This window comes from Cryptomeria japonica, chromosome 8 (assembly GCF_030272615.1).
Source record: "Cryptomeria japonica chromosome 8, Sugi_1.0, whole genome shotgun sequence".
Taxonomy (NCBI): domain Eukaryota; kingdom Viridiplantae; phylum Streptophyta; class Pinopsida; order Cupressales; family Cupressaceae; genus Cryptomeria; species Cryptomeria japonica.
In genome coordinates this window covers 230359361-230503539 of record NC_081412.1, presented here as the reverse complement: position 1 = coordinate 230503539, position 144179 = coordinate 230359361, and the positions used below count along the sequence as shown (strand labels likewise).

General features: G+C 36.4%; 1 protein-coding gene across 4 annotated transcripts; it reads left to right on the top strand.

Moving 5' to 3' along the window:
* Nucleotides 1–26615: 26615 nt before the first annotated feature.
* On the top strand, nucleotides 26616–116299 carry LOC131078973 (mediator of RNA polymerase II transcription subunit 25). Of its 4 annotated transcripts, XM_058016832.2 has the most exons (16): nucleotides 26617–26999; nucleotides 30373–30403; nucleotides 33809–33872; nucleotides 34105–34235; nucleotides 34626–34838; nucleotides 34972–35037; nucleotides 36618–36852; nucleotides 52263–52330; nucleotides 52430–53284; nucleotides 59451–59504; nucleotides 60014–60042; nucleotides 65504–65560; nucleotides 79218–79286; nucleotides 79420–79504; nucleotides 115300–115386; nucleotides 115474–116299. In XM_058016832.2, exons 1-16 carry the CDS (start codon nucleotides 26884–26886, stop codon nucleotides 115909–115911), a joined length of 2598 nt encoding a protein of 865 aa, XP_057872815.2. In that variant the 5' UTR covers nucleotides 26617–26883; the 3' UTR covers nucleotides 115912–116299. The 4 variants fall into 4 exon arrangements, with proteins under 4 accessions (XP_057872816.2, XP_057872815.2, XP_057872818.2 ...); XM_058016833.2 differs by lacking the exon at nucleotides 59451–59504 and having other exon boundaries at nucleotides 26616–26999; XM_058016834.2 differs by lacking the exon at nucleotides 65504–65560 and having other exon boundaries at nucleotides 26618–26999.
* The last annotated feature ends 27880 nt before the right edge of the window (nucleotides 116300–144179 follow it).

Sequence of the window (144179 nt, the reverse complement as noted above, 5' to 3'; positions counted from 1 at the left end):
GATAGTTGTAAATGATTCTTTGTAACTATCCACCATCCTTCTATATGGCATGAGTTTATCATCCTTAGTTTGATACTCATCGGTGACTTGTTGGATGACTAGCTGAAAATCCTGGTCAAATTGAAACACGTTTTTGCTTGAAGTAAAGTCGAGTTTGTAACAAAAGGGACAAGTTGTTTGTTCTTTTTAACTTGCAAAAATGAAGTGTTGATTGTGATTTTTAGCCTTTGCAAGAAAATGAAAGTTTATCTTGTTTGTTTTAAACCCAAATGACAATTTGTCCTAACTTACAAGAAAACAAAGTTATTTTTGTGTGAGTTTTGTGGTTCTTTTTAACTTGCAAAAAATGAGGTTCTTTTTAAAGTCCAAACTGAAAAAAGTGTGACTTGTTTTATGACCCAAAATGAAAAGTGAGATTGGTTTTTAATCCAAAGAGAAAGTGATTTATTTTTAATCCAACTTTGAAATAAAGCTAGCAAACAAAAAGAAATTAAACTCCCTATTTTAACTCTTCAAATCCTACAAAAAGAAGTTAGTAAAAACCTGCATAAAAAACCAAACAGTTAGTGCAAAAAAAGTTTTTGGTGGGCTTCTACAAGCCTAATTTTTTTTAATTTTCGGTTACAATATATTTTTTTACAACTCTCTATTACAATAGCGCTACTCTGTGTAAAAAAAACATGCTATTTAACACAAAGGCGCTAACTAACAGACAAAAGTGCTAAAAGAATCTGTCAAACAAAATAAAAATTTTGTCAAACAAAGAGCGCGAAAGCACTAAACTAATTACAATAGTACTATGTAAAGGAGAATAGCACTAAAATAGAGACAAAAGCGCTAATTGAAAGACAATGGCGCTAATCTACGAACAAAAGTGCTAAAATGCCAACTTTCAAAGGCGCTAAAGCGTGTTCAAAAGCGCTAAAGCACGACCTGTGTGTCAATTTCAACAAGAAAAATGTTAGTAGTTTATTAGAAGGTTGCATGTTCAATTCACGTCGGGTTCACCAAATGATGCTCTGCAAAAAGGATGTTGTTAGGGAACACAAACACAAGACAGACAAGTCAATCGTTAGTGTTAGTATCATAAACAAAATATGATCCTAAGCAAGCATATCAAGAGAGATATCAAACATTTAATGGAAAGATGCAAAAACACAAGAAAGACACTAAACTCCTCCAAATGCTTGCCAACATGTTCATAGTTTCTCCTCCCTTGTTCCTCTCCTCTCCAAGTTCCACATGAATGTAGCTCTTAGCTTTTTGCACTACTATGGAAGGCTTATGGAGATTCAAGATTATGAAAATGATTAAAAGATGCAAATGCAAGCTAAATATGAGAAAATACATAATTAAGTTCTATTGATTTTAACCAAAATAACAATGTAAATTAGATTATGATTTGCTCCTAAAATGCTCTCTTAAATTTCACTATAAATTAGATGCATACAAGATTTTTGGATTTGGATTATGAAGGAATGGGCTCTATTTATAAGAAAAATAGAGAAATGGATGGTTCAGATTGAGTAATCTCAACAAGGGTCAAGATTGAGGGGTTTATGATCCATGTGAGGGTTTTCAACCCAATCCCAGGATGACAAATGTCAACATGAGATGGCTTTAGAGGAGAGGGAAGAAGCATTAAATGCTTGACATGACATGAAGGTTAACTTGGGAGGTAAGGTTAGTGTTGACTTGAATTAATAAAGCCATTATCCAATGAATAATGTCTTTATCCAATGGATAAACTCTTGTGCAAGAGTTAGTGAGGATAACCATGGTCAAAGCAATAAATGCTTGAAGAGACTCATGAGTCAAATGGAGGTTGAGTTAGAAGGAAATTCTCTAACCATGTGGGTGAGTTGAGTTAACCATACATGGTTATGTAAGAGCCATAAATGGTCATGTAAGAGCCATTAGTGGTTTGGAAGACTTTAGTGACTTCAAGTTGCTTAGGAATATGACAATATTTAAGAAATAGCATTAGGCTAATTAGGAATGATTAGAAGAACTTAGAAAGTGGTTAGAAGAGTCTAGAAGGGGATTTAGGATTGCAAGTGGGTTTGGTGGGTGGGGGAAAATAGGATTTTAATTAAAATAAAATTAATTTATTTCAATTGTGGTTGCAACTTGCATTTGTAAGAGAATGCAAGTGGGAGGGGGGTGGGGGGTAGTTTAGGGATTTAAATAAAAATTTTAATTATTTATTTAAAAGAGGAAAGGGGGTTTAAATAATATAAATATGATCTATTCAATTAATTGATTTTAGAGTGTAGCTTAATGAATTAATTTAAATAAATTGAATAATTTATTTAATTAATAAGAGAAGGGGTTGATAATGAATTAATGAAATATTCATTTAATTAAGTGGACAAATTTATGTGACTAGAGAACCAAATCTAACAAGTGCTCTGCTAAGAAGGACTTGCTCTTGAAAGTTGAAGAAGTCATATTTCCTAACTGACATTCTTTGCAAAGAGCATTAACCATTTTGTCTAGCTGAGGTAGACCTCTTACTATCTTGGACTTGCTCACTTTAACAATATTATCAAAGTTTATATGACAAAATCTCCTATATCAAAGCCAGTTATCATCTATCTTTGCAATCAAACAGTTGCTAAATTTAGGATTAAGATGAAACAAATTACCTCTAGTTTGTTTCCCAGTTGCAGTCAATTCACCTTTATTGTCAAAGATTTTGCACATACCATTTCTAAACTCCAGTGGGTATCCTTTGTCATTAAGTTGTGCCACACTTAGAAGATTATGCTTAAGAACTTTAACCCAATAGACATCATCAGCACTGCTCTTCCCATTAAGAGAAATAAATCCCTTACCTTTAACCATATAGGGTGAGTCATTGCCAAATCTAACAACACCGCCATCAAATTCCTTCATGGAAAGAAATTTGCTCCGATCGCCGGTCATATGATGTGAACAATCACTATCAATGATCCAATCATCAGAGCTATCCATCCTGAACACTAATGCCTTCTCATCTGATATCTCTTCCTTAATAGCTACAAACACAATATCTTCACTAGCATCATCATCAAATTCTACATCGGTGATACCATTGTCAACCGCTATAAGACAATCTCTCTTGTCTTTACCCTTATACTTCTTGAATTTGTCTCTCTTGTGTTCATTTTCACCGTTAGGACAATTAGTTGCTATATGACCAATCTTGTTGCATGCAAAACTTTTTAAAGGTAGTTTACCTCTGTATTTCCCAGTGCCTCTGGGCAGTTGTTTTGCCAACAATGCTTCAAGATCCACTAAGTTGTCTTCATTGTCAACATCTCTATTCAATCTAGATTCATAGCCATGGCAAGTATCTCTACTTTTTCTCACATAGGGTTAGAGACAAAAGCTCTTAATGCAAATTATGATTTCTGTACACTACCATCATAGCCATTTAATTCAAAAGCAGCAAGTTTGCCAATGATAGAGTCAAGAGTTACCTTAGTTTTGTCAATAGACTTCAGCTCCTGGATAGCTACAACTCGGATAGCATAGATCGGTAGAAGGGTTCTCAATATCTTACTGATTACTGTGGCATCTTTATTTCACCAACTATCTCTTTTATCCTTTGACCATACTGCTAGATATTCTCACATTCAGACATTCTCATGTCATCAAACTTTCCTCTTAGGATATCCTCTTTAGCAATCTTAACATGTTCATCACCGCTATAAATCTCTTCAAGTTTTTTCCATACTTTATATGCAGTTTCAAGACCATGAACATCTACATATTCAACATCAGACAGGGAACTGATAATAGCCTCCAATGCTTGATGGTTTTCTTATTGTTCTTTCTTCTGATCATCAGTCAGAGTTCCAGTAGGTGTAACATACTGAGTTTCTACATGATCCCAATATTGACTTCCCAAACTCTTAATGTAAATCTTCATTTTGTTGCTCCATATTCTATAGTTATCTTTGTTGAACTTCAGACCTTCCTTCTTCTTCATGATCTACAAGATCTTTTCCTCAAGTTGTTAGGCTTTTAGATTTAAGAGGACCTGAGATGCTCTTATACCAATTGATGGTATGATGGAAGAATAAGTATCTGGTAGATTACTGAGAGGGGGGGGGGTGAATCAGTAAACTGAAAAACTGATACAAACTTCCCAAACTCAAACTCAAAATCACAAAGTAAACTTATCACTATCAAGATCAATACTCATAAGAATACTCAACATCAACCGGTTAACTGTTATAACAACTTAACAGTAAACAACTTTAATCTTGTAAACATCCAAATTCTTAATCATATATCAACACACTCCATCTCTCAATGCTTCCAGTTATCATGCCTTATCAGAAGTTAATCAAATCAACAAATAAGATCATAACCACAAAAACATTCACCACATGACACAAATGTTAATACGTGGAAAACCCAAATAGGTAAAAACCATGGTGAGGTGAGACTCACAAGATAGCTATCTGAACTCTTCTGAAGTTCGCTCTGTTAGGAGCCAAGCCTGGTAAATCTTGTACAATAAGTCCTGTTAAGAACTGATCCTATTAGGAATCACCCAGTTAAGGGATTTACAATTGCCTTGATAAAAAGCAAATACTCTGTTAGGAGTAACCTCGGTAGAGGATTTGAGAATTCAAGCTAATGGACCACCTTGTTAGAGGATTTAAGAAGTAACCAAGCTTGTTAGAGCTTACCCGGTTAGGGGATTTCAATTCTGCTGTAATTGTTAGAAGACAATAGGTTTTTCTTGATATGTCTGAATAGCACTAAATTTGCTTGATCAGATCCTTTTAAGCTTCAATCTGCCTTTACACAAACTACAGATCCATTCTCCGGTTAGGCAACCACACACTCAACTAATTTCAGCCAACTCTTACCAACACCTTTTACAAAACAACTTCATCGACCTTAAATACAAATCAATTAGGTCGGTAACACAACAAAAAACTAATTCTCTCATAGAGATTAAAAACAAATCGGTTCAAGTGTGACCATTGGATTTACATAGAAATTTGTACACATTCTTCAAGAAAATTCCAACCGCTCCATGATCATCGCTTCATCGGACTTGTAACTCATCACGTGCTTTGCATTATATGCAATCCACTTTGCTCATTCCCTAGACAATCAAACAAACGTGCCAATACAATCTGAACTTATCTTCATACAATGACCACACGTGTCACCATCATTACCACTCATCATCAAATAATAAACCAACATAACCGTTTCAGCAAACTTAATCAGTTAGGGTTTAACAAAAAACAACTAGTAGGGTTTATCGGTTACATAACATAGAAAGGATTTAACCTTATACACTGTTACCGGTTCAACTCACATACTTACATACCGATTTACAATAACCTTTACAAAGATTCTGCCTACCGGTTACAAGACAATATCAATAACAATAATATCAGCAATATCATAAATGCCATTACCGGTTCAATTGACATCAATGACAACATAACATATCATTAATGCAATCTTCATGCAAATGCCAACAAAGTCTCCATAAAACCTTAATTTTGTGTGGAGACAATCAAAACATCGCAAAAAGGTATATCATTTGCATTTTCAGTCATTGTTTAGCATCTCCCTCTAAAGGAGAACATTTCCATTACTACAGTTCAATTATCTTTCATGGTTAATTCCAAAACTAGGGTTTGACTTAGGCAAACCCCTATTCCCAACCTATTTCCCCTTCTTTCTGTGTGCAGGAAATATGTATAGATTTGCGATCTTCAAGATAAGCATTATTTACAGTGATAAATTGATCCCTCATTGGAGTGTGAAAAGTTTGGAGGACAAAGGCGTCGAGCACCATGGTCCTGACATTTTAGGAGCTCTTTCTTGAAATAGGTTAGAATTTGCTTACATTGCTTAGATACAGGTTTGTGGCTCAATCTCTCTATTGTAGCTTATTGTTTATGCATTTCTACTTCAATTTCCAACACTTTTACCCTAATTTCAGCAATTCAACTTACAAAAGAGGGTTTATTAATTTACATCATCAACGCCGCCCCCCCCCTCCCCATTCCAATCAGAATTATTAGTCCTAATCCTTGTTGGTTTGTCACTAGATCTATTTGATTAGAACCCTCTTTTGAATGTAATGGTCTTTAAGACACAAAATTAGTGGTTTCTTCCTTCTATGGTGAAAACCCTAATTTTTCACCATTACATTTTGGTGAACCCGACTCCTTACACCTACAATTTTTATTTTTATTTTCAAAATTGAGTGTTTATGCAATTTCAAATTCAAACTTACATTTACATGTTTTAATTTTCATTGAATTTCAAATATTTAGATGTTAAATTCACAAAAACCCTAATTTTTTATTCTAAAATTGAGCTTGTGGGTTGTCTAATTTGGATTTATCATTTCATATCTGATTATTCACTTAATTTAAAATACAAATTGCCCTCCTTTGTGCATGATTTTTGCTACTATTAGTCCTACCTATAATATTCCCGTGAGAAGAAGTTGTAGAATTAAGGCTTCCTAAGGTTAAATTACTAAGGATATGAAGCCTAATTTGGATAACTTATTTCATGAGAATGTGGGTGGTTCTTCTACCAACAAATGATGTCACTTATCCCCATTCTTTACATAATTCTCATCATGAGGGTGAATCACTAACTAGGGTTTCTATTGACCAATTGGAGAAGATTGACAAAGAATTTGAAAATCTTCAACAATGGATGAGTCAACAATACCCAGAAAGTGAGACTATCCCATTGATTGAAGGATTAAAAAGAATGGTTCAAAGTGATAAATTTGGTGTTGATTTGTTATGTGCCCTTGCTCACATTGTTTACATTAATATCACGCCTTTAAAAAGTTGTGTTGAAGCCCTTGGTTACACTCAACCTCCTACTTAAGTTAATCATTCTATTCCCATGCCTACTTTTATGCCTAGTGTGCTTACTTTCACATCCAACATCATGGCTACTTCCACACAAAATGTTATTCCTACACACATTAGTCAAGGGGGCAACATTACTAATTAAAAATCTTTCATCCTTCCTTCTGTGAGTCTTCCATTTGTTACCCAATCATCTCCCATACCTACCTATCATAGTGTCCCACCTCCTTATTCTCAATCTCCTCCTTCATTTAACAACATTACTCTTCCATCCCAATCAAACATTTCTAATTTCAACCCATCCACCAAAGCAACCTTTAATAGCCTAGCTCAAACTGTGTCATCTTCGCAACAACAAATAGATTCCATGAACCAATCAAAGTATAATGTGCCCACATTTGATGTAGTGAGCCTATTATCTAATGATATTGTTCATGTTGTCCCCCCTAAATATGTAGAAGTCCCTCAATTGGAGATTTATAATGGAAAAGGTGATCCTATGACTCATGTGAAAATATTTTAAACTTTGTGTAGTGATTTTGCCTATTATCAAAGACTTTTGGCTAAATTGTTTACTAGAACATTTAGAGATAAATCTTTGCAATGGTGTTTTTTTACCTCCTTATTCTATTGCATCATTTTAAAAATTGGCTAATTCTTTCAATCAACAATTTCACAATAATATTGTTCCTAAGATTACTTTGACTGATTTAATGCATTATAAGCAAGGCATTAAAGAAAAAGTGACTGGTTTTATTGGTAGATATAAGCATTTGTATTCTCAAATTTCTTATCATATGCCTGATCAATATGTTCAAATAATTTTCATTTCTAATTTGCAAAAAGACATTAGGGATAAGCTTCTATTTACCCAGTTTACTTCCTTTACACAGTTGTGTGAATTACTTCATAATTATTAGCTTCAAGCGAGTCAATTTGAATCATCTCCTTCGATGGTTTCGGTTGATAAGAATGAAAGTTCTCAACAACCTTTTGTGAAGTTTAAACTGAACAAAGGATACATAAAGTTCAATGACAACATCAATACCCAGGTAGTAGTCATGACAACAAGTTTGCCTCCTTTATCCAAATATTTTAGAAAATAATTTACTCTTAAAGAATCTTTGCATAGCATTATGACACAATTGTTCAATACAAATGAGTTGAAACTTCCTCCCATTAATCCAATTTACACAACCAAATCATTGCCACCTCATTATGATGCCAAATCCTTTTGGCAATATCATCATCGACTCGATCATGACACTAAAAAGTGTTATTCCTAGAGTAAGATCCAAGACCTTATTGATAACAATACCATATCTGTAGCTGGTGTGAATGACAAAGGAAACAAATCCATAGCTCCTCCGAATCAAAATCTCTAAATCTTTACCGATCCTATGCCTTCCCATTCTATTAATGTGATTGAGTCTAAGCACCTTGCCTTTTCTCCTAATGATCTTGGCCTTGAATCTAATAATGTGGTGAAACTTATTGATAAACCTACACATCCTAAGGACCTATGTATTGCCTTTTATCCTAGTGAGACTATTGAAGCACTTGATGGCCCATAATGCATCATTGCAAGGATCAAAAACATCCTTTCACGAGGCGTGCTCATTGCTCATTTGTTTATGGTGAATGTGATAATTGAAGAATATCTTTATACTTTACAATTGCATCAAGTGACATATGATAAATCTGATGTGGTCATTAAGATCTTTGATGGTTTCTCCTATCTTTCTATTGGCTCTATTATCCTTCCTGTTGAGGTTGGTACTAGATCTTTAGAGGTTAATTTTGTTATTATTCCTACATCAAAACAATTTCCTGTGAAGTTGGGATATCCTTGGCTCTCCTCCATGAAAGAGATCCCTTCTACTATTCATAAGTGCTTGAAATTCCCTCTTGATGACAAAATCATAATAATTAATCATAGCATGTACCAACCCACGATTAGGCAAGGAGATGTTAATCTTGATTACGTTTTGTCTAAACAATTTGAACCTCTTAAACCTCGAAGTGATGTACTTTTTCAATCTTATCAAAGATGGAAGAATGAGATGATCCTATTCTTAAGAAAGCATAGAGATCCTAATCCCATTCCTCTTCTTCATAATTGACCTATTCCTCCTCCTTGTGATGGACTTGATCTTTCTTCCTACACCTTCTAATCCTCCTTTATATGTTGAGGTTCTGCCTCCTTCATCTTACAAAGTAAAGTGCCCAACATCACCCATCTTTCAACCTAAAAAACCTTCTCCTTTGCATCCTTCTTTAAGAGAAGAGAAGAATCATATACTTGTTGATCCTAAACCTTCACAACCATTAACTAAAACTAAAAGAAACTATTGTGTGAGAGTACACCGATGGAGATGTCGTGCTAGAGCTTGTGAACTTGCTTCTCAGAATGTTTCCTCCACGAAGACTCCAAATGTTTCAACTTGATCTCATTTGTCTAGCCTTCCACTAACCCTAGGGAGGAAGTTCAACCTAAATCTCCAAGACATAAAATGCTTAAGAAAAATGATGGTTCATGTTCTATTCCAATTAAAGATCCTGTTTTTATTAATCTTGATGAAGAGATAAATGAAAATGATGTTCATGCTAACTTGTTGGAATCCAAGAACACTGAGAGGGGGGTGGTGAATTAGTGTTCTACCAGAATGATCAATTTTAACCTTATTAAAACATGCATACACCAACCAGTATACTGATACATATAGAATTGAAAGAAGTAAAGCAACCAATAATCCAGTCACATAAATGAATACCATAACACACAAAATTATACGTGGAAAACCTCAAAGAGGAAAAACCACGGTGGGATTTGTGACCCACAATATCAATCCACTGGCCATATGAAGAGATATTAGAATATATAGGGGCCTGCACTTGCAGGAAGGCTTACAGCCTAGAGCACACTGCTCAATCACAAAAGGAGCCTTACTGACTACATACAAATCCAGACTACAATCCGGAGAAATGATTTAACTGCAAAGATAGCATCTTCTATGCCTAAATACAGTTTGGGTTAAGCTCTTTTTGTTCTGGTCTGAAACCCTTAACCCTATACCGGAATAACCCTTTACAAAAATATCCTCACATACATAATCTCTCTCATATATTTCGCATTACATAACATTATCATATTCTCCTATCCATCCATATTTCAAAATGATCTAAACAAATGACCTATATACCCTTTACAATTCATCATGCTTTATGTCAGCTTACAAAGATAATTACAATAGGAATATACATGTCAGCTAGATAACATAAATACATGAATATCAAAAACAATTGTCGATGTCGGATCCAAAAGATGTAGGCCTCCAATACCGATAAATTGATTCTAAACCATGTCGGCCTGCATTGTTGGTGACCAAAGAATTCCTTCCAACTTGTTGATGTCGGTGCCAGTGAAGTGTCAGTGAAGTGCCTGCCGGTACACAACTAACCCAAAATATGAAGTCGGAATAAATTACCATGTTACCATCAATGACAACATATAGAAAACCAACCAATTGAGTGTCAATTGCCAACCATCTTCCCTTTTGGCATTGATGGCAACACTCATGTGAAAATGGTCATGGTTTCCAGCTGTCGGTTTCACCCTTAACATGTTCCCCCTGAGCTGAATATCCATCAATACAAAATACTCCATACTTCCATAGTTTTCCATCTATACTCCCCCTAATGTATACAACTCCCTTTTTTTCTTTTTTCACATCAATATCACTCCCCCTTTGACATCAATGCCATTAAAAATACCAAAAAGCTAGAAACTGGGATGAAGAATGAAAGACTGTACAATGATTATGTCCCAAAATACCTTATCGGAGCTGAATATATTTGAAAATATCCGGATAGGCCTTCTCCAATAGCTCAAGATAGGTATCCCAACCTGATTTGAAAGTGTCAAAAATAGATACAAGTCCATTTAACATATGGGCAAATGACTCTTTCCCATTAAGCTTTGCTGGTGTGGGCTTACCAACCAGATCTATACACTCCTTCTTATGCACACTAAGTGAATCCAATCGGGGACTCACCAATCCTCTAAGACTTCTGGCTCTTCTTATGATTTTGCCTTTTTCTTTCTCAAAAGCAAAAACTTGGGCTTCCAAAACCAAAATTTTACCATCTATAGATGTAGTTAATGAATTCAATCCAACAAAAGAATTGGCTATACCTACAATCTCCTCCTAAATATCCTTAATCCTTTTATCTGTCTTAGCTATGAGCAAACCTGTATTACAACATACTCTATAGATATTTGTACACTGCCTCAATGCATTATCTGTCAATTTTAACTTTTCATTAATCTTCTTCCTTTCACACTCAATCACTTGATCAAATGTAGCTCTTTTTGCCAGTGTGAACCTCTCCAGTGCTTGTTGGTTTGATATTTGTTGCAAGGATTGAAAATCCTTTGAAATGTGCTCTGTGATTGTCTTTAGCTTGCCGGATGGGCTCTCTTCTCTGTTAAACTTGCACTCCGAGACTGGTCTATGCAAAACAGTGATAGACTGATCAATAACCCCTTTATCCATAGATCCCTCCTTCAACATTTTTTGTGCAACCATCATCACGAGTTCAGTAGAACTCATCTCGGTTATGCTTTTCTTTTCAACCTGTGAGGTGTCAATTGACAACAATGATGATCTCACTACCGATTCCCTGCCAGATTCCTCTTTCTTTTCCTCTGAAGGTTTAACCTTTATATCTTCCTCACTTGCACCAGTGGCTTTGCCACTTGGTGCAGTCTCAGTAACTGTCGGTTCCTCCCTAGGAACTATAATCTCATCCTGTACAATCTGATCTAGAGGACTGTTGTCCTCAACATTAGCATCATGTACATTATCAACCTTTACACTCTCTGTATTTTCCGGTATCTCGACATTTGTCTGTACATTTGTATCTACCGGGGGCTCAATTCTCCACTATCTTAATGTTTTTCAAAATTGAGGGCGAAGTACCCATAATACCTTTTCCTTTTCCTTCAACCAGGATGTCTACAGTATCTATCTTAGATTCCGGTGAAGTATAAAAACCATGAATCTCTTCAAAGAACTTAACTCATGCCTTGTGGGTCTCCTTGATTATCTCATTTACCCTACCTAACATAAGACTGATTATTCTATGCTTGTTGTTAAAGGTTTTCCTATCTGCAACTTCAAGTGTCTTATACATCTCCTCTGGAGCAATAGAAACACAAACAAATAACAACTCTTGAATCTTTGTATGCTTGTCCTCTTGCATTGCTGATAGTCTTCTTGCATCTAACATATCATACAACTGTGACGATATTTGGTCTTCAATTTCTAATAGGGCTTTCTTATAAATATCCAAATATAACAAAACTACTTCCTCTACTTCTCTTTGTTCATCATTATCTAAGTGTTCATAATAAAATTATACATTCTTTAGCATACCATCTTTAGTAATTCCATGAACTAACTCTGCACAAGTCTTTGGTGGAATGATAGTTACATTACCAAATTCAATTGTCAGATCAATGTCATCCTTCTTATTTCTCCTTCCAGTACTGGATGGGGCTGAAGGTGTTTCTTTAGGTGCTCCCCTCTGTGTCGGTACCTTGATAGTAACTTTCCTAACTGGTTGCTTTTTAGCCTCTATCTTAGTTTCTTTAGTTTTCTTCCTTATTACCCTTTTGAATGTCAAGGGTGTGTCACCACCAAATGCAGACTCAACTACGATAGGTTCAATGAATATTTTTGGTTCTTTCTTCTTCCCGCCTTTCTCTGGGACAACATCAATCAATGCTTTGATGTCCTGTGAAACTTTTTCAACAAATTTACTTGCCTTTTCTTCCTGCTTCTCTCTCTTTTTTCGGTTGAACTCAATTTCAACCTCTTGTGTCTTCTGCTTAGCAGTGCTAAAGGTTTTTACAGTTTCATCTATTGGTGCATCAATTAGCATTTGTGCATAAGCATCAAGAATCTGAGCATCAACTTCATAACCCATTTCCTCAATCCAAATCTTTTGGGGCCCAACAACTTCCATCAAAGTTTCATCTTTCTTGACCATGAAGCATATGTCGGTTGAGTATTTCTCAACAATGTGCTTAGGAACCCTCATCCTAGAATTCATAGCCTTTTGAAATGCTTTAAAGTAACTCCACACTTTGTCATCTCTCTGACTACCCAATGTAGCAATAAACTGTTTTAATTGCCTCCCTACCGGGATATCAAATGCCCATTTTCTCTTCCCAAAACTGGGAGTCTCATTGATGAAAAATAACATTAAATAAACAATTAGGTTACCATCCCAGAATGTTCCTTTCTTTTCTCCTTTAATCTTTCCTAGGTTAATCAACAGTTCATCCAACATCCAACCACATAGATCCAACTTCTCATTCTCCCTCATCATTTTATGAGTTGCGTAATTACAGGAGCTAGAAACAAAATTCAATCAGTTTGATTGAGTTACCTTGTAACTGATGACCATCTACCGAATCTGATATCTATGTCGATGATAGTACTGATTATCATTGAGCTTCTGTCTGATGTTGCATCGGCAATCTTGTTGACTTGATCATTTGAAACTTTCTTCTCTGGACGATGTCCAACCTACGGTAAACCGGTGATTACCCTAATGGCCTCCTTCGTAATCTTATATGGTTTGTCCAACTAGATAAAATCTCCATGCACTCTGCTCAAAACATACCTAACAATTTCATCTTCAAATTCAGGAATGTCCAGAACACCAGTAAACCCTAGATCAACAATATGCTGGTATTCAGGCTTAATCTTTCCAAAATCTGCCATTAGCTCATTCATGTATATTCTCTTGATATCAGTCATTCTCAAATCCTCGATATGATAGTGAATGTAGGCTCTTACATCTTCAACATACACGACTCCTTCTGGGACATGGGAAAAAGCTCCAACCGAATCGTCCAGGATAGCAACATGCAGATATCTCTTGAAAATTGGTCTGGGACGGTCCTTGACCTCAACTACAGTCAGATTTACAATAAAGATAGGTACATATGATGATCTCACTTCATGATTGAAGATAAATACCTGTGAATTGTTGTCGGTGAAAGACCCTAAAGACCTCTTCCAATCTTTGGTGAAATCGCTCAAGATGATATCAATCATTCTGATTCGCCTTAGACTTCCTCTGAATCACTCTGAATCACTCTGAATGCAAAGTGGTCATTAATGAAGTGAATTCGACCTTTAATCCTCCAAGAAACCCTAATCTTTCATTGATATAAATGACTTCCAGTGAAAGAAACTGAATCTCGATAAACCATTTCCATGCCGGATAAGCATCTCCAATGTCTGGAACATCTTCTAGAACCTCTTCCCAGGGCATATGCAACATCTTCATGAATTTTTCCTACCCTAAGGCATCTGCCTTAGATACCGGATGAGCTACCTGCTGGTGCAGGAGCAACCTCCTTTGTCGGTTGAGTAACCAGTGTATTTCCATCTGCTGATTGTTCTTCTGGCTTCTTGACCCATCTCTGGGTATGATCTTGCCAGATTTCATTAACCTTTTCTTTCCCTTTCTCATTTTATCTTCCATTACCAATCGGTGGATTTATGCTTCTACAAAAATTAGCAATATGTCCAACCTTATTACATGCATAACATGTAACATTGTTCTTTTGAATTGCTTTGCTAAAACCGGTGTAATTGCTTGACTTGCACTAATTAGCCATATGTTTTAAATTTTCCACATGCATAACATTTAACATTCATTCTACAATCTTTTATCTTATGTCCATACTTATTATATTTAGAACATTGACCGGGAGCAGAATCAGGGTTCTGATTTGCTCTGTTTCTACATTGCCTAGCCATGTGACCAAATTTATTACAAACAAAGCATCTACCATTAAATTTATAAGCATTAAAATGACTTACTGATGCCTTTTGGTTTTGATCTTCATTTGCAGTACCAGAACTTTGTCCTTGTTCAAATCCAAGTCCACTGGAATCTCCATTCTGCCTTTGTCTCTTCAATAACTCATCTAGTTGTGTTGAACTAATCTTGAATTTTTCTTTATACTCACTTGCAATAATTGGATCATCTCTCAAAATTATCATTTGTCTCTCAAACTCTTGTTCATTACTCTGGGATTGTACTAAATCAGTTCTCAACATATCATTATCATGAACCAACCTACCACATTCTTCAAATTTGTTCTTCAGAGATACAACAAGATTTTCTTCCTTTTTCTTTTGGTCCTCAATCTCTTTAAATATCCTCATAGTTATAGCTTGCATTTCATTTCTCATGACAATGTTCTCCTGACTCAACTTCTGACACTATTCCTTAAGTGCATCTTTCTCTTCATCGTCCTTATTCTGCAAAAGTTCCTTCCTCCTAGCTTGAACATATGACCTCTCCTATAGGACAAGAATGAATTCTTGAGTAGAATTCAATTCATTTTGTAGCTTCAAGTTCTCCATCCTTTCAATATCATAATCTTCAAGTGCCACCTCAAGTTGCTTTTCTAAACTCATATCCATGGATTTCGGATTCAGGATCTTCCTCAAGCTGTTAAACTTCCTCCAAGGCTCAAGGATCTGATACCAATTGTTGGAATCCAAGAACACTAAGAGGGGGGGGGGGTGAATTAGTGTTCTACCAGAATGATCAATTTTAACCTTATTAAAACATGCATACACCAATCGGTATACCAATACATATAGAGTTGAAAGAAGTAAAGCAACCAATAGGCCAATCACATAAATGAATATTGCAACACACATAATTATACATGGCAAACCTCAAAGAGGAAAAACCACAGTGGGATTTGTGACCCACAATATCAATCCACTGGCCATATGAAGAGATATTACAAAATATAGGGGCCTGCACTTGCAGGAAGGCTTACAGCCTAGAGCACATTGCTCAATCACAAAAGGAGCCTCACTAACTACATACAAATCTAGACTACAATCCAGAGAAATGATTGAACTGCAAAGATCACATCTTCTAAGCCTGAATACAGTTTTGATTAAGCTTTGTTTGTTTCGGTCTGAAACCCTTAACCCTATACCGGAATAACCCTTTACAAAAATATCCTCACATTCATAATCTCTCTCATAAATTTTGCATTACATAACATTATCATATTCTCCTATCCATCCATGTTTCAAAATGATCTAACCAACTGACCTATATACCCTTTACAATTCATCATGCCTCATGTCAGCTTACAAAGATAATTACAATATGAATATACATGTCGACTAGATAACATAAATATATGAATATCAAAAACAATTGCCGATGTCGGATCCAAAAGATGTCGGCCTCCAATACTGATAACTTGATTCTAAACCATGTCGGCCTGCATTGTCGGTGACCAAAGAATTCCTTCCAACCTATCAGTGTCGGTGAAGTGTCTGTGAAGTGCCTGCCGATACACAACTAACCCAAAATATGAAGCCGAAATAAATTACCATGTTGTCATCAATGACAACATATAGAAAACCAACCAATTGAGTGTTAATTGCCAACATAACTATGTTGATTGAAGTGATGAATATGAATATGTTGATGTTGACAATGATTTATCTAATCAATTTTCACAAGCATTAATCCTAGCTCCTAGTAACAAATAAAGTGATCCATCATTAGAGCATGGTCCTTGTTTTGAACTTGCGGTAGCTCCATCTACCATGCTTGAAGTGGCTCCTATTGCATGTTTTCCACCTTCCCAAAACAATGTTGAGAAAGATTGGGAGCCAGATGACTTGCTTGATTAGCTTTATTCGTGTCATAGATTCTCTCTCTTTCTCTCTTGCATTTTTGTAACCTTCTATTTGTTTCTCAATTCTTCTATTTGTTGTCCCTAGTGTTGTCTACTCGAGGATGATGCAAAGCATTGAGATCTCTTTTGGTCTCTCCCATGTTGACTCAAAATACATATGTGCCCTTCTTCCATAGTGGTTCTACTTTCTTTGGGGGATGAGGACAATTCGATGCAAAAATATACATGATATACATTATTTATCATAAGATCATATTGACCCTAGAGTTAATTAGAACCCTTATGTGTTTTGTGATCATTATTCTTTGATTTGTACCCTTCTTGGGGGCATGTTATTGTGATAATGTTCTTCTCTTTAGGATGAATGTATACTAACTTAAAGATATTAATCCCGATAAGTCGTACACAATCTCTTTAACGTGGAGGCATACACTCCACTTAGTGTTTCTCACTTCCCATATCTCGATACTCAAGATACTCAACAAACTTAGCCTTTTGCTTTGCAATTTTGGTATTTTTCTTTTCACAACTCATAGTAAGTGAACCTTATTAGGTTTACAAGAATGGTTCTATTTCTCTTTATCTTTCTTATGATGTCTCTTTTATCTTGATCTTGAAGTTGTAAGATACCTAAAGTCCACTATGGGACTTGGTGTGTCTTGCCTCCTTATCATCTTGATGAAAGTCTTTCAATGTGAGCCTTTGTACTTTACTGAGAGTATGTTTAGTATCATGCTTATGCTAAAGTGGGGGCTAAATGTAACATCCTAAATTGTACTCCCTTACAATTTTGACCACATTTGGGTCCTCACCTTAACGTTTGTACCCCTATGCCTGATGAGGACCCAATTCTTCTCATATCATACAAATTTGACTTCATATTGACCTTGTGCATCATTCAAACCCTTATTCGTGGCCCTTGAATTAGGTAGGACTAGGGTGTGGCACCTTGGTCCCTAATAGGACCAAGATTCCATGCCTTGGTCCTCCCAAATAGGGCCTTGCTTTCAGCCCCTTGTCCGTTTCAAAAGTTGAGCGGTAAATCTAGCCTCATGTCGACCCATGTCAGAAAATTAATATGTTTTTTAACTGGAAACTATAAAAGGAGGTTTTACCCTCTTGTTTTAACAATCTACACACATGAATTTCAGTTTGACATAAAAAAATCAAGCATTCAAGTCAAGTGAGCAAGCAATCAATTTTCCTTCAAGCATTGGAGCAGCAATAAGGTCAAGATTCAAGTAATGGAGTTGACATTCATGTTCCATGTTGTTGAAGACTTCATAAAACCCTAAATCAGTCTAGAAATAATCAAAACTTCACAAGGAGATATATCATTTGCATTTTCAGTCATTATTCAACATCTCCCTCAAAAGGAGAACATTTCCATTACTGCAATTCAATTATCTTTCATTTCTATTTCATGGTTAATTCCTATTTCCTGCAAACCCCTATTTCGAACCTATTTCCCATTCTTTCTATGTGCAGGAAACGGGTACAACATTGTGATCTTCAAGATAAGCATTATTTACAGTGACAAATTGATCCCTCATTGGAGTGCTAAAAGTTTGGAGGACTAGGGCACCGAGAACCACAATCCTGACAAATTAGGAGCTCTTTCTAGGAACAAGTTCAAATCTGCTTACATTGCTTAGATCCAGGTTCGTGGCTCAATCTCGCAACTGTAGCTTACTGTTTATGCATTTCTACTTCAATTTCCAACACTTTTACCCTAAATTCAACAATTCAACTTACAAAACAGGGTTTTGTTAATTCACATCATGAACCCCCAATCCAATCATAATTGTCAGTTATAATCCTTGCTAGTTTGTGACTAGATTTATTGGATTAGAATCCTCTTTTGAATGTAATGGTCTTTAAGACATAAAATTAGTGGTTCCTTCCTTCTATGGTGGAACCCTAATTTTTCACTTTTACAAGATCCATGAGACAATAAGATTTTGAGGTAATGTTGTACCTTAAAAAGATACACTAGAGTGCCTTGGAATCAATCTTATTCCTTTTGTTAGTTGGGACATTCATAAATGTAGTACAAGAAAATACTTTAAGATGAGATATTGATGGTTTATAACCTCTCCATACCTTTTCTAGTGTCAGATCTTTTAAAGTGTTGGTGGGAGCTCTATTGAGTAGATCCATGTCTGTCCGAACTACTTCTACTCAAAATCGATCCTCCTACTTGTTTATGGCAAGCATGCACAAAGCTATTTCCATGATGGTACAATTGAACCACTTTGCAGTACCATTCTACTAAGGTGTATAGAGGGATATCAAATGATATTAATGTCATGAAACTTCAAGAACTCCATGAAATCCTTAGAGGTGAATTCCCCCCTTAATTTGAGCAGACAAGAAGAAGAGACTTGCCTATCTTGCATGCAAATTGATGGCAAAATTCCTGAAAGCATGAAATTTCTTCACTCTTCCTCATGAGAAAATACACCCATGTCTTGCAAGAAAATTTATCCATGAAAAATTGGAGGTACTTTCATCCTTGACAAGAACTAGACAACAATCCTCATTGATTGGTATGCACAACCTCAAGATCCCTACAAGAAACCTAGAACATATAGGCAAGGAATGGGAAAGATGAGGAAGACCTCTTAACATCTCTTTGGAACTACACTGGTGGAAGGAGTGGGTAGATAGATGTCTATATCTATAATATTAGATAGCAGTGGAATTGACTATAGACGCATATAGAGCAACGATAGAGGACAAGACTAAGACAAGCCTATGGATGTTTACCCAAGAGATTGAAAGAGACAACTTGACTTGAAATATAGGATGATGGAGGATTTGATAAAAGTTATGACCTTGAGCTAGACTAACGAGCGTAAGTTATAACCTTAATGATTGGTTGATAATGCAATTTTTTATGAAGGCTTGGTATCTTGACAATAACTAAGGCTTAATCTTAATATTTGATTTCTTAATCTCCTTGGGAATAACTGAATCCTATGATGCAATTTGCCTATATAGATTAATGTTTGTAACCTTGGTTTTGATCTAAGAGGACTCTAAGGAAACTAATGATGTAAAAGTAAACTAGACAAACCTACTGAGTCTAATGACCTAGTCAGTCATAGAGTTGAACTTGATTTTGGATCCCAATTTGGTAGGTGGAGTGACCTTTTGAAGTTCTAATTTTCTTAGGCAACTACATAAGTGGATTCAACAAATGCATAAAAAATTGGGGTCAATTGTGTAAATTTTTAGATGAGTGCATAAAAGAATGGTCTCAATTATAAAATTCTACTTGACATATGCATAGATCTAAAGGAGATTGTGTGATCAATTTTGCAGATGCATAATTGGTGTTTGCAGATTATTTTGGAGAAACTTCTAGAGAAATTAGGTGATCAAACAGTCAGAATATAGAGAATACAGTGTGGTTGTTGACTCAGACCACTCTAAAATTTAGAGTTTCACATTAAGGGCCTAAATTGGCCAAAAAATGAATTGACTCTAGTGGTATAAACACAACAATTTTAATAAACACTTTTGAAGCAAACACTTGTCCTACTCAAGGCCACAAAGGATACTATTTGATAGGGCCCCCGTTGCAATAAAATACCTATCCATAGTATACAAATAGAGATCTGGGCCTACTAAAGATTTCCCAAGTTCTCTCTTACCCTGAAGGTCCAAAGATCTTATAAACCAAGGAGTTTCTACTTTACCATGAGAGGTACATGAGGAGTATCTACAAGGTACGAGTTGCACACCTTAAACTATCAAGTATGGGATTTTGGCCTCTAATAACAAGGGTTCTTTGTCAATATTCGGGGACACCCACATTACATACATTTGATGGAAAGCCACTTAAGGCTTTAGTCAACCTTATGTGGCTCTAAGTCAACCTCCAAATATGACACCTCTAGACATAATTTTAGGGTTTGGGTTACAACTTTCGCTCTCACCCTTTTTATATAATGACCTAATTAAAATATCACTCGAGGTCAAGCCATGAGTTGATGAAATCCCCAAGGAGCCCCTCTTACTCATATCTTAAGATTTTCTCTTACACCTAGGGTCCATGAAGGAAAGGGGAGAGGATACTTCTCTTAGGATTTCAGGTGAATTACAAAAAACATGCTAAAGCATTAGACGATCAAATAATGGTTAATTCCTTTAAAAAATCAAAATGTTTGCTAACTACCAAGCAATAAAAACATAAGAAATGAAACCAAATTTGAGGCTCCTACAAAATACGTGTTAGTAGTTTGAATAGTTTTTTCTTCGACCCATGATTGACACATGATAAAAATTAGATATTAGTTTCGAGAAGCCTTATCCTATATAGTGTCCTAAAATTGCACCCCTTTGCAATTTTGACCGCAGTTGGGTCTTCACCTTAGTGTCTACGTCCCTTGGCTTGATTGAAGACCTAATTATGCTCATACACCTTACAAATGCCATAAAACTCAAAATAAACCTTATCAAGCACCTTAAGCCTACCCCAAAATAGGGCAAGATCGTGGCGCCATGCCATGGTCCACCCTAATTTGGGGACCATCAAAATCCAATGCAACATTTCAAATTTGAGTAGGATTCCCCTCTTTGTGTCGGCTCATGTTGGAAAATTAATTATTTTTCCTAACGGGACACTATATAAAGAGGATTTCCCCTCTCATTTGATGATCATGAAGAATCAAGAAGCATTGAGCACACACATGAGATCAAGCATTCAAGAATTCAAGAGCAATTGAGAATTATCAATCTTCCTTCAGGCCTTAGAGCAATAATAATTTCAAGATTCAAGCACCGAAGTGGAGATTCACATCCTATTTCATGAAACCCTAATTCCATGTGGAGGTAAGCGAAAATTCACAAGGAGGTACCATCGTTCAATTTTCAGTCATAATTCAACATCTCCCTCAAAAGGAGAATCTTTACTTATAGTAATTTCAATTATCTTTATTTCAATTTTATGGTTAATGCCAAAATCAGGGTTTGACCTAAGGCAAGACCCTATTCCCAACCTTTTCCCCCTTCTTTATGTGTGTAGGAAATAGGTACAGAGTTGCACTCTTCAGAATAAGCTTCATTCAGAGAGATGAATCATCTCCCTTTGGCGTGCAAAAAGTTCTTAGGACCATTGTAACACACCATGGTCTCGACTTTTTAGGATTTTTTTCGAAGATCAGATTCAACTCGACTTATACTACTTAGATCTAGGTGCACGCGAAACGCCCGCATCTATAGCTCACTGTTTTCTCAGTTTTACCTTCATTTTTTAGCGCTTTATCTTAATTCAACATTTTAACTTACAAAAGAGAGGAAAAACATTTAAAAATTAATCGATCCATGCAGTATTCAGTCCTTAATCTGATTTGTGACTGAATCTAGTGGATTCCCTTCCCTCTTTTGAATGTAAAGGTTTCAAGTGAAATCGATTTGGTGATTTCTCCCTTATATGTTGCAAATTGCCAAATCAAATTTCCCCCTTTACATCCTAGAAAACTAGAAGAGCAGAAAATAGAACAAAAACTGCCAACATTGTAAACAACAACAACAAACGTAAGATTATACCTGCAAGATTTTACTAGTCAATTGTGTAACTCCAACTAGCAAATCCTTCTGCAACTGTGTGAGAAATCATTGTCAAATGCACAAATCTAAACTTCAAATGCAAAAATTTATTAGCAATTGCACAATTAGAAACTTGTAGCTACATATTGCGCGAAAATCAAAAGTTAGTTTGTTGTAGGTTCACTAGATGTCTACGAGGGAAAAATTAGCATGTCAATTAGATTAAAAAGGCAACAACAAAAACCTTAAATCTAAATAACAAATCCAATTGCAACGCAATGGAGGAATACTAAACAAAATCAATAAAACAATCAAACCCATGTTGATCTCTATGCACTTAGCTTCCATTGTTCTTCTTCTCCTTACGTGGGTGATGACTCTCAAATTTGCACTTTTTGAAAACCTGCATGCACAAGAATCACAAAGATAGTATTGAAAAAGGAGGATTGATGTTCAATTTATAGATTTTCAGAAGTTTGATTCAATGGTTGCGACTGATTTGAGAATAGGATTGATCAATGGCTGAGATTTCATGAGATAGGTTGGTGAGAGACAATCACTCAATATAACTGAATCTGATTGAGAAAATAACTCAATTGACTAACTAGTCAAGATATTTGATTTGTTTGAGAGTGGAACTAAGTTGATTAAGTAGTCAGAAAAAAGGCAATTTCGAAAAGAGGGGAAGTAACTGACTTGTTAGAAAAAGTGATTGTTGACTCACTACTTAGAATTGTGTGTCAGTGCAGGAAATTTGAATGAAATGTCATTTGGGAGGAATTTAGATTTGCTAAAACATGAAATTAAATTGGAATGAGAGGGAAATGAATTTGAATTGAATTTGGAGGGAAATTAAATTGATTTAAATTAAGAGGATATCATTAGATAATTAAATATTTAAAAGAAATTATTTAATTATGAAGATGTAGAAATCAAATTTAATTAAACAATAAAGCTTGTTTAATTAGAGTGAAAAATTAAAATTAATTAAATAATAAGAGAATTTAACTAATATTAAAGGGGAATGATTAGTTGATTAGATGATTAAGAAAATTAAAGAGAAATTTGAATTATTGTTTTGAAATGGAAGAAGGATATAAATTTAGAAGAATAAAGTTAGATTAATTTAATAATTAAAATTATTTTATTAGGAAAGAGGAATAATTAGTGAAATTGGCGTTTGTAGGTGTGAGACAGTTTTAGGTGTCTTTAGTAAGGATGTGTTTGTGTAGAACAATCTACTTGTAAGCTCATGCCTTCAAGAGCATAGAGGGATGCCAACAAAGAGATGAAGGCCAACTTGAATCCGATTGGATCATTGTATTTTGAATAGTATATTCCAATTTGACTGAATACTCCCCGTTCTTCGCCCCACAACAGATTATTTTGTCCTCTTGGTTACACAAAATAATTTTCCTCTGTTCCAATTCTCTTTGTAATGCTAGTTGAAGGCCAGTATGAATGAGAAGCACAAGAGGATTAATCCATCCTTTGATTGAACCATCCGACTCTACCAACCAATTAAGGTAATCCACCACCTTGACCCAAAAGACTAATTTAATTCCTTTAACATATACTCTTTGATGCCATCAATCTCCATCAACAGTTTGTGCTTGTTCCAAGAATCAGCCCAAAAATTGGCCTTACTCCCATTATTAATTTTCTATGTCAAATGATCTGTGATTAGATGTCGATTGTCCCATATGAATTTATAGATAGTAGATCCACTATTTCAATCACCAATAGTAAGAATGCGGCTTGGATCACTGTTGTAGACACTTAAAAATAATTATTTTTAATTATTTTTAATTCCTCACATAATTTATTAATTAATTATGTTAATTCAAATTCTCCTCAATATTAATTAAATATAATTGATATTGTCACTATAGTATGTGATTGATTTATTTAATAAATCAATCCCTTTCTTTATTCTTCTAAAAGATTAAATCCTCACAAATCTTCCTCTTGGCTAATTAATTTCAATTATTAGTTAACCCACATGATTCCTACAAACCATCTTCTTAATTCATCATGAACCTAATAAAGTCTTCTAGAAACTCCCTAAACTCACTTAACCTTATTCTTCTAATTTTTAATTCCCTCCACTCATTCTCTCTCCTAGTCAAATCCTCCTACAAATCCTAATCCCACCTAACATTTCCTCTAATTCCCCTCCTAATGAATTGCTAATGGCTAATCATCATGATTAGCCACGAAGTCAACTCCTTGTCATGATTAGCCACGAAGTCAACTCCTTGTCCCTTCCATCCAACCACTAGCTTTTAATGCTCTTTTCCTAAGTGAATGTGAGATCTTCAAAATCACACAATCCTCTAGACATCTCCTCTTCCAAGGAATTTTTAATTCCTTCTTATTCCTCCAATCCCCATGATTATCTCTTTTTGGAGAATTTTAAATTCCTCCTCCCCATTCTTCAAGGAATGTCACATCCCTTGCTCCTCTCAAGGCACATTGGGAAGTCTTCCCAATGCACTTTGCTCTTCTCAAGGTACCTTGGGAAGTCTTCCCAATGTACCTTGAGGAGTGTGGAGACAGGAAATGCCTTTAAGGCATATCTCTTGGTCTCCATACCCTCTCTTGGGCCTTGTGTGAGCTCACAAGCAATCCTAGCCCTTCATCTTGAATCCATCCTAGCCATCCATTCTTCCTCCCCTCTTCCTATAAATTGAGGACTCCATCCCTCCACTCTTCATCTCCAAGTTTAGTAATCTTATGCTGTCCTTTTGAGCCCAGGAAATCATCTTGGCAACCTTATCATGTTCAAATCATATCTCATCCACACTTGATCATCTCATCCTTATCATCTTCCAAATCCATTCCATTTGTGCACAACATTGGAGAGCCATCCACATCAAGCAAGCAAGCAAGAGGAGCACATCAAGTGGAGCATCACCAAGGGGCGCCTTCACTTCATCAAGCTCAATCTGAGGGAGAGGTATAAGGTTTTGTGAGGTATATGCATCTTATTCATGTTTTCATGTGTTTTGGAGTTATGTCTTTGGTTTCATATGACTATATGTTTGACTTGCATGCTTATTAACTAATCCACCTCACAGGTCTTTTTCCCCTCTTCAACTGTTATCCAGATATTTGTGTTGAAAAATTTTGCACATTAATTTGTTTGGGTTTCCGTACATCTTTTTTGAGAGCTTTGCGCCCAATGTTGTGTTTAGTGGACTTCAAAGTTGTTAGTATTGATTATTAATACTCATAATTAATGAAATGTATTCTATATAAAGGCTGAGATGTGAACATCTATGTTTGTTGACATGTTTCCATAAAAAAATGTATTCTATAGATTTAAAAAATAATAAATCGTGTGATGTGAATCAACGTACCAATAAAATACGACTTCATCATAATTATTTGTTTATGAGGATGGGATAGTGCTTTGGATGATTTTTGCAACAAAGTATACCGTGAATGTTGTTTTCCATTTTGAACCTTATTTTTCTTATTCATCATCCATCCATTTGAAAAAATCACACATCCATTTGATATGATAACATTGCAAAAAGAAAAACTTGCTCTTCAATCCTTATCTTTTCAAAAAAAAAAAAATGATTATTTATTTATGATAATAGTTAGAGTTACCATTAGGGTTGGAGTTAGGATTATATTAAGTTTAGGTTTAAGCTTTAATTAGAGTTATGGTTAGAGTTTAACTATGGTTTGACTTAGTGTTGGGTTTAGTTATGGTTAGGCTTATGATTAAAGTTTAATTAGGGTTAGGGTTCATTTAAGATTAGGATTAGGTTATGGTTTAAATATGATTACAATTAATGTTACCATTCAATTAGGGTAGATAATATATTGTTAGGACTATGGTTACATTTTAACAAGATATTACATGTCAATTATATTTTATTTATAAATATGTAGTAATATTTTTTTCTTTAATGTCACTATAAAAGTAATAACAAATACATGTACAAATGAAATGGAATTATAAAACAATGAATAACACAATCATTACTTTTAAAATTTATAGATAAAGAAAAAATATTAAATTCACTATTAAAATTAAAAGCAAGTTTCTAAATTGATGTTAAAAAATAGAATTATAAAACAATCAATAACAATCATTACTTTTAAGATTTATATAAAACAAAAATCTTCAATTAAAAGTAAGTTTCTAAATTGATATTAAAAAAATATCAAAATAATATTATTAGGGAAAGTTAAAATATTCTTAAAATAAGAAACATTCAATTTTTTAATTATTTTAAATTAATATATTTTTTAAAATAAATATTATGAAATATGAAATACAATCTATAGTAAATCCTAAAATTGAAAAACATTCTAAAATTGAAAAACGGTGTCTCATAACACCACCACAATAGTTCCGTGCGAGTAGAATAATATACCACTAAGTACCTAGTATTTTCGGAAAGTGAAACGGCCGAGGAGGCGAAGGGCTAATATGTTGTAGTTGTTGTACATTTCGCGGCCAAAGACAATCGCGACAACTTATAGGGAGGAAATTGCCTTTCCTATAAATTTTCCTTAAATTTGCGTTACGCAGTCGCGGAATTTCCTCTATAAATATTTGCGCTAAAACGTAACTGTATATCCCTGCCGTCGTAGAGGGTGTTTGCAAAGCACGCGGATCACCATTCCATTCATTTGCAGACCATATTTCTGTGTCATGCGATACAATTCTCACATTAATTAAAGATGAATACGCAGGGAAACTCAAGTCCTCACCAATTAATTCTTGTAGTCGAAGGAACTGCAGCCCTCGGCCCATACTGGTCTCTGTTGCGTTCCGAGTACATTGATAAGATTATCAGGTGATTTTTTGCTGTACGGTAATTTAATAATTTTTTTTCCCGCTTTCCCATATTACGCATTTCTTTACCTGTAAAATTTGAGAATTTTGATTTGCTATAACAAAAAATTAGTGCAAGGAGTTGCTTTGATTGAAATGCCTCCAATTTGAACCTTGATGACCTAAAGTTAAAAGCACTGATGATGCATCTTTGGTTTTTGGAGAGCACAATTTCAACACTTTAATATGTTTCATTAGAATTTGAATCTTGGGTTTTGCTATGAAGCGTTGATGCTTTTACTGCCTTAGCTTAGCCCTTTGACAATCCCTTTACATTCTTTTGTTTTTAAGGGTTTATTTTAGTTTTTGTAAAAGTTACGTTGTAAAATTGTGAGAATTAAGATAGATATGGGACCTGATTAGACTTGTTTTAACAGAAACTCACTGTAATCAGCTGTTTCGATAGAAGTTTATGCAATTCTAACCTATTATAAAGCCACTTTTAGGTCTCTGTTATTTTTTCCTAATGGTAGTGAGGGAATTGACTGGCCTCTCAAAACCACTTTGTCAGCATTATTTATCCATTTGTATATCTAATACCTTGCCGTGTATAATAGAAGTTCATGCAAATTAAAACATAAAATGCTGTTGTTTGGAGTGAAATTTCACTTTCTTAGGATTTTCAATCATCTCACTTGAAATATTAGTGCCATTTTTGCAGCATTTTTTATCAATTGGTAAATCCCAATTATTGCTGTGTTTAGTAGATGTTCATGCATATTATAAATGATTAATGTAAAACTGCTGTATTATGAAATGCAATTTCACTTTCTTAGGATTTTCAGATCATCTCAGTTGAAATATTAGTGAACATGGTTTGACACAAACTTACAGCAATCAGTTGCTTTGCTAGATATATATGCAGCTTTAACTCTGTTAGCTGTAAGTTTTTCACTACTGTTTTTTTGAATGTTACTAGAGAAAATTGTCTGCAACCTTATGCAAATAAAAATTGCAGGAATTTTCATGCATCGATATCTCCCTTTGTTTAAAATAATTTATATTTAGGTGTTGTCTATTTTTGGATATTGTTTTCTTTTTTAAGATTAATTGCTGGGGTTTTCTAGTGGGGCCTCTGTTCAAGAAGAAGATTTCCTGATGACTTTGTGATCTTACCAGCGTCCTTGCTCCGAAGGGCAGGACCATAAACACATTTGAAACAGTGAGGTGCCTTTATTGTGTGTCTGGTGTCACCATAAGACTGTTGAAGACTTTCCTCAGGTCCTTACAATATGCCTAAACGTTGAGGTGCCTTTATTGTGTCTGGTGTCACCATAAGACTGTTGAAGACTTTCCCCGGTTTCTTGCAATATGCCTTGGGCACCAGCAGGTCCTTCTGAACCAGCAACAATTCTTTAGAGTCATTGGGTCTCTCTACGTAAGGATTCCTCACGCTATCAAAACTCCTTCCCATTGGTGCACCCACATTATCATTTCTCACAGGAACGTATAGACCCATACTGAGCACCTTTGCACCACTAAAATGAACTTGAAGCATGACTTTTACAAAGACTAATGTAGCCATCTTGTGATAGTTGGAAGTAGCCCATAGGCATTTCCTTGTTGCAGGGCTCAAGAGATTTTGGACAATGTGTCATCTTGAAGCCAAGCAAACACATTGTCAACACCCACAGCAAGCACGTAGGAAACCAGAGCCACCTTGCTGGGAACCACCAATCCAACATATTGTAAAGAACACACCAACAAAGCGTAATGAGAACCCACAACTCCTTTGTCAGCTTTAGAAATTATTCCCACATAAATGCCCACATGCCAGTTTTTGGAAAGAGGATCATGTCTACTAACAAAAGATGTGATAAGAAGTACTTTTCAAGCCCCAACAAATATGAAAGACATTTGCTGTAAAGAGCTGTTAGGGGATCTTGATCCACACCACAGTGTGCTAGAAAATCAGCTGCTATGTTGGAGGCCTTATGACAATGTGACTAGACAACTTCCTTGAAATGAAGGCTTAAAGTTAAAGACTAAGCCTTCTCCAAAAGTCTTCTCAGCTGCCAATTTGGACATGAGCCTTTCTACAACATGTTAATCATGACAAGGAAGTCCCTGTCTACTATTGACTGCTGTGCACCTAATGAGGAAGCCAACACAATCCCTGCAACAACACTTTCCCATTTTATTTCATTATTAGTTCGGTGGCTGAAGAAGAGAGAGCCACTCTTGATCAAGCTATTGTCTCCTGCATGAAGAATGACACTTGCACTTGTGCTACCTGGGTTGCTTCTTGAAGCCCCAGCGAAGTTGAGTTTAGTCAACCTATATGGGGGGCTTGACAGCATGAAGCCGTGCTATGTTTTTATTTTCATCTAGACTAACTCAAAGGATAAGAAGATAAATTCCTTCTTTCTGAATTCATGTCCCCATTTATACTTTAATGGGCTCTTCTGTTTGCACTTTTCACTCTCATAGGGTCTTTAATGAACCTAGGTTGGGGGTGTCTGTAAGGGGTGAAGCCATGCCACATTTTCATTTTCACCTAGCCTTGTGTCACCTAAAGTACTAGAAGAGTTCTTGTTACTTTCTGATTGAGTACCCATTAATACTTTGATGGGGCCTATTGGATGTGCTTTTCACTTACATTGGGTTTTTTAAATTTGAATGAAAAAGTTTAGGAAGCATGATAGTCATGGAATATGACTGGTTGCTTAAACAAAAACTTATTGCAAATCGCTGTTTTGCTACAAACTCATTTTATTTTGTTTAACATTATTAATCCAGACATAGGCACTGCCAAATTTCACCATGGTTAGAGGAAAATTGACTGTTTTATCTGTAAATTAAATTTGTAGCATCATGTTTTCATTGGTTTATACAATTATTTTGCTGTCTTTGCTAGAATTCTAGCAATTTCAAAACAGCTAAAGTAGAATTAGACACTGATATAATTTTGCATGCATTTCTCCTTTTCTGAGATTATTTCAATCTATATATTCAGAAATGGGATGTCAAATTCCTAATGTGTTCAAAACTTAAACAAAGAATCAGGTGTTTTGGTTATGCTTGAACATGATCCGTGTTTAATAGGATACATGCAAAGTTCAAAAACACCTGGGTTTAAAGGGTTACCTTCTGACACGACCCAGGCTTAATGGGGGTATCTATAATATGACTCAATTTTAATCATGAGAATGTTGCTGAAGGTTACCTAATCTAATTACCTGGGTCATCACCTTGGAGACCTGTCTACAAGCAATTGATAATACACAATGTCTATTCCTCTACCATTCTTATTAGTTTTTTAAGGCTGTTCTCTTTTTTTACAAACCTTTCTAATAGCAGCATTCTTTTCTCACTTTGGTATAATGTGCATGCAGGTCCTTTTGTGGAAATGAGCCGGGTAGTCAGGTACATCTGAATATTTGTAATGAAAAATACTGCCTTTTTAATGAAGTAATGCTCCCTCAGAGTGGATATCTGGAATGTACTAATAATCATTTTTGTTGCATGCTATTGTCAGATAGTGATTTTATCTGCTCGAAATCAGTGTGTTTTTTAATTTGTGTATCGCATCTTACAGATTTTGTTTCCAAAGTAAGGCATATAGGATGGAAAGTTTCCTATGCATGAAGATTTACTCTTTACAAGAAAAGTGAATGGCATTTGACACAATGGCCCCATGGCATTGTAATGTATGTCTTAACAAGCATATAATATTACTGTTGGGATGTTGTAAAGAGCCAAGTTCGCATTAAACTTCAAAATCAAGATATAAGTTGATGTGTGAGACATTGTTCTCTCTAGTGGGAGTCCTTCATTCAGATGTTTCCTTGACTCATGGTTCAACCTTGTAGACATAAGCTTGCATCATCAAATCCATGGCATTATACTATTATAGCTATATTTGCACGTTTCATCACAAATCATCAATGATCCTTAGAAGTGTCATCCCCATAGGACCATAGGTCCTACTATACAAAACTAGAGCAAATTACTTTTCCTGAACCCTTGAGATCATAGATCCTCATCTTTATTCTCATAGCATTGTTGGGAGACTCATATTAATCCATACAAAGCCTTTCCAATTTGCAGGCACGTTTTTTCCGGCAATAAGAAAACTTCGTGACAGGTTTAAATTCTTCACACAAATTTTTCTTGGCAAGCGGATTGTATAATTCATAAACATTTTATTCTATAGTACAGCCAATAAAAACACATTTTGTCCTTATGTTAGCTATTGTTCATGTACAATTCCAGCCATGTGGAGCAAAGTACACCTACGTTTCTAATCACTACCTTAGTATTTCCAAAAAGGCAGCATTCAACTGGATGCAATTAATTACTGATATCAATTTTCTTTTTCAAAATAAAACTGGGGCCAACTCCCAAGCAGACCTTCACATACCACTGACGGCATACCAAAGGCAGCTCAGTTTATCATTGCTCAGCCCAGCAACCCAGTGACACACTGTTAGGAAAACATGAACACCACTAACCCACACCCAGACAACCAAAGATAAAACCCAACTAAATAGATGTAGGTACAATGCATCCATTTGAGATGCTGGCATCCTGGGAGAGAGCCTATTGCTTTGCTCCTCTTGTTGCTACCTAGCATCCAGCACTGTACCCTGTAAGCTTTCTTTTATGTTAGCCACATTTATTCTGCAGTAGGAATTCTCTCTCTGCTCCCTTGAAACCATCCACACCTAGAACCGGCAGCATCATCAAACTCATTACCCACGCCACATCATCCTGGTTGTCATGATTGTAATTCTGTAAATCCAAATATAAATGCTTTGTTTTTAGGTGCTGTTCTTGAACCATTTGAATTTTCTTATAGGAATTCTACCCTCAATATCCTCATCAGTGTCTCATCTTAGATCACCCTTGGCTTCCAATTGCCCTGGAGCCTTTTCATTTAAATTTTTTTTTGTTCATTAATCCAACTTCACATAATAAATTCATTGTTATTCAGGTGGCAGAAAATGTTACTGACTAAAGGCTCCTTTACCAGCCGAGTAAGCTTCTTTTGTAAATCATGATCAATGGATGCCTTTGTCCTTTTCTCACCAGTGTTTGCAGATTCTTTTTTGTCCTTCTTTTGTAAATATTTAAGATGTTGTGCAAATGCTCGTCAGAAACAACTACACTATAAGGCAAATCCCAAAAAGATGATTCTCCCACACACCAGCTGAAATTGGCATGCAAGAGACACAGCATAAATAGAAATCAAGGTAAAACCCAGAAAGATGGAATGGAATGATGGCTGTAGTTACAGCTAATGCTCAGTTGAGGTGCTATCACACCCTGCATTGATAATAAGGTGTAACTGGCATGTCAACTTAGTACTGTGGGAGGATACTTGCAGATTGTGTGATAGCCTCATCCAAATGTAAAACTCCCAATCATTACACCCCTCTTTCAGAAATATCCTTCTCCAATAGAAATTTATATTTAATGCACATAATTTGATATTTAAAACAGCACCCCTGTTTGAACTGGAATCATTCATTAAGCCATCATAGGCTTTGGGCTGATTGTTAAAAGAAATGGTGAGTGATTGTTGCTCAATAACAGCAATAGCCAGTAGATACACCAGAGGATACATTCCGAGAAGCAGTGCTGATAAGAGATTGAATAAAATCATTTCTTAACATTCCAGACCTCTCCCAGAATGGTCTCTAGTTTCCAACTAAGGGTCATCCCTTCTGACATCACCCAACTTTTCCCTGATTACCACCGAATCCCCTCCTACAATCAGATTGTTTACCCCTTCTCAACAGTGAACTTAAGATGGCAATCACTTTTGCCTCATTTTTAGTTTCTCTGGTTAAATACAAACCACCACCCTGCTTTGAGGAATCACTTGTGATTCTGAAGAGTCATCTCATTCATGCCATTTTGGTAATTCCTCTCAAGGCTCCTGTTAAAGTTCAATTTGTGATACTGAAGCAGAGGCAGATTCATATTGCCATAGCCCTCTTGGTTCTATTGTCAATTGACCCATCTATGGGGGATATAAGATTTACTATTTTATTGGTGATTGTTGGATTATTTAATTCCTCTTTTCCAAATTTGAGGAAAGTTGCGGAGTGTGTGGGCTGCATGGTCCTCTCTCTCACTTTCTCTTTGGTTTTCATTCCCTTTCTTATTGGTTATGTTGTTGTCTATGACGCTTTGTTACTTTGTGTAGTGGTTCAAGTAGCTTTGGGCATTGTTTTGCTTGGTCTGTAGCTTTTTCCATTGTGCCCAGTAAATCTAGGAAGTAGGAAGAATCCTACTAAGAAAGGCTTTGTCCTTGCCAAGAAACTCATGAAGTTGCATTCCACTGAGTCCTTTAATGTTCACTTAGTGGCCCTTATGTGCCATTTGTCAAGCCATTGGCAGAATTTCTAGAAACAAGCCCATGGCTCAGCTTCAGAACTGGTTAGACTATAGGCGCTTGTCTCCTACTATCACTGATCAAATAATTCTCTGTAAGATGGAAACTTTGGACTTAACTTGCCTCAGTGCTATATTATTATGAATTTAATGCAGTCTATTGCAATTGACGATTTTTTTATCCTCTGGACTAAATTGAGGGTCATTCCTATTTGATGTTAGATCTGTCCCTTGGTTGAATGCAATGCTTTTATGCTTGGCTGTAAGAAACCAAGCAAATACAACACTTGTCATTTGAATTGCAGTACACATATTTTTGGGAGTTGGTGGTTCTAGTTATTTCATACCATCTTTCCAAGTTATTATTAGTAATTTTCATGTATAATTTGGTTAACAATTTTTAATGGACAAATTTGTTGTGCACCGCAGAAGAGTTCTAGGCCAAACATTCGAATGGCACTTGTACAGTTCTACTGTCATGGACCTCACAGTGGTATGTTGTTGGTAACTGAACTCTACTCATATTGTTATACCTTTTATAATGATCTCATACTTTTCTGTCATGATTCCCTACTTATTCACATATCACTACTTCATTGAATTATAGTTAATAGACTAACAAAGGAATCTTAGATTCATCTTCTGGTTGAAACTGAAACCCTATCGCTTTGAGTGTGGGTTTTGCATCATTTGCTAGAATAAATGATCTTTTGATTTTTTCGTAGTTGGTTCGGTGCAGCGGAGTGCATGGACAACAAGTTTGGACACTTTCCAACAGTGGCTTTCAGATATCAATTTCTGTGCTGGTGGCCTTGGGGAAGTTGCCATAGCAGAAGGCCTTGCCGAAGCATTAACGGTATTTAAAACTTGAAGTTGAAATTAATAATAGCATTTTTTATGGATTGTTTTTGTGGAGATGGTTATTGGTCAACAAAGAACTAATAAGAGCAATGCAGTTCAACATACTTAGCCCATATAGGCAATAAAATACTGATGTGTTGAGTTCATTTTATTTTAGAATAATCCAAGCTAGTGAATTATAGTTCAAGTATGCCATTCCTATGAAAATCTGGTTTAGTGCCAATCAGAAACTAAATCTTTTATGGATTCTACAAAATATTTTTCTTTTTTAAAATGATTGTTACTTAAAATAGTGACAGCTAGAGAAAAACTTGATTTGCTTAATGAAAATTGTTTATAAACTTGACATCCACTTTCTGAAGATTCCTTGATACTTTATTATCAGTTGCTTGCACCAAGCCAGACTGTGGCTCAGATGACACAGGGGATGGACAGCCAAAATCACTGTGTGTTAGTTGCAGCATCTAATCCATACCCTCTTGCAACTCCTGTTCCACGACCATATGGGCATAATCCAAGTCAGCAGAACACAAATTCAGAATTCCAACCACTGCAATGGGTTGCAGATGCAGATACTGTTGCCAAGGCATTTGTGCAGGCATGTAAAATGGATTAGTCAATTTTACTGTCTGAATATACTTGAGACACAGTAGCAGTTTGTTGATTTTGTGAAACTCGTTGCTTAATGCCAGTTACTATCTCAGTGCTAATTTTTTCCATTTCCATTTCAGTACTCTGTTTCTCTCTCAGTAATTGCACCCAAACAACTTCCCAAGCTAAAATCAGTATACAATGCGGTAAGAGACCACTTTCTACTTATGGTGTTATGATTAACATTAAATTCTATTGGTTTTTTAATTGGCAAATTGCAAATTATCTTAAGTAGGGAGAAATACAGTACAGAAGTGCAGACTTATACAGGTCTTCTATTTCTTTAATATGATACAAAAACCCAAGAACTAAATATCTTTGAATCTGGAAAGTTCTAACTACAAACTGAGATTGTCATCAAATCAAAACTTATTTATCTGAGATATTGTGGACTATTTTCAATTAATCCTTCATGTACACACCAGAATTTACTGAGTATCAAAGAAAATAGCAGAACCACAAAACAATAATATCTGTCAGTCTGCTATCCTAAGGGACATAAAATGTAAGGATATGAATGGTATACAATGCAGTAAAACTCCTTTTTTCACCTATGGTCTTATGATTAAATGTAAAATGCGTTGTCCTTTTTAAATATAAAATAGACAAAATACAAATTTATCAAGTACGGGAAATTAAAGTACAAACATGGAAATTTTAACTTGCTGCAACTTCTGGAATTTCATACACTTACCTGTCATAGTAATTCATACACTTGCCAGATTTTATTAAGTAACAAAGAAAATAGCAGAACTTCAAAACAATAATATCCATCCATCTGCTATGCTAGGACATAATATACAAGATTAAGAACCAAAGAGTTCAGTAGAAGGCTGTTTGGCAAAGAATTCTTCCCGACTCTTAGACTATGAAGGATGTATAATCTGCCGCCACCTGGTTCCGATTTTACCAGTTGATCAACAACAACAATTCTTTCCTTGGAAAGTGTTGAGCCCTTCTTTTGCAATCTGATACAGGATTAGAGGAGCTGGGTGAAATGCAGAGTAAGAGGATTGAGATTCTTAGATGGCCTCCAGAATGCCTTCCACTAACACCTAAAATGGCTATCTGTAAACAATCTCAATTTTGTCTCGATGCACACCCTTCCCATTGCAGCTTGACCTTATGATAGACAAGCAGCCATTGGTTTAATGTACAGGTGGATAACTAGCCAATGGCAACAAAGTCAAGAGTTCCTTAGAAAAGGATAATAAACGCAGGGTGAGTAGAGTATGCTTCCTCTAGTTGGTTATACTTACAGTGGACTCTTTTGATCTGTATATTGGGAGGTCCTTATTATCTAAATCCATGTCCCATTTCATTTTTTATGCATAAGGATATTCATTACTGGCATCTCTGAATGCACATAGGATAATTAAGTTGCTGGCATTGGCATGTACTAAGAAAGCTTTTCTCAAAATAGAGTTTTCAATGAGGAAAGAGATCAAATGTTACTGATATCCTCGAGCATATTCATTTTTTCTTGCTAACTGTATCTACCTGCGTGCCTGATAATCAAAGTGAGATTTTGTCCTTGATAGAATTAATCAAACAGTTTAATAATGGATTGTGAATTTCAATCCTTAATCACTTTTGAGACATTATATAACTTGTAATTGTTTGAGATAGCTGACAAATGATGCACATGTTTGAATAATGTAATTCACTATCCTCTGTTAATATAATGCCATTTGTTCTACATATTTATATTTTATATCTTGTGCAGGGCAAACACAATCCATCAGCAACAGATTCAGTAATGGAAAATATGAAATATTCACAACACTTGGTTGTCCTTTCTGAGAGTTTTATGGATGCATATTCTGCTCTAAGTTGCTCTGGAGCAACGTCAATGAATGCAAGCACAAATTTGATAAAGACCGATTTACCATCTGCACCTACACATTCTGGTCCTCTACAACCGCAGACAACTGCTGTCAGACCTTCATCAGGCCAAGCAGGTTTAATTCTCTTTCCTATCTTCTCTTCTGGTGCCTTTGGTGGATATTGTTGATGTACTATAATCACATCATTTAGTCTAAATAAAGTTATTGTGCCGTGAGATGGCATGTTGGGTTGTAGGCTAAGTCACAGGATATGGCGATTTTCATGAATGAGGTTCGAATTTCAAACTTCTATAAAAAAAAATCGAATTTAATCGAATTTCCTCTATAAAGCACTGCTATCCGCCTCTACACACAACTCAGCTGGTCGTGGGTATCCTTTCTATATGCTTTGTATCTATTGGGTCATGGGTGTCTGCAACTGCTGGGTCGCCCTCGGATTTTCCCCAACAAGGGTCGCTATTCTGATAATTTATTAGAAGTATACATATATTTAAAAATAAACAAAATTATAGAAGGCGAATTTTATCCGAATTTTTTTTCGAATTTTTCCCTTGTCGAATTTCATCTGAATTTCATGGCTGTTGAATTCGAATTCGAATTCAAACCTTGTGACTTAGGTTGTAGGTACTATGAAGTTTCTACCTATTTCAAACTATGCATTTGAAAAAATCATCCTTTACTAATTTTTGTGAAGTGAAGGTGAAAGTATCAAATTGTTAAAAATGCTAGATATTTCCTATCAGGATGCCTGATTTCTAACATTAGCAAATTTCCACACTAGGCTTGGACTACAGCCATGTGTGTGTACATGATGATGTGCTTAAGTATTTGTTATTGCTTTTTTGGAAACCAAGAGCTTTAGACCATGGTATTTCACTACAGGTTATTGCACGATTCTAAGTTTCTTACAAAAATTGAAAAAAACACATAACATGCTAAACATTAGGACATGGACAGCTGCTTCAGTGAATTTAAGAGAACTTTTGAGATATTCTGGTCATTAGGACATGGGCAGCTACTTGGCATATTGCATTACTAAACAGTACTCATAAAAAACAGTTTTGGATGCCAAAATTAGGATGCGAACAACAGCTTCTGTGTGATGACTTTTTTTCTGAAATTCATGATGCATGGATATTCTAATCATTGTATAAGAACATAACATGTATATCACTTTATAAGTCTGGATCGTTCATTGGTGGTTTAGTAGAAAAGTACGGCACAGCTAGTATTATTTCATCAATACTAATGCAGATCAATACTCTCTGCATGTTGTGCTTCTCTTCTTTGTTTTTAGGATAGGTAGTTGCATTTCAATAAAGAATTGGAAGTAATGGATTCCTACATCATTGAATAAGGAAGAAATTTTTATTGGAGAATTAAAATGTTTGGCACTCTAAGTTCTTGGAGGGCTATATTAAACTAGGTACACGAGTAAGGTGGATCTTGGATGAAGATAAAAGAAGGGTTTAATGCTAATTTGTTCTCCATTGTTTGGTTTTGATGATCATATGTTAGAAATTTAGATAGCAAGGAAGGAATGTTTCCCCATGGTTTGGCAATGTATTATTGTCAAGCTTGTGCCAACGCTTAAATATTGCTAAATCTTTGGTCACTATTTAGTTGTTTTTCCTTTGGCTATGGAAAAGTGTCTCCAATATGGAGGAGAGATGATTTAGGTTGACATTGAGAATAGCTTGCAATAGATTTCTCAAACAGATTTAGAACCAAGGTTGATTATAGAGAATTTTCTGAAGTGACTTATTTTGTGGATTGAGTTTATACAATTTCGTTTGGCTTTTATGTACTGTACTACAAATCTAATATATACATGAAATCAAAGCTAATTTTAAAAATACAAGGGTTTCATTATAATTGATTTCACATAGAACTAGTAAGAGCACCTAGAGGTGCTATTGGATGGCCGATGGGCACAAATCAGGCAAGCACCACATATTAATGGTTGTCTTGGTAGAACCATTCGGTGAGTTCCTCGGCTGACAGGATTATATATGTTTGTGCACATGGGCCACTTAATAGTACCTTTAGGAGCTGTTCCTAGTTTAAAAAAATTCATGGGTGATAATTAAAGAGATGTATGAGGATTTTATTTAAAAAACACTATGATTTATCAATAACAATGATCATTTCCAAAGATACTTAACAATGATACAACAAAAATTTACCAGAAATGAATGTGTCTTTCTAGTTGATACATTATGTAATAAGTCACCTAAAAATGCATTTCTTTTAGAAATTAAAAGAAATCGTATACTTGTCTATTTTTTGCATTACACACATTGCTAGATGCATCATCACTTCTGGAAAGTTTGTTTTGCTTTCATTATATTATTTATTGGCTTTATAATAAAAAAAACATGATATGCATGATCTTGAAAGTTAGTCCTCCATTATTTTGAGCAAGGAAATTCCTATGAATTCCATTATGCTGAGGTTCCTACATGTTGCCTTCATCAGGATTCTCAATCATGTAACTTCCTTCTGGCCAATGAAAATTCATCATGATTATATATTGAAAAGCCATTTTAAAGAAATTTTTGTTCTGAATATAAGAATAGATGAGGTCACATGGTAAGGTCTGCAAAATCATTCAAGGCAGAAGGGATTTGATTGGATGACCATGTTGGGAATGGCATGCAGGAGTATTTATTTTTGTGTGGGACACCTGAGACATGGATCCTATTTGTATTATCTTAAGATTACATTGTGTGTTTTGTTGCTAATTTGTATAGTCAGTTGTTACAAATGTCTTGTCAAATGTAGTACAAGAGCTGTAAGGCAGCTTAGTCCTCCCCTAAAACTGCATGGTTGACTTGCTCAAACTAAATGTTTGTTGTTAATGTTGTACATTGACTAACAAAGCATTACTATTTTGTTATTATCTTCAAAATTTTGCCCAGGGAAAGGAGTGTTGGAGGATGAATATGCTGACTCGGGCAAAGCTTAGTCCAAACTTAGAATAAGAATGTTGACACTGAATTCTCAGAATTTTTGTGTTTTCTAATTTTGCCTTGAGAATTTGAAGAAAAACTATTTCTGAATGTAGCTTGTCTTGAGTATATAAGTATGATTTCTCTATCTGTAATTTGTAGTTTGTGCTTTTCTTTCATGCATCGACAATTTATCAGTATTTGTGGTTGCCCAAATTAGCTGTAGCTTTGGTGGTTAAGCTCTGATAAAAAAAAAAAAATTGATATAATTCATTCATAGGATAAGTAAATACCTTGATTATTATTGCTAAAATCCTAAAGTTATAGTTCACTTAAATGATACACCTTTAGATTACATGATGAACCATATTAGGAGCTATAAACAAGATTTGGAGATGTAATATCTGTGCATACCTTCAAGTAAATAAAAAATCAGTTAGAAATCAAATGCAGCCATATGCATGTTGTTTCCATTCAATGAAAAGATTGCAATATAGAATTGAATACATACTTTGCAAGTCAACATGGCAAGTCAATATGAAGACTTTGGATCTTATTGTTAGTCTCACATTCATTGCATTATGCCTTTTCAACTTAATAATCCATTCCTCACTTCGGAGATTTGCTTTAAAAATTGTTTGTAGGAAGTACTACTTGATGAGCTCTGGCTTTCCAGGGTAGCCTTTTTTTTTGAACATGTTGCTCTGATGTTCATCTTTTGTATGCACTTTTTTAATATATTCTTAAGCATTACATATAATGATTTTACGCTTGCCATAGAAATGAGCAGGATATTCATCAGAGAGGATAGTAAATTGGGTCAAGATCCATTAGAAGGATGCTCAATATTTCCATTCATTGCACATCCAATCAAGAACTACATATCCACTTGCAATTTTTTTTCCAGAGTTAGTTTCAGCCTTGCATTTTTACATTATATATACTAAGAAAGAAACTCAATGCTTCTATTTAGAGGGAACTTTTACACTTGTGACAATAGAAGTATCCAATTGTATGATAAAACAACTAATTTGTTTAAGCCATAACTGTATTCTGTTTTGCTAAAGAAAGGATAACGCTTACAAAAGTATCCAAGGATTACTGCTATAACCCAGCCATAACTGTATTCTGTTTTGCTAAAGAAAGGACAACACTTACAAAAGTATCCCAAGGATTACTGCTATAACCCAGCCATAACTTGTATGTACAAAATTCTGAAAATTGTTTTTGGGTTGTCATCAGCAATACAAATATACATACTCCGGACAAAGCAAATATTCATGGCCACATTTAATTAGCTGCAAAAGTATTGATTGTGCTAAGTATTGATTGTTTAGGCTCTGGCTAAATGCTGGAGTGGGGTATGCATCTTTTATTCAAATTAGGGAATGGCTGCTCTTGAGAAGGAAAATCCACCTAAACCTCCTCGAAATTGACAGTTTCTTCCTTTGCATGGCTTGGAAGTAGATTCTCTTTTGGCATTGTGAATTGTGCTAAATATTAATCGTTTAGGCTCTGGCTAGATGCTGGAGTGGGGTATGCATCTTTTTTTTAAACTAGGGAATGGCTGCTTTTGAGAAGGAAAATCCACCCAAACCTACTCCAACTTACTCCTTTGCATGCATATTTATTTTCTATTCGTCACCTTCCATTAAGGAAAAGAAGAATTACAAAGAATTGTTTAAAATGAAAATAAATTTTTGTTTTCAGACTGAAGTTTAATTCATCCAGAAAGTTGGTATAATAATGGCCTATTGGCCGTCTGCTATACTGAGGCGCGATGTCGCTTCGAGTTGTCCTGCGGGCTAGGGTTTCTTCTTCCCTTGGTTGAGAGGCGTGAAGCTGGACGTCTGTAGCGAAGGGGGGTAGGTTTCGTTCTTGACTGGCAGTGGAGTCAGCAGGGAGATCGACAACGACTCTAAACCAAGATCGATTCGCTGCTCGGGATGAAGGTTTTCGTCAGGATTCTGGTTTTCATTCCTGCTCTCGGCTCATTCCAGAGAACGCTCGATGGGTGGGGGGAAGTGTTAGGCGAGCGTTGGTTCAGAGGGATTACTGTCAACCACCGGGAGGTGTGTCTCGTAGCACAGGTAACCCAACCATTGCTGCTACGTCTTTGGTCCCCACGGCCAAATCTGCTTTCGTTATTCTATCGGAGGAGGTTGAGAAGGAAGTTGAGCATAATGAAGTGGTTTTTTCAGAGTTAGGGCTTATTGGGCGCTTTATCGGCATATGGCCGAGTCTTGGTGAGTTGCACAAATGGATCTCAGTTAATTGGGAACCCTTGGTGGAGGATTATGTGCAGATTTACCCACACGCTCGTGGCTTTTTTGTTGTGGTTTTCCAAAGTGTGGCAGATAGAAACAAAGTCCTCGGCGGTGGTCAATGGAGTTGGGAGGACAAACACATGTTGATGCTGAAACCGTGGCATCCGACCTTCAACCCCGAATCGGAGTCCTTCGATCAGACTCCTCTTTGGATCAGACTTCCAAACCTTCCAATGCAGTATTGGTTTGACTCCTGTTTTGAAGCTATTGGGAACTCCTTAGGTACATTTTTAATGGCTGATGATGACTCTTTAAATTTGTTGCATACTACTTTCGCTCGTTTGTTGGTTGTGGTGGATGTTTCCATGGGCCTCCCTTCTGAAATTTCTATTACATCCTCCAAAGGGAGTTGGCTTCAGTTTGTGGATTATGAAGGGATTCCTTTCAGATGTAGGAGATGTTTTAAGACTGGGCATAATGTTGATTCTTGCACTAGGCTTAGAGTGAAGCGTACAACGTCTTGGTGGAAAGAGGTTACTCCACATTTTTATACGATGGATAAGGAGGTAGGAGATCCATCTCCCCCCCAAATTGTGGGGGATCTTTCCAGGGATAAGGGTTTGGACCCAACTAATATTATGCAAAGGGCAGGCGGAGGTTTGAGTTGTGCAAAAAATGGAGGCTCTCATTTGGGTGGCAGCTCTTCACAGGCTGGTTGTGCGTCCGGTCAGAAGTTGGTGGGTGTAGTCGTGTCTGAACAGAGGATGGAGGGTGGGTCTGGTTCTCAAGGAGATCGTGTTGTAGGTTCTGGGGATGAGGACCATGCGATTCAAAAAGTGGATTATGTTGGGGTACATAATTTGAAGTTACTGGAGAATGCCCAAGTGGATGGATGGATTGAGGTGAAACGGAAGAAAGGTAAGAAGGGTTTGGCTGGGAGTGTCTGTATTGCCCCTTCGCTGGAGGGTGGAGGTGTTTCTGGGGAGGTGGCTCCCTAATTGTAGCCACCACTGGTTTGGGCCAGTTTCAATCCTAGATCTATTAATAAAATAATCTTATTACCGACCAAAAAAATAAAATAATGGCCTATTGGCCAAATAAATCACTGCATAGAATTATCTTTAGCTAAAGGATGGATAACAGTGTTCTAGAGGATGTGTCCTAGAAACTAATGCAACAAAACACTAAAAAGCTTTAAGAGATAGGATTGTCATTGCATTCAGCTCTACAGTTTGTATAAATTGCACTTGTTATGTTTTGTTGCTTTGGTTACAATTGACGTTGTATTAATTACTTGTTAGTTTGTATGTAACTGTTAGGAATTGGTCATGATGGTTGTGTACTAATTAGCGATCATTGGGCACTTTGTATGTGCTTCTCATAGACAGGGGATGAGTTCAATTTTGTACACGATCACCATTGTTTTACATTTCAATTACGTTGAAGGCATGTTATACTCATATATGGATGCAAAAACGTCCATCAATTGAAAACTAGAGCCATTTAATTTGATGTGTTTGTGACACTTAAATGTATGAAAAGTAGAAAAAAAAACATTTTATCTATTTTCTTCTTTCATGCAGTCAATTAAATAATTTTTATTATTAAATGCTAATTATATATTCACTCCCACCTTTCAACTCTCACTCACTCTAAGTTTAACTGATCAATCAATTTTGTCTCTCTCCATTAAGACGAAGTTAACTGATTGCATGATCAGTTAAACTCAGAGTAAGTGGTAGTTGAGAGGTGGAAGTGAAGATATAATCATAAAGAATTAGTGCTAGTCAATATTACGTATTGCTGACTATATTGGAGACCAATGAACTTAATGCCTTTAAGATGAAACTATTGTGAAATATTATTGTAGTTAGCTAAACAACAAAATTAGACAATTCTTTCAATTGTGTAACAACAAGAATGAAGGATTTTGTAGGAAGTAGTTGATTGTAAAAAAATAAGTTTACAGCCAAAGTAGAAGTGCTAGTTGGAGTTGTAGTCATGAATGAAGTCATATGTCCAACCAATTTGGAAGAAACTACTTGTGGAGAGTCATTGGGTTGAAGTTGCTAGGCAAATTCGTAATCATGAGGAAGGAATCATGGATCTTTTTGACAAAGTTAAGTTGTAGGTTGTAAATGGGGAAAATTTTCATTTTGAGATGGAGCTTGACAACTATTTTATAGAAATAGAAAGAGAAGCATATGAACGTAACAACAAAATTAGACGGTTTTTTCAATCGTGTAACAATAAGAATGTAGGATATTGTAGGAAGTAGTTGATTGTAAAAAAAACAAGTTTACAGCCAAAGTAGAAGTGCTAGTTGGAGTTATAGTCGTGAATGAAGTCATATGTCCAACCAACTTGGAAGAAATTGCTTGTGGAGCTTGACAACTGTTTTATTGAAATAGAAAGAGAAGCATATGAATGTAACAACAAAATTAGACATTTCTTTCAATTGCCTAACAACAAGAATGAAGGATATTGTAAGAAGTAATTGATTGTACAAAATAGAGTTTACAACCAAAGTAGAAGTGCTAGTTGGAGTTTTATTCGTGAATGAAGTCATATGAATGTAATATTTGTGGTATTGAAGATTTACTAATCAAATTGTAGAAAGGGAAATCGAAACTAATAATGCAAGTGCTAGCTAAATGGTTTACTCCTACCTCAGGTTGGAGCGTAAGTGAAGGTAAACAAAAACAATGCAAACATAGAAAAGCATTATATATTCTATGGCTTTTTTTGATGCCTCCAAAATGATGTGTTGATGTTGTAGTTGTATGTTGAGTTGCTCTTTAGGTCCCCAATGTGACAACATATCCTTGGAAATTTTCACTCACTTGTGGAAATGTTTGGGGATGGCATGAATTTAAACAGTTGAAGGGAGAGAAATTGTTTGAAATGGAAGGGTAGGATTTGTTTGCAATGGAGGGCAAGGATTTTATAAGAGGATTTTTTGTAGTTAAAATTGAGAGGGAAGAGAGATTTAAATGTAGGTGGTTGGTTGATGTAAGGCTACTTTTGACTTGATTCTATGGATGGTGAGGATTAAAAGTTAGTTTGAATTGGGATTGAAGGTAGTTGGAGATAGATCGATAGGATTAAGTTAAATGGATTGAATTTGGAGAGGATTAGTCTAATTGATTTGATTCCTAGGATTGAGTATTAATTTCATTTTGGATGGATGATGTGGAATTTCAAATTGTTATTTAAAAATTGGTAGTTGGAGATAGATGGGTAGGATTAAGTTACTTAAATGAATGACCAAGATGTAAAGTTGATTTGTATTTGGATGGGAGGAATTTTAAATTAAAGGAAATAATGATGTGGATTTTGGATTTCAAGATTAATAATTAGTTTGAATTTGGATTGAAGGTTTAGTCTAATTGATTCGATGGTGAGGATTGGGTATTAATTTGATTTTGGATTTGATGAAGTGGACTTTAAAATTGTTTTTAAAAATTGGTAGTTGGAAATAGGTAGGATTAAGTTGGTTAAATGAATGGCCAAGATGCAATGTTAATTTGCATTTGGTTTAGGCAAATTATAAATTGAAGAAATGATGATGTGGGTTTTTCAAATGAAAAATAGAATGAACGACATTAGCTTAGTTATTAAAGAAACTGATTTATTTAATTAGTTGATGGGGAAGGGAGAATCAAATTAATTTAATAATTTATTTAATTAATTAGAATTGGGGAATTGTGGATTTGTTAAAATGCAAGGGTGAATTTTAGGTGTCTACACTGGGGGAATTGTGTAGGAGTTGATTGGTGACTCCTCAGTACCCCAAAATCTGTGCAAGATCAAAACAACTTCCACAAGAGAGAATGGCAAGAATGGATTGCAATCCCAATCTGCACCCGATAAATTCTTCAAGCTTGATGATGTGCCTTAGATCTGGGAAGGAATTTGCAACACTGGAGCTTTGATAGCATGTAGGAAGTGATTGGCGACTCCTGAGTATCCCTATAATCATTCCAAGACCAAAACAACTTCCACAAGAGAGAATGAAAGAATAGCTTGCATAATAAGGATTCATGAAATGATCAATTGAATTTGAAATATACAATAGGATGTCTTGCTTATAAAGGCTATGTGTGATGTAGTATGAACAACTAACATGGCTCAAGCACATTAAATGCCTAGGTAACTAAAAGTAAATAAAGGTCATAAAGATAAAATGTGTCTTATCTAGGCAACTAAGACTTATAGAGACAAAATTACAAATTGTGGATTAGTTCAAATAATAGGCGTTTGATGAGACAAAGAGTGGAGATAAGCTGGCCTAGTTGTTTGAAGGGGAATTGAGATAGTACATGGATAAGGGGGAGGCAAGATGTTTGAGTTAGTTAAAGGAAAATGGCTTTGGTAAATGGATAAGGGACACCCCCTTGAGAGAGAGTAGGTAGACATAGGTAGCATGGGTGGTTTGTCCGAAGGAGAGAATGGAAAAAAGGTGAGGAAGGAGGGAAAGTTGATGAAAAGTGAAGGGGGGCAAAGTTGGAAGATGAATTATGCTTTAGGCACTAGGATATGGATTTGAGGCTGGATTGATAGTTTGGTTAGATTAATGATTGAATTTTGATGCTACAACGCATGAAGAGGTGTTTGATTGGATATGATTTGTGAGGGGAATGAATTTTGATTGCAAGTACATGCATGGAATCCTTGGGCACATTCGAAATGTATTGAGCAATTTATTTGCTATAGCATATAACATAATTCACCAAGATATAAAGATCAAGGTGAGTTGATGTTCTCTATGCATAAAGGATTGTCTCAAAAACAAGAAAAACAATTAAAAATAAACAAATCATGACGCAAATAGGTCAGGAAAAAGAAACTCAAAGAAAGAGATATCCCTCCCTAAACATTCGTGAGACACAACATAGTATAATGGATTATGGTGGCCTCAATAGAGTATGTAGGTGCCACGACACACTAAAAGACTCAAAGATCCAAAAGAAATGACATAATGTGATAAAATGACAACACAAATAACAAAAATGACACAAAAGTTACAAGATGAATGCCACACATACAAATAAGGTAAAAATAGGATAGAGCTTAAAAAGGACACTGGTAATGTTTTGACTCATAGTCATTAAGTTTCCACAATCCATGAGATATTAATCAGTTGTTTCCGGATTCGATTGTGTGATGTGTAAATTTTTGCATCAACGTTGCGGATCACACTCTGTGATCCATCATCAGGTCGAAATAAGTTAGAGAGCATGCAAAAGTGAAAACAACTGATTAAAATGTTTCGACTCTTGAGTTGTATCACTTGCCTAGGATAAAGATGCTGACAATTGGTTGGTTCAAGCTAGGATGTTCTTATATAGATAGGCTAGAGGATTGCATCAAGGGTGTTGGTCTAGGTTGTGACGTGCTTGGTTGAAGCTGAATTTGATAAGGATTCGCATCATAGGATAGTGGTAGTTCATGTTGCCAAATGTGCTAGAGGTAATGCTCCAAGAGTTCTTCTTGAAGAAAAGATCAATTTGTTTCGCCTAGTCAATAGTTGTAGTTGAAAAGTGAGGGTGACGATGGAATGAGATGGATGAGGAGGGGATACAAGATGTTGTTTCCAAGGACTATGTTGAGTAAGGATGATATCTTTTGTTTAGTGGCATGCTGCTTATGTATGTTTATGCTTGGACACATCAAGAGATTGTCAAAAAAATGTTACACAATCTTTTCCATGTCCTTGTTAAGGTCAAAGGTGGGAAGAAGGATATAGATGATGGTATGATGTTGCAAATGCAATGGATAAGAATGATATGATGGCATGATATGGATGATAGGTTGATGGTTGCAAAGGATGGATGGGATGATCGGTGGAAGAAGCTTGGATTCAAGCATGGGGTACACATCAAAGAATTTACCAATGACACTCATAAATGGGTTTTCATCGTGGTACTTGCCCAAGGCACTATAAAAACGGTTTACATTTTTTGACACTTTTTTTCTCTTTTTTGATTATTGACTTTTTTGTTTCAAAATTTCAATGATTGATTGAAGTGTTTTCTTTGCATGGTTATTTTAGTTAGATATGCTACTAGTGTGGTAGTCGGTTAGTGTCATTGTGAGCTTCAATGACTATTATGTGGATTTCTCTCAAGGTGTTGCCATGATGGAAAATGGAGTAAGAGATAGGTTGGATGGACGATGCATGGTGATTGTGCAAAGGTTTGCATGAAAGGGACGTAATGATGTAGGAATGTGTGATGAGAGATTTGGGTAGATAAGGGGGGTGGATGGAAGGATTGAGGTAGGCATAAATGTCATTATGGAAATATTTTAGATGGTGTGTGATTTCATTGATCCAGGGTAATGGATTTAGGTTGGTGATGGGATCGATGAAAAGATTAATGATAGGTTGATGAGGTTGATGAAAGGATTGGTAGTGAGGGTGATATGGTCAATGAAAGGATTGGCGGAATGATGAGATAGACTTGTTTTGATGTTGGGAGAAGTTACCCTGGTGCTTTTGGGGGTAACATCCTTTTTGCTTATTAGGAGATTTGTATTCGATGCCTTGGAATCCTTGGTTTGCCTAAAGATGAATGGTCTTAAGGATTCCTTGTTTGGAGATTTGTATTTGATACCTTGTAATTCTTGTTTTGCTTATTTGGATATTTGTATTTGATGCCCTAGAATCCTTGGCTTTGCAAATCCGATTCGTCTTTGGAAGCAAGATGTGAATCTATCAACAAGTAATTGGGTATTATGGGGTTTTTAGATTGTTCGTTTGTTGTGAAACCAAATCAGACAATGGCGGTTTTTCCTAATGTATAGGATGTCAGTTCTTGGATGGGGGTTGGTGGGGGATTGTTAAGTTTTTTGTGCTTTTTGACCTTGAATTGCGGACAAGTTTGATCATTTGTTGGACAAGGATCATGATGTTCATTAAGCTTAACATAGCCTTGATCAGTTAGCTCTTGAGCATAGCTGTTCAACTTCAAGTGTTGATGAGCAAGATGATTTTTGATTTTATATAGTTTATGGATTATGGATTTTATGGGTAGCATGCAAGGGCTGGATTGCCTTATCTTTGCTTTTTGTGTGGGTTGATTTGTTGGTATGACAATGTTAAAGGGATTTTGGATGACATTGGCATGCTTATGCTTACAAGGGGCTTGGAGCAACTCCTTAATTTAGTGCTTTTTCTTTTGCCCTTGACCAACATTCTTCATTGCTATGTTGGTTTTATTGATTGGATTTTTGTTTAGGTTGTGAAGGGTTGGGTTAAGGTTGCCACTTGTTCATTTTGAGGTGTAGAGTTGGTTAGGCATGTCTTGATTCTGGCATGAAGAACCCTCATGGCCTAGAACAATATCTTCTTGGTGTCAGTCAACACGTAGGGTGTTTGGATTAAGGTATTTCATTGGTGAGGGCAGATGGATTAGGATTAGGATAAATATGAATAGATGGAGGATCTAGTGCTTTAGTAGTTGTAGAGTTTGATGAATGGTTAATTGGTGACGGATGATAGGAATCGATGGATGGGTATATTTATTTGGGTATTAGCTTGCTCAATGTTGCCAACGATGGGATCATCGTTGAGTGGTATTATGATATTGGATATTATGTCTGTGGGTGTCATGATTTTGGCTTGATTTGGACAAGGAGTGTGATTGATTGTGATTTGGGAAAGGTTCTTGATGGATTCCCAATTGCGTGTTTGATGAGGATGATGGCTGCCCTTCTACTGCAATGTCTCCTATGCTGATTAGATAGTGGATATAATTCTTAAGCTTCATGCGTTTGTTGGTGGCATAGCCTTTGACTTTGTGATACTTGTAGTACTCACTGTCCTTGTACCAAGCTGTTTTGGGTTTGTTTTTATCCAATTGCTTTTTTGATAGGGAAGAAAATCATGGTTACTTTTTTGTATAAGCATTTCTTAATTCTTTCTTGGGTCGCCCCCAAAGTATAGTAATACTTGGATGGTTTTGCATGGCTTGGACATTCTTTGCATTTGTGACTTTATTACCGAAAATGCTCTTGTTTTTGTTGAAAAACATATGCTTTTCATTGGTGTTTTGATCTTTGGAGAAGTTTTTGACAAGTTCCTTGTTGTTCAAGGCTCTTTTGATTTGCACGCCCATCTCAATGATTTTGTCAAAAGAGGTGACACAATGAATTTTTAAATGAAAAGCCATATCAGGGTTGAGATTGGTGACAAAGATGTGGACTAAAGTTAATAGCAGTGATCTGTCCCTGCAAATTTGGTGCACTTTACACTTGGACATCTTCCAAAATTGTCTAAAAATTGATACAACTTGTTTGGGAATAAAATTGCTTTGCAACATGCCCAAAATTGCCATGATTTGTTTTGCAGGGTTGTCCCAGTCCAATCCTAGATGTGGCGCTCCAATTTGAATAATAAATCTTTGATTGCAATATGAAATAGATCAATTATGCCTGGTGGTGATCTCTATGTGAAATTATTCCAAGGAATTATGGACTTTTCTCCTCCAATTCCAGACCTAAAGGGTTTTCATCCTCAGACTAATTTGAACTAAAGTCCAATGCTCCATCAAGGTGTAGAAATTTAAAATAGAATGGTTGATCAATATGCCTCCTCCTTGCTTGGCCTCTCTTAAATAGAGTTTTCCTCAAAAAGACGTAACTCTTAAAATTTCCTTCACGACCCTTGATTGATATTCAAGAGGAATGAACTCTGATTATAAGAGACCTTATGTTTCACTTCACTTGAGGCCCTTTTTATTATAATTTCATTTTATAGTAACGCTGAAGTGGCCACCTTTATGACTTTGTGATCCTCTTGAGTTATTACTATACTTCCATTTTCCTAGTGCAAAATTCCCAAAGCCTACAGGAAATGAATTATGGGCGTTTGGGTTTCAATTTGGTTTATTGTGTATGCATATGTGGTAAATGACAATGTATTGGCATAAGTACCATAAAATGCTCAAAATAATGTAAGGGATGACCTTATAGTAAAGTTAGAACTTATCAGAAGTTATCAAGATATGATTATGCGAATGCATGATTTCGGTATTTTTTATGCATATCTTGATTGTCTTTTTGTAATAATATGTTGTTTTCTCTATAGAAGCATTTCATATCTCATTTGTCTTCTCATGATCTTAAATCTTCTACCAGATCTTAAGGGTTTAAAGTTTTTCTATTGCATGTGCACATATAAATGTTTATTTGAATGAAAGAAATTGAATCACTCTGGATATTCATTATTAACCTTTGGGTGTTATTTTGAGGAGCATAATAGGTTTCATACTGTAGTTAAACATTGATTGAGTTATTCAGTGTTAGTAGTGTCAATGTGAATGTTAGGGTGTTCAACCTGGGCGACTCTACAAATGCATTTACATGGAAAGTAATTTGTTCTGGTTGCTTGAAACTAGATTCTTGTATTTGCTTAAGAATTTAACTGTATAATAAATGAATCTGTCATATGTTGTTTTGATGATTTTGGATACCCAAATTACAACTTCTTGTTTTACATTGCTTAGTAATCTTTTAAATTGGTGAACCTGGTCAGTTGCTGCAACTGCAGAAGTGCTCAGTAAATCTAACTTATGCATTGCTGAAATCCTAAATTTGCCAATCCTACTGCTGCATTTGAAGAACTATGATAGAAATGGTAAAGAGAAGAAAATGGTAAGAAGCTCAACATTGCAGATCATATGAGTTGCAAAATTTCTTAATTGTTTGTTTGCAGATATTCAAGTTTATCATTATGCAGTAGAGTTCATTAATTGAGCAGTATATGCATAAATAAAAGCTGGGTGGAATGGATTTGTGGTAATACGTTTTCAATTTATATGGCTTAACTACCTATTGCCTAACAATACAAAAGTAAAAATGACAAGTTGTAGTAAGAACAATCTTTTTTCCTTGTTAAATAACAATATTCAAGAATCAAAAGTCAAATGACAGCTCCATCATTACCATGAATGTTATGAAGACCTGGATATCTAATTTTGCAAATAAATTTTATATATATTTAGTAAATTTACCTGTTGAAAGAAAGATGGGTGTGGTGCAGTAATTCAGCTTTTCATGCATTGTAATAGATGATCTATCTGATTTTCACAGATACAAAAGTGATCTTGAGTTTTAGTATCAGCAAACTGTTACCAATTATTAAATCAATTATTTCATTTTCTTTGTGGATATTTTCATTGTACTATGGATAAGGAAACGGCACATGGCTAAGATGAGAATTCATCCTTGGCTGTTATCTTCTCTGTTGAAGTTGGTAATCTTATTGGTACTTGGATGACTAATAATTGCTCATATTTTCCAGTGAACGGAGTCATGACTGGATATCCACAGGCAACAAACAGAACAACTCTTCAAGGAACCGTGAAAATGGTACTATTTGGGTTTCCTGCAAATGCATAACACAATGTATATCTGAATAACATAGTTCTCAGTATTATTGATTATACTTCTCTGTTTCTGATTGGCTAGGAAGTTCCCTCCAGTGTGTCTCTGGCACCAGTACCTGGTTTGCCTCATATGACTCCCAGCTCGCTTTTACATGGTACTTCACAAGGAGCTCCTGGTCAATATTCTTCATCTACAGTTCTTTCCACTCAAGATACAAAAGCAAACATAGATGTAACAGATGGGCAAGATTTCAAATCAATTGCTACCAATGCATCACAGCAACTTCGCACTACAACACCTTCCACCACAAATGTAAACTTGTTGAATAATCTCTCACACTCACGTTTGCCTCCAGCTGCTTTGCCAGGAGCAAGTACTCTAGGGCTGCAAACAGGCATTGTTCAAGTGGGCATGCAAGCATCTAGTTTGCTTGCTAATGGAATGAGCTCGACACCAATATCAACTTCTCAGAATGTTCAAGTGACAGGACAGCCTGGATTGACATCTGCTGGCATGGTTGGAGTTGGGCAGATAGCTCCAAATGTTTCACAAAATTCATTTGGTGCTGCTACAGTAAGCCTAGGTGCTGGACAACCAGTATCTTCTGTTAATTCTGGTATTAATGGCACACAGGGAACTGTTGGTATGGGGCAATCTGTTCCAGGGATGGTCAATGGAGGAATGACCACAGGATCTTTAATAGGACAGAGTGGTGTGGGTATGAGCCAAAATGTACTGTCTGCTATGGGACCTGCTAGCATGAGTTCTGGTGCAGGAACAGTGGTCCCCAAACCTACTTTAAATCAACCAGTTCAACTAGGAAATTTACAAGCACTTGGAGGGGGTAACACTTCTACGGGTAATCTTCAGTTACCATCAACCGCCACTACTACTCAGCAGCCAGTGCCAGCAGCGAAATACACAAAAGTTTGGGAAGTATGTCCTTCCATTTCATATCGTGATATTTAACATCATGGACAAGATAAGAATAATTGGTAGTATAGGAACTTTAAGAATCTATAGAGTAGATTGTATTTAGTGGTTTTAGAGTAGATCGTATTTAGTGGTTTTAGAGTAAAAACTTTTCTTTTTTTGTTGTTGCAATTTTTTGTATATTTTCAACAAAATTTCATTGAGAGTTTTGAGTCCAGAATATTGTACACTAAAAATATCTTATAGTCGTGGCAATGAGAATAATGGATAAACCATCTTCCTCGCAACAAAATTTACCAAAAAAAATATAAATATTAATGAATATAACCATAAAAAAATAGAGCAAGACGAGCTGAGCTGGAAGAACAGAAATTGCAAGATATAATAGTGTCTGAAATAAAATCTCTATGTTATCTTAATTTTTAGGAGTGGAATTGTAAATATGTCATCATGCAGTGATCAATATGATGTTTGAGAGTGCCATTTGGAATGCTTCTGTTTGAGGAAGAAATAGGATGCATTTTCACATACCAATATAATCTGTCATATGATCTTTTCAGGATCTATTGTTATTCTAGAGAGGTGACCCACCTTTCTTTCTACTTCGGAAAGTTGTAATGAAAAGATGGCTGAATTAAAGTGTGCCTTCAGGATCACTGTAAGGTTTTTGGTTTCATATTTTACTCAGCATTGTAGGGTTTGTATTTGAATTGTAAACATGTCTAAAATCTCCTTGAGCTGCGACTAAGGCAAATTACAAGCTCAACCTTGATGCCATCAATTAAATGTGATATGATGTAATGTCCCTTTTATGGCCTTTCTAGTTTCTTCAATGGACTCCAACTTTCTAGGAGAGTGCTAGTCCTTTTGGGTTAGAATTCCAACAATGGCAGTGAGTTTTGGAGATCAAAACGATTTTCATGGCCGGACACAATTTTGATTCTCAGGGAGCACTCTGTAGAACACAAACTACTACTGATTCGTTTGAGGGATTCTTTGCATTTGATATTTTCTAGAAACCCTAGTTGTGGAGCTGAGCAGAAATCTACAATCCCAGCATAAAAATCCTATGATGAAGATTGGTTTTAGAAGTGAAAGACATTCCCTAGCCAATTTGGGTGGATTCATACAAGATTCGCATGAGAGATTATTGCAGGAGATAAAGAGTTTTGATTCATTGTGATATATCCATTCCAGGTGTCCAGTTAACAGTTTACAAATTTATTGAGATTGCAAGCAGTAATAAATTTTTGAAGATTGTGAAGGATTGAGGGTTATTCCAATGATTAGCCACAAATTATTAGGAACTCTGTAGGTCGCATGTCGGGTAAGAGCAACATAAAAGAGCATCAAGGAGGAAGCAATGCCTCTACAGGTTGTGAAAGCTCAGAAGGTCATTTTTTTTGATATTTGACTCACATTATCTGTCACCCGAATATATTTTGTGGGTCCTCTTTCTGCTTCCTGGTTGCAGATAAGGGTCAAGTTACTTTAAAACTAGCAAGTTAAGATCTTTATTGAAGTCTGGAACTATTATTTGTTGGTAAAGTGGTGATTCTGCTAATCATTTCCATGGTGGGATATAATGCACAAAAGCTAGTACCACTACCAACAATCTAAGAGCTATATTGGTAAAGAAAGGGTTCAATTTGCTAGTCACATATATGAGGGAGCTTGTGATTGCCTACAATGACTAAAAATAGGTAAGAGAATTACTAAATATGCATATAAGTTTTTTTAAAAAGATAAAAGAATTTTAATCCATGAACTTAGTCATTATTTGGTAGCTTGTTTAACTTTCTAATATTCTAAATCTTTAAACAATTGCATTCTTAAAGGAAGTGTGCAAGTATCATTGTAACTTTTTTTTGAGTGGAATACTTAAGTGGCATTTCATCAAAATTTGTCAAATCACCTACAAACAAATAAACCTTCCAAACTAGTTTGTTACGGTGCCATCAGAGTAGGGTATTTGCCAGGAAATGGGGTTTTGAATAATTTTTGGGAGCAAAAATTTCTTATTCAGCTAGAAGGTACATAGAGGTACTATTTTAGAAGAAGGGCAAAGAAGTTCCTATTGCAGATTTATTTGGAGAAGGAGATCCAAGAAATATGGGTGATAGAAGGGATCCAAATGAAGGTAACACAATGTAGATTTTGAATGATATTGCTAGGCAGCAATAGCAATTAGTTCAGTTGAAGACATAGATGATGCAGAATATGAATGAAAATCAGAACATTGGGGCCAATAATGGTAATCATAGAAATAATGGAAAATCCAACAACATCAACATACCTGCTAACAACAATTGAAATATAATTTTTAGAAAGTTTCACAAGGGGCTTTAAAGGAGGTTGTGGAGACTCATTTGAGGGATTCCTTGCATTTGATATTTTCTAGAAACCCTAGTTGTGGATTTAAGGAGTTATACAGACACTAGATGAAAACCCTACAATGAAGATCGGTTTCTGAAGTGAAGGACTTTCCCTAGCCAACATAGGTAGATTCATATAGGATTCACATGAGAGCGTAATGCAAGAGATGGAGGGTTTTGATTCATAGTGATAAGTCCGTTCCAGGTTCCAATTATCAGTTTACAAATTTATTGAGATTGCAAGCAATAATAAATTTGCTTAGATTGAATGGTTGAGGGTTATTCCAATTATTATCTACAAATTATCAGGATATCCAAAATTGCAGATGTTGAGGGTGTGTTCATGCTTACCACATAGTTTGGTTTATTACATTTTTCTTGTCACCATGAAGATTGAATATTGGCTACCAACATTGTTGTTGTGAATGTTGGAGGGTTTGTTGGACTGCATTTTCCTAAGCAGGTCATGAGCATTTATAGGTCGTATCAGGTCAAACTTGTGGGTAGTTGAGGACGCCAGAAAGAAGGGTTGCACTACTATTAACAATGAGGGTGCCATTCGTCCCAATCATGCCACTAGCAAAGAGGGTTTCCAGAGGTTGTGCCACACATATTTGTAGGTTGCATGTGTGGTAAGGGTAATGCAAAAGAGTAATAATGAGGAAGCGATGCCTTTGTAGGTCACGGAAGCTCAATATTTCATTTTTTTGAGATCCAATTCACATCATCTAACACCCAAATAGATTTCATGTTTTTTTTGAGATCCAACTCACATCATCGATCACCCAAATAGATTTCGTGGGCCCTCTTTGTGTCTCCTGGTAACAGATAAACAAAGGATGAGTTACGGGGAAAGTGGCACGTAAAGCTCAGGAAATATCGTCAAAAAGGGGGTCACGATTCTTAGTGAAGTCTGAAATTGTAATTTTTTGGTAAGTGACAATTCTACTATTCATTTCTATTCTAGGATATAATACACAACGTAATACCACTACTAGCAATCTAAGAGCCATATTGGTAAATATTGGGTTCAATTTGCTGGTCACATATGTGAGGGAGCTTGTTAATGCCCTCGATGACAAATCCTAGATCAGAGAATTACTATTTATACAATATTTTACTATGTTACCCCGAGTTTTCGGGACGGGGACAATAGGGGACGGCGGGACGCATTTTCGGGACAACATTTTTTTTTGCCAAATTTGGGACGGCGGGGGATGGCAAAGGGGACGGTTATATAAAATATAGGGAAAATTTATAATATATAGGAAAATTCTAAATGTTCATATGAAAACATGTATAAAGCATGCATATATACATTATATTCATATGAAAACATGGATATAGCATGTGTATGATACTATGAAAATATTTTAGATTGTAAATTCTGAACATACAACATTGTCAATACTCGATATGCAATTATGCATTCATAATTCATAATTTTAATTCATTCACATTGTCAATATGCATATCATAATAGATATTAAAGAAATAACATACAAAATGTCAAAATGCTCGAAGGCTACAGTGCTGCCATATAGTTTCATTGTCAATTATGATATGAAAATCAAAATAGTACTAATGAATTAATATTTTATTATTTTGATTTCCTATTTATAATTTAATATTTATTAAATTTAAATTTTTAAATGTTTACCAATTAATTTAACAATTTGATATTTTCTATTTATAATATGAATTAATTTTAAACATTTGATATGAATTAAATTTTAATAAATTTAAAATTTAATTAATGTTGCCTTTTAATTTTTTTAATAACAATTTGAATTAATAGGGGCCCATATTAGAAAATTAATTTTTTTTTTTGAAAATACGACCTTTTTTTATTTTTTAATATGTTTAATAGTCTTAGATGTGGGGGATGTCTCGCTGTCCCCGGGATGGATTGGGGATGTCCCAGCTGTCACCGGGACGTATGGACGTCCCCCCCAGCTAGGGCAGACGTCCCCCCGTTTCGGGGACGTCCCCTCTAAATTCTTGGCAATTTGGGGATGGGGGGAAACATCCCCTGGCCGTCCCCAAGTCCCCGAAACGTCCCTGTGACTGGGACGGGGGTTTTCAGGCCGGGGACACGTCCCCGGGTTACATAGATATTTTATGAAGATAAAGAAAATTAATCTATGACTATGAAGATAAAGAAAATTAATCTGTGACTAGTGTTATTTGCGAGCTTGTTTAAATTTCTAATAGTCTAAAGCTTTAAAAATTGCGTTCTTTAAGGATGTGTGCAAGTATTGATGTAACTTTTTTTTTGAAGCGGAGTATGTAAGTGTCATTTTTTCAAAATTCTTCAAAACACCTACAAACAAAAAAACCTTTCAGACGAGCTCATTACATATGACTATATTGCCAAGTGTGTTTCTTAGTTAAGTTGCTGGTTTATATATGTCTTTGTTGGTATGGAAAGTGTTTTTTCCCTTAGATTTGATATGGATGGGTTCAGAATATTTTACCCATAATTTGCAAAAAAAAATACAGAATTGAAATTACAAATTACAGTAATCAAAATAATTGGTGATTCAATCTCTAATGTTAAATCAATACAAAGTTAGTAAATTACAATAATAAATATTCATTTTGCATTTCATTGAGAGTATCAATTTTATCACTTGGTTTGTTTTAACCAAAAGCAGCTGTAGCACCACTCCCTCTAGCTGCACTATGTAAGTCCTAAATAGGAGCCTCCTTATCCTCTAAAAAGATTGTGGCAAATTGTTCAATTTAAGCATCCAAGTAAGTAGACTCAAGGGTTACATACCAATTTCTCATCATCTCCCTGAATTCCTTTTCCAGTGGGATAGGAGCTGTGTAATTAGGGTACAATGACTATTATTATGTTCTGATAATATGGGTTATCTGACTGTGCATTAATTGTTTGTCGGCTTTAGGTAGTTATAAGTGGTTGTTGGTAAGATGGTTGTGTTCTTCTTGGCAATTGTTGGGTTCTTTAAATAAATTTTGTATCATCAAAGAAAGCAGTATGATCTATAACTAGATCGACTTTGATCCTTGGCTGAGCATCGCTGGTGTGAATAAAGATATACTCTACTCTTGTCTGGTATGCATTGTCATCTCTATTATCAATTCATGTATTCATTTGATCAAATAGAGCCTTAAACAGGCTGCAAGTTGGAATTCACAAGGGCCAACTCCTCAATCTTTTTTGCAGCTGACTAGTTTTACTCAACTAAGTAGATAAAAGAATATACACTATAAACACAGGTTGCACTCAATCCAATAAGAACTCATAAATTGTTGGGATTGGAGACAAAATCAATCCAAAGAGAAGAAATTTTAAAATAAATGTATATCTAGAGGTTACAAGGAAATGGAGCCCAAGACATTGAGGTACCACCATGGACAAACATCCTTGTACTTATTTCGAAGAGCTTAAAGACTGCGATTCTTTGAAGTTATAAAAGTGAGAAACTTGTCTCAAAATTGTCTTCTACATTTGGATCTAGGAAGACTAGTGAACATTGTCTCGTATCCATCACTAACTTCAATCTCTCTTTATGATACCAAACTTCTAATTTGTTTAATTTGTTTAAAGTTTGCATTCTTAGCAGTTGTTTAAAGTTTGCATTCTAGTAAACTATCTTTTAAATTAAGAATTCTATTTTAGCTAACATACGCCTTTTCTTTAACATTAGTTATGAGATTTTTTTTGTTAATTTTTGGCTTTCTGCTGTAATTATATCTTTCAAATTGTGTCACCATTTATAAGAATTCCATCTATTATATTAGTTATATTATTTGTGTTTATGCAGGGTATGCTAGGAGGTCAAAGGCAAGGAAAGCCTGTTCCTATTTGCAGGCTTGAGGTGAACTGACTTCAAAAACAAGGAATTCTTTGAACTAATAATAACAAATGAATTGAGTGTTCATATAAGATTTAAAGGTTTTCAAAATAATAAATTTTACTTCTTTGCCTTGAACTTTTCTCCACATTGGTTTTAAAGTACCCCTTTTCTCCTACATCTTCCTAGGTAGGTACACCTTCTTTTTGCTCAAGTGATATTCATGTACATCTGTAAAGAAAATGTCAACATGTTGAATGCTTACCCTTATGGTCTTATGTGTGCTTGTGACTTTGCTTTTCCTAGCCCTTAAAAGAGCTAGATTGCATATGCATCTTCTGAGCTTGTCTGCTTACACAAATAGGATGTTGATACACATCTTAAACAAAATGTTTTACCTCTTCATCAGTAGAAGAATATGATTTTTATTTCAAATTGCGTACATTTCAATTTTAAGTAATCAGTTGATTTCTTGCGGGTAGTTTATTAAGCTACTGGTAGAGGAATCTAATCATGTGTACCTTTTGTAACAGGCTTACAGGAATATTACTTCACCAGAAACGTGAGTTCTATAATCTATGCATTGCAATCTATAAGTGCAAATGCCTTCCTCATGTTTTTGATTATATTAAATTTGGTAGGAACCATTTTGATTATGTTAAACTTGGTAGATCATGTTGCTCCATTTTTTTTTTGGAATATGATCAGGCAAATGTATGAAATTGATGTCAGGAATTTAGGTTGCTCTTACATTAGTGAACAGGAGCAATGGAAAAATCATATCATATCAAATAACATAACAAATAATTATACACTGTTGTACTTAACAGTTCCTCTCTGATATTATTGTCATGTTACATATTTAATAACACCATATATGGTTATGATAGTTTAATCACTTGACTTCTAGCTGGCATGTAATGCTACATTGTTGCATGGATCGTATTGATTATGATCTAGTAGCTACTTTGTTATATTCCCAACCCATATGCTTACTCTCGTCCTTAATGCTAACGTAACATAAAATTGCTGATAAGAATAATGATCTTTTCAGGTTATTATAACATCATCCACGAAAATGCCTGCACAGCTAGTTGTAGTTGTCTAGAAAGATGGCCTGCATGCTAGTTTTTTTTTCTTGTGATCCAAAGTTGTAGCTTGTATTGCCGTTGCCATCTCCATGAAGTGGAGATAGAGTTTTACTTCATTTTCTGGGTCCTATTTACATTGAGATCCAAGTAAGATATTACTACTTGCATAGTGTTTCAGGAGTGCTACTTAATACCATTTTCTTCCATTTGATTCAAGGTGTTTAACTTCTTCAAGAAGCAATAATCTTAAAACACAAGCTTTGCAAGGAACTATGAACATTAACAGATGTATTACCAATTCCTTCCAATTTAATCCATCTCCTGAAGGTGTTAAACATTCACTGGATTCAAATTTGAGTAGCTATGTAAGATCCCACCCTCCACATGCAACTACAAATGTACCTCCATCCTCCTTTCCTTGTACAAAAATGGCAGGTCGATTTTCTTTTACTGTAGACAGTCGGTTACCTTGTGTACCCATTCCAGAAGATATGGGATACATATTGCTTCTCTAATTTAGATATGTTCTATGTTCCCTGGGAACACCTTGTCAAGGCTACACTATCCAAACCATTTTCCCATGGATGTTTTACTTTGTGTCCTTTAGGATTGCTTAGTCAAGAACACTGTTGGTGTGTTTTTTATTCACGTGCAACTCAGAATAAAATACCCAGAGATATCCTATTCTCTCTTGATCAAAATCTTCTATGTGCTAAACAGATAGACTGTGTGATCACAAAGACGACTCCAAGGTTCCATTTCAATGCGGATAGTCTCGGTTGGTTCGTTGTGATATGTTGGTAATCTCAAGGGGGACTTACATAATTTTTTGAGAAGTGAATCACTCAAAGGATTCTGCTGATTCCAAACACGTACAAATTATTTTGCAACAAAGTTTTTTTCGATCCTACTTCTACTATGACTTGGCAAAAAAAGGCAAAAGGATGAGGGTTTAGAAAATGGTTTTAATCCTAATATAATCCTATGAACTCTGGAGACGGAAATTGCAAAAGTGGAATCGAAACCATTCCTTGCTTCACCAAATTCAAGAAGTACACAAGAACGGTGCAATTTTCTAAGGAATTCACAAGATTTTCATATCACTCATATTCAACAACATCTTGAACAATGAATAGAGCAATAGAAGCTAAATTTCATTTATTGGTTTAGGCTAACTTTGCATGATATCTGAAAATCATCCAATAATCAAAAGTATGAACACGCAATTCCACATTAAGCAATTCTATCAAATCCTTCATTCAATCTATCAACTTCGAAATGAAATCTATTCTAAGGAGAGCCAAGAAACCATGCTAACTTGCAAAAGTAGACAAAAATTCACCAACAATTGAACAATGAATTATGTCCTAGCATTTGAGAAGTATTAATACAACAATTTATCAAAAATCTTTCCATTTACAAATGACCGGAGGAGGGTTTATATAGACACCCCATCACAAAGCAATGGCCCATATTGATCCAAGATCAACGGCCAAGATTAACAAATAAAACCCGAATTAGGGTTATTTGCAAAACACTCTTTTTTTCCAATGAGAAAATTACAACACTTTGGATAACCAATTAGAAAATAGGAGCCACTTGTTGAGTTTGGTTCATTGCACCTGGATATGTCTGACTTGGATCCCTTGGATTGGCTAATTGATGACTGGGATGCCACCTCAGTTTGTCTTGCAGATTTGATTCCTCATCATGAAGTGTTGATACCTTGGGCAATATCTCTTGATACTCAATATTGTTCCGAAATGGTTAACTCTTTTAAAATTCTTTGCCTTGGACTTGGAAGGTCGATGCAGAGCCTTTCATCCTTGGATGAATTAATCTTCTTTGTCCCAGAAGGTTGATGCAGAGCCTTTCATGTCTTGATGAAGTGTGAGTCCTCCTTCTTTGTCCCATTCATCCTTGGATTCCGGCTTGAAGCGTGAATGTTGTTCTTCTATCATCTTTTGAACTGGCTCCTTTTTACATTGTCACTTTCGTGGAAGTCTCTTTGTTGAGTATGGTTCCTTTTTATGAAATTCGTGCCTGTTAATGAACCTAGAATTGAAAATCAGATCTAAGTATTCTGGAAACTTAAAATCAGACTCAGAAAAATTCTTAAAATCATGAAATTTAGTCTGATTTTAAACTTTTAGAGGTGAAAAACATTCTGGAAATCAGACCCTATGAACATTCTGGAAATCAAAATCAGACTCAGAATGCACTTGAAAATCATTAAATTTAGTCTGATTTGAATTTTCAGAGATGAATATCAGATTAAGGAATCAAAATCATACTCAGAAAAATTCTTAAATTTGTAAAAAGTAAGTCTGATTTAGGACATCTCTATATCAAAATTGAAAAAAACCCACAAAAAAGCACCCCTATCTTTTTGATGAAATTCGAAAATTTGGTGAAGGAAAGCCATGCATTGGTCTGATAATCAGAACTTAAAATGAAAGAAGGGATTTTGGAATCCAAAATCTCAGAATTTTGCCTTGGAAATGCTTTAGACCTGCAAGGAATGAAGAAATTTTCAGAGGAGAGCTTCTCATTTGCCTTTGAATGCTTGAATCCTTCCTTAGAATTTCTTGAAACCTGCAATTACACTTCTAAATTACCTAAAAAACTTGGAAATATGACATAAAAAGTTCGAATTCTCAAAGATGAAGAGAGAAGTGTGAATTGTGAATGGATGGCCAAGACTGACATCTTATAGAAAATGTAAACTACTCCTTGCATTGTTTTTTTGTTTTAATGAATTTTTGAAGGCAATGAATGTGGTCCAGTTTTGGCTTCCAAATCGAACTTCCCTTGTGCTTTATTGTTTTTGTCTTTTAAAACTTCTTGTAATTTTGCCTCTTTGCTTCCTTCTAGAAACCTTTTTGCTTTATTTCCCTTTTTTTATGTGATCCAACATAGACAAATTGTGTTTTATTTTTTACTTTCATCTTTCCTTGTTGAGCGAATTGCTTTGTTCAAACTTCATCCTTGTCCACCAAGGGCAGACTTTCTGATGGCTTAGGGATTTTTTTCTTTTTTCTTTTTTTTAACATTTATGCCTAGGCAGACTTTGATGCTAGCCAAGGAACTTTTGACCATGGCATGGGTGGACTTTGCAAGTATGCAAGGAAGATTCACCATGAGGTAGGGTTGAGGTTGGATTAGGAATTTTGTATACTTAACCAAAATTTTCAACCTTTCCTCTTCCAAACGCCTATACTTAATTACCTTTATTACCCTTTCTTGGGCGGACTTCAACATGGATGAGGAAGTTTTCCACTTGCTTGGGCAGACTTTGCTTGTGCTCAAGGAAGTTTTCCATGGAAACTTGGAATTCTTCTATGGAAACAAGGAATTTTTCCAAGGAATTCAAATTTTTTTTCCAAGGAAACAAGAAATTTTCCAAGGAATTCAGGAATTTTTTAAAAAGAAGTAATTTATTTCTAAGGAAACAAGGAATTTTCCCAAGGAGTTCAAGAATTTTTTCCAAGGAATTTTTCTCGAACCAAGTTGCAGACTTATTCAATTTCTTGTAATCTTCAATCAGCTATTTGAAAGTTATTTCATACTTGGTTTGTTCTGGATGAATTCTCTTGACTTGACGCATCTTCTGAACTTGAAACCATCTAAAGCGTTGAAAAAAGCAAAAATCAACTTTTAAAAAACTACTTTTTATTAAAAAAAAGCATGCTGAAAAAAGAAGGTTCCCGGATTGACCCCAAAATGCCAAAAACAAAATACTCTTAATCTAGAAAAAAGCAAAAAGCAAATTTCCAAAAAAATGCAATTTGTCAGAATTGACCCCAAGAAGTTGCGATTTTACTCCTTTGACCTATCTGAGACCATCCGTAGCATAAAAAATTCCTTTGACGGTTCCTTCACTTTTTGACTCTGGTGACACCTCCAAATTTCACAAAACTTGGTTGACTTCTTAGACTTAGAGACCAGAGACCAAAACCCTAAACTAAAAGCAAATAAAAAAAGAAGGGGTTCCCATTTGCAATGGGGCAATGTGTGATTACGTCCCAACAAACACCTAATCCAAATGACATTTGGTAGATATGGTATTGGCTTGAGGGCATTGGTCCATCCTCTTCCTTGTGTTTTTCTAGAGGTTACGTAAAGCTTTTGCCTCTAACCATGGTCTCCATCAAGTTCAGCCACTTTGGCGATTGATATTGCTCTCACATGGTTAGTTATCATGTTAGTAAATAAGTTGTCTTTTTTGACATGTGTAGGGTTTATCTACTTTGGGTTCAGCCCCGCTTGTTAGGATTATAAAATGTACCTTTTTGCCCTTTTTAGGCATTACCTCCTGCTATTGTTACTAGTTGTGTACTTGAGAGTCTTGTTAATCTACTTTGTGCATTTGAGGACATCAATACAATATCTCTATTTCTTTCTTCAACAATTGGAGCATAAGTGCTACAAACTAATCTAGATGGCCTTCCACATTGAGCCAATTCTCCAGTGTTTTCTTGTTTTGAACCTAACTTATAGAATCATATGTAAGTAATTGACCAACATTTCCTAATGTGGTTTATTTGTATTTGAGAACACTATTGTTTGAGTCATTCTTTTTGACAATTTCATTTGCATCTGCAAAGCTACAAGCTAAATTGGTACTTGTAGCTTGAATTGAGAGGATTTTTGCTATAATTGATATTTTATAAATGTTCAAGCTTATGCATTTATAAATTATAGGTGGCCCACATGCTGCTAGGAGGTATAGGTGATGTCATTTAACAAAATATCTTTGTATTTCTAAGAAGTATTGTATATGCAAACAAAGTCATGGTTTGAAATCTTCTAACAAAACAACCAATTATAAATGTTACCTTGAAATAGAATAATATAAAAATAAAACAAGATTGCTCTTAGAGCCTGAACCTCTTGGATTGGGATATTGATCATCTGATTTATGTGATACAGGTTGTTCTTGAGGTATAGACAAAAATGGAGGGCCCTTTGTAGGTTCAAGATTGGAAGGTGATTGAGAGACCTTTGATCCTTTCTTAGTCTTTGCTAAAAGATGAGTACCTCTAGATTGTTTCCCTGCTGCTTCGTCTGCTTTTGCTTGCTCTTCAATATATGCCAATACTTGTTTCTCTACAAGAAGGCCTTTACCTTTTGGCTTTCTTGGACACAATTTGATTCCTTGTGAGAGATAAAGGACAAATGTGCTTTCGCTTGATTCTATGAGCTCTTATATGGTTCTTTGCAATGAGAACATATCCAAAGAGAATCTCCTCCACTTGGAAATTGTTCTACCATTTCCACATATTTCCAAAGGGGAGAGTTTGTTGGATATTCCATCATTCTTGTGTAGGCTTGTTTGTTTCATTTGTTAGAGTCCGTTAATAAACGAGTTAGTTTGTTAGATCTTTTTTAGGATATTTGTTATTGTTTGTTAAAATCGTGAGTGACATTCAATGCACTCTGTTCACCGCAATTAGTTGTATATAAACCCCTATTATAATGAAATTTATTCATTTGATTGCTCTGCAAAATGATAATATGGTATCAGAGCTTAAAACGATTCTATGCCTAATATTTAATGATGCAGATTTATTATCACTAAGCCTATGACTTAGCCTAAGCAAAGGGCTAAGCCTGCTGCAAATGCAATAAGATAGAGAGGCGGCCACCTTGGCAATCATGGGTGTGTCAAGGATGGCAATGTGAAAACAGAAAAAATTGTTCGTGTTTGCATTTGATCAAAGATCGATGCACATTCATTGTGTGTGAGCTTGGTGTTTCACTAAAGTCCAATGTAGTAACCGAATGGTCACACTGTAACTAGTGATCACCATGTCAGCTTGAGGGAGGCTTGATCTGTTATGGTTGTGTAGATCCAAGAACTTGATGAGCAACATGTTTCACTATAGCATAAGCTTTGTGCTTGTGTGAAGTATTTCACTTGCTCATACTGTTTGCACATTGGGACAGGGTGATGTGAATTCTTTTTCAGTGGGAATAGTTGTAGCTTTGCTTTGATTTAGGTGTTCTATTGATCAGGCTCTATATTTGCATTAGCGGCTGTATTACCAGTTCTACATGCACAATCCCAGAGCAGAGCAAGTAGATGATAGGACGTGAATAAAATTAGGTGGTATTGCGTGAGAGAGCCTCCGTGAGATGATAGGACATAATGCGGAGAAGTTAAGCGCATGGTATTTCAGTTGACCACACAAGGCACACCTACAATCAACAAGAGGCTAGTGGTATGGACTAAATAGATTCCACACAAATGCATTCAACAATTTCTTCCATTCAATCTAATTAACATGAAAGTAAGTAGAGAAGTAGAACCATGAGGCTTGTTGAAATAACAAATTTCACCACAACTTCAATGAAAAGAGTATCTCATTTACAAGTCATACCAACAATTCTTCCTTACTGTTGTGACGTTTTCACACATCGCCCCATTGCAAATGGGGACCCATGTTTTTTGCTTTTTAGGGTTTGTTTTCTAGGTCTTTTAGGGTTTTGTCAGTTGGTCTTTGCATTTTTGAGTGCTGTCGGGGAGATCATGGATAGCAGGTCCTGCTTGAGTGAAGTCCTGATCCTGAAAATTGGCTAAGTCTGGAATGTCCTGATCCTGAAATTTGACTAAGTCTGAAAGTCCTGATCTTGAAATTTGGCTAAGTCTGGAAACTGAAAAACCTCAAAAAACTAGATTTTGCAATATAACTCCTGGAGGTCTGAAACCACTCTCAAACATCCTGAAAGTATATATGGAATATAACTTAAAGTATAAGAAATTATACTTCAATGTTATATTCCATAAAAATTATCTTGTCGGAGAGTTCGAAAAGTCAAATTTCGCTCTTGTCCTTCACTGAGGATCCAGAGTGCATAGCGCTCCTGTCCCTCTCTGGAGGACCAAGGCAAAAGCGCTCTTGTCCCTCTCCAAGGGACCAGGGCGAAAAGACTTATTTGAGCCATTCCTGGCCTTGTTTGGTCAAATTGAAACATCAAAGGCATAGTGAAGGACGAAATGAACATGATAAAGCATCTAGACTTGATCAAAACGATGAAATGATGAAGTTTTTGCCTAGAAGGTCAAAAGTGCTCCTGTCCCTCACTGAAGGACCAGAGCGCTTTTCTTTATATGCACAATTTTAGACCTCTTTTGGACATTAACTTTTATTCATAGCGTGAAGTAAGATGAAATCTTCCCTAGCAAAGGAATTTCGAGGTGAAAAGTGAGACATTTTGGCTTAGAAGGCAAAAAGTGCTCCCGTCCCTCACTGAAGGACCGGAGCTTGAATTTCAAATTTGCACCATTTTTGCAAGATTAAAGTGATTTTACGATTTGAAGAGGTCAAGGGAAGCATGTTTTGTCCATTGAATATAATTTAAGTGGTCTACAAAGGAGTAAATCAACCCAATTGACAAAAAGTGCTCCTGTCCCTCACTGAAGGACCATGGCACTTTTTCAAGTTTCTCTTCTTTGTTTGATACTTTATGGCAAAACTTGACTTGGATGGGAAGGACGAATGATGTTTTATGCCTTGGACGCGATTGAAGGTTTAAAAGAACAAAGAAATACACCAAGATGCAAAAAGTGCTCCCGTCCCTCTCCAAGGGACCAGAGCGATTTTCCAAAAAGTGCTCCCGTCCCTCTCCAAGGGACCAGAGCGATTTTCCAAAAAGTGCTCCCGTCCCTCTCCAAGGGTCCAGAGCGATTTTCCAAGAAAGTGTAAGTTTCTTGCAAAGACAAGGCAAGTTTGTGATTGAAATGAATGGAAGAGGACATGATTAGCCCATTGAAGATAATTTGGGAAGCTAGCAAAGGACGGATAAGCTTGAAGTTGAAAAAGTGCTCCTGTCCCTCATTGAAGGACCAGAGCGCTTAACATGTTATCTAGCCTTTCTCACCATTCTCACCAATTTTGGACAAATTGAGGCCAAGGCGCAAGTTTGAAAAAGTGTTTAAAATGCCTTGAAGTGGAATTGAGATGCGAGAGTTGCAAATTTTGACGACAACTGGCAAAAGTGCTCCCGTCCCTCACTAAGGGTCCAGGGCGCAATTTCTAAATATGACCATTTACCTTGCATTTTGAAATGATATTTTTGTTTCCAGGACTCAAGAAGGAGTGGGGAATGATATTCTACTCCTGGAGGGTAATTTGAAGGTTGATGTGATCAAGAATTTGTGCAATGGACTCAAAAGTGCTCTTGTCCCTCACTGAAGGACCAGGGCGATTTTTATGAAATCAACAATTTCCCTCCGAAATTATGCTAAGGCAAGGTTGTGCGAGATAGGAAGGATCTTCTAAAGCATGGTGAACAAAGATTTGACTTCAAAATTTGAAAATCCTAGCCTAAAATACAAAAAGTGCTCCGGTCCCTCTCCAAGGGACCAGGGCGAAAATCTTTGAAAATCAATTTTGCCTTGCAAAAAACAAGTTAAGCATGCATGGAACAAGTGAAAGGGATCATCGCTTACCCCACAACGAGAATCGACAAATAAAAGATGAAGGATTGAGGACAAAAGTGAAAAAGTGCTCTTGTCCCTCACTGAGGGACCAGGGCAAAATTGTCCTAAGTCACGTTCCTTCTAAAGGTCAAGTGAATTAAACTCAAGACTCCAATCAAAAATGCCATTTTAAAATGCCTAGATGAAGTTTGAGCGTGAAAATGAGGAATGCAAGGCCTAGATTGAAAAAAGTGCTCCCGTCTCTCACCAAGGGACCAGAGCGAAGTCATTGGCATTCATTATTTTTTGCCATATATCCTCCAAATCGGATTAGATGCCAAAGTTGGAATATTTGAAAAAATTAATTAAATTGGCATTTAATAAATTAATTTTGGGCCTCAAAAAATTGAATTTCTATTATAAAGGCGTTTAAAATTAATTTTTGTGAAATAAAAAATTAAAAGTTGAGCGCACAAGGCATTATTTTGTCTTTATTTATCAAGTCAGCCTTCTTCTTAGTGTTTTTTATATTTTATTTTAAGGCTTATTTGCTAGGTCGGCCTCTTGGAGGAAAGAAGGTGAGCGCTCTATATAATAGGGGGGGCATTGTTTCAAACTCAAATCATTCATTCATCCCTTCTAAAGTGCGAAAGTGTGGAGACTAAGGAGGGCGAAATTCATCTTGAAGGCTATTGGAGAGGTGAATTTCTTGGTAGATTGGAGGATAATTTCCAGATTTTTTGAAGACATTTGAAGGCGAATTTCCAGATTTTTGAAGAGGCTAGTGGAGTTTATTCTTTTTCAAACTAGAGGAGGCGTACTTCATCCAAGGGAGGACTATAAATCTTGCCCAACAAAATCCGGTCTTCTTCCTTCATTTTTCAAGGTTTTGTAGTTAAGCACTCAAAGGAGGAGGTACGAAGAATCATTTTTGAAGTTCTTATTCAAGACTTATTGTGATCCCATTGCAATTTTGTAAAGTTTAAGTCTTCAAGATCCAAATTACATTCATGATTAATTTGAAAATATATGGTTCTTGATTTATCCTGACTTTTTTCAAATTAATATCTTAAGGTCTTAAATTTCATGCTTTGAGGTTTGATGCTCAAAAGATTAACTTTAATATTTTGTGTAGGCATCAAATGGAGATCCTGGAGTTGTAAAATCAAGCCAGATCAAGGACGGTCTCCCCCAAGAAGATCAAGAAAGGACAAGGGCGACCTCCTCCAGTCTAGCATCGACAAGGATGGCTTTCTTCGATCAAACATCAACAAGGGCGACCTCTTCCAATCCAGCATTCCAAGGCGAGGTACATCAATCATCCTGCACATCAAGGACACAAAAGTCAGAGCAAGGGTTCATTGAAGAAGCAGATAGTTCCAGATGAGTTAATTAAAGCTAGCTTCTCAACAACATCAAATTGAATATCTACCAAGCTACAAGTGTCAGACGAGTTGGCATCCTAGTCATCACTCCTCCAGTCGGATTGGTCCACCTCAACAATGTCTAGATTTAATGTACCTAACTCATAGAAGGTAGCACAAACTTCAATGTACCTACCCCAGCTATCCATTGGTCGAATTTTTCAGAGAGGACATGTGTCCAAGCAATACAATTATTTCATTGGTCAAGCATTAAATGTTATGTAATGGTTGTAACAAACCCTAATTAGGGTTTTCATTATTGAATCTTGGCCATTGATCTCAAATTGATCTTAGCCATCGAATTGTATTGTGGGCACTATATAAGCCCCGACTCTTCATTTGTAAAGGATAATAGATAGAAAGCAATAGTTGGAAGTAGTTAGAAGACAGATAGAGAGTAGTTAGAAGGTGATTAGAATAGCAATTAGAATAGAGTAGAGAGAGAAGGCAAAGATTGTTGCCAAGATGTTGTTGTAAAAGACTTGTAACTTCATTGAAGAAATGGTGAAATTTATGGGTCGATTCGACAATTTGCATGGTCTTTATACTTCTCATATTTGATTTCGTGTTATTAGATGAGTGGAAGAAATGTGCTTGATTGATGGTGGAATTCGTATATCCATACTACTAGCAGTTTGTTGATTGCAGACTTGCCTTGTGTAGTCAACTGGAATCATTCAGCTTAAGCTTAACTTCAATTGTCGCTTCTTCATTGATATGCATCAACTTGATGGTGTCTATGCCTGCAGTGATGATTTGAACATCATAAAGCTTTCCTTCGAAGATCGCACTAACCTTGTGGAGATGGTCTTGTGATGTCAAAACACAGAATAAAATACCCAAAACTAAGTATAAAGAAGATGATAGTATAGATAAATATAAGGCTAGACTTGTAGCTAAGGGCTATGCCCAGAAAGAAGGGATAAACTATGAGGAAACATTTGCTCCCATTGCAAAGATAAAAGCCACTAGAATGATTTTTGCTTTAGATGCACATTTTGGATGGAAACTATACCAAATGGATGTAAAATGTGCATTTTTTAATGGAGACCTTAAGGAAGAGGTGTATATGACTGAACCATGGGGATATGTTGCACCAGGAAAAGAAGAAAAGGTATGCAAACTTGTTAAATCCATATATGGTCTCAAACAGGCTCCTAGAGCTTGGTATATCAAAATTGATGAGCATTTGCTAAAACATGATTTCAATAGGCATCCATATGATCCAAATCTCTACCTCAAGGATCAAGGGAGGATATCGTGATCATTAATGTATATGTTGATGACTTAGTTATCACAGGCGGCTCAAAAGAAATGTTGAGGCAACCGAGAATGATCTCAAGAAGGCTTTTGATATGACAGATCTCGAGCTACTACACTATTATCTTGGCTAGAGGTATGGAAAACACATCACCATATTTTTGTGTCCTAGAGAAAATATGCCAAGACACTGCTTGAGAGATTCAGGATGATGGATTCCAAACCCATGTCAACAACAATGGAATCAGGTTTGTAGTTATCTACATCTAATATATCTTCTCAAGTGAATGCAATTCTCTATCGTCAAATGATTGGAGGTTTGATTTACTAGACTTATACTAGACCAGACATTACGTTTGCTGTTAATTATCTATCAAGATTCATGCAAGAACCAAAATGTCCCATTGGAATGCAACAAAAAGTGACTTAAGGTATATTCATGGTACAATGGATCATGGTTTGGAATATAAGAAGAGTGATCAATTCTTCTTGACAGGGTACACAGATGCAGACTATGTAGGTTCAGTTGATGATAGGAAATCCACATTTGGATTTGTTTTCTTCCTCGGTTCAAGACCTATTTCATTGGGAAGAAAGAAGCAACCCACAATTGTTTGTTCTTCAACAGAAGCAGAGTATCGTGCAACAAGTGCAGCGGTTTGTGAAGCAGTGTGGTTGCGTTGCATATTAGAAGGATTGGGGGTACCACAAAACCAACCTGCAGTGCTCTACTGTGATAATCAGATTGTTCTCAAGCTTGTTTGTAATCCAACGTTTGATGAATGGACCAAGCATATTGAAGTTGATTGTCACGTCATACGAGAACATGGTCAACAAAACAACATTCATCTTCAATTTTGGTCCTCATAGGAACAACGAGCTGATATCTTCACTAAGCCTCTTGCATGTGTCAAGTTTGAAAGTTTTCAGGATTCTCTAATTAGTGCTGTAAAGCAATATGTAATAAGGGGGGAATGTTGGATATTCCATCATTCCTGCATAGACTTGTTTGTTTCATTTGTTAGAGTTTGTTGATAAACGAGTTAGTTTGTTAGATCTTTTTAGGATATTTGTTATTGTTTGTTAAAACCGTGAGTGACATTCAATGCACTCTGTTCACCGCAATTAGCTGTATATAAACCCCTATTGTAATGAAATTTATTCATTCGATTGCTCTGCAAAATTATTGGCTTGTATCCAAAGAAAAATTCAACCAACAACATTAATTCATGCAGTAGTAATTGTCTCTAGATGATGGGGCATCACCTCTCTACCATTTCTTGCACAGTTACATTACCTGTACATGCCAGTGGATTGATTGAATTGAGGTGAGCACCTCTCTGGAATTCCTTATTTCTTTAGAACTTTATGCGTCTTATCCCCACAAAACTGTGGAATAGAAGGGTTGTTTGATGCTACCATCCTTATATGGCAATGAGAGACATTGAGACTAAGTAATGCCCTTTTAAATTCATTACCACTTTCCTTCCTGCCATTCTCAGATTTAGCTGGATATTCCATCATTCCTGCATAGACGTGTTTGTTTCATTTGTTAGAGTCTGTTGATAAACGAGTTAGTTTGTTAGATCTTTTTAGGATATTTGTTATTGTTTGTTAAAACCGTGAGTGACATTCAATGCACTCTGTTCACCGCAATTAGCTGTATATAAACCCCTATTGTAATGAAATTTATTCATTTGATTGCTCTGCAAAATTATTGGCTTGTATCCAAAGAAAAACTCAACCAACAGCATTAATTCATGCACTAGTAATTGTCTCTAGATGATGGGGCATCGCCTCTACCATTTCTTGCACTGTTACATTACCTGTACATGCCAGTGGATTGATTGAATTGAGGTGAGCACCTCTCTGGAATTCCTTATTTCTTTAGAACTTTATGCATCTTATCCCCACAAAACTGTGGAATAGAAGGGTTGTTTGATGCTACCATCCTTATATGGCAATGAGAGACATTGAGACTAAGTAATGCCCTTTTAAAATCATTACCACCTTCCTTCCTGCCATTCTCAGATTTAGCTTTGACTTGTGCTTCCATTGCTATTCTTGCAGGCACTATTAACATCACTTCAAATTGTGCAGGAACATTTGTAACATTCTTAACCTCGTGACCCTGTTTGGGACACCTACTATCAGCTTCTCCATCAAAATTTAAAATCATGGATCACTATCTCTTTTGAGTGTGGTGGATCCCCAACTCCTAGACCATCTATGCCAAGAACTGCCTTAACAAATTCTAGGGTTGCTTCAGACTCGAATACGAAAATGGATAGAAGATGCTGATCAGAAACAATCCCTCTTCTATGAGGGTCTCTCCCTGTGTTCTTTCTTCTTTGTTGAGCCACCTTCTAGAAATAAATTTCTATTGAGACAGCTCCTCTACAGCAAAAAAAAATGTGCACAGTACAAACTAATCAAACATTGCAAAATGCTTGCACCCTACACAAGCTACTATTATTAAGTTTCAGCCCACCCTTTTTCATCTGAAGTGTTTCCCATTCTGCTTCATTATTTATCATGATTCTTAAAAACAAAGAGCGGTACCATACACTAGATTTTCTTCAGAATTTCTAAGAGTAAAACCTCTTGCTGCAATTTCCAGGTTCTCCTTAGAGGCACTATCAAAATTCGTCTTAACATTATCTGTAAGAGGAGGAAGTCAAGGCTTGGTACTATCAGATTTTTGCTGATCATTGTTTTTCCCTTTTCGTTGAACATTTGAATTCACTCCTAACCTTTTAACGGGGAAAAATGGTCCTTTCTTATTAGTATTATTTATTGTATTTGCAAACACCCCAATTTCAATGTAGAGGCTTTATATTTTATTTATGGATGGTGGATATCTTGGATGGTCTAGGTTTATATACTAGCACAAGTCTTGGTTATGAGTTTTTGTGAAAAGTTTAAGTATCGGTTTTGGATTCCTGGGATTTCAATGTTTTCCAACATGTAGTATTATATATATATTTGAGAGAAAAACATTTACAACTGTTCCATTGATTGGAAAATGTTTGCATAAAAAAATTTTAGAGTCTAGTGTTGGTATATCAGTATAATGTTTAAGGAGGCTGTGATCCTTTAAAAGAAATGAGCCATTGTTTTAATTTGTGATTTTATTTCATTTTATTATTTCTAAATTTAAATGTTAGAAAACATTCTTTATTTGTGTTCTGGAAAAGCATTGATACATGTTCCAGACCATTTTTGCACTCAACATCTGTTCTTGGCAGGAATTTCCATAAAATTTTGATGGAAAATTGTCATATTCCCATGTAGACAGCAGACAATGATTAGAAACATTAAACAATACATGTACATAAATATATATATTTTCAATACATAAATTATTTTTACTGCTTAAAATACGTTTTATCTTAACTAGTGGGAGTGATGAAAGGACGCGTCCATTCCCAAGCCACCTCTGGAATAGACGCCATGTTTCAAGGGGAATCACGTGGTTTCAAAGAGGTATAAAGCCGCACCCCAAGGAAACATGGGAGATGAGGTGACAAGGAGAGAAGGGCAAGGAGAAGCGTCCAACAGGTAACTTCGTTACTCAGTAATAATATTTATTTCAGTTTTCATAATTTATGATGCCTAGACAACCATGAGGACTGCCCAGGGAACACATCAGTCAACAGACGATGTGAAAGGGCTAGTCGATGGTTCTTCCCAGTGATGAAGAACCAACGCCTAGTAAGCATCCCTCCCCATCGCCAGCAGGCTGGTACGTCCCCAAACCAATCTGCTTAAATGTCGAAATGATGAAGTATGTCTCTGTGCAAGTTGTATTAAATCTGCTTTCATTCCTCATATAGCAGTAATGAATATAATTTAACTAGTGGCCCAGATTAATTACTAAATGGGTTCCATGCCTAAAAATGTCTTGCCAAATGAACTAAGCACATCTGTAATGTACAAAAGGGTAAAATCAACTTAATCTTCGCGCCAGATAGGTAACCTGCAATATCAGGTTTAGTATGCTGCATTAAAATACACTTTAGTGACAGACAAAAGAATAAAAATAATTCATTCATTCTCAGACACAACTAATAAGTAAAGAAAAATAATACTAATTAATGATAGTCACGTTCTTGCAACTAGGCACAAATATAATGAATTAATCCCTACAAATTTATATACAATGGATAAATGTTAACCAAGCAATACAGTCACGAATCTTTGTTTTCTATAGGCATTTATTATCTTCCTGATATCCTCTGTTTGTTAGTACATTCAAGATAATGAGTGCAAGTTAGGGGTATGTTGGGCCCATCCTCAGGTGGCCCTATTAGCCCTAAGAGACGGGATGGATCTGGATGGGTAGCCCAACCAACCTGGAAAGTCCTCAAAATCTAGAATGGGTCGTGTATGATAAAAGCATTACCCCGTCTATGATAAAGAGATGTTAGCCATCATGCATGCCCTAGCCAAATTCTGCCAATACCTGGTTTGCACCAAATTCCATGTAAAGACAGATCATAACAGCCTAAGATTCTTTTTAAACCAAAGGGATCTAAATGATAGGCAACAAAAATGGGTCAACAGGATACAAGCTTATGACTTTGATATTGAATATGTTAAAGGGACAACCAATGTGGTAGCAGATGCCTTATGAAGGAAGCCACAAATAAATACCATAACTTCTATAAATGCTGATTGGAAATATGATCTTTTGGCAGAATATGCCAAAGACCCTTTTGCTAGCGAGATCTTGAGGGACCCGTCAAGTTATGCAGAATACAAAGTTGTGGAGGAGCTTATCCTATATAAGGACAGGTTGTACTTGGTGCCCAACTCTAAACTCAAGGAAGTAATAGTTAAAGAGTACCATGATAATCCATTGCCAGGACACCCAGGGTTCTATAAGACATATAAACAAATCAGAGAATGGTATTCTTGGAAAGGACTTAAGAAGGAAGTCCAAAAATACGTACAAGAATGTACACAATGCCGGAAGAACAAAGCAAAAATCAAACCATTGCGCATTCCCGAACAGAAGTGGGAAAGCATTTCGATGGATTTTATCACCAGCCTACCCAAGCCGAAGGAAAAGATTGTATATATGTGGTCGTGGACCGTCTCACCAAATATGCACACTTCTTTGCTATAACAAACAAATTCCAAGCATCTCAAGTAGTAGAAGTGTTTTTTAAGGGAGTCTTCAGACTTCATGGGCTTCCCCAAAATATCATAAGTGACTGAGACAACCGGTTTATGGGGCAATTTTGGCGAGAAATCTTTAGGATGGCAGTGACTAGTCTCACTCCGAGTACTAGCTATCATCCCCAAACCGATGGACAAACTGAAATCATCAACAAATGGATTGAAGGATATCTAAGAAATTATGTCACTGGGCAGCAAAAAGCTTGGATCAAATGGTTACATTTAGGAGAATACTGTTATAACACTACACATCATATGTTGATCCAAATGAGCCCATTCAAAGCACTTTATGGTTATGAACCCACCTCTTTTGGATCACTAATTACTCTAGAAAGTCAAGTACCACGAGCCAGGGATTTTATTCAGGAAAGCATGGACATCCTAAGGGCTCTAAAAGATCACATACATCAAGCCCAAAATCAACAAAAGATATACGCTGATCGTAATCGTATTGAAAGATCATTTGAGATAGGAGACTTAGTCTTCCTACGGTTGCAACCTTACAAGCAGTCTTTGCTGAAATTTAGTGGGGCAGAGAAGCTGAAGCCACGGTTCTACGGACCCTACCCAATATCAAGGAAGGTAGGAGAGTTAGCATATGAACTTGAGCTTCCTCCAGGCAGCCGCATCCACAATCTATTCCATGTGTCTAGATTAAAAAGTAAAGAAAAGGAAATACTTATTAATGATAGTCATGTTTCTGCAACTAGGCACAAATATAATGAATTAATCCCTACAAATTTATATATAATGGATAAATTTTAACCAAGTAATATAGTCATGAATCTATGTTTTCTGTAGGCATTTATTATCTTCCTGATATCCTCTGTTTGTTAGTACATTCAAGATAATGAGTGCAAGCCAGGGTATGTTGGGCCCATCCTCAGGTGGCCCTATTAGCCCTAAGAGACGGGATGGGTCTAGATGGGTAGCCCAACTGACCTGGAAAGTCCTCAAAATCTAGAATGGGTCGTGTATGTATTTTGTGCTGCAATAATTATGCCACTGATCTAATATTACTGCTGACATAAAATGAAATATCTAAATGTTGCAGGAAACCGTAAATCCTTTTGTGGCCCTAAATCCAACCTTCGGTGGATAGATCAGGCCCTAATTATCAGGAAGGTGAGGCAGGCACAGCAAAGGTTCATTACAAAAATGTAGAAAGAGCATCCTTGAATTTCCTGGCCTATGCTGCAAAATTCAAATTATTGAAGGAAGAATATGAAGATTCACCATTGAATTTTGAAAGACAATTTTAGCACAATTGAGTGTTACAGCATAAAAGTTTATAGGTGTGAATAATCCAAATTGGATATGAATATACTTTGGCATCTACCTTTCAAACAAAAGTGACTAAAGTTTTTATCAGCAAGAAAATTGGACAATGATCAGTTAGGCAGCTTTACTAATACGAACTAATAGGTTGTCTGATTAGTATCATTTGGCACCAAAAGGCCTTGTTTCTATTTGCACTAACCTTAGCAAAAACCTGAAGAGTATTGTGACGTCCATCAACCATGCCATAATGTTATAACTCCGTGACTGGACTTTGAAGTGAGACCTGCCAGCAAAATAAAGACCGCAAAGCATAATTTACATCCATGATTTAGATTGATGCAACCCTTGCAGAATTAGGAGTACACTATAGTCACTCAATGGTTTTATCATGGAATGTCCAAAGAGAATGAGGATGAGCTGGTCACTGCAAACTTCCATAAGAGTTATCTGATAAGTAGATTTTCCCTGGTCACCAAGTACTCTGAAGCATTTGCTGAATGACGACAGTCCTTAGGAAGTTACTTATTTGGATTAATTGTACTCAGTATCCATATCCAGTTAGCATATATTATAAACAATCTTTTACATTCATGTATTTATATAATAGTGTTGATTAACAAATGAAATATCTTTTGGACCATGGGTATCAGTTCTGTTTGAGAAAACAGTGTTTTGACCCAGCCGACTTTCTTGTGAAATGACAAAATTTGATTAATTTTGTTTGACATTGGCAGTAGATAGATCCTTGGAATCTTGTTTAGTCTTTTAGTAGAAGGCCATTTCTGCAATATACTTGTTCAATTGTTCAAATCCTATGGAAATTGCCAATTAATGTCATCTTTTGTGTTAATTATCTTTTCAAAGTGCAGTATCTTGTCAATAGAAACACTTACTTTTTCAATGGTTGAAATCCTATGGAAATTGTCAATTAATGTTGGAAATTGTCAATTAATGTCATCTTTTGTATTCATTATCTTTGAAAAGTGCAGTACCTTGTGAAGCGCTGAAAGTTTTCAGCCACCTTGATTAAATTAAAGTTAGGTATTGATCAGAAAAATGCTTTATTGTACAGACTTGCTGTAGATTGGCCAACATCGATGCAAATAATCAGGCTTATTTCCCAGGAGCATATTACCAACAAGTATGCTTATTTTTGTTACGTGATCCCTTTTATTTGTTTTCACATACAAGATTGAGTTCTAACTTGCTTGTAATGCTTACAATTTTACTTATTAAGATGTGCTTTTTTATATTAATGTATTTGATAATTCCAGACATTACCAAGGAAAAGCAGAATACCTGATCTTCAGACCAATGACTCAACATGGCTTCTTGGTGCAGCTTTCCGAAAAGAAGCTTGTAAGTTTTCAGAACTGAATGATACATTTTGTGTGTTTTTTGATTGTAAGGTTTTTCTTATTTAAATTTTGTTTACTGTGCAATGTTGTCTCTATTTTAACAGTGCACAATTTATACAATTGTTTATAATCAACAAGGTTGCATTGAGACGGGGGTACTTGGAGACTGGTACCAGTACTAGTGCGGTTATTTTTTCAAAATAGGAGGCTAATTATGAATATAGGAGACTAATCTGAAAATAGGTGTATATTTGTAAAACTAATTATGAATATAGACAGTGTATAAGGAAATTGAAGGCAATGGCCCAAACCAACAAGTTGAATATTTCAACACTGCAAATCCTTTTGCTATTATATGTGATTATATATATGATAATGTGTGATATAGAATATATATAAGAATATGAATATAGATATACTCACAAGAATGAAGAAAGAAAATGTATATCATAGGAAACTTCTTGACTCTCAAGGATCTAATAGAATTCATCCCCATTGTGCATACCGCAAAGTCTACATAAAGGAATTAAAAGAACAACAACAAGAATATAAAAATATGAATATCTTTTGAGTTTTGCATCGAATTGCAAATAGTTGAATGGCAAATACTTGTTGTCTTGTTAGCTAACGTTTATTCCTGCCTTGCGTTGGCTTATGTTTTCTCTTTTGTGGTGTGTTTATTTTCCAGCTTTCCGGTGCATTTAACTTTTAATTTTTGGGGGTTTTTGTTTTATTTGTGTGGGAGTCGACGCTTTTTGCATGGGAGACAGTGAGAGTCTTCCGGAGACCGCAGTTGAAAATCTCTTGCAAATGGAGACATTTGAGGCAATGTCTCCTGTATTGGGACGTGCCTCAGAGATGTCTCGATCTCTGAGACGCGTCCCAGGGGGTTGGAGATGGGTCTCTGTGCAACTATGACAATAAATGATTAACAGGTTGTTAAAAACCACTAGCATTTGGGTCTTTGTGATGAAAAAAACAAAACAATCAGGATTTCATACTAATAAATGTATTCTTGCTATAATTTTGTAATGTCCCCTTCTAGCCAGTGATCATTCCTGGTGGGGAATAGCCTATTCAGGGGCCCCGTAGGCTATTTTGGCAGAATTAGGGTTTCCAGCTTCTAGGTGGATTTTGAGTGGGAAGCAGTTGGAGTTTGGAACTTTTGTTAGGGAAGTTTTTCTGGGTTTTCAGAGAGCTACTTAGTGATATGACATGCATTCAGTTCTGAGAGGAATTATAAACTTCTTATTTTTAGTATGTTGGTGGCAGCTGACCAGATTTAGAGGGTTTTCTGGGTTTTTTGAGCTCTCACTGGGTTTGACTAGCATGTTTTTCGGAGATGATTTCATGAATTATTATTTTTAGTAAGTATCAGTTTAAGTAGTTCTATTTTTAGCAGGGCAGTTCAAAGCTCCAGTTCAGTCCAGCTGTTGGTCCAACACTTCAGTCCTCAATTCATTTGGTGTTGAGCAGTAGTTGGCTTGCAGAATGATTTATTAAATATTGACATTGCATTCTAAGGTTAATATTTAAGTATTATTGTTTGGACGACTTTGGGAAATAGAAGCTTATTTTATTTAAATGATTTTATTAATTTTCCCTAAGTCAATGGCATAAGAGAAATAAAGCTTATTTCATGAGCTTATTATATTTATATTTGCAAGTTATTTCCAAGGCAAAGTTCGAACTTGCCTAGATGGAAGGGGATGCCATTTTGAAGGGACAAATGAAATTCAAATGGGTTTGGGCGCCTTTGGGATGAAATGAAATTACATGTGATTTAGGTGTATTTGGTGTGCATTTGCATTTGAATTTGGTTGGACGAAAGTTATAAATAAGAGCCTTGGGCTCTCATTTTGGATATCTTGAAGAAATCATATTGTTATGTTGCCGGAATGGTGAGTGAACTTGAGCTTCGGTGTTGTGGCTCCCTAGTTTAGCCAGTTTCGTACTTGAAACATAGTACCTAGCTGAGGGTTGGATTGTGGTGAAGTTTTCAATGTGTCTGCGAGTGAGTTTTGGTGTGTGGATTTCCAGTTTTCTGAGTTTGGTGTGTTTCCTGTGTTGCTGGTTTGGAGTGGCTGAAGTGGATTTCTGTTCATAGCTCTCTGCCTGAGCGTCTGATTCTTCTAGGTAGAGGCTCGTCATAAGCATCTTGGAGAGGCGACCATTCAGTAGGAAGGGTGTGGGATTTGATGCTGGGTTGAATTTTTAATTGCAAATCGTACTTCATAGCTGGCCGTACATTTCTGGAGATGCCTCGGTTTGCGTGTCGTCCTTGTGTGGTGATCTTGGTGTTGGTTCGAGTTCCTTGTTTGATCTCCTTGGTCTTATCTGTGGTTTGCCTGTGTTTGCGTGCATTTTGGAGCTGTTTCGGAGGAGTTGTGTGCATTTCAGTGTTGCTGGTCTAGTTCTGGAGTTGCTGGTATTTTATATCAGACTTGTTTTTTTATGTTTTTGGCTTGAAATCAGCTATAGTTTGTTGTTGTAAGTTAGTAGTACTTCATTGTAATCATCTTTGTATCATTGGTTAGTAGTACTAACCTCTATTATTGAACTGGAAGTGCTCATTCTAATCCCCATTGCATAAGTGGAAGAGGCTGGCTTGGCTGCCTTAGTGTTTGTAATTTCAGTTGGTAGCTTTTGTCCTCCCGCTGAAATATGCGGTAGAGTGATTGAGTTGAAATTCCTTGTTGTTTCCTTGGCTGGTTCACCACCAAGTAGTTTAGTTTCTACCCTGTTGGATAAGCAGAAGGGGCTGGCTTGCCGCCCGTGCATTGTAATTTTAGTTCAGTTTATGGTGCTAACTATCCCCAAAACACCATATGCTCTCACCCTCCCAAGTTGGGCTCTCGGTGAACTAAAAGTGGAAGGGTTCCCTTTCGGTTGTTTTGGAATATTTCTCTAACCTTAACGGGTTATTGTGTTTGCATTGTAATCTTATTGTGAAAATAATTTTTTTTAAGGTGTATATTACAAATTTCTTTACAAGAAATTGTAAGAAAGTTGTTTTTAAAATTAATCATAACCCCTAGATTCAATATGGTTTAATATTATTGTGTAATAAATTAATTCTCTACAAAACATAATATGTACAAGACAAAAATGCCTTGTAATTTACTAGATTTTGTGGAAAACCTAATAAAAATTACGTAAAACATATGCAAATGATGTCAATGACTGTGGGCCCTAGTTAAACATGTTAGAATTCATATAAGCTTTCAATCATGGGTCACCATTGTTAGCAAAACGGTTGTTAATATAAGTATTATCTGCTATTGTTATTGGCACTATTGTTACCAGCCACAATTAACTGCTGTATCAATGTTACAGTCTGCATGACCATAGTTTATGGCTATCAACTGCTGTTAACCTTATCTCAACAACTTATATATATATTCACAATGCTTAAAGAGAAGTCGAAACAAAATTGATTTTATCAGTCCTTTGGATGCACAATGCTTGACAAAGGTAGAAGAAATTTAGACGTAGGTTGTGTCCTTTTGCCAAGATATGCTAGCGAGGGTGGGAGCTTTGGATCCTTGGGTTATGGACCAGTTAATGGAGAATATCTCTTACATTGTCAAGGAAGAGAACAATAAAATACTGATGGCACTCCAACATAATCTAGGTTATGGTTGGTGAGCCCATCTCCATGATCATATGTAGAGTCTTGAAAGAGAGAAAAAGCAAAATTTGCAAATAAAATAGCTTAAATCTGGAAGATGTAAAAAAGATAGAATTTGGCATTTGTTAGTTTCCAAATGTGAAGAGACAAAATTCAGAATAAAGGAGATTTACCTATTCTGATAGTTGAATCATGAAGTTATGGCATTAAGTAGAGAGAAGGAATTCGGGCTACAATAGTTCTACAAAGTGAGGAAGTGGGTGGCAAATTGTGTCACTCTTGTTTGCACAAGTTGTTTATCATTCATGTGATCTCTCATCAATGGGAGGACCCACATATGGTTGTAAGTAAATTTTGTAATTTGTTTAGCATTTTCAACCACACTTTTGCGATCTTTTCAATCTTTTTTTGTATCAAATTCAAGCAATTTGTGGCCAAAAGAGTACAATAAATAGTTGGATGCCTCTCCACAATAAGTTGCTATTGGGTTCTTCGTGACAATTTGGGTAATATTATCAAGCCCAACATCTTGGACCACCACGTCTAATGGATTGTGAAAAGTTTCAGTATTTTTTACTTCATACAAGACATTTATAGACTTCAAGAACACAAACATGCCATTCAAAGCTATGAAAAAGCTAAGGATAGTCCTATTTTGGTGTTTTGTCCATTTATTTAATATGATGCTACAAATCCTTTTTCACCATACTTTCATTAGATCATCAATCACAAGCTATGCAATTTTTTATGGTTTCCTTGAATAGGGGGCCACTCAAATCCTTAGCTTTTGGAGTTCTTAAAGTCCTTACTAGCAACTATTAATGCATTTACTAATAATTCCCAACATGGTTTGTTTGCTACATTGAAGGGTAAATTATCGTAGTACCAAAAGAGATTATATTAATGCCCATGGGTTCAATGTGACTTGCAAGAATAAAAATATACAATAGAGAGTTATAGGAAGAGGAACCTAGAAAGGTCCTACCAAGGGGAAGAACAAAAGTAAAGGGGACCTGTTGATGTGTTTTTTATGCACATGCGAAGATAGAATAAAATACCTAAGGGTATCTTATCCTCTCTTGAATAAAGTTTCTGAATGCTGAAGATATCGCAAAAAGGATCAATCGAGAAACTTCAAGGTTCCGTTATGTAGGTTATCTACTTGTGGATAAGCTCTTCGCGGTATGATGTGATTTTGCTGGAATCACAAGGGGACTTACACTCGATGACTTGAACGTCTGATTTGCTGGAATCACAAGTCCTATTTACTAACTGGAAGACAAACAAATGGTAAAAGATGCAGGGTTCAGGAAGTCTACTCTACTACCTAGAATAGGAGAAGATGGATGAATGACTAGGTGGAGTCCTACTGGGCTGGGTCTCATCATCAGGCTTGAACAATTCAACACCAACTCAGTGCGATCTTCTAAGGGATGCTTTCAATACGTTCAAATCGTACACCATCAGACACTGATCACCATTCAAGATAATGCATGAACAATAGACGTGTAACGACTTAAGATTAAACTCATTTTATGCCAGTTGACAACGCAGGGTGCACTTACAATCAGTAAGAGGCTAGTGGTATGGATTAGACGGATTCCACACAGGTGCATTCAACAACTTCTTTCATTCAATTTAATTATCGATCATCTAAAATGAAGATTCAACAAGAGACCATGCATATTGCAACGAACAACACACTTCATAACTTCAATGAAAATGGAGTTTGTTTACAATCACTGGCAACAATTTCTTGCCTTGTCCTCCTAATTTACTCTAATTGCTATTCTATCAGCTGACTATTCACTATTAGCTAACTATTCACCCACTATCAACTATTGACTAACTATTAGCCTTTACAAATGAGGAGCCAGGGCTTATATAGTGCTCTCAATACAATTCAATGGCTCAGATCAATTTGAGATCAATGGTCGAGATTTTACAATAAAAACCCTAATTAGGGTTTGTTACAACAAACTCAATTCTGACCAATGAAATAATTGCATTATTTGGACACATGTCTTCTCTGGAATATTCGACCAATGGATAATCGGGGTAGGTACATCGAAGTTTGTGTCATCTTTGATGAGTCAGGTACATTGAATCTGGACACGCTAAGGTGGACCAATCCAATTGGAGGAATGATGACTGGGACACCACCCTGTCTGACACTTGTAACTTGGTTGATGTTCAATCTGATGATGCTGAGAAGATAACTTTAATTAACTCTTCTGAAACTATTGGCTTCTTCAACGGACCCTTGCTTTAACCTCCTTTGTCTTTGATGTGCTGGATGGATGGTGTACCTTTCCTTGAAATGCTGGACTAGAAGAGGTCGTCCTTGATCCTGTTGGACTGGAGGAGGTCGTCCTTGATCCTGCTGGACTGGAGGAGGTCGTCCTTGATCTGGCCTAGCCTTCTTTCATCTGCAAGACAAACCATAAGATGATTAAGGACACATAATATATTTACTCTAATATAGCATTTTATACCTTAAATCATTAACAAGAAGACATCAAAATGAAGTTTGCTCAAGATTCTTTCCAGGGACAGGCTCCATAAGAATTTCGCCTTGGACCCTTTGGAAGGGTCAGGAGCGAATTTTGCATTCCTGGCTCAAATTCTTCTCACTTTGTGATCGTACTTGCTTAGATACATGCCCAAGGATGCCCTCATTCTCAACCAACACCAAGCTTGATGTAAATTTGGGGCAAAATAGAGGTTTTAAGAATTTCGCTCTGGACGCTTTGGAAGGGTCAGGAGCGAAATTCAAGTTTTAGGTCTTAATTCCTCATCTCCTTCACTTCAATTCATCTTGTAGGGAAAAGAAACATCATTTCAACCTCAACCACGCCTTAGGACTCAAAGTCTTGACTTGACACAAGGAGGAAATAGGTAGATTGAAGAATTTTGCTCTGGACCCTTTGGAAGGGTCAGGAGCGAAATTCTTGTTTTGAGCTCATTTCTTCATATTTGATGACTCTTGGCAATTCAAGGACATGCCTAAGGACACCTTTAATCTTGATCCACACTAGACTTGGCATAAATATGAGGGAAAAGATAGGTTTTGCACAATTTCGCTCTGGACCCTTTGGAAGGGTCAGGAGCGAATTTCTTCCTCTAGCCCAAAATTATTATTTTTGGAGACAACAATCAATTCAGGGGCAATCTCAAGGGCATCCCTCACCTTGGTCTAGGCATGGCTTGGCACAAATTTTGGAGAAAATGATGGGTTTTAGGATTTTCGCTCTGGACCCTCTGGAAGTGGAAGGGTAAGGAGCGAAAATCTTGTTTTAGGCTTATTCCTCCATCATTTCAACTTGAAACCACCTCAAAAGGCAAGAAAACCAATCCTAACACTCATCCAAGCTATAAAAACCCAATTTTGACTTGACTTTGCAAGGAAAGTAAGTGATTTTAGGAATTTCGCTTTGGACCCTCTAGAAGGGTCAGGAGCAAAATTCACTTTTTGGCTCAATTCCTTCAATTTCAATGATTTCTAGCAACTTGAAGCGACTCCTAATGATCTCTTCCATCTCAATTCACTCTAGTCTGCAATTGTCTTGGCATAAAATTGGGAAAAAATGTGGTTTTGAGAAAATTCGCTCTGGACCCTTTGGAAGGGTCAGGAGTGAATTTCTCATTCTTGACTTGATCCTTCATCTTTTCAACTCCAATCCTCTCTAGAAGGTAACTAAACATCATTCTTCACCCAAGGGACGAGGTTTGTGGTCTAAACAAGGTCAAAAAATAGGTGTGGAAGGGTCTAGAGTGAAATTCGCCTTCTTGGCTAAAATCCTTCATTTTTTCAATGCTTTCAAACATTTCCAAAGGCCAAACATGTCCATTCTTCCTTTCAAGATGCCTTGCAAATCAAAATTTGGTCAAACAAGGAAGGGAATGAGGTCTAGGGAGATTTTCACTCTAGACCCTTTGGAAGGGTCAGGAGCGAAAATCATGATTTGGGCTAGATTGTCCTTTTTTCAAACTTCAATCTTGTTTGGGAGGCAAACATAGATCATTTTCCACTTGAGGAACCAGGTTTTAAGCCCATTCAAGGTAGCAAATGAGGTTTATAGCGAATTTTGCTCTGGACCCTTTGGAAGGGTCAGGAGCGAAATTCATCTCCTAGGCAAAAACTTGATCTTCCAAAGCATCCAACTCCCTCTCAAGGCATAAACATACCCATTCATCCTCCATCAAGCCAACGCCTAGCCAAAATAAGGAAGAAAACATGAGTTATAAGGATTTTCGCTTTGGACCCTTTGGAAGGGTTAGGAGCGAAAATCATGTTTTGACCTTGATTCTTGATTTTTTCAAACTCTAATCTTCCTTGGGAGGCAAACATAGACTACTCTCCTTTCATCCCCACCTTGGTCCTGACTTTGGCTAAAGGAAAAATGAGTGTTTTCAAGAATTTCGCTCTGGACCCTTTGGAAGGGTCAAGAGCAAAATTCACATTCTTGGCTAAAATCTTCACCTCATCCACCTTTACTCACCTCCTAATGTTAGAACATGTCAAGACACCCCCAAACATGCCTTAGAAACTAGGAAATTGGTCTTGACAAGTGAGAAATTTAGGTGTATAAGGATTTTCGCTCTGGACCCTTTGGAAGAGTTAGGAGCGAAATTCCCAATCTTGGCCAAAATCCTTCACATTTTCACATCCCATCACCTCAAAACTAGAACGTTGGTCTAAACAAGGGAAAAAATGAGGTTTTCAAGAATTTCGCTCTGGACCCTTTGGAAGGGTCAGGAGCGAAATTCCTACTTTAGGCTAATTTCCATCATTTTGTCACCTCAAATCTCCTCTCAATGACAAATGTGCATCAAAACCTTCCCCTCACGCCCCAGAAGTCAACAAACTTGGTCATATCAAAGAGCAAAGTGGAGAAAAATGAATTTCGCTCTGGACCCTTTGGAAGGGCCAGGAGCGAAAATCATCCTTGGGCTCAAATCCTGACTTCATTTTCACATTTCCTCATTCAAACAAGCGTTTTTACCTTCATTCAAGCTTGGGAATGCGTTAGTTCTAGGTTTTGGTAAAAGTAGAATGTCTTATGGAGAATTTCGCTCTGGACCCTTTGGAAGGGTCAGGAGCGAAATTCGCTTTGGACCCTTTGGAAGGGTCAGGAGCGAAATTCGCTTTGGATCCTTGGGAAGGGTTAGGAGCGAAATTTGACATTTTGGTCTCTCCGTCAGGATCATTTTATGGAATATAACATTTAAGTATAAGACTTATACTATAAGTTATATTCCATATATACTGTCAGGATGTTTGAGAGTGGTTTCGGACCTCCAAGAGTTATATTGCAAAATCTAGTTTTTGGAGGATTCTTTAGTTTTCCAGACTTAGTCAAATTTCAGGATCAGGACATTCCAGACTTAGCAGCCAAATTTCAGGGCATTTGAAGATCAGGATGGCATTCCAGACTTCATCTCTCACCAACTTGACCTAGCTCGAACCTTCAAGAATGATACTCACTCACCAAGCAAGACACAATTAGCAACAAGAGCAAAACCAGGCCCTAAGGAAGACTTTCAAAGAAACCCTAATTCTGGGGCCCCAAAGACTCACCTCGGCTCAAGCAAAGCCTGCCATCCTAGTGATCCCCCTGGCGACACTCGAAAAGCAAAGGCTAACAGACAAAACTCTAAAACCTAGAAAGCAAAACCCCACAAAGCGAAAAAAGTAGGGGTCCCCATTTGCAATGGGGCGATGTGTGAATACGTCACAACAAGACCATGAAAACAAGTGGTTAGGAAATAGGTATAAACAACCAAGAAAGGGGAACAAAAACCTCAAAGAGCAAAATCAACTATCATTTAGTGCCATCATCGATCACTTTGAAGGGACCAATGCAAAATCTGATTATGCTCATTGTGGAGTGAATAGAATTTTGGGTTTGGGTTTGTTTTGGGTTCATCAATACAAAAACATATAAAAATGAAAATATATACGTAATTGCAGTGGTAATTAAGGTCAAGATACACCACCATACTAATAGTCAAATAACATAGCAAAATAGACCACCATGTTTATAGTCAAATATTAGTCAATCTTGACAGTCATGATATATATTTATGTTAAAAATAGTACTGTCAATTGTCAACAATCAGCCATTGATCAAATATCATATGGGTCATCAAAAATATCGTCATGCTCCTCCATACTAGATGATCTATATCATGGTAAATCAAAAGAACCACAAGTAGTGGCTCTAGCCCTGGCAATAGCAATGGCACTAGTACTCGCATGCTCTCTAGGTGGTTCATAGTCATCATCAACTTCAAGTGCAGCAAGGTGGGAAGTGGAAGCATCCAATTCAATATGCTCTGGCAAGATATCCGACTTCTTTGTCTCACCTTCTCTGTAGGCACTTTATTTGTGTGTAAGGATCCGCAAGTTTGAATGCACAAACACCAAGTCCTTTGCCTTTCTTGAGTGTAGTCTATTGTGCTTTATTGAGTGGATGAAGGAGTATGTGCTCCAATTCCTCTCAAACGAAGATGAACTAGCCACCTATCAAGACAAAATTAGAGAGTTAAGAGTTACAAAAGATTAAAATTTAAATGATAAAATTAAAATATACATAAAACTTAAAAGATTTTTTTTTTAATAAAGCTTGCAAAAAAAATTGTTCGCAAGACATTGTAGGTGTGGGTATGATTCTCCATGGAAGTACCATCAACTATGAGCTTTGGCCATATACTTGTTGTGAAGAGCATCAAGACTATAATCATTTGTGCTTGCAAAACCCAAGAACTCAACCCTCACTGCATGCCACACGTCACAATCACCCTAAAGTCTGCAAAGTGCTGACTTGCACCCTTGAGCAACTTCAGGATCTCTATATTGGGGAATCCTTCTATCAACAAAAAGGAGCTGAAAACTATAATATTTGGAACTCAATGCAAAGGCAAGAAGATACAACAAAGTGGTCATTTTGTTCCATCCATAGTTTTAAAACTCGTGGACTCGCCACGAACTCGCCACGGACTCGCGAGTCCATGGGAGCCACGAGTCGACTCGCCAAGGACTCGCGAGGCGAGTCCTGGCGAGTCCATCTGAAAGACTCGCGAGTCTTTTGCAAGGACTCGCGCGAGTCTTTTGCATGGACTCGCGAGTCTTTCAGATGGACTCGTGCGATGCAGAGAAAATGTCATGCAATCTTTAAAATTGAGTTTAACATGTGAAAAAATTAGGTCTCTCCGTCAAGATTCATATATGGAATATAACATTATACTTTAAGTTATATTCCATATATACTGTCAGGATGTTTGAGAGTGGTTTCGGACCTCCAGGAGTTATAATGCAAAATCTAGTTTTTGGAGGATTCTTCAATTTTCCAGACTTAGTCAGATTTCAGGATCAGGAAGACATTCCAGACTTAGCCAAATTTCAGGGCATTTGAAGATCAAGATGACATTCTAGACTTTAAGTTATATTCCATATATACTGTCAGGATGTTTGAGAGTGGTTTCGAACCTCCAGGAGTTATAATGCAAAATCTAGTTTTTGGAGGATTCTTCAATTTTCCAGACTTAGTCAAATTTTAGGATCTTTCGGCGATGCCCCTTGACCCCAACTTGGGGGCGTTGCCCCGAAACCCCCGTCGAAAAATATGGGGGGAAATTGCGCCGATGGAAGTAGGGAAAATTTAACCTCCGAGTCTAATTAGGCTCCATATAAAAGCATAATTAGCATTGAAGAAATCTTGGTATTATACATTTTAGAGTTGAAAGTTTGAAACTATGAGTATGTGACATGTGTAATGTTTCAATTATGGCTCTTATGTTCTCTAAATGCATTAATTTCTTTATGTTTTTTTGTAAAACTACGGTTTTTTTTTTTGCCGAGTCCTTGCCGAGTCTTTCACGAGTCTTTCACGAGTCCGAGTCCGAGTCCAAATTTTTGGTTTGCCGAGTCCGTGGCGAGTCCGAGTTTTCCATCTATCTACCATGATTTCGTGTAGTTCTTTGAACAATTTTTTTTTTGGGATCTTGCTATTTTGCATTTATTATTTTTTCATCTTCTCAATCATTAAGTCGATGCCATCATATACATTACCCATCCATGTTAGTATAACGGATCATGCTCAATATTGGCTTAGTGAAATTGAGGAGACATCAACATGATCCCATCAAATTTCATCTAGGATTATTTGCTTAAATTTTGCTGCCCTTGTAGTGCTATATTACCTTCATATGGACCAATTTGGGCTGATTACCATGTTACAAACCATTAGAAGTCATTTTAACACACTTGTGTTGGAGGCAAAACGAATATTAACAACCTATTTCAAAATAAAAAAAATAAAAAATTAAGTTTACAAAAATAAAAATAAAAATAAAATTTAATATTTACTTAAGTAAAGCATATTTATTATTGAACTTACCTTCAACAGCTCCAATCTCGAGAATTTTCTAAATATGCCTTGTGACATATGGTGGTTGGTGATGAATATTTTGATCTCTTCGGCCCTAGTATACACCTATTTGATCCATTGATCTTGGTGCTAATTTTTTCTAGCATTAGGTTGAGGGAGTGGACAGCTCAAAGTTTCCAAAAAATGTGTTCGTAATGTTCCTCAACCATTAACCCAACACTTCTACAGTTTTTGGCATTGTTTGTTTTAACTTGCTCAACATTTCGAGGGCCCACTTCCTCAATGGCTTGGCTCACTTTTTGCATTAAAAAATGAGTTAAAATAAGTAAAAAAATTTCAACCTATTGGCTTCCTAATGCAACATTCTAAGGACGAAATACGGCTAGAGTTCGGTACGGTTGGACTCATAAGCTATGGCCGATACCGTGCCCAACTCATAGTAAACCAGCCCGGGGCCTCGAATTGGGTTTGAACCAACACGGGACTTGGGTCCAATTCTGGGTGAACCAATAACATAGAAGAGTAGTGAAAAAGCTCAAAATATGCATATATCTTTGTGACTAGAGAGTGGGCCAAAGAGTAAATCTAAGTTGAGGAGAAGAAGCTGTGCTGTACTATCGGCAAGAGATGCTATTTCATTGGCCTATTTCCATCTTTGAGAGAATTAATAGTATCCTAAAAATTAATAGTATGTAAAGGCCATTTAGGGTTGTCAGTCTTGAGGATGTGCTGAAAGGAGGCGATCAAAATTTAGGGGCTCTAGAATCCTAAAAAGCCACATGTAAGGCTTTCTATTGAAGGGTGATGTCCTCCAAAAGATAAAGAGCCAAGCACAATTGGTTTGAATAGCTGAGGAAATTAGAGAGACTATTGCCCCGAGTCTTTATAAAAGTGGTAATATCTTCGACAATCTAATAATAAATGGGTCATTTGAAGATGAGATTCTCTTCAATTTCAACCTCCTAGAGGGAGCAAAGATGGAAGATCTAGTTAGGGTGATAAATATGATGATCTTTCTTAACTGAAACACTTGCTATGGAAAGGAAGACACATAAGCATTTTTTCCAAACAGATGGCAAATAGTTCAATAGTTGGTTTCAAATTCAGAAATTATAACAATATGTATGCCAGTTTTACGTGTACATTTAGTCAAACACTTAAACATGCAAATGGAAATTACAATGGAGTAAATACACGAAATGATTGCTGACATCACAATAGCTGAAATATAATTAATTTTGTAGCTGCTCATACAAATAATAAATGCAACTGGGACATCTGCTATAACTGCCCATCTAAATAATAAATGCAATTGGAACATAATTGGTAGAATTTATTCCACACACTTATAATCAACAATAGATAAAAATTCTGAGCTTTAAATGGGGGCTGATTGTTGATTGAAAATCTTTGAAAACTTCCCAAACAATATTAAAATCTGATAAAGATCATAAGACATATCATAGACTACCCATGGTGAACTGTATGGTTCAATACATCACTTCACAAAGTGTTGTGACCACCCTCTAATGCAATGTTTACCTCCAATGAAAGGTGCGGTTCTAGTTAGAGGCACCAAATTCCTTCTTTTAATACTCATGCCCCTTTCCTTGTTTATCTTCGATAGCTATATGGAGTAAATAGTATGGCTGGTCATCGAAGCCTATAAATTATATGAATTTATTTTCAAATAACTTCACAACTTGGGTATGACCAACATTCTAGAAATAGTAAAATTTTTTCATTTATTCAGCACACATCTCCTTACCAAAAATTGATTTATATTCTGCATTACTCGGAGACGCGTCCCTAGGCTAAAATCCCCCGTCCCCGTACCGAGGACAATTCGGGGACTTGGGGACGGCCAGGGGACGTCCCCCCCGCCATCCCCAAAATTGCAAAATCTGGGGGAAACATCCCGGAAACTTGGGGATGGCTGTGATTCTCAAAGGGGACGTCCCCCCGTCCCCAATATGGTTGTGGATGTTTGTGACATCCCCTAACCATCCCAGGGACAGCTAGCTGTCCCCCTTTTCCCAACACATTTAAAAAAAACGACTCAAATGCTCAAAAAAATAAATTTTAATTTTAATACAGGTCTGTAAAACTCGATTTTCACTAATATGACGGATAAACATGTTTGAATCACTTCCAAAAGCACTTAGAAATAATTAGCAGCATCCTGGTAATAAATTTCACAAACACTTAGAACTCGGTAGTATGTAAAAAAGTGGTTGCAGGTCTATAATGTTTGGACTTTTCACTGATATGAAAGGTAAACAGGTCTGAATCATAGCCAAAAGCACTCAGAATTATATAGATAATAGCTTGGTAATGAATTTCACAAACACTCAAAACTTCGTAGTGCATAAATAAGCGGTTGTAGGTCATAATTGTAATGGAGTACTATCAAAATATCCTCCAACCGAAAAGAAACAATGAACTACATGCAAACAAGTGCTGGCATGTTGACAATGAATTTTCAATAATGAATGCATATTGAGTATTGACAATGAAATCTGAACACAAATGTGGTATGTTAAGGTACTATAATGTACAAATACCTTCTTTATACATGTTTTCATATAAATATGATGTGTATATATATATATATATATATATATATATATATGCTTTATCTCTTTTTCATATGAACATTTAAATTTCCCTGTATATTTTAAATTTTCCCTATGTTTTATATAGTCGTTTCCTTTACCGTCCCCCCGTCGTCCCCAAAATTGGCAAAAAGATTTACTGTCCCAGAAACTCGTCCTGCCGTCCCTGGCCTAGAAACTCAAGGTAACATAGTTTATATTTGCTTGCAAATGGTTTTCGATTATTCTCAAACTTGCGACTCTACCATTAATCAAAATACCAAATATGGAAATGATATTTCAGATATTTCTTTCATATCTCTACAAATCTTTTAACATTCAATACACCAATGAATCCTATATGAATCCGCTCAATGAGATAGGTGGGTTTTCATCCACAAAGCTGACTGCCATGTGGTTTCATTTCCATTTCCTCCTTTTATACCCTTTTTTGTCATTTCAAATTTTTATTTATATTATTCCTCCAAGTGACTTTTTAATTTGAACTTTATATTTTGAGTTCTCCATAAAGTCACTTTTCACTTTAATTGTTGACTACATAAAAATAAAATAATTAATTAAATAGAATTCACTCATAGTCAAACAACTTAATTTAATTAAAACTTTAACTTATCAAACTGATTTAAACTCTAATAACATAAATCGATAAGCTGTGAGCAGAGATATTAAACTAATCAACACACACATAAGAGGCAAACCCATAACACAAGATATATGAGGAAAACCCATAGTGGGAAAAACCTCGGTGAGAAATGCTACTGGAGACTACTGCTCCAATCCAGCCTCACAAGTAAATCTGATTACAATGTTTAGGGCACCAACCCAAGGAGAACCACTCCTGAAGTTTTATGGGCACCAACCCCTGTAGTTTATGGGCACCAACCCAAGGAGCACCAACCCCTAGCTTTATGAGTACCTACTCAAAGGAGCACCTACCCCTGCAATGAGCACCCACTCAGAGATATACAATGAAGATAAATTACAAATACAATTCATTCACCTTGTTACAAATGAGGTTTTGCAACACCATGCTGTTCTACTCTTATTCTCTGCTCTTTGTCTTCTTTTTATCTCTGCATTCAACTCTTTGACCTCTGCTCGATTCAATCCCCCTTCTCTACTTCTCACAATGTGTATAACTCACTGTGTTATCTGCCTCATCTCTGCACTCTCTGGTTGCTGGTCTCTGCTCTGGTCAATCTTCTTTCTTTGCCTCTTTGCCTTGACTTTGCACCCTCAGATCTCTGGTCTTTATTGTTCTTTAACTCAGTCTCTTTGCTCTGCAATTTACTTCATTGTTATACTGCAATATACTTCTCACCTTGGCTGCTATACTCTCTCCTCTCTCTTTTCTGTGCAACTTTCCTCTGCCTTGTCTCTTTTCTGCAATCACAACTCTTTTTGCCTCTGCTCTTCAACAACTCCCACACTTTTTTTGTGTGTGTCTATCTCTTCTCTCTTTCCATTGCACTCTTCTCTTTAATCACTAACCTCAACTTGTAATCTCTATTCTCCTTTTTTCCCGCTCTCTGCTTCTACTTCTTGCTGCAACTGATCTCCTCACTTTCAGATTTTTTCTGCACATAAATTTTCTGCAGTGTTATTGACAACCACGACTTCGTGTTATTGACACCTGCAGAAAACGCTTTTCTGCAGCCTCTGTTTTTGAAGAGCTTCTACACACACACTTTGCAGCTCACACACCTATGTTCTTCAGCAGCAACTCATACACCTTAATCTTTTTCCTTGGCGGTCATCACATTCTTCAAGAGTTTTCCCTCCAAGAATAAATCAAAAAATTAATCTTCTCGACATCTTAGAAATCCAATCTGCCTGTTGATTTGATCCTCTGAACACTCTATCCAGACAAACTAGCCATCAATAATAAATGATTCCTTTGGAATCCTTCTCAAATCAGATTGTATCTCTGAGCATAGATTACTATGTTTAGTAATCTTGGATTTTGCATCCCACTTGAAGATCTTTAGATCATCCACGAAAATGATTTTTGGAGAAAAATCATTTTAGCCGATCATAGTTGCATATTGATTGGATCTAATTTCTTTGTCCAACTTGTTATTGACAATACAGTGGCACATGTGGCAGCTGGAAGATTGCTTCAAGAGGCATCCAACACTTTTTTGGACCCCTTGTGCAACTTATTTCCTTGACCTTCTGTTGGAGGACATGGGCAAATTGATTGGGTGAAACCAATTATATATGTATCGCCCATGGGTTCTTCAATTGATGAGAGAGCACACCTAGAAGAAAGAACTTGTGCGATTAGGAGCTACAAGGTTTGCAACTAATTTTCTAACATTGCAAAGTATTACTAGTTTATTGACTCCCTTGAAGCAGATGTTTTTGAGTCAACCATGGATAGACTCAACTTACTCAAATAAGGTTGATGGAGAAAGGATTGTAAAAATAATTTTGATAGTGAATTTGGAACTAGAGCATTAGAGATTGTCAAGTTAACTTCATTTTAATTTAATTTTCAAAATGAATCCTTTTTGTTTTTTAAATTTTAAACTTTAAAAGTATCATGTTCATTGTAAGTTGCAATTTAAATTTTGGCCCTATTTGGGACATCATTGATCGAAGGTGGAACAATCAACTCCACCAACCCATTCATCCAGTTGGGTACTTTCTCAACCCCAAGTTCTACTACTCTGATAGCTTCACAAATGCTAATGTGGAGGTTATGGAGGGCCTATCCACATGTATTGAGAGGATGACACCTATAGTTGCAATGAGAGATCTCATCATTTAAGAGTTGCAGAATTATAAGGCAGCTAGGGGGATGCCGTTTTCTTCCAAATTAGCCATATGAAGCCTTATATCTTGCAAGTTATGAATTACAATTATTAATAGAATATTGTTTATTTACAAAAGTTTGAATATCTTATTTGCTGGTTCTTGGTGGGAAGATTGGGGTGGAAATACCTCGAATTTGAAAATATTAGCCCTTAGAATTTTGTATAAACTTTGTAGTGCTTCTAGTTGTGAGAGCAACTGGAGTTTGGTTGATGCCATTCACACAAGGAAGCGTAATATGTTGACTCAACAATGCCTTAATGATCTTGTTTTTATGCAATCTAACCTTCAGCTTCGCACAAAAAAGGTGCAAGACTAGCTAGATGAACTTATTGATTTGGATGACATTGATCTGTACAGTGATTGGATTGTACTAGATGATGAGGCCTCCTTGTTTACAAAGGATGAGATTGTTGATTTTGAGAGGCAAGCTATAGAGGATTTGCCTGTAGTAGAAGTGGGGGAGATTGGATTGGATGACATTGATATGGTAGGGGAGGAGCCACTAACACCTACCAGCATGGTGGAGCCACAAGCACAATATTCTAAGACAAGCAGGGAGCCAAAATACAGTGTGAGTACCATACCCTCTACCTTCCAATATTTCTCTAGGGCAAGAAAGACAAAGATGTAAAAACTTGTAATTTTTAAGTTGCCTAGATATGAAATTTATGATAATTTTTAAATACAATCATCATAATTTTATAATAGTTATTAGTTAGTAGCTAACTATTGTATCCAGTTCCACTATCCGGCTTTGATGATGATGCCATTTTGTAATCCATATGTATTCAATAATCAAATTTAATAGAAAGCACTTTATCATTGTTTTTAGATTCATTTGATACATTTTGTAATTGAATTCTGCAAAATAAAATGTTTTTTATAAGTGTAGTTGGCTGAGGGTGCTGAGTTTGTTTCTAAATAATTTTAGCTAGCCAAAGGTATAAAATATGTAGGAGTTTTGACTAATATGTAGGAGTTTTGACTAATCTTAACTTGCTTGTTGGGGACAAATAGACACAATCAGATAACATTGTTTAATTTACCAAATAGCCAACTAATTTCTACACATTTTATACCTTCAACCAACTAATATTATTTATAAATACTTAAATTGAGTGCGAGGACCATACCCTCTACCTCCCAATATTTTTCCAGGGCAAGGAAGACAAAGATCTAAAACCTTGTAATGTCTAAGCTGCCTAGATATGAAATTTATGATCATGATTTTTAAATACAATCATTATAAATTCATAATAGTTATTAGTTAGTAGCTAACTATTGTATCCAGTTCCACTATCCAACTTCGTATGATGATGCCATTTTGTAATCCATATGTATTCAATAATCAAATTTAATAGAAAACACTTTATCATTGTTTTTAGACTCATTTGATACATTTTGTAATTGAATTCTGCAAAAAAAAGTGTTTGGAACTCCTGGTCCTACGCCCTGATCCTCCCAATGCGCTCTAGTGCTGAGAGGTCTTTGGAACTCTTGCAAAGGCTGGTTTTGTCTGTTTTTGTCTTCTCTATCCTTTTCTACTTTCACAGCTCTTGAATTTGTCACCTGCACACCAAAGAAGGGAAATTGTGTTGTGGATAGGGGTTTGCCTTAGGTCAAACCCCAGGTTTGGAATTAACCCTAATTGAAATAGAAATATAAATTGAATTGAATTGGAAAAGCTTGCCTTTTGAGGGCAAGGCTGAAATGCTTGAATGTAGATGATTATACCTTCAATAGGTGATGCAATGCTCTTAGGATAAGTCCTTTATGTGTTGATACAATAACATGATAAATCACATAAAATCCATCATGAAATCATAATTGAAGATGCCTTGATGTATTTCTCTGCTCCTTGAATCAAATCTGCTCTTAAGGAAGAAGGAATTTACTCTTGAATAGATGATAATGTGAGCATATGATTAGATGGTGAAAATGAATTGAGAGGGATGCCTTATATAGGGATTTTCATAATTAAAATCACCTTTAGGCTGAATTAGAATTGATATATTTTTGCACGGAGCGGGATTTGGATAGGGTAAGACCGCCTTAATGATCTCCCAAAACTCGGGGAAAAAAGTTCGCGACCAAGGCCTATCAACTTTTTTATGATTCTAATGCTAAATCCAGCTCAGTGGCGCTCAGTGGCGCAAACCAAGATGTTTAGATATGTGAAATATGCTTTTAGAGTTGAAATTAGGGCAGGTTTGATTAAATCAGGATATAATAATAAAGGGCACACCTAGAATTAAGGGCCCAAATAAGAATGTAATGATGTAATAAAGTGGAATAAGACCCATAGTATTGAATTAAATATTAATTAATTACAATAAAGGTCCTAGGAAAGAGAAATACTAAAATAGGTGCTAGGAGAGTGTGAAATTGGACACACTAATAAAGGTGTACAATTTACCACACTACACATTCTAATTCAGAGCAGATTTTTGAAGCATTGAAGAGAAGAATTTTGAAATATATAGACCTTGTGTCTGATTTGGAGCAGATTTTGGATCGAAATTTGCATCACTTTGTGTAATGTCCCCAATTTGAAATAGAATTTAATGGTAAATATTAATAATAAAATTAGCATTTAAAAGAATAAAAATAAATTTAAAATGAAAATATAAAAGAATGTAATTAAAAATTTAATTAAGTTAATGAATGGACAAAAGGCATGAAATGATAAGTTGCGACTGTACCAAATATGAGGTATAAAAGGGGAGAAGAGAGCCTCATTTGAGAGGGCAGGGGTTGGGGGGACGGGGTAATTTGGGAATCAGAAATGCAGATCTGATTTAATAAGAAGTGCAGATCTGATTGTGGAAGGTTGTGTCCCTTTCAAAGCTCAGAAATAATGAGCTGCACTATTTCAAAGGGTGCTAATGGTGAAAGGGTGTGTCTCTTGCCAAAGGGCATACATGGTGAAAAGGTATGACCCCTCCCTCACATTGAGAGATATAAAGGAAAGGAGTCAAAGCATCCAGTGAGAACATCCATCGATCAAATCAAAACAGAATTGTTATTAAGATTCAGGCAAAACCAATAATGATCTCTAATATTGATATTAGTTGATTCCTATTACTATTTATATTCTGATTATATATATATATATATATCCTTAAGTAATAGTGATTATTATTAATTGATTCTTATTATTATAATATCCTGATTAATGTATTTGCATTAATAATTATGGCCATTCACGATTTGTTATGAATGGTTGCCATGGTATGAGAAATGCAATGACGGGAAAGGCAGTGACCTTTCAAAGGGGTCGCTGCCACTAAAAGTCGTATTATAGCATCTGAGCCTTCAAGTTTTGAGGAGGCTTCAAAACAACAAGTATGGAAGGATGCCATGATGGAGGAGTACCAATCCATAATCAAGAATGATGTATGGGACATAGTTCCTAGGCCCAAAAGTAAATTTGTTGTTTCTTCTAGGTGGCTATTCAAAATTGAACATGCAGCTGATGGAAGTGTTGAAAATTATAAAGCTAGATTCGTAGCTAGAGGTTTTTCTCAAAAAGAAGGTATAGACCATGAGGAGACCTTTGCTCCTGTGGGTCGGTACACTTCTATCAGAACTATTATTGCTATTGCAGTTGTTAAAGGATGGAAATTACATCAGATGGATGTAAAGACAACATTCTTGAATGGTGTAATTGAAGAAGTTTTTATTGAGCAGCCAGATGGTTTTGTGATCCATGAGAAAGAGTCACATGTATGCAAATTGAAAAAGGTCTTGTATGGCCTGAAGCAAGCTCCGCGTGCATGGTATGAAAGAATTGATTTTTATTTGTTGAGCTTGGGATTTCTCAAAAATGATGCAGATCCAAATATCTACTTCAAGGTAATTGATGATAAAGCCTTAATTTTAGTTCTATATGTTGATGATTTATTTCTTATTGGAGAGGATGGTCTCATTGCTAGATGTAAGAAAGAGTTAGCATTTGAATTCAAGATGAAAGATCTTGGTTTGATGCATTATTTTCTTGTTTAAGAAGTGTGGCAAAGATCAAATGAAGTCATATTGAGTCAAGGGAAATATGCCATTGACATTTTGCAAGTCTATGGCAACTCCCATGGAAGCAAATCTGAAAAAGTTACATGAGGTTGCAGCTAGTCCAGACCTAGTTGATCTTACTATGTATAGGCAATTGATTGGATCTTTGATGTATTTAGTCAATACAAGGCCTATGTCGTGCTCTTAACACTCTCAGCGAGTTTATGTGTGAGCCTAGACAAATTCATTTTGTTGCAGCTAAACATATATTGAGATATGTGCATGGTACAGTGGGATATGGTCTAAAATATTCTTCTTGTGAAGGTTTGAAATTGCAAGGTTTTTCTAATTCAAATTGGGAAGGATGTGACACCTGACAGGAAGAGCACTTCAAGATGTTGTTTCAGCCTAGGTTCAGCTATGATTTCTTGGTGCAGCAAAAAACAATCATGTGTTGCTCAGAGTATAGCTGAAGTGGAATATGTTGTAGCTTGTGTGGCTGCAAGAGAAGCAGTGTGGCTTCGCAAATTGCTCGCAGGATTGTTTGGGCAGCCTTTGGAACCTACAGTGATTCTTTGTGATAACCAAAGCTGTGTGAAGCTTTCGGTTAATCCTGTTTTCCATGATAGAACCAAGCATGTGGAAATAAAATATCATTACTTGAGAGATATGGTTCAAAGAAAATCAGTTGAGCTCAAGTACATTTGTACAAAAGAGTAAACATCAGACACTCTCACCAAGCCACTTCCTAGAGTGAAGTTTTGTTATTTTCGAGACAAGCTTAGTATTGTGGAGAATGATGCTCTTGTTGAGAGAGAATCTCAACTTCAATGAATCTTTCTTCATGTCGTTAATGAGTTCTTCTCTGTGAGGGAGAAGTTCGAGGTGCAATCCCTTGTAATGCATTTTTCTTTGTGACAAAGAATTTGAGGTGAAAGTCCTTGATGCTCTTTCCACTTATGGGGGTAGCCATAGTGGATGTCATGTTGAGAGACTCCATGACAACATCACGTTGAGTGACTCCGTGATGAGAGCTTGTGTTTATTTCACTCATGGGAGTAGCCATGGTGAACATCATGTTGAGAGAATTCGTGATTAATTTTGCTATTTACACATATGGGTGTAGCCATTGCGTTGTCATGTTGACAGACTCCATGACTTGAAAATCTATAAATGATATCTCCTTTGCTAAGAAGGAGTGTTAATGTTGTAGCTTCAAGAGAATAGAGAGTTATTTATTTCTACGATGGTTGTCTTTCCGTTTTGTTGTTCCTTCTTTCCTGTTCGGCGATTAGCTGGAAGTATTACTGTCTTCGTTTTGTGTATGTGGTGGCAGCGTTTATTCCATCGTGGATTTCATCCGTTGAAGTTCATTGGCTCTTTGTGTGTGTCGGTTGTGTAACTGACATCTTCTTTTGGTGTTTGGCCTATCGTCTTTCTTCTTCGTGAGCTATATTGGGTTGTGTCATGTGTTATATAGATGCCAAGGGATGTGAAGTTTAACGTGATCGATACTTTGATGTATTTGATGATTATCAGCAAAAAGCTTAGGACTTTGCTGCTGCGACCTTGCATCATCTTCAGTCTTCTCATATATTTATTATGTTCAGTTGAGATCATCTGTGTGTGAAGATTTGATCTCGTATCATCCTTTTTGACTTTATTTGTAAGTAGTATTCTGGTAGTCTTCTTCTAAATTTAAGTTTTATCAATCATTGTTAGATGATTGACTGTTAAGTGTGAGAGTTCTGTACATTCAATAAAAATACTTTTTTGGTGTGATTGGGCTTTTTACCCTTAGGTGGAGGGTTTTCCCAGGATAAATAGTTGTATATCTTGTTCTCATAAGTTTTCCTAATTACTGTTATCTGGTTTTTTAACTTTCTGGTTCTAATATTAACATTTTACTTGCCATAAAAACTCAGTGAGTTTCTATAAAAAACTCGGCTGCATTAAAAAAAGAGGCCCAAACATGTCAAAAAACGATCTATTTTTTTTTCAAGTCAGTTTCATTCTCTTCATTAGAATATATACATGAAATATAACATTTAAGTATAAGTCGTATATATTTCATGTATATATTGGCAGGATGTTAAAGAGTGGTTTTAGATCTCGAGGAGTTATAATGCAAATTTTAGGTTTTAGAAGATCTTTTAAATTTTCAGATAGACAAATTTTAGTAATCAATATGCTCCTATCAACATTCTCTCACTCTCTCAATCTCACTCACTTTATCTACCCCGAATTTTAGACCTATCTATCTACCTATCACTCTTCCTCTATCCCCCTCTCTACCACTCTCCATTTCACTCTCTCTTCTCTCCCCCAAGATCTAGACCTATCTCTCTACCCCTCTCTTTCTCACCCTCAGACCCCTGTGAGGGGTGCTACCCTCAACCTAGTTTTATTTTGCAAATGCTTGGTGGCAAAGTTGGGGTGGAAATACCCCAATTCTCAAAAAAATTGCCCTCAAAATCTTATGTTAACCTTGTAGTTAATCCAGTTGTGAGCGCAATTGGAGCTTGTTTGAGGCCATCTACACGAAGTAGAGGAGCAAGTTAACTCTAAAACGCCTCGATGACCTTGTCTTTGTGCAATATAATATTTGGTTGCACATAAGGAAGGTAGAGGAAGCACTGACTGGTCCAATTGATTTGGATGATATAGATCCTTACAATGATTGGACATCGCAAGAGCAACCTCCATTGTTTACAAAGGATGACATCAATGATTTGGAGAGGCAGGCTATGAAGGAGGGGGGTGGATTTGGTTTCACACTGGATGACATTGAGGAGGATGAGCAGGATGAGGAGGATGAGGAGTCATTGCCAGTGCCAGGTGCAACTAGAGGCAGAGCTACATCTAGGATGGAGGATGAGCCACAGCCTGAGCCAGTCATACCGAGCGAGGAGGCACGACACACCCACGACAGTCTTCTAGGACTAGACCCTCTAGTTCTACCTCTTCCCTAGTTTTAACTAGAGTCGGGAAGAGGAAGATGTAATCGTATTGATTTATTTACTTTTAGTTCTACAAAAACTATTTTCTATTTTGCTTCCAGCCATCAACATTCTTCGTGAGGATGCGATTTTGTACCCACTTTGCATTTAAATATATGTAGACTTAGCTTGTTTCTTTTGTGTTCTCATTTATTGACTCATGGGATGCATTTTTTCATTGAATTTTGCAAAAAAAATGCATTTTTAATTAAATTTAAGCATTTTTTTAAGTTCCCGAGTTTTTTGCCGAGTATTGGCTGAGTTTTTCTCGAGTTTTTTTTTCGGAGCTTGTTAAGTTTTTGGTTTTGGCGAGTAGTTCAACTATGGCAACATGTATGTGAGGATTCCGACTTAGCATTCTGATTTAGCATTGCAGTGTAGCAAGTCATTCATATTGTTGAAACTAAATTACTACATATGATCCTTGTTGGTTAACAGATTTTGTTCTCTTCAGAAATATGACAATATGACTCCTTGCCCACATAAGAGAACAAACTATCAATCAACAGTTCGATAAGTCGCAATTATCTCTGCAACTTTCTTCTGAATTTTAGAGGTACAACTCCCTCTTATGATATAATTATAGTGTTTTTTCCGGGGTATGCTTTTAACTAGAAAGCAAGAAAGGCAAAATTCTAAACATCAAAGAACAAAAAAGAGGAACAAATGACAAGGCATTTGCCTAACTGAAACTAACTTAATTCATGTCGCATAATATCATTCAAAGATAAACATTATACCACAATGACTAGTAGAGGAAGAACAAATATTTAATATCCTGAAATATGGAGACTGAACAGGAAGCATTCACATAAGAAAAATGCTATTTATCCAAAGTAGGACAAAGTCTGATCTACTAGATAAACTGTTCAGCAAAACCCAAAACACAATTCACTTCATATTTTTCTTTTAGAAAAACAACACCAAGTCCGTCTTTCCAAAATTCTTTCCCCCTTTTCCTATCTACTAATTTCCCCTTTTATATCTATCAAAACTTTTTCCGTTTCCAAGAAATGGTTTTTCTTTCCGTGACGGTTTTGAAAATGACCCTCTTGAACATGATTTTCATATAAAATAAAAATTGCCACAACTAACATAAACCATATCATAGATAATTATCAGCTCTACACCTCCTCCTTAGGTATCGGGTTCCAACCTGCTATATGTCTATCGATCATTTCCGCTTTCGTCTCCTCTTCCATAAGGACCCAGAGGATTGCTGAAAATTCATCTTCATCTTCTATGAGTTCCCTGGGCAAGGTCGGTTAGATCGAAGAGAATATCATCCTGCATGTGTTCGACATCCAATCGTATGAGGGGGCCTTTTCCTTTAAGCACCATTTTCTTCAATGTCTCAAAAATAAGTATCGGGATTCCTTCCAGCAGTTATTTCTTCCTGTAGGAGTCGTTTGTGATTTTCGGCTTGCTCAACAATCTTTCTCAATAAGGCAACTGTCTTTCTATACCCAGCAAAATCGCTGCTGTTTCCATACAAGAGCATGCAACCCTTCAATGATGTTTCCTTGCTTGTTTTCTGGCCAATTCAAGTCTAGATTATCAAATAGCAATTCGTCATGAGTTAAGACCATTTCGACAGGGGGAGCTCATGATGACATACGTTACTTTAGTCAACTTTTAAAAGGGATGCATTTATAACAACATCCGGAATTGTCACTTGTGCCGCCACCCTTGCATGCCTTTAACCGTTTGAACTCATTAATAATGATGATACTTCACAAATCTCCATTGGTTCGCCTTTTTAGAAATTGTGCATGGCAGTGGATGGTTTAGAGGCTAACAGGAAGATAGTTGAAAATCCTCGATACTCCGATATTGGCTTATGAGAGGATATCGGATATTGGGGAGGAGAAAGAAAAGAGCACTTCGCGGTCTTCTGGTTATCGCCTGATAAGCATCGGCTCCTTCGATATCGCAACATTGGGCGAAAAGAGAACTCGACACTCCTAACACAAACTTCCTATATGCTAAGGTTCGACCAATAAGGTTTTATTCAATGAGTGGGAACTAATAAGGATGGCCGATTTAAAAAGAGACGGGAAGTAGGAAATGTAAGGTTTGCTGCTTACCACCTGAAGATTGCTAACTCTTCACTTTATCGCGATATCGAGTGAAACCCGAAGTTAGGAAAGACAAACATAGTTCCGATGTGGCAAGGATTCTCCGATAGAGAAACAACGATAAGGAAGAAAAGGCCTCTCGTGGATGAGCAATTCTTGAAAAACAAGATAGGGGGTAACAATCCTAATTAAGATAGATTTCATTAATATGATATAAGGGTGGGAGGCAAATGTTATCCAAGTCTATATTAGGATAATTACATACTGTAGGACTGGTAATTAAAGAATGAATTTGGCATAGTGTGTGTATATATATATGATGTAATCTAAGGATGGATAATACCACCAAAATCTGTTTATAATCTGGAATAATACTGTATTTCAATGTAATGCTAATAATATAAGGGACAACGTAACAATTATAATGAAATAATGGCAAATAAAGGGCTAATGATGATAACAAGATATTATTAACATAAAGCATTGATGATAACCTGATATAATGGAACTTGTGATGACATATTATTAACATAAAGCATTGATGATAACCTGATATAATGGAACTTGTGATGACAATGTTAAGTATAAACAGTTATAGTAATTGTATATATGTGATGGACTGAATTGGACATAAAATATAATATCATTGGAATATCATAAACGAGATCGTTCATTTTATACAAGGGACCCCCTCTTAGGTATGCCACTTCATAGTGGATGCTTAAAACCTGTCACATGGAGCCAAGAGGGGTGTAGCATCTGCTCTTGGGCTTAAGAGAGGAGGTGGTTGTGATGAGGGGGAACAGTGATAGGACACCTCACTGGGTACGCCACTCCATGATGGATGCTTAACACCTGCCACATCGAGCCAAGAGGGATGGAGCATCTGCTCTTGGGCCTACGGCGGAGGGTCTCTTGAACACCCTATCAAGCTAGCCTACCCTAGTGCACTAAGAGTTGGATAATAAAAAATGGCAACTAACCTACAACCCGATTTTATCTAACAAGTATAACACTAATGGTAATTAATACATTAAAGAATGGTATCACTCAATCTAATTCAGTAGTATATGTTTCAGTTTATAAGTATTACTTCATGTGTGTTCTCTAATTTTGTGTTGCAGGAAAACAGTATACAGAGGTACTCCCATAAACTTAATTGCCTATTTTAGATTTGGACAAATTTAGGTTAATTTAAATATAACCAATTAGGGGACATTACACTTTGGAGCAGATCTTATTGCAGAGTTGGAGCAGTGGTATAGAGCAAATTTGGAGCTGATTTTTAAGAGATGTTTTGAGCAGATCTAAATGAAACCTTTAATGCAGATTTGTGAGCAGTTTTGAAGAGGGTTTTGAGAAGATCATGAGGCTTACAAAGACAAATTATAGCAGATTTGTGAAGCATATTAATTTAGAAATACTTAAGAAGACAAACATAATTTGGAGGTTGGTGCCTCCAAATTAAGGAGAAAGGGTGGTTTGGGCCTCTCATTAAAGAAGGTGGGGGGGGGATTTGTGTCTCTTGTGGGTTGGAGCGTACGAAATTTGTAAGAAGATTTTTACAAGCAATATTTTGTTGTGGTTTTCTCCCGCGTGTGGATTTTTGCATTGCATAATTATTGCATCATATGTTATTAATATTGTGCAATTGACATGCTTATAGTATTAATTGTGAAAAAGTATAAAAAGACATTGTTTTTAGTAAAATGAGACTAAACTCATGGATTTGGGATATTCCTAGTACCATTAGGAGTAGGAGTAAGTGGAAGGAGGATCGCTCAATCACAAAGTGGCAGTTACAAGACTTTGGTCATAGGCATAAGCCCGCAATTTTTTTTGTTACAGTTGTTTTTTCAAGAGACAATTCTTAACCAGCTCCTACATCTTTAATAGTGATCTGAAGGAGGTGTGCATTAACTCTTGTGATGCTACCCCCCATTAACGACCCAATTTTTTGCATGTAATTCAGTAGAATTTTTTTAAGGTCAACTTCTTATAAAAGGGACCTTTGGCAAAATTCACTAATAATTTGAAAGGTAAACTAGAATGTGCACTACCAATAGGACACTCCTCCCCACCCCCTCCCCCAAGTCTATACTCACAGTCTTTGATTGAATCCCCTATAGGCCCTTTGTGACCCCCATTCTCCCTCATGTTGTGAGAAGTACTCATAGTGACATTGCAAGAAATGAAATTTATGGTTTTGATTAAGGTAAATGCTTTTGATCAAAGCTATTAACCAAAAAATATAGAAAGGGCCCTTCCAAATACAAAGCAGCGAAGAAGGCAAACAAAACGAGTCTCACAAGAAGAGAGACCAAAACCAGCAAAACAAAATTAAAGGAGACCAGCATATGCTTTTGACTGGAGCAAGGAACCGGAAATGGGTGTAAAGAGGAACCCAACACCTACAACAAAAGCCAAAAAGACATTCAAGGTAGTTTGAATCCAAAGCTCACCAAAGGACTCAAAATAGGAGCAAGACTAAAAAGGAATGTCTTGTTGGATTTTGAATGTCATGTCCCCTCCTGTATCATTTTTTATATATATATATATTAATTAATATAATAATTATCAAAATATGATTATTTGAAATTTATTTATTTATTGAATATTATTATTTAATTAATATTTTTGAAATATTTAAATAAAATAAAATAATATTATATTCGACATATTACATATTAATAAAATAGTGATATTTAATGTTTGATCAATAACAGTGTGTAACTGTAATTGACCAATAATAAATTAATAAGTAAACATTCATTATCATAACAAAGCAATTAGAAAACAAATATAATAATAAATAAATTCAGAAAACAAATATTCAATAAAAACAATATATAATATTATAGGACTCATCCTGATCAATAAATAAAGTTAATTTTTAAATCAAATATAAGTAACTGCTGGTGTCAGAGATTGTCCCCTCAACAATAGACAGTGACATTCAGCAATGTAATCACAACTAATCAACGGGCAAGGGGATCTATTTGTTACGAGTGGAGGTGCAGTGATTCACTAAGGTTTTGTTTAATTGTAAATAAACAATAAGGGTGTGATTAAGGATGGAGGAGACGTTTTCATTTAAAGAGACACCATCCTCTAAAGAGACGTTTCTCGTTATTAGGACTATGAAGATATAAAATGGAATGGGACGTTTGTGGGGAAGACAGATAGGAATGGATGTTTTCTTTTTATTCAAGTCTGAGTGCTCAGGTAGAATAACAGAAATCTGAATCAGCATTCTACCGATCCCTTAAGGATCACAGTTAGTTCAGAATTCACCATGTAAGCAAGAGGATTTATATATCAGGAACAGCAATAGTCAACACCCTATCAAACTATTACTGAAGGCAGAAATTAGTTTCACAAGGATCTGAAGCAGTGATCAACATACTACTTCAGATTAATTGGCTTATATCGTCATCAAGGATCATAACAGAGTATTGTTTGACAGTATACTGCATGTATATTTCATGAAGATATCAAAGATAGCAGTTGATCAATACATCGATATTGATATAATCCTTTAATTTTGTATAATATAAGATTCATATAGAAAAAAGGAGACAAGGAGTTAATGCATTATATAGAAGATTAATTCTGAAGTGTATATGAAAGATTATAAGGACGAGATGGTGATATCTTGGTATTAGACTAGTGACCAGAATTATAGCAGTTTCAAAGGTGTAGTAGGGAAATATGTGAAGAATAAACATTAAAGAAAGGTATGCAAAACGAATATACAAAGAATGAAATATATAAGTAGATGCTGTATGAAAAGTAATGCTATATCAGATCTACTTATAAAACCAGAAGTTCATACAGATATTAAGGAGGATATTAATGTAGAAGATATGTAAATATAAGGAAAATTTTGCAGATATAGAAGGGAAAATCTATATCAGAAAAGATTTTTGCAGATATGAAACGTAATATCAAAATATATGAAGAGTTAATATTGTGGAGGGAAGAATATATGATACGTTGCTATAGAGCAGAAATTGGAGGAAGACATGGCCACATTTATGATCAGATTTTGGGGAGAGATATTACTATATTTATGATCAGCACAAGTCAGAGGAGACTATCGAGATAAGTTCTATCCTTGAACTATTTCTAGAATTTTAAGATAAATGTTTTAATGAAGGTATTCAGTTTTGAAAAAAATATATCATTAATATATATTATAAACTCTTGTCTTAAGTTAAAATTTCGTTTCAGGACTAAAATTAATGTAAATCCCAAATGGGGACATTAATTTGAAGAGAAAATGCGGCTGGATAACTCGTAAGCACAGCATCAAGTTTTCTTTTCACCATCAAGAAATGAAAAATATGGTTGCCATACAATGTTATGTCATTAAATAACAAATTATGCATTGGCTCGAGACAAGGATTTTCTTTTTGTTTTTCTTACTTCAAATTGCACAAATCATAGAAATAGAGGATACACGTAAATATATATCCTTGTTCTTCAACCTTCATCAAATAAGGATTTCTCTTTTGTTTTTCTTTAGGTCAAATGAAGCATATAAGTAGAAGATACATAGAACAAAATTCTAATTTGACATAAATTTTAGTTTTTAAATTTCTCATCAAATGTTTATGCAAATTTACAAAAGAAACATTTAGAAATAATTATAAAAAAAATAAAAAAAAATTGATCATTTTCATTTGTAAAACTAAAATAATAAATTGAACTTGAAATTTGTAACAATGTAAATAACAAATCCCTAGGGCCCATATTAATTACTAATTTTGTCAACTAAAATTGGCAATTAGATACTAAATTAAGTGATGAAAAAAATGTAATAAAATAAAAAGTAGTCAAGAAGGAATCCTACCCTAAGGTTTCAATAATGCTTTGAATCCTTTGGTTCAATGGTAGATTGATGTCACTCTTCCCTCTTGTTCTTCCTCTCACTATGCCTAAGTCTTTCTCTCTCTTGCAGCTTGTTGCAACTTTCATTTATAAGTTTCTTTAATTAGTGTTTAGGGTTTGAGTGGGGCCCATAGACCACTAGGGTTAGAGTTTTCGGCACACAATTTAAAAACACTTTTTGATTTAAATAAAAAGAACTTTTCTTTCATCTTGCTACAATGGACACCTAGAAATCCCCAAGATCATTGAGAGACTCTTAGGAGTCCCCTAGACATCTGGAAGAGGTACCAAAGTCCCCAAACCTTCACCAATTCAGAGGGACATCCCAAAAACGTCCTTGGGTTTTGAGTAAATTTTATTGAATTATGGGGTGATAATGTTGCCTTTTAGTTTTTAAAACTTACCAAAGTGAAACATATTTGTAAACTTTATTTTATTGTTTCACTTAAGTTGAACATCTCCAATTTTGAGAATGTTCCAATTATGTCTTACGACTATATGGTAGTTATAGATGAAAATTTGGATATCTTTGACCTCGACACACTTTTTTGGTCCAATCAATTTTGATGTTAATTTTTTGTAGCATCAGGTTGAGGGAGTGGATAGCACAAGGTGTCCAAAAGACGTGTAATGCTCCTCAACTAATAAACTAGTTGCTCTATAATTTTTAGCTTTTTTGTTACAACTTCAGCACTGTTTCCTTGATGGCTATTCTATGAACATTAGACTATCCTTCACCTCCTGATCACAATCCACTACCTTCAAAAATATTGCCTCCTAGGGTTCATTCAATACACTATCCATGAGAAACAATGGACACCCCTATCTTGACCCATGTATCCCTTATGGGATTCAATGAAATTATGAATCATCTACGAATTTTACCTCCCTGGAGCATCATTAATTGCTTTAAGCAATTGTTGCAAATATGGTGAATGAACAATATTGAAAACCAATCCATTTGCATAGAGACATCTTGAAATGTGTTGATTGGCAATCTCTTGAAAGTTGTGAAATGTCATTTCCAAGAGTCCTTCTGATCTCTTATATGTAAAGGGCATAAGTTGTTCTTTATGTGTGGCGAAAAATGGATGCACTCCATAGGTTGAAGATTAGATGGTAGTGGAGGGGGCTTCGTTGCTCAAGAACCTTTCTTTGACAAAGGATGATTTAATTTATAGCCTACTGTTTGATCAACTTTTTACTGCTCATTAATAAATGCTATCACTTGCTCTTATGGAATGGAACCATTATTTTTTCATGAGCAAGCTTTGATGTCCAGTGTAAGGTTGTGGCACAAATGGGCTTTTACCTCATTGTATGAGCTCGAATTTTTGATACCACATTCATTGCATATCTAAATATATCCCCCACAATTTAGAATTTGCTGTACAACATCAACATATTTAGAAAGGGGAGAATTTGATTTTGTTTTGAAACCTGGTCGGCACATGGAGCTAGAACTAGCTGCAGTTGTAGTGACTATGGCAACAAAATCAATAAACAACTCATTCAAAACATTACATGTCTATTCCTGATTGTATAAAAATCTATATAAATTTTTTCCTGATTGTATAAAAATCTACATAACTGATGCTTTTACAATAAAGATGCTTTTATACATAACTAAAAATTTTAGATGCTTTTATAATTTTTATACATATGAATCCATAACTTACTTAGATTTAAAAATGTCTACATGTATAGATTTAATTACAATTTTTAATTACAACAAGAATCCTGTATGTATGCTTGTAATTAAATCTAATCAAAATTAAAAAAGTGAATCTAATAAAAATTATTTCTATAAATAGATGTTTGTATATATAATTTTTATACAATCTAATAAAAATTGGTTTAATCTATATATGCTTGTATAGATGCCTGTTATAAAAGTAAATCTAAACGACATTTTGACATCCATCACCATCTAGATATTATTTATGTTTGGTATGTTTTTTGCAATGTAAGCAGTGATATGAATATAAACAACGAAAATCTAATTTCTTCAATTCATGTGTTGAAGTGTCTATTTTATTTGCCTACAATAGCTCTATGCTATGGGAATGCCCTAAAATATTTAAAAAAAGTAGTTTTTGATTGTTTTTCTGCAATTTTTTTACGTTTTTTTAAAAAATCCTATACTTTTTTTTGCCGATTAATTCCCCAAACGATTAATGTTTCTTTGGTATATACTATATACAACTTGTAAAAAAAAATTAAGCATATGCCGTAGGTTTGTGGAAAAAGGACAACTTTAAAAAAGAATTTTAAAAGAAAACAAAATTCAATTTGAGAAAAAAGATGTAGAAGAAAAAACAAAATACCAAAAATCTGAAAAAAGCTTACTCCTTGCAAAATATTCCTTTACAATCTCTTGGCAGTGGATGCGCTTTGCACATACATAGAAATAGCAAACCAACCACTTTGGAACCTTCACCAACCAGCCTTCAACTCTATTCGTGCAATAGCAAGCAAGAGTGGAAGTTCAGCAAAAATGTCAAAATGTCTTGGAATCTATGTTTAGGATTAGAGATCATTTTTAGCCATATAGTCAAAGTCAATTGCCAAAATAGAAAAAAAGAAGCTAGGATTGACTAGACGATAAATTTGAGACATGTTTGTCCAAGTTTGCCCCATTGAACCCATGGTGCTTTTCCAAAACCTTGGCTGGACTCCCTTGTTAATTGAACTTGGATCTGTATCTGGGCTGTATTGGACCCAAACTAGCAGGTACAGGGAGCCAAACTGATATCTAAGCTGTTAGTTCTTAAGCAACATTCATTCTCCTACAAGGGTGAGGGTCTTCTAATAGTTTTTGTATCATGATATTAAAGTTCAGTAGATCTTCCTTGTAGAGAGTCTCATTGGAAATAACAAACTCAAAATTGGAATTGACAGCTGGATGACCTTTTAAGAAGGCCATGGCCTTCTTAAAGAGAGCAAGCACAAAATCCATTCAGCCTAGAGTTAGTGGGGGCAAACAGATTTGTAATGGATGGATGATTGAGGTTTGGTAGGTGAGGGTGCATTTATGGGGAAGGGCAAGTGATTTTATTTTTGTTTTTTTGTGTAACTTTAACATGTGGTGCTATGTTTGGTTTAACGAAAGGTCAACTGGTCACTGAACAATAAGTTGGACTGTGCATTGTGATGACAATATGGTTGTTTTCATGGGCTTAGCTTGATTGTTTTGGGGAAATTGTATAATGTAGTGCTATGGTTACTTTTATGAAAGATGGTGGCTGAGTAGTCTGAGTAGTAAGTTGGACTGCACATTATGATGACAATGCTGTCTTTGTTCTCAAGGGATTACTCCATAGATCCAATGCTGTAATGGATAGGGCCAAGTGCAACCAGGGTTTGCAGTCTTCATAAGGTGAAGGTTTTTTTAATTTTTCCTAAAAACTACGCTGAAAATATTATGCATTAACTAATGCACATAGCTATCCATTTTCAGAAGTACTGTTGATAATTGGCCATCAATTGTGATGAACAAACAAAAGGTTGAGAATAGATTTCTAGATGTAATTAAAGCAATAAATGTTTCACTTTCCATGGATACAACCACTAAATAGTTCTATGGTCAAGAAAGTTGTATACCACATACTGCATAAGTGCAACTAATGAGCCGTTTAATTGTAACTTCTAATGGAGTATTTTAGATGGACTTTTTATTAGCATTTTCTTGATTTTCAATTTTTTTCTATATCAAATAATCATAGTGTTGCAGTTGCATGGAAGTTGGAGGAGGAATACACAGTAAACCTTAACACAAGACCTTAAATATTGAGAAGTGGTATTTAATATATGTTTCTGTTCTTCCTATGGTATAGTTGAATAGAAGTGTTTGAAGTACTCAAAGACTAGAGCTTATGTCGACATGCACACAATAAATTGATTATCTGATTTCCGCATGCAATGTTTTAATGCTGATTGAATGCAAAATGTCCACATGTTAGTGCTGATATTTAAGAAGGTTAACTGTTAATTGCTAATGCCCCAGTCTACGGTGATCTGCTGTCTTGATTCATCATTCCACAGTGACCAAAATGCAAGCCATTGACTTAGTCCACCTAACAAATTATCTAATTTTTACTTCTGATATCAGTTGTGCAAAATGTATGGGCATAAATTTTTTTATTTAATTGTTTATGTTCAAGTATTTTAATTTCTGTGGTTTGCATGTGTGTACTTTTCCGCAATTCCCTTTGAATAGCTATCAGCATTGCATTTATGACTGGTACTTGCTTTGTCTCTCCAAGGACATTTTACTATATAGTATTATGGCTAATTAATCTTTAGAATAAGTTGAAAGAGGTTCGCATAATTAGATATGGTTGTTTTTCTTTTTGGCAGTCTGCAGTGATCCAACTGCCAAACCAGACACTGTTACTTTCTAGCTCTGATAGACCAGGCCGAATGATTGGCATGCTTTTTCCTGGGGTGAGTTATATATTCCTTAGATATGTGGTTGACCATAATTTTAACTTTTTGGAATTTAATTAATACTTTTTGTACTTTTGTCTTTAGGACACTGTTGTTTTCAGGCCACAACTACCAAATCAGTCACATCTGCAACAGCAGCCCCATCTACAACAGCAGCTACAGCAGCAACAGCAGCAGCTCCAGCAACAGCAGCTCCAGCAACAGCAGCAGCCACATCTACAACAGCAGCTCCAGCAACAACAGCAGCAGCCACATCTACAACAGCAGCAACAACAACAGCAGCTCCAGCAACTCCAGCAGCAGCAGCAGCAGCAGCAGCAGCAGCAACAACAACAGCAGCTCCAGCAACTCCAGCAGCAGCAACAGTTGCAGCAGCAGCAGCCACAAGGAATGCCCTCAGCAATTGGGCAAGCATTTGCCCAAAGTCAGCTTCCCAATCAAACCAGGCCACAATTCATATCACAAGGCCAGTTCCAAGGTCATGGTCCTGCAAGTATGCCAGGATCTGGTTACTTAACTTAAGCAGAGTTTTTATGTGGATTGATTTGTATGTAGTGTAAAACACACCATGTAACAGTCTTGTAGATTAGTAAAACTGCAATGTACTGAGATTTAGTATTATCTATGGATATTAGTAATGGAATGTCTAGTTTCACAGGGACTTTTACCCCGCCCTTTGGGGCCATCCTGAACATTCTGGATGTTTTGGGGATGTCAAGTACTGAGATTTAGTATTATCTATGGAAATTATGTTTTTGGGTGGATATAACATCCTTGATACATCGATGGACCTCCCCCATCTGCTAGGGACATACTGGGAGCTTCTTAACATCCTGAATGCCAATTGTTGTTTTTGCCAAAACAGAAAATATTTAGTAAAATTGTTAAAAACAAAAAAAAATTTGTAATATTTCGTGATTTATCTTCATGATCACTGTAATGTGATGATTGCACATTCATATGTATAACATAATATTCATATTTCAGTGTTTCACTCAAATTTAGATTTCAATTTTAAATGTTCAAATTTGATGTTGCGATCCTCGCCTCCTTCACCTGTCCGTGTTAGTAAACTTTTAGTTCCCTTATTGCAGTATGGAAGGTTGCAATATGAAAGGCAGTGAATTGATCTGTAATTTGGCCACGTTTAATACAGAAGCTCTCTTTAAACCATTAGACAACCTGTGGGATAATAAAATGCTTGTATTTGTCCAATAATACTCTGAATTTTATTTCTGCATATTTTTTATTATTACTTGTGATTTTGTGTATGAATGCACCATCTGGTAATGGAAATTTCTTGGCTAGTCTCTTTGATTGAACATATCAGATTAGTGATATAATTAGGTCATTGTCCTTTTGTATAGTGTGGGTGAGTTCTACTTTATGCTGGGACTAACTCATTTGTGATGTCTCTAGGCTAGTCTCTACAATTGTACATATGAGAGTAGTGATATGGTTAGGTCATCATTTTCTCTATAATTTATTTGGTTTACCCTTTGGTATGGTGTGGGTTTATCTTTATTCTACATTACTCGGGGACGCATCCCCGGGCTAAATTCCCCTATCCCCATACCAGGGATGTTTTGTGGATGGTCAAGGGACGTCCTCCCGCCGTCCCCAAAATTGCAAATCTGTGGGAAACATCCCCTAACTGTCCTGTGGACAGCCAGCTGTCCCCTTTTTCCCAACACATTAAAAAAAAAGACAAAAATGCTCAAAAAAAACATTTTTTAATTTTATTATAAGTCTGTAAAACTGGATTTTCACTAATATGATGGGTAAGCATGTCTGAATCACTTCCAAAAGCACTTAGAAATAATGAGCAGCAGCCTGGTAATAAATTTCACAAACACTTAGAACTCGGTAGTGTGTAAAAAAGTGGTTGCAGGTCTGCAATATTGGACTTTTCACTAATATGAAAGGCAAACAGGTCTGAATGATAGCCAAAATCACTCAGAATATGAATAACAGCTTGGTACTGAATTTAACAAACACCCAAAACTTTGTAGTGCATAAAGAAGCAGTTGTAGGTCATAATAGTAATGGAAGACTATCAAAATATCCTCCAACCAGAAAGAAACAATGAACTACATGCAAACAAGTGCTGGTATATTGACAATGAATTTTGAATTATGAATGCATATTTGATTATTGACAATGAATTCTGAATTATGAATGTATATTGAGTATTGACAATGAATTCTGAACACAAATGTGTTATGTTAAGGTTATATAATATATATATACCTGCTTTATCCATGTTTTCATATGAATATAATGTATATATACATTGCTTTATCTATTTTTCATATGAACATTTAAAATTTCTCTATATATTTTATATTTTCCCTATATTTTATATAGCTGTCCTCCCGCCATCCCCAAAATTGGCAAAAAATTTGCCATCCCGGAAACTCATCCCGCCATCCCCTGCCGTCCCCGTCCTGGAAACTTGGGGTAACATAGTCTTTTTTCATTATGACATGGTTGATAATTCATTTATATTTTAATATTGCATTGGATAGTTTTAGTTTCCTAATGATTTTAGTCTTCTTAATATTTTTGTTTGCTTGACTCATGAAGGACCCTGTAAAAGATAACACTGGTAGAAAGATTCACTTTTAGGGTTTCAGGCTGTGAAAGACCTTGGAGGAACTAGTGGTTTTGAAACAGTTAGTTCATCAAGAGGACAGTTTTGAACTCGCTGCTCTTATTAAAGGGGCAGTTCATCTAGATTGAACGAATCAGAAGTTGAACCAATCATGTTATTATATTTGGGCAAGTAGACATTTCAGTGCACAGTTAGGGACTTCTGACATCTATATGAAGACATCTATTGGATGAATTAGAGAATGAGAGGCAAGTATGAGTGTTCTGAAGTAACTAGAAGAGAAGATTTCCGACTGAGAAGTGAAGTAGCAGGCTTGACAGATAAGAAAAACTAATTAGGTAGATGAGCAATTGCTGCTACCAACAAGTTTTCCTCTCACTAGATTAAAATGTGTGCTGTGTCGCAATATTTCTTTACTTTTAGTCAATTGTTTTTTGATCCAAACATCTTGTCAAACCTCTATTTAGTTTTAATCTGATAAATTCAAGCAGAACGGTAATATGTGTGGTTTGTGCATTTCTACTACAAGATAAATTAATTTTATATCAAGTTTGTATTACACTATATTGTAAATTATGGGAATTGTGTATCATAATGACCATTTATTCGAAAAATAATTGTTTCCTAGCTTTCAATTCAGTAATCACTAACTAGAAGTGGAGTAAGGAGACGAGAATGGAGAACCTATATTGAATGCATGAATGATGGCCTTGGAAAGTAATATGTAAATTGTAATGCAAAAGCAAAATTGGACAAGCCAACAAGTTCTCAAAATAGAAGGGCATCCTCTTGTATGGTAGGAAAGCCATTTGACAACTTCTGGAAAGAAGAAAATGCCTATTTCTGCTAATTGGGACGGAAGAGTTTCTAATACTTATACTCAAGCAGGCATAAAACTAATCAAAAGATTTAGTGGTTGTATTTCAAGCAGGATCGTGGATAATGTGTATGAATATATAGCATAGTTTCAAAGACAAGCCATGTTGCTTCGGTTGGACATTGGAGATGGAGATGACATGTTGTTTCTAATACCTTAGAGGTTTCCACACACATCCAAAGAATGGTTATTACCAATGAACCAGTGGATTTAGATGAAGCATGTGTCCTCACATATTATGTAGGAGAGAAGAAGAAATGAAAAATATTTGAAGGATAAAGCCATAGTTTTAAAACTCGTGGGACTCTCCATGGACTCGCGAGTCCATTGGGGGGCCGAGTCGACTCGCCAAGGACTCGTGATTTTTTTGAGTGCACTCGCGCGGGTCTTTCACTCAGACTCGCGAGTCTTTCACTTGGACTCACGCCATTCACTGAACACGCCGAACCACAATTTTAAGTGTTTTCTTTTTCACTTTTTTCACTCATTTGGCATTGTTGCTTGCTGAAAACAGGTTTGTAGGGTTTGAAGGAGGAGAGGAAATAAGATTAAAACAACCTCATTCTCTTCATCGGAATATATACATGAAATATAACATTTAAGTATAAGTCTTATACTTTAAGTTATATTTCATGTATATATTGGTAGGATGTTTGAGAGTGGTTTCAAATCTCTAGGAGTTATAATGCAAATTCTAGGTTTTAGAAGATCTTTTAAATTTTCAGACTTGTCAAATTTTAGTAATCAGTAGCCTCCTATTAGCATTCTCTCGCTCTCTATCTCACTCACTTTATCTGCCCCGAATTTTAGACCTATCTATCTCCCTATCACTCTTCCTCTATCCCCTCTCTCTACCACTCTATCTTACTCTCTCCTCTCTCCCCCAAGATCTAGACCTATCTCTCTACTCCTTTCTCTCTCACCCTCAGACCCTAGTAAGTGGTGCTACCCTCAACCTAATTTTGGCGAGCTGGACAACCGACATCAGACTCCTAGAACTAGACCCTCTAGTTCTATCTCTCCCTTGGTTTTCACTAGAGCTAGAAATAAGAAGATGTAGTCTTTTCTTTAGTTTGTTCATTATTGTTTTTCACATTTGGACATATCATTATATGTAATTTGGTAAACATTTATAAACTTATGCTGCTATTATACATTTTAAAGTTTGAAACTAGGAGTATGAATGATGAAATTTCAAATATTGACTTTTTGTAGATCATATGACATGTGTAATGTTTCAATTATGGCTCTTATGTTCTCTAAATGCATTAATTTCTTTATGTTTTTTTGTAAAACTACGGTTCTTTTTTTTGGCGAGTCTTTCGCGAGTCCGAGTCAGAGTCCAATTTTTTGGTTTGTCGAGTCTGTGGCAAGTCCGAAAATTCTTCAAGAAACGTAATTTCAGAAAGAAGATTATTGTTTAAAATAGTGCAAGAATCGTAAAAACCATTGCATTTATTGTGTTATACATAAGATACTAATGCAATATGTTTGAAGTTGCATCTAAAACTAAACCCAAACAAGAAGACCAAAGAGGACTCCAAGAAGTCCATGGTACCCCTCTATGGATGAGAGAGAGGTATTCATCATTGTTTGGTTTTGTTAAAGTTTTGGTATATTAGCCATCCAATCCAATGTAAGTTGGTGCCTTCCCCACAATTTTTAAGTTGTGGGATCCAACACCTTTTTTGAAGAAACAACCGTTTGAGTTGTTGAATCAAAGAAACAAATCAACAACTCATATAATTCCTAAGCGTTGTTAGCCATAACAATAATAAAATGTTGCACCATTGGCCAAGCATAAAATGAGTTGGCGCTTAAGTGGGATTGCAAGTATTTTTGCTTTCGGTTAACAACACATGAGGTTCCATGAGGTGGGCACTTGAATGCATTGCAGACAACAATAACCATAAGAGGTTTTGGTGGTTTTAATCTAAGGGGACAATGAAGTAGAGAGGGCCCCAGGGTTTCGAAAGCAAAAACAGTGGAGCTCAAAAAAATGTAAAACAATTAAGTGGATCCAGCTGTGTAGGCAGGGTTTTAGAGGTGGGGGCCACAAGAACCCTTACCTCTCCACTGCAGGAAGACTTATAACCCTCGAACAGGAACCCCTTTACCCCTATCTACTAGGTCACAGGTCAGTGGCTCCAAATTTATTCTTATTTTCTCAAGTTTCTTGTCCCTTTCCTAACAACTTAGCAAATCTTGGGTGTTGGGTTGAATCCATTGTCTTTCTTAGTCAATGGTAAAGCATTTTCATTGTGCACACCAATATATTTTTGGGTTGAACTAGCAAACCAAAACCTTGTTACCGTGGAAACAAACACTTAATATATTAAAATAAATACCAACAACAAACATTCAAAAAAATGAAGCGCATTGCCACCACTTGGCAATACTGGGTTGCAATCCGCACAACCCTACTTATATGCTCAATTACACATTCGGCTCGGCTCCTCTTAGAAGACATCGTCTCCGCACACCCAACATAGAGGAACCCTGTGTTGTGCGCACCTTCATTGGTTTGGCACTCTGAGTTGTGACCCCTGGGTTCCACCCATCTCATGAGTTCTTCCGAAAGACACCTAAGTCAGGATCCGCCTTGGCTTGTCTCATGATGCACTTTTGGGTAAGGTGGCTTGCCCGACGAGACACTACTTAATCATTGGCGAACCATACACTCGATCCACCATGGCAAATCTTTGTCAGTACTACCAGACTTGCTATGCTTAGCTCATCCAATTCACCGACTAGCAATAAGATCCACTTAGCTTGTCCTGCGTAAACCCATGTCTAAGCAATGCCCAAGACTATGGCAGGTTTGGTCCACCAAGACTGAGCCCTCACGAGATCTAACAACGCGTGGCCTCGAGCTCACCTTAGCTCCTGCAACATCTTAATGCACCTTGAAATCATCTACACAAAGTCGCACTTAGCAACACCTTGACTCAGCCAAGGTTGGAGCACTTGGAGTGCACCATTGTCCAAGTCAGGTTGACATCCAAACCCAGTCGCGGCTACCCACAAGCACTTTCCAATCCGACAAAGCCTAAAGACTAGCTTTCCTAATCCACCATATGAATGCGCACTGCGCTGCACTCAATAAACTGCAAGTCTAAGCATCGACATTGTGTTAAGCATTACTGTTCTATTAGGTATCCAAACCTCCTACACTCCTACAGAGGCTACGGCTAATTCATGGGGCTAAGATCTCTTGGCTTGCCAAACAACGCCAGGTTGGAGCTTCCTCCGCTAAATTCCACTTTGTAACACTTCGCCACATCGCGCTAGACCAGGAGCTTGCCAAGGCACTTCGTGGTCCAATAAGATCTAGGCGCATCTGGGCACACACACCTCCAATATCGATGTTGCACTTGGGTTGACAATGCATCGTAACATCCGAAACCTGCTTCATCCCACTTCGACAATCCACTTTATACAGATTTTATCCGATTTGGTCTTGGGGCTGAGTATGCACTTCTTGGCCATATCATGGCGCACCTTTTTACTCACGCACAGGTTACTTTCCAGATCGGGTTCTCATCAAGAACCAGTAGCAATGACTTTCTTGGGACAAAGCGACTTATAACGCATTGCTATTATGTTGGGTCGTGGCCTGGGTAGGTTCATGTTAGGGAGGGTCAGGACTCGAGCGGGTCATTTCTCATGTATCGCGCCATGAGAGTAACTAGATCCTTACATTCTCCCCCACTCAAAATAGGCAACGTCCTTGACACTGGCAAAAGCAAAACCTAACGTTCTTCTGAACAACTTCCCATTTGCCAAGTCACTTTCTAGCCACATTCCACAACACACCATTACCAATATGTACTCGTCGATTCACTTTTAGAGTCATCTTGCGACTCGACTAGATCTTGTTCACCAAACGAACAAACACAACTTTCTGGTCTAAGAGTTTTGGCACTGATCCTTCATCAAGCTCCGCTTACAAAGTGATCCTCCCAACCGCTCTCGAGTTTTTTTTTTATTATCAAAACTTCATTTTCTTAAGATGGTGCGACTTATGAATTCTATTTATATCCGTATGTTGAGTTACCATCTGAGAACCAATCGCAAGGGTGGAGTTACACAACTCAACCATGACACTATCCTGCAACCTGATTCACCTCCAACAGGCTTCGAGAAGCATACAAGAACCGATTGCACTATAACGATTCATGCTACACAAAAGTATGGAGACTCACACTGCATATCTTACAGATAAAGAAAGAGCGTAGAAAAGAACTCTACTTCCCGCATCAAAATTTCCAGGAACACTACAACTAGGGGCACATAGTACATTCATTATCCATTCTTGAAAAAAAAAGAATTATAATGTCACAAACTCACCAACATAGAACACAAGCAACTCCCAAGAGTTTCAAATCACTTCATGGAGCCATCTGCATTAGATAACTCAAGTTTTCACTTTGTAGGCCACCACCTCATCAATACAACGGGTTCATGATTCCACACTGGACTAATGCAAGTGTAGCCTAGAACAAAGCTACTCAGCCCATCCAAGAAATAGCGCATCCTGGGACATGTGGGTTTTGAGTCCACTCTTTCACTTGATAACCCTATCTGGATAAGTATCATCACTCACATCAATTAGGTAGCTATTCTAACGATACACTGCGTGATCATACTCAAACTAGAATAGAGTTTCCTTCCATAAGACTATGAGGCGTAAAACCATCCAACTTCATAGGGGCCCATACTTATTTCTCCATGCTTACTTTTGATTACCCTTTCCTCATATCTATGAGTACTTGACTGAATTTTTAGTTTACGCACACCACCGATTTACCAACTCAAATTGTCATCATTCATTGCGGTTTGTGTTCTGAGTTGATCCGTTAGTCTAACATGATCATACAGCTCAGTTTACACACCTTGTGTACACGTAATAACACTTAACTTCTTTATCTTGAAGTCAATTCTTTCTCAAATAGCCATCACCAACAGATGACAAGTTGGTTCTGGTCTTGTACCATCCACCCACTTATTAAGAAAATCCGGCATACACAGTAGTGTAACTACACAGTCAAATTAACCCTCTTGACACAGCAACACCTTATGCAGCATGCATCAAGACAACATTAATTATAAATCTCAAAAGGAATACACTTAGTGTGTGTAAGGTAACCCACAGGAATGTAAGATTTTACTCGAATGCAGCATTGGGATAAAGAATCTAATAAATGTCCATCAGATAAATACATGATTACAAAACTCAGATCCAAATTGCACAAGTCGGACTAACTACCTGGTCTGGAAGAATTGCCCTCTACAATCCACCCAGTGAATGACAAGCACTCGACTACGTGAGAACCAACGTCTTGAAGTCACTTGCACTCCAGATTCCTAGTAATCCAACTTCCAATGTTCTTACTGGTTCAGAATAAATTCCACATTCCAGTCACTTCGAGTTCACCAACTTAATAGCTAACCTCAAGAAGGCGAAACCATCTTTTCCACCTTAAGAATCGCGATAGATTCTCCACCACAAATTGGATTGTGTGGTTCATCTCCACCAGGGGCCAAGTTTATCATTGAGGCCCTCTTTATCCAAACTCATCAGGACACACTCTTTTCATCTCAGCACCAATTGACTCCATGTTAGGTCGGGACCCCATAATCGCCTTCATGATCGAATGGAGCTTCTTGGAGCGTCAAATCGAGAGTGCTCCTTCCTGAGCTGGAAGAACCACATCGTAATTCGGGCTCACAGTGGGGCATGCTCTGAGAACTTCCAATCGAAGAATCCATTCTACCCTTTTCACTATGCTGAGTTAGGAGGGGGAATTTAGGCACCATCGCTCAGATCAGATCACCATCACAATAGGGGAACAATTTTTCAATGGGGTTGAAGGATGCATAGGAAAACACCTAAAACTTCCAAGATGGACATAATTGTTCCATATGACATGTCATTTACTTCAGAGAATTTGGTTAACTTTGTCAGGATCAGAGCCGAATTGTTGCAGTCACAAAAACAGAAACACACTCAAACCGAGCCAGTAGATTCGGGGGCAAACTTGACATATGTGAATGCCAAACAATATAAAAGGATTTTGCAACATAGGTAGGTGAAAATAGCTAGAAAATTAAAATGGATACAAGGCAAAAAAATTGTGGTCGTTCTACTAAAATCAGCTTGCAATGCTCAAACAGAAGCATGAGTAAACATAAAGGAAGACCAGCTTAATCCTTTGCTAGATGGGCATGAAAGCTGCCTGGGAGTTGAGAGCAGGGGGAAGAGACAAAGTAGCAGGGATCAACAACTACATCGAAGGTAATATATTGGGGGAAGCTAATAAACATGTTAATCCAAAGCTCTATAAACCCATATCAACACCTTTAACGTGGTCATCAGAATTGTTTGTTAAGGAGCTAATGGGTTTGAAAAGGAGGTTGAATACCTTACAGATGAAAGAACATTCAAAAGACAACAAACATCAAGAAATCATATAAGCCAATGTGAAACTTGCACCAGAAAATAGGTTACATAAAAGTCAGGTAGATGAATTGCAAAGTAGCGTGGAGATAGGATAACAACAGATTTTGGCTCTAAAGCATGAGTTAAACCAAGAGCGAGAATGTAAACCAAGCAAAAGAAAAAAAAAAGAAGCATTCCGGATATATCAGAGTTTCAATCAGTTATAGCAAATATAGATGTCAAAGAAACAAAACTGATGGAGAAATTAGAAGAGGCTAAGTCATGATCTGAAGTCATAAAAGAACCAACAGAGACGCAAAAAGATCTCATAAAGAAACAATTCAGATTGCAAATGTGAGAAGAAAAAGATCAACAAGATATAGCTGCAAGGAAAGGACATCATTGACCTCATTGAAATCCGAGCACAAGGGTTGCAAGGTATTTGTTTTTGAAGGTTTTAAAGTTCTCTGTCTGGAATGAGTTAACTAAAAATGACAAGGACCCAAATAAACCAATTTTTATGGATGAGGATTACAAATAAAGAGACTACCATTTTTCTTGTTGCTTGTTACTTTGCCCCTTATGGTTCTAAAACTTACAAGAACAAAAGAAAAAAGTGAAGGAAGATAATTACAAAGTTTTAAAAAGGGACATAGCTGAATATTGTGCCATGGGTGAGAACAACAAATAACCAATCACTATGGCTCAAAGGGGAAGAGAAACTGAATAGAAATATGCAATGGCTACAAGAAGGAATCAGACATGAGAAAGTCTCTCAAGACAAAAGAGGAGGTATTTCGCATTTCAAAGTCAAGTTGTTGGGGTTATGCAACCTTTTTGGTCATTTGTAACGGGATAGAAGTGTGGCTAGGATCCAAGAACATGACATGTCAAACATACAATGGTCAAAGTGTGGTAGACTATGTCATTTGTTCACAATTTTTTTTTATTAAGGATAAGGGAGGTCAAAATTGGAAGTTATCCTATAGAAAAAAAATCTTATTATAATCTTATCCTTGCAAAGAGTAAATGAAAACGACTAACCAATAAAAGGCCAATCTTTGGAAAAATAAAGAGGCGGCTCTGCAAGACAATGTTTGAAAAAAAAAATCTAGATAGAAAAGACACTTATAGCCCCAAGAAAGGGAAAGGAATAATACTTAGCAAAAACCTTATGACAATAATCCACAATGCTCTCCTAGCATGCAAAAGAGTTAGAGTCAAAAGAAGTATCAAAAATAATTTCCTAGCAAACACTTGAGTGCAAGGCCACAAAAAGAAAGCTTAAAACCTCAAGAAAGGAAAAGGGGTTCTAAAAAAAGTATGAAAAGCTTGTAAGATGTAAAAAGGAAGATTACATGAAAACAAGGAAGGAGCTAACCTCTTTGAGTAAGCATAATCCTAGAACTTTTTAGAAAGAATTATAACATGCTAAAACAACAATTGAAAATAGCATCTCAGGCATCCAATGCCTTGGATATTGTAAGGAATTGTATGAAAGGAGACAAAAATGGAGCCTCCTTCGATAATTAAAACTAAGACCAGACTATTTTCCACTGAGGACATAAAGGTGGGAATTAAAAGGTTGGTTAGATGCAAAGCTCAAGACATAGATGGGCTACAAGTTAAATTCTTGAAGTGGGCACAAAAGTTAATTGGGTAATTTAGGATGGGTTTCCAGCAAATTGGACTAGTATTGTCACTCCTCCTCAAAAATGTTGATGCCAACAATCCAACAAACTATCACACTATATTGATCAACCCACTTTTTGGTAAACTCTTTGGAAGCATGGTGGAACACAAGATCAACCTCTAAGCTCAAAGACAAGGGAAAATGACAAAAAGTCTAGTTGGTTTAAGACCAAGGTGCTCTACTCACTAGTACATTCGGAGCTGATTTCCGATGGCCGTTTGTCGGATTTTCGACGAATTTTCGTCGGAGTGTTGACAAAATCCACCGTCGAAAACTCAGCATCGGATTGGTAGACGATGCCATGCCCGTCGGAAATTTGACAATCCAATGGACTCTGCCGACGGTCAAAGAAGTCGTCAGTCGAAAGCTTGGTATTCATCGTAATTCCGACGATGATCATTTTAAAAAAAATAAAATAATTATCATTGATAGAAAAGAGCCATTGAAGGAAGGAAACACCGAAAGGACTCACCGAAGACAATAACTTCATCGACAAAAGATATTGAAGAAAGCAAAGAGGGTCTTCATCGACGGGAAAAGTTTTCGAGGAAATAATACTATCGGTGCAACATAAAAAGGACCCACCGAAAGGAGCGTTTTCATCGAAAAAATAATATCGATCAGACAAAAAGAAGCTACATTGATAAAAGATATCGATGAGGATATAGGTTTCGAGGAGGTTAAACTTCATCGGCAAAAGATATCGAAGAAAGCAGAGAGGGTCTTCATCGACGGGAAAAGTTCTCGAGGAAATAATACTATCAGTGCAACATAAAAAGGACCCACTGAAAGGAGCGTTTTCATCGAAAAAATAATATCGATCAGACAAAAGGAAGCTACATCGATAAAAGATATCGATGAGGATATAGGTTTCGAGGAGGTTAAAAGGCATGTTCTCGATATACGTGGTTTTGCTGATGTAACTTTATCGGTGAAGAACGATAAGGGAAAATAAAGAAAAGCTTCGGTGAGATAATAGACTCATTCATCGATGGGGCATAGTGATATCGATGAAAGAAGTATTTCGATGGAAAAATAAAGGACGACACCGAAGCCCAAGGTTTCTTCGACATAAGACCCGATGGATATCAGATATGTTTCGATGAGCAGACAGCCATACTGACCGAATAAGTATTTCGATGAAGGGAAAAAATACTTGATCAAAGTAATATTCGAAACAAAAGTATTGTTGATAGAAACAAAGAGATCGATGGACTAAAGAAACAAATGATCGAAAGACATATCCTCATCGAAATGATTATTGATTGCCACGAAAATCATAAACAAATCCCAGGGAAGGTCACATCGCCATTAAATTCAAACGTGTGCCCGAGTGACCGTTGTCCAAAGCACGATTACTAACTGATTAAATACGCCATAAGTAGTGGATCAACCATCAAAGGACACAACATTAAGGAATTCACAGGCGACGAACTGAAAGCAAGAATTGGGCGAATTCACAGATAAAGCTCAGCAATTCCAAGTAAGTTGTTTGCACACATACCTCTTTTTCAAAATTCAAATGGAATCATCATCTAAAACTAATAAGACCAGAAAGGGAAAAGAACCTATCGTTGTAGAAGAAAAACCTAAAAGACAGAAAAGGGAAGGGTGTTCTTTGGCCCAGGACCTGATTGACCAGTGCCCATCATCCAGTTTGAGGTCCAAGAAGATTAGAGTTGACGAGGAAGGCTTGGAGGACCGGTTTGAGGATCTTGGAGACATATGGACAAAGTTGAGAGGGTATGAATTATTCATATATGGGTACAATAGAAGAGTTGTCCCTCAACCTATCAACAATTTATGGCAATTGAACTTAGGAAGGTTAGTTGTGGCTAATGTATTCATGAATGTGGAGCTCATGAAGGCATTGGCAAACAATTATGACCCTAAAACCAGGACCATATATAACTACATGGGTGAGCCAATTCTTGCAATCACAAAGGAGGTTATTGACACCGTGTTTGAGTTGGATTGGGTATTTGAAGAATTGATTGACCTCAAGAAGTTAACAAGTGAATATTTTAACCTAGAGCACATTTACAAAACGTGGAGACTCCCTATACATAGACCTAGGAATGCACGGTCCTTAGTGCCACTAGGTCAGGATGACAAAGCTCCCTATGATGTCAACTCTTTCCATCCATATTTCAAGTATACCTATTACTGTGTTGCCCAAGTGCTAGGGATAAAAGCCCATCCTTTGATGGATATTGCAGCCATGGTCATTTGTGCCGATTTGCAGTCTAAGGACCCCCGCTTCTTTTATTTTTCTGCTTATTTGGTTGAGGTTTTGAATCATGGGTTAGAAAAGTTAAAGGGGGATGTCATCAATGTTCATTTCAAGCATTATTCCTTACTTATGCATATGCTATTGTATGTGGGCCAAGATGAAGGGTTATGGCTAGAAGAGTTATGTGTTAGGACATATGACAATGCTGGAATGAGAAAACCAGTGCAACTATGGGTTTCTTCATGGGACCAGAGGTATGTGAATAATCAATATTGGCATTTTGAGGAGTTCTTTGTCAAGCCATTATATAGACTGTTGGGATGCCCGTGCGATCATGCCCTTGCACCAGAGGTTCAAAGATTCCTAAGACCAAAAGATTTCGTTGAAGATCTCTCAATTAAACACAATTGGGGAGATTGGTATTGTTTTTCAGACTGCACACAAGTTAGGGTATACGGGTTCGAAGGGAGACCATACTTACTACCACTTACAGTCCCTAACAGAGTGGCTTGTTTGGAAATTGTGAGGCAACTGTCAATAGTGAGTACAAAACATCTGAAAAGCCATGGGAAACAATCAATTGTACTTGGGTTGTTAGTATTTTCAGATTTTATTGTGAAAAGTTCAAAGAGTTATGGCCTGCTGCAGACAAAATTGGATTATTATGGCATGGCTATGGGGGATCCAAGGCCTAATTTTGATCCTGAAGGATACATAAGGATAGCCCGATCATCACAAAAGCTGAAGGCTAGAGAGCATAAATCTTACCTACCGGATGACCTCATTAAGAACATTGGCAGAGAAGAGGCCAGAGTGAAGCGAACAAAGTTTGAGAAAGCAATGTAGGCTTATAAATGGAAGCTTTATAGAAGGAAAATGGATGAGAACGTGCTACAAAAGATTGAAGACCCCTTGGAGTTGGCCAACAAACTTGTGGAGCATGAATTGGAAATACTTGAGGGAGTCCCGCCTCATGTTTTTAGGGATTACATTGATACTATTAGGAATACAAAGCCTTTGGCTCATATGTCTCTTGCGTCCACATCTGGCATCGTTCCATTCACTCCTTGAGAGGATTACCCCCCTAGTTGTGCAGAGGATACACCGATAGACTTGGCAATAGGACAACTGAATGTCCAAGAAGTGGCTGACATCAGATTCCTAGAGCATGAGGATTTCATTGCTGATAGTGACTTCATTGCTTCCAAGGAGTTCACCACATTCCTCTATCAACATAAAAGATCTCAAATTAGGAATAACATGAGAAATAGTGAAGAAGAGCAGTAGCTTCAAAAGTTACAAGAGGAGATGGATCTTGTGATGAGAGAAATGACACCTCATAAGGGAAGACAATTGCTTAAGGAAGCTGGTGTGCTATTATACTCTAGATGGGACATGAACTCTGCCTTGTTGTTTGATGGATTCCTCAAGAAACAGGACCCAAGTAGGCAAATGATGCCAAAAGAGATTGATAAACTCTTTAGAGGATCATGATATGGTCCAGATCAGAAGGCTCTTCTACAGTGGGCTATTTATCCCAAAGATAAAAGACCTATATTGGTTGATACAGAAGAAGCTTTTGGACATTTGATGGTGTAGTAGGTTGGAAAGACTGACCCTTTAACAACTGCCAAACTAAATTTGGATGTCGCTAAACTGAACCAAGATCAGATAGAGTTTCTGGTCTGAGAAAATTGTACATACAAAAGCCTATATGAGAAAACCGATGAAGAAAAACAGAGGCTGCAAGAAAGATTGCTTCAGATTGATACAGGTACCAGTCAAACATGGATGACATACGGTGTTGACAGACGCTATGTAATGGAGGAACAGGGCTGAAAAGACATCTCGACAACTAAAAAAGGAACAACAAAAGATGGATAAGTTAGTTCTCGAGGTCGTTGACCATAGATTCAAAAGTATGATGTAGGTTGCATAAATCTATTGGAAGACATACACTGGAACAATCAAAGCTGTGAAAGAGCATGGAAGGCTCAGGTCTTGGTTGGAAGGCTTGATGAATGACAACAGTCTAATGAATCTAGGTGAGAAAATTGAAGCCGAGGCTCACTTGAAGTCCCATGATGAATTGGCAAATCAATTAAGGAAAGAGCATCAAAGGCTGGACGATGGGAATACCCCTAGGGTGCCCTCTTTTTACAATAATGGTGAGTTAGTATCGTTGGAACAATGGAAACAAGAGTTCAGTGATGAGAAGAATCTAGCAGTAGCAGAGTTGGATTGGGACAAAGATTTGTCACTTTGTGTTAACAATATTCTGTCCAATCATTTCCAGACAGAAAGCGACATGAGGACACTAAACAATGATGTTCTAATGTATAAAGATGATAAGTACATTGAACACATAGGAATGCTGAACTTGTTTATCTTCTAGTTTGTTAACAAAAGTGCTAATTAATAGTTGTGTGTTGAAAAGCCATGATGCTTGGTGACAATGTATACCCTCATATAAATGAGGGAATTTTTGTAACAATAAGGATCATTAGAGAAGAAGTAGAATATAGCCTCAAGCTTACTATTGTACCATTTTGCGAACATACATAATATAATCAATCGTCTTTCCTTTGTGTATATGCTGTGGATTACTGTATCTTTCTGTAGGCAATTGCTTGTGATATTATCTAAAGGAGATAAGGTTACTTGTGTTCTTCCAGTAAAACTCTGTGTTTCATATTGTGGATTTGAATAAAAGATTTACTTGCGAATAAAGTTTTGTATATAGTGCGCATACATATTATCTCAACCATGGTGCGCCTGCTTATGTATATAGTTTTGTTTATAGGTGGAAAGCCCGAGGTTCAATGTCGAACTTGGTTGCTCTGATACCATATGTAATATTCCATTAATTATATACTTAAAGAAAATAAATTGTGATCTATATTAAGATAAAAAAATTGAGCATTTCAAAATAAAACATAACTACTTCAGTTGAAGGAGAAAACTAACTAAATGTTCTTCAACATAATAAGAATCTAACTAATTTATCTAAAAGGAAGGTAATCTTTTAACGATAAAAAATATTGAACAAATATTATTAAGCTAATCAATATGAGAAAGGAATTCAAATGGCAAGTTTCATTTTTGAGGGAAGAGATAAAGGTTCAGAGGTCACTATTATCACTGTTTAAAAATGGGTATTCTTTTCCATAATTGGCTAAGTCTGAAATTCTTGGGTCTGGTATGGCCTTGTGACTTCTATTGCTTTGGGTCCTAAAGATGGTTTAGGGTTTAGGTTTAATCACTTTCAAAATGTCTGAGAAAAAACCCTTATAATTCTATTTTCCTGTTATTTTATTCACTTAAGTAATGGATCCTTTTGTCATGCAAAGTGTTCCCCCCGTTGTTTTTTACCTAGGCGGTCCTTTTAAATGTTTTAATTTTTATTCGCCTTTAAATTGCCTTTTCTAGTGATCGTCGGGCCTTGTCATTGTCGTGCAACTCTTAGTCAATCGGATGGCTCGAGTGGATTCGCGAATTCAACATGCCCGAAAGTTACCTATCGCGAAGTAGCGAAAAGGTTTGGCGGGACCCAACGATGAGGACTTCTTTCTTGGCTAAAGGGCAATTGGTTTGGAAAGAGATCAACGACCCACGTTGATTCACAACCTAAAGATGCTCGTGGTTTACAAGTTGCAAAATGGCGAAAAGATGGTGGGCCCGGGTGAAGTGGTTAGTAGAAAGAGTAACAGCAGTGCAAGTCCCTGAGATTTGACGCCCCGTGTTGTTTCGCGAGATAAAGATAACCGAGTTTTACCCTTCTGTGAAATAGTGAAAGGGTTTGGTTGGCCCAACGCCCAAGCTTTGTCTGAAGATTAAAGACTGATCATGTTCTATCTGATCGGATGGCCCTTGTTATTTCGTGAGATCAAAGCGCACGTGTTTTAAATATTGCGAAATAGTGAAAGGTTGTGGCGGGTCCCAGAAGCCAACGAGTTTTCTAATGAGTAAAGAGTGAGTGGTTCAGAGAAAAATCAACGGCTTGCATTGATTCACAACCCAAAGATGCTCGAGAGTTAGTTTTCGCGAAGTGGCGAAATGACATGGCATTCCAATTGAGCAGTCCATGAGGTAGGGATCGCAAATCAAAAGGTTACACGTGTCCTCCAGATCACGTAAAACAAAGAACAAACTTGGCGACCAAGTGGTGGGCCCAACAAACAGAATGATATAAACTGAAGACAAAGAGGTGACCTGTCAGGCACAGGTGGCATTTCAGAAGTGGATCCCGCTGAAGTCTTTCAGCGAGTAGGAAGTTGACACGTTAGTTCAAGAGGGATTGAATGCCAAAGTGAATGGCGCTAATTCAGAGGGCCCACGTCTGCCGGTTCTAACAGGTTGTTAAAGGAAGGGCATCTCAAGAAGGATCTAACAGCGGACATTATTTCACAACCTTTAAATGCACGATGGTTACCGTTCGCGAAATAGCGAAAACGGTTAGCGTTAATCGTTTTGAACGCCGTTAGTGATATAAACCGCCAGGTTAGGACAATGTAAAGATCGATGAAGTTTCAGTTGATCGAATAGCTAGTGCAACTTCGTGAGGTCAAGATGCAAGATCGTTACCCATCGTGAAATAGCGAAAGGATTCTCAGCTTGTTGCCAAGCAAGGAAGAGTCAAAAGGGTAAAAGTGGTGCAAGTTCTATCTGATCCAACGGTTGGCATCTTTTCGCTAGATGAACATGCAAGAGCTTTATACTCTGTGAAACAACGAAAGAGAAAAATGAAAATACTTAGAGCAGTTTTGTTGGAGCCAAATTTTTGAATTCTTTCATGAATTCAATTCTGAAGGGACGACCGAAGCGTGTGGTGTTAATGTTGCAATTAAGGAGCCAAATTTCCGTATATATCCCCACATCAATTGAACGAGGGTATCATTTCACAGAAGAAGTTGCAGAGAGAGCTGGTGCATAGCAGAAGTTTGCAAACGGAAATCAGGTTCTCTTGCTCTTTGTTTACCCATTGCTTAAAGATTGTTGAATTATGGTCTTGTCCTATTAGAAAATTGCTTTGATTGATAATTGGCTTAGTTGCATACTCCTAAAATGGGACCCAAAAGAGAATTAATAGGGAAGGTAAATTACCAGGACCGAAATATTTGTGATGACTTTCTTGAGTAGTTAACCATGTCGACCAATGTCAGGGCTATGACCAAGGAGTTAGTGCCAAAAAACCCCCGTTTGAAAATTGGGGATGGTTTATATGATAAAGGAAATTGGTTGAGGGACCCTGAAATAGGGATATCCGGTCTCAATTTGTTTAAAGTGGGTTTTGGTCAGAGACATGCCCCTTCCCCTATGAATAGTATTTGGAATTTAGATGTAGGGAAGCTTGTGGTCCCAGGTGTTTTCATGGATGTAGATCTGTTGACCCTAATTGCGCAGAATTATGACCCTGCTGCTAGATGCATTAGAAACATAAAGGGATTAGCCCTTGTCGAAATCAAAGATGATGAATTTAGGAATGTCTTCAAGCTTAGTGAAGCTTCCAGCTACCTTGAGCCTATTGATTTTGAGGCATTAACCCAAGTTTACAATGCCCAAAGAGATCATCTTAGGAGTGGCCCATTGAGAGAATTTTTTGTCAAAATAGGGGGATTAACAGTTGTAGGCCCTAGCACAATGGAGCCATTTTCCCTGAATTTATTTACCTTGAGAGCTAAGGGTATGTACTGAACATTGTGTCAATTTTTTGGAGAAGATGTTGAGAAAAACATGCCCGTCCATTATATGTTAATGATTGCCCAAATTTTGAACCCTTCCCTGGCCATAACATTTGACTTCGCTCCTTTCCTCTCGGATGCTATCCATGCAGGCTTAGTAGGAATTAAGAATGGTAAGGTAGACAAGCCATTTGGATGGTATTCCTTGTTCATGCATATGTTTCTATTCAAAGGGGCTGATTATTTTGCAAAAGAGATGGACCTAGTTAAGGTCAAGGGTAAAGAGGAGATGCCAGTGCAATTGTGGAGTACTATTCTATCTTGGGATAGAGAGGATGCAAGTTATCTGAAGTTTGATAGATGCTTTGCATCTAAAATTAGAGTTCTCTTGTGTGCATAAAACCCTAGGATTCCCAAGGCTCTTTTGGAATTCCTTAGGCCCAAAGAATTTGCAGAGGATATCAAGATTGTTCATAGCTGGGGAGATATGTATCTATATCATGTTTCTACTATTTTTAGAGTGTTTGGATTTAGGGGTACCCCTTATCTACTGCCCTATCAGGTTCCATTAAAGATAGGGATTGCAAAAGTATTAAGACAGATTGGAGGAGTGCAGGAGGCCGAGTTAACTAATAGGGGTAAAGGGACAATTTTCCCAACCATCACCATGGCTCATCATTTTGTAATTACCAAAGGTGGATGGAAGTATTTTGAAGAATTATTTAAACCATACATGTTATCAACTGCAGTGTCAAGGTGTGTCGACCCTGAAGATTTCTTCAATGACATGTTTAGGAAGAGAGCAGTTTGTAAAATCAAGCCTCACCAATTCCAATTCCCTGAAGATTTGATCAGGAATGAATTTAGTCTAGAAGAGCAGGAGTTGAGGAAGGAGAAGTGGATTGCATACAAAAGAGCCCTTGACTTTATCCATCAATTTGATTCTAGTTATGATCCTCTCTCTAGTTTTACCCCTTTTGAAGAAAAGGTTAAATTCTTAATTCTTTATTTTGAAGATTTAATGCAAACCCTGAAGGAAAAGAGAGAAGCCATAATGCAAAATGATCCTGACAGGGCTAAATTGGTCCTGGCCAAGCCTGCCTTTGCTAAGGCTATTCCACTAGGTGATTATATAATGCACAAGAGATCTAAGTATACTGTAATGATGCCAGTAACAGGTGAACCTTCTACTTCTAGAGGGAAAAGAGCCATTGAAGATACTATTGAGATTTAGGATTCGCCTAAGAGGCAGAGGACAGGTAAAGAAATTGAAACTGATGACCCTCAATACTCTCCATCTCAGTCCCCTATTCATATAGGAGATGAGCAAGCGGTGGCTGAGCAATTGATACAATTGGGGAGTCTGGATGAAATTGCCTACGCCTACAATGAGACTCAAGAAGGAATGCTAGAAGAGCCACCTTGTGCTAAAATGGATGTAATTGATGGTGAGCTACAGGGAAAAGAATTGGACATTACTATCAAAAAAGCTAGTGAAGAATTCCTAGCTGACAACAATTTGGTCACATTAGGAGCTTTTATGTAGTTTCTATGGAAGCAAAATATTGATCAATTCAAGATCAGATGTGAGCAAAGGGTAAATGAACAACCTCCGAAGGATGCGGCCCAAGTGGAGGAAGAGGTTAAACAAGAAATGATGGCTGAGTTCAAAGCTATCACTCCTGAGGCTGGAAGAGAGATGGTGGATAAGGCTAGTGTGCTAATCCTCCCTGAATGGGATATAGCTGATGCATTGGTTCTTGAAGCAGTCAGAAAGGAAACTAAGCCAATGAAGGGAGTGGTATTCAGCAAAGATGACGCTTCTCTGGTTATGTGGTCCCTTAAAAGAGATGAAGGTAGAAGAAGGAAAGATACCTCACAGTCTAACCTTCTAGGAGCTATGATAGTCAAAAGAGTTCAGGATATAGGGGTAGTGGAAGCAGCTAGTATTGTTTTAGAAACTACTAAGTTCAATGTAGTAGTAGTAGAGAAGGAAACAAAAGATAAGGTTGATCTCCAAATTAGGTTGGAAACAATTTTAAAGGCTTATAATGAAGCCAAAAAGGAGGTAGCCAGCAAGGACACTATCATTGCCAAACTTCAAAGTCAGCTAATGGGACAATACGAAGGAGGTGAGTCCTCTACCTTGGCAATTTGTTCTTCTCTAGCAAGGCCCCCACCTACTAGTCCCATCATAGAATTCCCTCCTTCTCCTATGCCTTCTGGTTTTCAAGCAGCTGAGACTTATCAACATGAATTGGAAAAGTTGAAACAGGCTCAGGCCTTATTTGCAAATAAGTATGAGGAGAAGATAAAGGCTACAATTTTGAGTTTTGTTGATACCGTTGATGCTCCCACAGTACATATCAATATGAAGAGAATTTTTGACACTCTTTGTGAGTTAAATGAGGACAAGGCCATTCTAGAGCCTATTCTAACTAAGTGGATCCCAAGGGAAGTATATTTAGAATTCATGTGTGTATCTTATGATGAAGCTGGATTTGATGCCACTATCAAATCCACATGTGAATTGACCAAAGATTTGACAAAGATGGCAGAAGGGAAAGCCAATGTGGAAAGGAAGGCTAATTTATATAAAAAAGAGTATACTGAGCACAAATTTGAACTGTTTCCTAGAGGTTTTGTCAACCAAAATCAGATAAAGGACAAACAGGTATGGTTGGATGAGTTAGGAGCTAATCTGTCTCTAAGGGTAAATGAAATAATCAATAAAGATGACACCTCACTGTTTGTTAAAACAATTGAGGAAATAGAAAAGATCAAATCACATTATGGTTTCTTGGAGTCAAAAGTGAGGAAAATAAGGAACTCTTGGAAAAAGCTATTAAAGTTGAAGAAAAAGATTATTTGCTACTCATGGCCTACCGATGATGTTTTTCAAGAGTGGTCCAAAAAATATGCGGTGTAGGAAGAAGATGCTTTGGAGTAGTTACAAGAGGTTGCAACCGAGCAAAAAGTGCAAGAGGCCAAAGATGCTGAAAAGGACTTGTAACCGTTTCTTGGGGAGTATTTTCAGTTTGTAACAAACTCTTTTTGAAATGGGGTCCAAAGCTTGTATGCATCCATGATTATATAAATGGATACCAGGACTAATGAAAAGGGGGATCGCAAGAATTTGTAAGAAAACTCTGCAGAAATATATCTGGGATTTTCTAGTCTTATGGAGAATACTCTGAGTTTTGTAATACTTTTCAAAATTAATATCAATATACAGACTATGAACTTTCAAGCCTAGATTTTGTGTTGTCTTCTGGTTTACTTTCAATAGTTTATTGGTTTCAATTTTGAGTAATTTTAACATTGCAAGCATCAATGCGTTGTTAGTGTTCACCTCCCTTGCTCGACTTGTACATCCAATTCTTGAGCTCAACAAACTCACTAGTTACCAACTATCTAAACAAGCCATCTGCTTAATGTGTACTAACAATAATGGTTATTAACAACCATCATATGATAAATAGCATACACTTGAGCCAACTAACTCACTGGTTTACTAACCAACTATCTAGTGAACTGCTTAATGTCTACGAAGAATAACGGTCATAAATGACCATCATAAGATAATTAATATACACTTGAGTCAGTTGATTCATTGGTTACAGAACTTCTAGGTTTAGTTGATCCAATTCGTTACATAACAGTCTCATGTCTAGTGACATTAATGGTTTACAAGGACCTTCATGGGATTGTGACATAACCTAACAGGCCAACTACTACAAATCCCCTATCTCTAACAAGATTCAACTGTCATCATGGAATTAAACTTAATACAACATTGGTTCCCTTATTTAGCTAAATTAACACATCATATTATGACTCAACAAAAAATACGGTTCTAATATATTTTTTTGTCTTTCTATATTCCCAAAAGTATGCATCTAGTTGATGATAAGAATCCTTCTTCAGGTCTTGCAACCATGGAGACTGATATAATCTGATTATAACTGATATGCATTGATTCCAAGATGAACCATATTCGGTTGAACTATGAGTTAAGAGTGGAAAACAAATAAACATAGAATAGTTGCAAAATATAGCAAGGTATTGTGACTATAAGATAGAAACTATCCTAGGAGCCTCCAATATATCAAAAGTTGAGAAAGTAGCAAGCTTACTGTACAAAGAGAGTGATCACTATAAAGTTGCAGTCAAGTTCAAAGCATTGATTTGTGGGAACAAAGGGTTTCATATAGGGATAGAGAAGTCTCATGAAATATCATGACAGTCATAATCATAATCTAAAGAGTATTCAAATCTTCAAGATAGATTGGTGATCGTGCAGTCATTCTGTTGAGCATCAAATCTGAATTAAGTAAAATATCTTGATTTGAGAAATTAAATCATAGAAACCATCTCTCTTTGGAAGAAATCATCATTTTCATTGATACCGTAATAACCCATAAGTTATCGAACAAGTCTAAAAGCATTCTATCGAAGTATCTAAGATTCAAATAGTATTGATGAGACCCAGCGATGTCTCATCGATATAAAAGGGGCATCGATGAAAGCAAACGCCAATGAACTTCAAAAAGGACTCATCGAAGATAGTAACTCCATCAATAAAAGATATCGAGGAAAGTGGAGATGGTTCTCATCGACAAGAAAAGGTCTTCGAGGATGTAACACTATCGGTGCAAAAAGACTCACCAAAAGGGATGGTCCCACCAAAAAAAGGTACCGAAGAAAGCAGAGGTGGCCCCCACTGATGACAAAAGGCTTTCGAAGAAACAATATCATCGATGCAAGATAAAGAAGATTCACCGAAAGAAGCATTCTCATCGAAAAAGTGATATCGATAAAACAGAAGAAAACTACATCGATGAATGATATCAATAAGGATATGAGTTTCTATGGGAGGACAAAAGAAGTCATCGAATTCCAAAGTCTCTTCGACATGAAACCCGACGGACAACAAAAATATTTCGATGAGAATGAGTTTCGAGGAGACTAAAAGGCATGTCTCCAATACACATGGTTTCATCGATAGAAGCCATCTCTCTTTGGAAGAAATCATCATTTTCATTGATACTGTAATAACCCATAAGTTATCGAACAAGTCTAAAAGCATTCTATCGAAGTATCTAAGATTCAAATAGTATCGATGAGACCCAACGATGTCTCATTGATATAAAAAGGGCATCGAAGAAAGAAAACGCTGATGAACTTAAGAAAGGACTCATCGAAGACAGTAACTCCATCGATAAAAGATATCGAGGAAAGTGGAGATGGTTCTCATCGACAAGAAAAGATCTTCAAGGATATAACACTATGGTGCAAAAAGACTCACCGAAAGGGATGGTCCCACCAACAAAAGGTATTGAAGAAAGCAGAGGTGGCCCCCACCAATGAGAAAAGGCTTTCAAAGAAACAATATCATCGATGCAAGATAAAGAAGATTCACCGAAAGAAGCATTCTCATCGAAAAAGTGATATCGATAAAAGAGAAGAAAACTACATCGATGAATGATATCGATAAGGATATGAGTTTTGATGGGAGGACAAAAGAAGTCATCGAAGTCCATAGTCTCTTCGACATGAAACCCGGCGGACAACAAAAAGATTTCGATGAGAATATGAGTTTCGAGGAGACTAAAAGGCATGTCTCCGATACACATGGTTTCATTGATACAACTTTATTGGTGGAAGATGACAAAGAGAGGATAAAAGGGGCATCGGTGAGACAACAAACCCATTCATTGAAGGAGCATAGTGATATTGATGGAAAAAGCATTTCGATGGAAAACTATAGGAAGTCACTGAAGCCGAGGGTTTCTTCGACATAAAAAGGGACCGATGGAATATAAAGACTCTATAGCCCAAACAACGAAGAAAGGCATTAGTCATCTATAGAATACAATTCATCAGTTCACATTTCAGTTTAAAGCAATAGGAGTAGCTGAGTAGGAAATATAGAGTAGACTAGAAATAGTGTATATACATAAATTTGAAGCACATAAATCGAATAATTTCTACAACAACAATCTTGAACTCATCTGCTATATCTCCATCCTATGAATTTATGCAATTATGAGATAGGAGGAAATCAGATCAAGATACTTAATCTGCTATAAAAAGCATTAGTCATTGAAAACAACTAGTGAGTAGGTATACCTGCCTAGGTCCTACAAAGCCTAAAGTGAGAGAGTTAGTAACCAAGTAGGTTCACTCTATAAGTTGGCCAAGTCAATTGGAGGGTTTGATCATAGGAGTTGGCATTTCCTTAGAACCTATCCAATCTGTTGATTTGAGACCCAACACATTCATTACTTGTTTTGGACATTTCAAGCTATGTTTTCCTAATAGATGGTCAAGTATAGAACAACAACACTCAGAAAAATACAGTCTAGAGAGATTGCAGTCTACAATAAAGCCAGTAGGCAGTCATACCTAGTACCAAATAAAATGACAGTAATCAAGTCTATTGGGTGAAAAAGAGCAGGGTATAAGTTTCTAAAAGGTCTTTTCAAACCTTAACAACAAATAACACATTATTGTTGCAGCATTGTCAAAACTTGACAAGAACAACACCTTATTACCTCAAGAGGCATAGCAATCCAAGTATGCATACAAGAAACATCTAGTTCTATTAAGGCACAATCATCAAAGTCAGAGGTTATGACAACTAGTCAAAAACATCAAGTACAAAAAGTTTAGTCTTAGTCACTAGAACACAATTTGCAACATGCATTAGGAGTTGTCCTTACAAATAGTGCAACATTAAAAATGTATTATCAAAGCTACAACCACAATTCAAAGAGGAAGATTACAAAGATAGGACAAAGCTAGGTACAGTCATAAGTCAAGGCAAATACATAGTTGAAACTCAGTCCAAAATAGTGAAGAAGTGCAACAAATGACATGAGAAGTCTAAAGAAGTATTATAGCAATCATGAGTCAAGGATTAATGAAGAGATTTTTCGCATCCATGATACAATCTCAAACACACTTTTTACCATTCTCTTGGTGATTGTGCCCAATTGTGTATGTCTTGCTTATGTATGAAAATGACATTTTGCAGCTTTCCACCAACCATGTATTTGAGATGTCTTTGATTTAGATATGGCATGAGCTTAGTCGTAGAGTGAGACTAGGGAGTTGGACCATCTCAACCATGGTGCGCCTGCATGTGTATATAGTTTTGTGTATTCATTAAAGATTTTTATTTAATTTTAATCAACTAAAGAGCAATATTCATGACTTACAAGTAATAAGAAAACTTACAAGGATGAGACATATTCAATACAAACAAGTAATAAAAAAACTTACAAGGATGAGGCATATTCATAACTTTTGCAGTCCCACCTTGGATATCAACACTAGAAGCAACTCATATTGTTCGTGTACAGACAAGACAATATGGGAGTTCATTATACCCAACAACTTGTGGTGTTGTTGTTCGTGTTGGCTCTGTTGGACCCTGCAATTAAGATTCAATATACATTATTCAATAAGATTAACTGTACAACATAATGAAATATTGAAAAGTGTGTTACCTTATTGAGCTTCGCTTGGTTTCGAGAATAATTTAATATTCTCTACTTAACACAGCCAACCACGTGAAGGTGGGAGCTCATTTGGCCCCTCCCCCCCCCTAACATCACTCTAAATTCCCCGTTAACATCTTATAACATTCATTCATTCATTCTTTCTACCATTAATAAAATATAGCATTCATTCATTAATATCACATAACATTCATTAACACATAACATTGATTAACATTAATTAACACGCAACATTCATCAATATTAATTAACACATATCATCCATAACCATTAATTAACACATAATTACATTCACTAACACATAAAAATCAGTCATTATCAAATAAGTTAGATTACAATCATTTATTTCTTTGTTTTTTCTTTGAAGCTATGAAAAGACTAAGTGGAACGTCGGTTTCTTCATCATTTCCCCCCTCTGTAGATTTTCTGCCAACTGCTCATGATCTCAATGTATGCCTAGTCCTATACTGAGGACGAGGATGCTGAAGCGAAGGGGGGTCCTTTGCAATAACAAAGAAAAGGGTTAAATTCAAAAAAAATAAAAAATTATTGTTACAAGTATTTCATTAATTTAGAGAACATAATTGTTGAGCTCCTTACCTGATGGGGCCACATCATTTTGTGTAGCCTCAACCTCAACATGCTGAACACCCTCTAGATCATCTGGAGTTGAAATAGTAAAGGTTACATTAATGTTGAACACCAATAGCAATTATATTTGTTTAAAGCAATAACAGTGGTCCTCTTTACCTGAGTGGGGAACATCACGTTCTTGATGTTGTGTACCCAGATCATGCTCCACTTGCTCACCACCGACTATATGCTCTAAAATATTAACAAAAAAGGTTACATTAATTACTACTCTAATTACAAATTAAGATGTTTAATTATATTAATAGCTAAATAAATAAATTTGAATAGCAAATGAATACCTCCACTACTGGGATGCACATCCAAACCTTCATGTGCAGGTGGTGTTTCACAATTAGCAGGCCACATTCCAATGGCATGCATATTGTTATCATTGCTTGCTTATTTAAAACAAATATAGTAACTTTATGTTGGAACTCAACATCAATTAGATTATTGGTAAAGTATTCAATTTGAAACAACTTCCATTTAGCATATTTACCTATGTGACAGATGCACTCGAATGTTGTGTATGCCCACTCAATTCTCAAAGCCGATCAGCCACGACTAAATAGCCTTGCTGGTAGGCAATTATCTTGTCATCTTCTGTGGGCACTCCATTGAATTCAGAGCCCTGCATTTTTGCTTGGTACTGTGAATTTTGCTTGCATTGTTTGATTAAAAAAAAACGTTTGCAATTTATTAATATTTTGATGCAATATTTCGTTTACATGAGATACTTACAATTCGTGCAGCAAGTTTCATGTAACCACCAGAGCTGAGTTTGTGTTGCATGTGCTTTTCTTGCCTTGCCTTGGCTGCCTTTGACGTGTCACTCAGTCTATAAAAAGTTTGAAATATGTTAGATTATATAAATATAAAAAGTAATTAATTAGTACATAATTACATTCTTAATAGTATCTCGTACCTTCTTCTGGCATCTACTGGTGTATTTCCTTTTTTCCTTTCAATTCTCTCCTTGGCATCCAAAATCAGGACCTTCCACTCCCTCTCTAGAATCATGGGGGGACGCTCGTACTTTAGGTTCCTCTCCAAATGGGTCCTGTATTGGTCCCTCACATGCTTTAGATATG

Coding starts and splice junctions, on each gene's coding strand:
- LOC131078973 (XM_058016832.2), top strand. CDS start 26,884: ATGAATACGCAGGGAAACTCAAGTCCTCACCAATTAATTCTTGTAGTC. Junction 36,853..52,262: donor ACCTTCATCAGGCCAAGCAG/GTTTAATTCTCT, acceptor CATATTTTCCAG/TGAACGGAGTCATGACTGGA. Junction 53,285..59,450: donor AATACACAAAAGTTTGGGAA/GTATGTCCTTCC, acceptor GTGTTTATGCAG/GGTATGCTAGGAGGTCAAAG.